The 144,179-nt window shown below is 32.7% G+C and overlaps 3 protein-coding genes and 2 long non-coding RNA genes across 5 annotated transcripts; 4 read left to right on the top strand and 1 right to left on the bottom strand.

Moving 5' to 3' along the window:
* Window positions 1-27,101: 27,101 nt before the first annotated feature.
* LOC127704596 (uncharacterized) lies at window positions 27,102-34,063 on the bottom strand. Its single transcript, XM_052208717.1, has 4 exons — window positions 33,840-34,063; window positions 29,371-29,461; window positions 28,181-28,214; window positions 27,102-27,528 (listed from the first exon to the last, which is right to left on the bottom strand). Exons 1-4 carry the CDS (start codon window positions 34,008-34,010, stop codon window positions 27,393-27,395), a joined length of 432 nt encoding a protein of 143 aa, XP_052064677.1. The 5' UTR covers window positions 34,011-34,063; the 3' UTR covers window positions 27,102-27,392.
* A 7,041-nt stretch (window positions 34,064-41,104) lies between these two features.
* LOC127704595 (angiopoietin-related protein 7-like) lies at window positions 41,105-90,341 on the top strand. The gene is made up of 10 exons (XM_052208716.1): window positions 41,105-41,163; window positions 65,263-65,382; window positions 69,593-69,712; window positions 70,402-70,521; window positions 72,686-72,805; window positions 75,124-75,243; window positions 77,633-77,754; window positions 78,271-78,367; window positions 86,115-86,276; window positions 90,102-90,341. The coding sequence occupies exons 2-10, from the start codon at window positions 65,280-65,282 to the stop codon at window positions 90,176-90,178; spliced, it is 1,041 nt and encodes a 346-aa protein (XP_052064676.1). The 5' UTR covers window positions 41,105-41,163; window positions 65,263-65,279; the 3' UTR covers window positions 90,179-90,341.
* Window positions 52,386-54,897, top strand: LOC127704599 (uncharacterized). Its single transcript, XR_007983408.1, has 3 exons — window positions 52,386-52,481; window positions 53,365-53,484; window positions 54,797-54,897. It is a non-coding gene; the product is annotated as an uncharacterized LOC127704599 (long non-coding RNA).
* A 16,446-nt stretch (window positions 90,342-106,787) lies between the features above and the next one.
* Window positions 106,788-117,857, top strand: LOC127706599 (prion-like-(Q/N-rich) domain-bearing protein 25). The gene is made up of 8 exons (XM_052211253.1): window positions 106,788-106,882; window positions 107,800-107,919; window positions 108,838-108,957; window positions 110,911-111,030; window positions 113,432-113,551; window positions 114,083-114,202; window positions 116,407-116,526; window positions 117,850-117,857. Exons 1-8 carry the CDS (start codon window positions 106,804-106,806, stop codon window positions 117,855-117,857), a joined length of 807 nt encoding a protein of 268 aa, XP_052067213.1. The 5' UTR covers window positions 106,788-106,803.
* Window positions 117,858-120,034: 2,177 nt separating this feature from the next.
* LOC127704598 (uncharacterized) lies at window positions 120,035-136,871 on the top strand. Its single transcript, XR_007983407.1, has 5 exons — window positions 120,035-120,148; window positions 128,296-128,417; window positions 129,215-129,311; window positions 132,926-133,087; window positions 136,515-136,871. It is a non-coding gene; the product is annotated as an uncharacterized LOC127704598 (long non-coding RNA).
* The last annotated feature ends 7,308 nt before the right edge of the window (window positions 136,872-144,179 follow it).

The raw sequence follows: 144,179 nt of genomic DNA, 5'->3' as shown, positions 1-144,179 counted from the left end.
TCTATATTCAACGACCTCAGGTACAAAAAAAATGTATGTAACTAAACTATGATGGGAAACCTTTGACTTCTTTCTTTATATAAACTTTTGATTTGGTACCATAGAACTATGTAGAGTAAATGTACATTGCAACATGTCAACTCTTTCAACTCCAAGCAAAATTATATTTCCAAGCATAAAGTAATTTATGAATGAAATAAAATGCTCCGCTGGGGCGCAGCTTGATACGACCGCAGAGGTCGAACCCTGAACAGTTGGGGCAAGTATGAACACAACATTCAAGCTTGATTCAGCACTGAATTTGGATTGTGATTAAATATTTGACACAGCATAGGTACCTGACACAGAATGAATGTGGTCTAAGAACTTAATTTTTTTTAATTTACCTATTCAAATCATATCATTATTATTTGCTTTTATATATAAATCAGAAATAACCAATTTAAAATGGAAAATTTTAAAGAAAAAAAAAGGAAAAAAAAATCCCCCCCCCAAATTTTTTGAACCCCCTTATGATTCACCACCCCAAAACTCAATCCCAGCCTTCCCTTTGTGTTATGGTACCTTGCAGTACAATTTCTGAGAGATCCATACACTTGAACACAAGTTATTGTCATGAAACTAGAAAAATTGCTTGTTTTTTGCCCCTTTTTGGCCCCTAATTCCTAAAATTTTGAGGCAATTACCCCCAAAATCAATCCCAGCCTTCCCGTTATGGTATGGTACCTTGCAGTACAATTTCAGAGAGATCCATACACAAGTTATTGTCTGGAAACTAGAAAAAATGCTTATTTTTGGCCCCTTATTCCTAAACGTTTTGGGAAATTACCCCCAAACTCAATTCCAGCTTTCCCTTTGTGATATGGAACCTTGTAGTACAATTTCAGAGAGATCCATACTCTTACACACAACTTATTGTCATGAAACTAGAAAACATGCTTGTTTTTTGCCCCTTTTTTGGCCCCTAATTCCTAAAATTTTGAGGCAATTACCCCCAAAATCAATCCCAGCCTTCCCGTTATGGTATGGTACCTTGCAGTACAATTTCAGAGAGATCCATACACTTGAACACAAGTTATTGTCTGGAAACTAGAAAAATGCTTATTTATAGCCCCTTTTTGGCCCCTAATTCCTTATTATTATTGTAATTAAATATTTGACACAGCATAGGTTTCTGACACAGAATGAAAGTGGTCTAAGATACTTAAAAAAATTTAATTTACCTATTCAAACCATATCATTATTATTTGCTTTTATATATAAATCAGAAATAACCAATTTAAAATGGAAAATTTTAAAGAAAAAAAAGGAAAAAGAATCCCCCCCCCAAATTTTTTGAACCCCCTTATGATTCATCACCCCAAAACTCAATCCCAGCCTTCCCTTTGTGGTATGGTACCTTGCAGTACAATTTCAGAGAGATCCATACACTTGAACACAAGTTATTGTCTGGAAACTAGAAAAATGCTTGTTTTTTGGCCCCTTTTTGGTCCCAAATTCCTAAACGTTTAGGGCAATTACCCCCAAACTCAAACCCAGCTTTCCCTTTGTGATATGGAACCTTGTAGTACAATTTGATAAAGATCCATACACTTACACACAAGTTATTGCCATGAAACTAGAAAAATGCTTGTTTTTTGCCCCTTTTTGGCCCCTAATTCCTAAAATTTGGAGGCAATTACCCCCAAAATCAATCCCAGCATTCCCTTTGTGATATGGAACCATGTGATACAATGTCAGAGAGATCCATAGACTTACACACAAGTTATTGTCATGAAACTAGAAAAATGCTTGTTTTTTGCCCCTTTTTGGCCCCTATTTCCTAAAATTTGGAGGCAATTACCCCCAAAATCAATCTCAGCATTCCCTTTGTGGTATGGTACCTTGCAGTACAATTTCAGAGAGATCCATACACTTGAACACAAGTTATTGTCTGGAAACTAGAAAAATGCTTATTTTTGGCCCCTTATTCCTAAACTTTTTGGGCAATTACCCCCAAACTCAATTCCAGCTTTCCCTTTGTGATATGGAACCTTGTAGTACAATTTCATAAAGATCCATACACTTACACACAAGTTATTGCCATGAAACTAGAAAAATGCTTGTTTTGTGCCCCTTTTTGGCCCCTAATTCCTAAAATTTGGAGGCAATTACCCCCAAATTCAATCCCAGCATTCCCTTTGTGATATGGAACCTTGTGATACAATGTCAGAGAGATCCATAGACTTGCACACAAGTTATTGTCATGAAACTAGAAAAATGCTTGTTTTTTGCCCCTTTTTGGCCCCTAATTCCTAAAATTTGGAGGCAATTACCCCCAAAAATCAATCCCAGCATTCCCTTTGTGATATGGAACCTTGTGGTACAATGTCAGAGAGATCCATACACTTACACACAAGTTATGTCTGGAAGTTACAAAAATGCTTATTTTTGGCCCCTAATTCCTTAACTGTTGGTACCATAACCCCCAAAATCAATCCCCACTTTCCTTTGGTGGTATTGAACCTTATTTTAAAATTTCATTGAGATCCATTCACTTAAACTAAAGTTAGAGTGCGAAAACTAATGTGTCTTCGGACGACGACGACGACAACGTCATACCAATATACGACCACAAAAATTTTTTTGCGGTCGTATAAAAAGGAGTTCTTAATTAAGAAATAAACTGATTCGCTGAGCAGAGCTGGATACACCCGCAGAGGTACTACCCTGAACAGCTGGGGCAAAAATGGACACAATATTCAAGCTTGATACAGGTCTGAATTTGGATTGTAATTAAATATTTGACATATTATAGTTTCTGAATAAATGTAGTCAATGAACTTGAAATCGGTTATATGAATTGAATTTATATTCAATTAAAGATTTCTTGCTGTTGTGCAATACACTGTGCTGTTGTGCAATACTTAATAAATCTGTTGCCAGACTATAAACAAATAAAGTTCAATTTCTTCTCAATGTCATATTTGAAATTGATGAAAATCAATAGGGAGATTACATCAATAGCTATAAATAATTCACCACGGTTTCATGTGAACTGCTTAAAGCATTTTTGAGTTGTTGTCCAAAGACTGGAAAATCCCCCCTTTTTTAATGAATAAAATATTCAAATTTTAAAGTAAATTTGGATTTTATTAGATAAATACTTACCATCATAAATTCTGAGTGTAACCCCAATTGCGTCATAGGTCAGATGGAAAATCCCGACTAAAAATAAACGTACTCTCACTGGTCCGGACATATACCCCTGTTTGCCCATATTCTCCCATTCAATTTCCTCAAGACAGAAACGTAAGGAAAGGGGATGAAGGGGAGGTGGGTGGGACCTATAATTTATGATGGTAAGTATTTATCTAATAAAATCCAAATTTACTTTAAAATTTGAATATTTTATAGCTATAAATACGTTACCATCATAAATTCTGAGTAACAGAATCTAACGTAAAGCTGAATCCCCTGTAACAGAAGAAACAGGAGGAAAGTTCAATCTTTGTGCTGAAACTATAGGTCCAAGAGAGTATAAACTCTCGGCAAAAGTAGCCATAGATTGGAGGTAATGAGATATAAAAGAGTTCTCATTTCTCCAGAAACCTGCAGACAGTACCTCTTCTAAAGATGCACTGTTAAACAGAGCCCAGGATGTAGAGATACCCCTAACATCATGAGCTTTAACATTAAAACTATTTAAAAGTTCTGCCTTAGAAGAACCATAAGCTAAAGATATGCATTTGCATATCCAAGTAGAAATAGTTTTAACAGAAAGATCTGAGATTCCTTTTTTAATAGGAATAAAGAGTCTTGAGTTAGAAACAGAACGTAAACTACACGTTCTATCCAGATAAATAGAAAGGATTCTTACTGGACATAAAAGTACAGAAATAGAATCGCTAGGGAGTGCAGGAATCACGACTGGTTCTGCACCCTTATCTGGAATCTGATTCTTTGCCAAAAAAGCAGGATCCGTTAAAAGAGTAACAGAAGATTTATCCCTGTTAAATCGAAGGCAAGCATCAGAAATAGAGAAGGCATGGATTTCACTCCTTCTCCGGCCAGAAGCCAAAGCTAAAAGAAAACAGCATTTATAGGAAAGAAACCTTAAATCTATTGTTTCTGCTGGTTCAAAAGGAGGAAGTTTTAAAAAGGATAAAACTAGTCCAAGGTCCCACTTAGGAACTAAAGTTTTTTGTCTTGGTCTTTCAAGACTAAAACTACGAACCAAAAGAGAAATATGCTCATTGTTTCCAAAATCTGGGCCACCAGAAATATGAATAGTTCTTGAAATAGCTGATCTATATCCCTTAATAGTAGAGGGACATAATCCTTTGGATTCAAAAAGAAAAACTAGAAAGTCTGCTAATTGTTGTACAGTGACTTGGAAAGGATCAATTTCCCGCTCACTACACCAATCTGAGAAGATTGACCATTTTGCATCATAGACAATGCTAGTGGAGTCTCTGACAGACTTTGTGAGATGCTTGGTTGCTCCTTCAGAAAAACCTCTCTTTCTGAGGCTAACCCTGAGAGAAGCCAGGCGTGTAGATGAAGTTTTTCTGGATTTTGATAAAGAACCTTGCCCTTGATTTGAGACAGAAGGTCTGGTCTCAGAGGTAGAACTAGAGGACAAGCACATGATAGGCGCAGAAGGTCTGGAAACCAAGACTGTTTCGGCCATGCTGGAGCAATAACTATGATCTTGCAATTTTCCCCTGCTATTTTCTGAAGTACTGGGGAGAGAAACCTGAAAGGAGGGAAGGCGTACCCGAACATTCCTTTCCAAGATAGGCTCATTGCGTCTACCGCAAAAGATTTTGGATCTGGAACCGGAGACACAAATGTTAGAAGTTTGTGATTGAGACTGGTCGCAAACAGATCTATCTGAGGTGACCCCCAATGAAGAGTCACAGCTTTGAAAACTACTTGAAGTAGTTCCCACTCCGTGTTTACTGGAGCAAGGGATCTGGATAGAGTGTCGGCTAGAATATTGAGGTGCCCCGCAATATGTCTCACCACTAGATGAACCTGGAGTTGAAAACAAAGAAGGAGAATGTCTCTGGCTATCTGATAAAGAGAAGGTGAATGAGTTCCTCCCTGATTCTTGAGATAAGCTACAACTGTTGTGTTGTCCGTGGCCAGAATGACAGACTGATTCTTTAGAGACATTTGGAAATGATTCAGTGCAAACAGAACTGCTTTCATTTCCAATACATTGATATGCTCTTCCAAAAGATCTGGATTCCAGACTCCCGAGATTGTAAGCCCCTCCAGATATGCTCCCCAACCGAGGGTGGAGGCATCTGTGAATAATGTTAGACTGGGAACTTGAGGGGACAGACATAGGCCCCTCATTACATTTTCCCGTACTAACCACCATTGAAGGTGTGGAAATAAAGGCTGAGTGATTGGAATCAATGCTTCCCATTCTTGTGAAGCTGGAATCCATAACTTGTGCAGATAAAACTGAAGCGGACGAATGTGAAGTCGTCCCAATGGAATTACATCTGCCAGAGAGTTCAATAGACCCAGAAGTTGCAAGAATTGACGTGCTGTGACTGATTGAACCGTCAGGAATAAATGTATTTTCTGACATAGTTTTGTAAATTTTTCCTCTGGTGGGAGGACTAGGCCTACACTGGTTAGGAAATGTTCTCCCAGGAAAACAAAGTCTTGAGAAGGAATTATCTCTGACTTTTTCCAAGAGATTAGGAAGCCTAGGGACAGAAAACAATTGATGACCAAATCTGTCTGAACCCTCAATTTGATTGGGCAAAATTCCTTGAGAAGGGAATCGTCCAGGTAGGAATGAATCTGAATAGACAGGGAATGTAGGTGAGCTATAGCTGCCTGCATGATTTTGGTAAAAGCCAAAGGGGCTGTAGACAGGCCAAAAGGGAGAGCCTTGAACTGGAAAACTTTGTTGTTCCAAACGAAGCGAAGGTATTTCCTGTAAGTATGGGAAATGGGAATGTGGAAATAAGCATCTGAAAGATCCAGAGAAGTAGTCCACATTCCTGGAAGGATTGAAGCCCTGATTGATCTGTTGGTTTCCATTTTGAAATGGGGAACAATAAGAAAGTTGTTCAGAATAGATAGGTCTATGACCGGCCTCATTCCTCCAGTCTTCTTTGGAACCAGAAAAAGACGGGAATAAAATCCCGGAGACAGAGTTAAGAGCGACACCTCCTCTATTGCAGATTTTTGTAACATTGTGTCCACTTCTACTGATAGAAGTTGATACTTGACTGGGTCTTGAGTATGAGACAAACTTATTGGAACTGCAGACAGAGGAGGTGGGTTCTTGAACTGAAGTGTTAATCCCCCTCGAATTATTGACAGCACATAACAGTCTGAGGTAATTTTCTTCCACTGATTTAGGAAAAAACTTAACCTCCCCCCTACTGGTATTGATTTTTGAGGAACTTGTTGTAAATTTTCCCCTGGGGAAGCTGTCAATAACGTACGAGGGGGCAAGAACCTAGGTACTAGACCCAGGTTTCTTGGGACCCTTAAAACCACCAGAAGGCTTACCTGAGCTTTTTCCGGAGTTATTGGGTTTGTTCTGCGGTTTGCCGTAGTTATTCTTCCTTTTCTTAGCAGAAGAAGGAGGACCACCTGAAGCAGAAGTACTAGTAGAACTAGATGTAGCATTAACCGACCTCTTGCCATTAGTAACTTGTACACTAACTTTGACTGGAGGAGGGTTTTTGCTGAGTTCCTCTTGAACCCGCTGTAAGGGTAAACCAAACATCTTGTCAGTAAGTGGAGATTTCAGTAAAGAATCTTTCAAAGGCTCAGCGACAGAAATGTTTTCAAGAAACTCTGCTCTTTTAGATAGGGTGCAATTAGCAATAGAACCCATTAAAAGCAACTGAGATGAACCTAGAGCTTTATCCAGTTGAAGTAAGAAGGATCGTACTTCTGCTGGAACAACCGAATCTTCGCTGTTAAGCAAATGTCCGGTTGCAGCTAGAAAATGTTCGGCTGTGCCAAGAACTTGAGAAGCACTACGAAGGAGATTCTCAGTCTTTGACCAAACAGGTTGAGTGAGACGAAGACCATCTACTGGCTTTTTTCCCAATAAAGATGACATAGATTTGTCACAACTGGGAACAAGTCTACCCAGTGAAGAATCAAAGATATCAAAATCCTTGTACTTAACCTGATCAGAAAAGGATGACATTCCAAATCCAGAGATATTGTTATTAGCAACCTTTTCACTAGCAGAATTAGCGATACCTTCATTAATAAATTGTAAAGCAAATGCCATATGGCCAGATTCAGGAAAAGAATTGTGAGAAGTCACAGTATCCTGAGAAATACCACAGGAAGCTTCAAAAGTTGAAGAAGGTTTCTTCGGCTTGGAAGGAGAGGCAAAAAGGATATGTGCTTCATCCCTCATCAAGGTATACACCTTATCCCTAAGATCCTTCAAGGATGGAGGATCCTCAGTCTCCTTGGTGGGAGGTTGTTGAGCTGACTTAGAAGAAGGCTCAGGGGCCGTCTTCGATACCTTGGGAGAAGAAGAACTTTCAACATCCTCATCATTGAGGAAAGCCCTTTCATGACTCCCAGGGGAAACAGAAAGCTCGTCATCCTCCCTCTCATCACATTCTACAGACTTAGCTGGAGAAGGTTGATGAGAAGAAACTCTATTCTCCAGTAGAGACATACGACTGGATAGAGTACTAAATTCAGCCTTGAAAGACTCACCAAAGTCCAAAAGTAACTTCTGAAAACCATCCAAAGATGATGCATGATCAGAAACCTGAGTACCATGAGAAGAGCTAGAAGATTGAGCTCGAGAGTCAGGTACGGTGGTAGAAGGAGCTACTGCAGGAGTCAAAGATACTGCTACGGGTGGAGCAGGAGCTAAAGGTGGTGCAGTAGCTACCCCAGAAGGGGGACCATAGAAATTGTCCCTATAAGGCCAAAAACCAGGTTGGTTTGGCATAAACCCACCATAAGGGTAAGACTGTGGCCAAGGTGGCTGAGACCATGAGGGTAAAGGTTGTGTGCCCGAGTTGGGAAGCATATACCCACAATAGGATAATGGGGGTCTAGAACCTGGCAAGTTCAAGCCCATAGCTGTACCTGGGACAGAACTAATAGTACCCGCTGAATTAACAGGCCTAGATAAAGTATGAGTCACCGAAGTTGACGTAGGTACCCCCCAAAATGCATGGCCGAACCTTGTGAAAGGGTCGGATAGGTAGCATTACCAGACACCGTTGTCGAAACTCCGGTCAATGTACTGGTAGTTTGGGGGGGACTTAAAGGTAGTGACCCATCTAAGAGATAGTCCGAACCAGGAATACTTACGTACGGACTATTCAAATTAAAGTCCATAATAAAATTTACTTTAGTCAAAAAAACACAAATAATTTGTTTAGAAATTAAAACTAAACAAGGGAATAAATTTCCAATAAAATACACAATATATGAAAAGCAATTAAGCTATTCAAAAAAACTTTACAAACAACTAAACACTTCTCTGTTGAATCTGTAAAAATGTGCACGTGTGACCGATGTCGCAGATGGAAATTGAATGGGAGAATATGGGCAAACAGGGGTATATGTCCGGACCAGTGAGAGTACGTTTATTTTTAGTCGGGATTTTCCATCTGACCTATGACGCAATTGGGGTTACACTCAGAATTTATGATGGTAACGTATTTATAGCTATAAAACCCCATAACTCAGAAATGTAAAATCTAAAATTTATAAAATTCTAAAGGGAGCTTACGGATTGATTATTTAGTCTTAGATGCAAGATTTTTTTATCAGTTGTTAGTGGCTTTGAACTAGCTGTCAGTAACTGCGAGTACTCTCAGATTTGTACTTAGTGTCTTTTTGTTGTTTGGATGTACAACTACCCGACCACGTCCACTTGTATTTGTATTTATCCATCTGATGAGTTTAGCCTCTTTCAACTGATTTTTATAGTTCTTTCTTATATTGTACTGTTACACCACTGTCCCAGGTTAGGGGAGGGTTGGGATCCCGCTAACATGTTTAAGCCCGCCACATTCTGTTTGTACATGTATGTGCCTGTCCCAAGTCAGGAGCCTATAAAAGTGTAATTCAGAGGTTGTCGTTTGTTTATGTGTTGCATATTTGTTATATTTGTTCATTTTTTTACATAAAATAGGCCGTTAGTTTTCTTGATTGAATTGTATTACATTGTCATTTCTGGGCCTTTTATAGCTGACTGTGCGGTATGGGCTTTGCTCATTGTTGAAGGCCGTACTGTGACCTATAGCTGTTAATTTCTGTGTCATTTGGTCTCTTGTGCATGTGTGGAGAGTTGTCTCATTGGCAATCATACCACATCTTCTTTTTTATATTTACATCAACAGATATAAAAAATTCACCAAAGTCAAGGTGAGACAACAAAACTTAGTTGTAAGATCTCTGAAATTTTTTACATGGTACGAGTTTTTCTCATTGTTGGAGATTGTACGGTGACAGTAACACCTGTAACTGCTTAAACCCATTTCTTATGCACTTTAGTTTGATAAACTCACGAAATATCATACCACATCTCCTTATTTTTATATGCATTACAATTTACATGTGCATGTAATTGTAAATATATATATATCAGAACAAAATTCATTGCGTCACTTTTATTTATGCATCCTTTGGCACAATACAAGTTCTAAAATTACACAACATAAAACAACTAAATGTTATTTCAGATGAAAGTTTTGTTTCAGTTCCATTCATAGGATTTATTAGAATTTTGTATGTTTTGCCAAGTCCAATAATTCGCTCTATGTGACATAGAGACATAGTTGACTAAACCACCAGGTGTCGAACATTCAAGAATTTTCAGTGTTTCTGTTTTTATTTGATGAAAAGGTTGCCTGAACTCTAGGAGCTTTAGGTTTTATCACGGGATATTCTGTGCTGTCAATAATAATCCAAGTCGTAGGAAACTTTAATTTGAAGTTGGATGGTGAAAAATACCTGACTAAACCACTAGATGGCCAAGTGTTAGACCTCACACCACTGTTTAGACATAAAAACAATCCATGTATACACAATATTCTTAACACTAGATTCAATCTAGAATCTAGACAGTTCAAAGTTGGTTGTATGATGCCTCAATTTCATCAAAGTCATAAAAAAACTGATTTTCAACTGACACCCTATCAATTTGAAAATATATGTATCTCAAACAATGTGCTGCTGGACCAAGTGTGGTCAAAACAAATAAAAATTTAGTATACAACTCTAAACCGGTATAAAAATGCATGGCTGTGTCACGTGTCTTCATTTCAAAATTCTCTGCTGAAAACATAGGCATTGATGGTGTTTGCGTAATTCCATCTGTGAAGCTCAACATTAGCTCGGCAGTTGGTGGTGGACAGTCATAAATCCTTTCTGCAGTATGAATGACTTCTTCAGGAAAACCAACTTTACAATCAAAACTTTCCTCTAGATTTCTACTACAATATTCATCAAGTTTAGTTCTTTTGTTTTCACAGGAAACTGCCCTGATTTTTCTTTTTGTGGACGATTCAGTCTCTTGCTTGGTCCAGGAAAATAGGCTGGGAATTGCAGTAGACTTAAGTCTCTGTATGGTGGGTTTGCGCCCTGAAAAAGGTTATAAAACATTAGTTTTTTTTATAATTAAATGAAATTCCATTAGCAATGTATACTTTGTACTACCTGGCGAAATATTAACTAGATTTATTCATTACAATCTGGATAAAACTATGTTTGCCTGATTCAATGTATGTTATGTCAATCCAAAGGACAAACAATGAGAGACTTATGCAACAAACGTACATTGTTTGTACCTAAATAACTATAATATAGATGAGAGCATGTCATTGTTTTGTTCCTGTTAACATTGTCATTGATATTTTTCAAGAAAGTCTATGAGGCATAGCTTATGCATTCCTGTCATTACTACATTAGCATAATTACTGCTAAAATAATTCTCAGTATGATATACCTCTTGTAAGAAATCATTATAATTGTAGCAATCACCAAAAAATCTCAAACAGATCACATTGAATCGTAATCCAAAAAATTATGACGTCTTGAATTACCCACCCCCTTTTATTCTAAAACGATAATTGCGGTTGTAAACAGACTTTGGTTTATTCGCATGGCGATTACATATATAACTATATATTTCACAAGGAAAATAGAGTTTTACCATGAATAGTTTCCTGCACGTAGTCTTTTTCAGTAAAACGTGCCTTGCAAACAACAGCTGATTGAGATGGACTCCACGATATCCTCGTGTTCTCGTCCAATCTGCGTATGGGCCATGGCGTTGATCCAACTTTTCCTTCTTTTTAAGTCATTTGGAAATGCATGTCCTCCTCTTAAATGACATCCAGGTACACAACAACAAGTACTTGGCATCGTTAATTAAAAATATAACTGAAATAGTTGCACAGTGCAGAAACCGGAAGTAGAGGAACAGGATCCGCTACCACGGCGCCACCTATTCAGGAACGATAATTTGCTACTTTATATAACTGCGAAAATAACGTTAGACGGGTTCACGTGCATAAACAGAAATGCGCTTTAAATTGTATAATATAATTCATGTTCAGTCGACCTTTAATTATTATATCAACGACTGAAATGATTTATAAACATCTAGATTGCAGATAACACTCGAAATTAACCCGAGCTCTTTCCACACGGAATTCAAATAATTCTAGTTTGTCAATCGGTTGACTGCTTATAATGCAAAATACTAATATATCAAAAGTTTTTAAAACTAACAAAACACAATGATCGTTTCTCTATTTCCCAATGTAAATGAAATGAAACAAAAAACATTTTATATCGCAATAAGAAGAGGAGAGAATTCAACATTTCCGGATCTACTTGGAGTCTAATGACCCCCCACGTAGATAAGTTGGATATCGCGGAAGGAAGGATTAACCCGGCAACTAGAAAGGCATTAAAGCACTGCCTTTAAAAACTTACCATATGGTGGTTATATTTTCTGAGAGCATGTACTCCAGCCCGTTTGATCCATGCCGAGTTGGTAGTATTGATGTGTGAGATGATATAATCAAAGGAGTGATCCATTCTAGCATTACCCAATGTTTCCAGTAATACTGCTCTATATCGATCATATTCCATCTTCTGTACTCTGGACTGTGATGACCTTCTCTGCCTATATAACCAAGGGTCTGTAAAAAAAAGAAAGGGATTTGAACAGTTCTCTGTTTTTTAACACCTTGTTTGTTAAAATCCAACCATAAATTTCCAAAACAAACCTAATTAGTAAAACCATTATACAATGTTTAATAGCTGTTCACTAACAACAAGAAAGTTATAAGAAAAACAAATCTTGTTATATTTTCTGATTTATTTTCTTGTGAGCCTCATAATCTTAGATACTAATCATGAAGTCCAATCTAAATCTTAGTTACTAACCATGAAGTCCAATCTAAATCTTAGTTACTAACCATGAAGTCCATTCTAATTTTTAGTTACTAACCATGAAGTGCAATCTAAATCTTAGTTACTAACCATGAAGTCCAATCTAAATCTTAGTTACTAATCATGAAGTCCAATCTAGAAATCTTAGTTACTAACCATAAAGTCCATTCTAATTCTTAGTTACTAATCATGAAGTCCAATCTAAATCTTAGTTACTAACCATGAAGTCCAATCTAAATCTTAGTTACTAACCATGAAGTCCAATCTAAATCTTAGTTACTAACCATGAAGTCCAATCATACTATGAACTCTGTTGATGATCTCTGTAGCTTTGTCTGTCTGTCCAGCTTTAGACAGCTTGTGTGCTACTGAGCCTAGTGCTAGAAGTACTCTGTTCTGAAGGTCATCTTCATACATATAACTAGGAAACTTTTCTGGTTTGAAACAAATATCTTCCATAGCTGTAGTAATGTTCTACAATCAAAATTTATAAATAAATTTTTAATGAAATTTTAAACTTATTTCTGAATATCACTAAATTTATAATTATTGATTTTTTCTAATCACATATAGTTTCTCATTTCACACAAAACAAACCAATTTTAAAGTAATCCAAGTAATTGTGTGTGTAACAAATCACTTTTTATAATCTGGTGTCAGCATGACAAATATTAATGTAACCTGGGTTTAAATATATTATACAAGTTCAGCAAAAAGACCTTTGTTCAATATAAATAGGGAAATTTAATAAAAGAGAGACAATATAAGGCTCCATAAATTTCCAATGAAACTAGCAGGCAAAATGTATCATGAAGATGACATACCTCAACTGGTGGTTCATCCATGCCTGCTATATGTGTCATCAGACGTACAATCAATGTAGGATTAGCTCTTTCTGCTCTCAAAACTTTCTCCGCTAAAAGATGTTGAGTAAGGTCTGTTCCCAAGGCCCCAAAAACATCAACCATTATTTCTGTGGCTTCTTTGTTTCTCAATAACCTGAATTCAACATTGATCACTCAATAAACCCATTGAAATTTGTAAGAGAAAAAAAAACCTGACTTTTAAGAATGGACCTCCATCAAATAATTGTTAAGCAACACTTCCTTACAATGGAGTAGCAAATTTTTTTATTTCTTGTTTCTGGTGAACATTGGACATTTAAACATTGCATTGTATTAAGCAAAGAAATATATTTTGGCAATATAATGAGTTAGTTCTTGTCCATAAAATTGTACATGAAACAGAAAGAATATACACCATGTACTATTTACTGTGTAATTTTTAATAAAATTGTTTTCTTAAATAGTATGGTAACGGGTAATAACTACAAATCCTTTAGTCAATTAGACATCGTGATTAGAATATAATCTGTCATATGTGAACTCACAAATAACACAGGAAGAGAGGAGTTTGAAGAAAGATGTATTTTATCTGTACGATATTACATACAATGGTTTTAGTTGAATGAAGTAGAAATCTGCCACTTTAACAATCTCTTCATCAGGTAACAGCTTCAGGATCTCAAGTAACTTCAGGAAACAATATGATGCAAAGGGGGATCCTGTAATACAACAGTGTCATGAAACATCTTTAATTATCAACTCTTATTTAAGGTCACTAAATAGTACTAAGAACAATAATGATTATCCATTAAAGAATAAATAAAATGCTTCGCTGGGCGCAGCTTGATACGACCGCAGAGGTCGAACCCTGAACAGTTGGGGCAAGTATGGACACAACATTCAAGCTTGATACAGCTCTGAATTTGGATTGTGATTAAATATTTGACACAGCATAGGTTTCTGACACAGAAAGAATGTGGTCTTAGAACTTCAATTTTTTTAATTTACCTATTATGGTCCAATGTCCAAAATCAAAATACATGGTTAGATTCAGCATATCAAAGAACCCCATATATTAAATTTTTGTTGAAATCAAACAAAGTTTAATTTTGGACCCCAACTTGGACAAACTTGAAAACTGGTCCCATAATCAAAAATCTAAACACATGTTTAGATTCAGCATATCAAAGTACCCCAAGAATTCAATTTTTGTTAAAATCAAACTAAGTTTAATTTTGGACCCTTTGGACCTTAATGTAGACCAATTTAAAAATGGGACCCAAAATTAAAAATCTAAAAACACGGTTAGATTTGGCATATCAAAGAACCCCAAGAATTCAATTTTTGATGAAATCAAACAAAGTTTAATTTTGGACCCTTTTGACCTCAATATGAACCAATTTGATAGCGGGCCCACAAATAAAAAATCTAAATACATGGTAAGATTCAGCATATCAAAGAATCCCATATATTCAATTTTTGTTGAAATCAAACAAAGTTTAATTTTGGACCCTTTTGACCTCAATATGAACCAATTTGATAGCGGGGTCCACAAATAAAAAATCTAATATCTAAATACATGTTTAGATTCAGCATATCAAAGAACCCCATAATATTGAATTTTTGTTGAAATCAAACAAAGTTTAATTTTGGACCCCAACTTGGACCAACTTGAAAACTGGGCCCATTATCAAAAATCTAAACACATGTTTAGATTCAGCATATCAAAGAACCCCAAGAATTCAATTTTTGTTAAAATCAAACTAAGTTTAATTTTGGACCCTTTTGGCCTCAATGAGGACAAAGTTGATAATGGGGCCCAAATATCAAAAATCTAAATACATGGTTAGATTCAGCATATCAAAGAACCCCATATATTCAATTTTTGTTGAAATCAAACAAAGTTTAATTTTGGACCCTTTTGACCTCAATATGAACCAATTTGATAGCGGGGTCCACAAATAAAAAATCTAAATACATGGTTAGATTCAGCATATCAAAGAACCCCATATATTCAATTTTTGTTGAAATCAAACAAAGTTTAATTTTGGACCCTTTTGACCTCAATATGAACCAATTTGATAGCGGGGTCCACAAATAAAAAATCTAAATACATGGTTAGATTCAGCATATCAAAGAACCCCATATATTCAATTTTTGTTGAAATCAAACAAAGTTTAATTCTGGACCCCAATTTGGACCAACTTGAAAACTGGGCCAAAAATCAAAAATCTAAATACATGTTTAGATTCAGCATATCAAAGAACCCCATATATTCAATTTTTGTTAAAATCAAACAAAGTTTAATTTTGGACCCTTTGGACCTTAATGTAGACCAATTTGAAAAACTGGACCCAAAATTAAAAATCTAAATACACGGTTAGATTCGGCATAACAAATAAATAAATGTGGTCAAAGATTTTACAAATCTAATGCGCCATACTGTCCAATTAAAGATTACTTCTTGAAATTTTTCAATATTTGAAATTTGAAAAAAAAATAATATTTGAAGAATAATTCTTTTTAATTTCTGAAATCTGAAATGAGAAAAAATTGACCCCCCACAATTTCTTTAACCCCCCCCCCCCTTTTTTCCCCCAAAAAATTCTTTCCCTCAAGATATGGTCATAATCTTAATTCAAATTTCCAATGGAGTTTGCAACCATAATTACCCATTTAAATTTACCATAGTGCTTACTTAATCTATTTTATAATAGAATTTAAAATATAGTGTCAAATCTTTCATATGGATTTTGTTGTAAAAAAAAAAGATGCAACATTTGCAGATATTTTTACTGGTCTTCCTTTATAAATATGCATTTCTTTAAACATAATTTAAAAGCAGTGTAAGGGAAGTAACCAAAACCGTTGTATTTGGATTACCTCCCTTACACTGTTTTAAATTATCTTAATTGTTCATTAACCATTACTTTATACATAATTTAAAAGCAGTGTAAGGGAGATAATTTCAATGATGTATTTTATTTATCTCCCTTACACTGCTTTAAATTATGTTTTGTACTAAAGTATTTGTCCATTAACCAGGACAACCTTGTTTTTCCCCCTTTTTTGCCCCTAATTCTTAAACGGTTTGAGCCATAACCCCCCAAAGCAAATCCTAACCATCCCTTTGTGGTATGGAAACTTGTAGTATAATTTCAGAGAGATCCATACACCGTTCCACAGTTATTGTCTGGAAACTAGAAAATGCTTATTTTTGGCCCCTTTTTGGCCCCTAATTCCTTAACTGTTGGTACCATAACCCCCAAAATCAATCCCCACCTTCCTTTTGTGGTATTGAACCTTATGGTAAAATTTCATAGAGATCCATACACTTAAACTAAAGTTAGAGTGCGAAAACTAATGCGTCTTTGGACGACGACGACGGACGACGACAACGACGATGACGCCAACGTCATACCAATATACGACCACAAAAATTTTTTTGCGGTCGTATAAAAACCACTGATTCATAGCTACATTGCTTTCTATGTTAAATTCCTAAACTTCAAGTATTTATAGCTATTTTGTCTCTAGTTTAAATCAAGTGACTGGCTTGTGCTGAAAATTTGAACATACCTTTAATTGAAAATAAGAGTATAGTCTGGTTTCCAGAAGTTTGGTAGTACAAAAACAGGTATGCATGATCTGAGCAACAGACAAAATATACCCTCCTATTACAATGTCATATATTTTTTTTATTCAAAAGAAACTTTCAACAAGGATTCTACAGTGATCACAAGTCCTTAGGCTTCAATTGATGCCAAAATTACCCAAATATATTACTTATTTACAATGTTAGTTATGCATAGAAACTGTTTTTTTTTTCTTTAAATGTGTACTATTTTCTTGTATGTTCTTTCTGACCAGGCCTATATTAGTGGTTCTATACCATAATAGAATACAAACCCTCTGGTGGCTCCTCTCTGATACATGTAACATTGCTCTTGAGATCTTGCCATAACTGCTTCACAGAAATCTTTGGTTTCTTCCTCTTAAACTATAAACAAAAAATGTGTATTCTAAGTCAGTCTTCCTTTCAAAGTATGTACTGTTGAACTACATTCCATGCTCCATATCAGTTATTGGTATTTACAGACTTGAAATCAAGTTTATTCAACTGTGTAAAGAGAAGCACATGAGAGAGTGTATGATACCAGATCCAAAGAAGTTTATTGTTGCCATGCTTCATTGGTTTTGGTCAGTTTTAGGTCCTTTATGTTTAATTTAATGTTTATTTCATTTCATTAGATATTCACACAGCAATGCGGAGTACAAATTCTTCAATTCAAAGAACTCAAACTAAATATTTCATTGATTTAATTTTGTTGTAATATAGCTGTCTCATGGACATATATATCAAATTTCCTTCACTCATAAAAATACTTTCACTGTATCAACCATACAAAATCATAGTTGCCAACTGACATGATATTCGCGTGTAATACATGCTTTTTCAACGGTTTACACGCGAGGATTTTGTCACATGGCATGTACACGCTTTTCACCACTTTACACGCAATTACACCCTTTTTCGTTGTTTTGATTTTTTGGTCGTTAGTGAAATCGCAATTCTCGTTTTTTTTCATTATCAGAGGATAAATACCGAAAATTTCGAAGTAATTGTATGGTGGCCATTGTTTATTTTTCTATATGGACGAACAGCAAAAAGCACTTAAGGTAAGTAGTTTGTGATTAGTTTTTACGATTTTGTGACTTTCTTTCTTTCAAATTCACGTAGGGGAAATGTACACAGAAAGAGGTCGCTTTCAGGACCTGTACCGTCGTCTTAAGAGCCGATTGTTAAGTGAAAACGATGTTGATATGTACGTCTAAGATTCAAGATTTATAAATTATATTTGGGAGTTCGAGTTTAAATGATCGAGGGACGAGTAACGCATTGTGCACCCTATGTTGCAATCAAGACAATACATGTGAGAGGAGAACTACAATGTAGCTATTTGATTAAGCATTTAACGTGTTTAATGGTAATCAAATAACATGAATAATAAAATATTTTTCTTTTTCAGTTTCAAATCTAGCCAACAGATTTCCACAGGCCATAGGGGATGGAAATATCACGGAACTGTTGGATCAGTTCTCATAGTACCAGCTGTCTTCTGATGAACTACCTAGTTTTGACCAGGCAATAGCAACATATATAGTTTGTTGGGAGTAATGGCAGAGATAATAGATGACATTTTAGATGGCAAAAAAAAGTTATGACACGCTTTCAAAGCTTGATAAAGCTATTTTAGTTCAGCTAATATCAATCCTGACCGTGACAGAGCATTTTCAATTATAAAGAAATTCACACTGAATTCTGATCAGAACTGGACAATGATATATTGTGTGCCTTGTTATCAAGTTAATGTAACCAAACTGGCAGTTGTTTTGAATTTGTACATGTACCTAGTGGTGTTGCTTTAAAAGCAGCAAAACAGACCACTGTTGAATACAATAAAAGTTTATAGTAGAATATTGTTTTTTATATTAACAAATTTGTATAATGTGAAATTATGAATATTGTTCTGAGTCATATTAAAAAGTCCACATCTACGTCACGCGTTTTCACACGCTTTTTGACATGTCATGTCATGTCATGACATGATTTCTCATTGTCAGAGGTTGGCAAGTATGTACAAAATGCCTGTATGACATACAATGTTCTATATGTTTATCCATCTTATATGCTGCAAATCCCTTTCATTGAAGAGGAAATAATACAAGTACTTTTTTGAAATTTGAATCATGCTAGAAATGTTTTTCAAAATTTTAGGTTTAAATAATTTTAAAAAGTTACTATTGAATTAGAAAAGAAAAGAATTGTGAACAAAGATTCATCTAATTTGTGCATGCAACAGAAAGAATTATATTGGTCCTTACTGAACTTCTGAGACTGAATTCTTACCTTTGTTACATGAATTGTTCCGTTTAGTAGTTCAGTAATTGGTTTATCCAGCAGGTCTGTAGCCCTGTGTCTGGTTAGAAATTCAAGCTTTCCGTTGCTAATGGCAGACATTTCTGGGTAGGCTATAAGTGTATTATATATTCTTAAATTTCTGAATTTCTGAATAATCATTAATAATTACATGTGGATTTTTCTCGAACATGAATCAACAATATTTTTAATTCTTTTTGGGAAGGGGGGGATTTGGCATTTTGACCAAATTAATTGGCAATCATACTACAAGTCAATAATATGCTAACTGGAAACCATACCAAAGTGATTGGAAGTCATATCATCGATCAATGGCAACCATACCACAACTTCTTGGCAATCATACTATGCTAACTTGAAACAAAACCAAAATCATCGGAAATCACATCACAAATAAATGGCAACTATAATACAGCTTATTGCCAATCATACAATACTCACTTGAAACAACACCAAACTCATTGGAAATCACATCACAATTCAATGGCAATCAATACTAAACTAACTTGAAACCACATCAAACTCATTGATAATCACACCACACATCAATGGCAATCTCGAAACCACACCAAACTCATTGAAAATCACACCACACCTCAATGGCAAACATACCATAACTTATTGGCAATCATGCTATGCTAACTTGCAACATAACTTACAAAATAATAAGAATGTGTAAGGCAAATGAAAATAAATGTTTAAACTATGAATAATATATCCATCAAATAGTGTAGAAAGATATCTCAATCTAAAAAAATGTCATCTACTGAACAATGAAGGTCAACCATTGCAATAGTATACCTGTAGTACTGAATTCATTGACTGCTTTTACCTTCCTCATGTTGTAATGTGGGTCAAAACTTAAAATAAACAAAAACAGAAAGCAATCAAATTTTGTTATTCTATGCAACAGATGAATATATATTGTGTTCCTACACAAAAATATATTGCAAAATCAAAATTGAGATATGAGTTCCTTCCCCTAAACATTCAAAGCTTTACATGAGTTGTTACCCCTGAACCATCCAGAGCTTTACATGAATTTTTACCCCTAAACCATCCAGAGCTTTACAAAAGTTGTTACCGCTGAACCATCCAGAAATTTACATAAGTTGTTTCCCCTGAACATCCAGAACTTTACATGATTTGTAAATCCTAAATATCCGAAACTTTACATGAGTTGTAACCCCTGAACATCCAGAATTTTACAAGAGTTGTTTCCCCTGAATATCCAGATCTTTACATGAGTTGGTTCCCCTGAACATCCAGATCTTTACATGAGTTGCTAAATACAAATGCATTCATTTTTCTAATTATATATTATAATCCCCAAAAGTTCTTAAAAATTCAAAAATATTTATATTAAAATTAGGATAGAATAAATTAATAATATATAAACACATATATACAGGAGCCTGTAATTCAGTGGTTGTTGTTAGTTGCTGTGTATCATATATTTTTTTTTTTTCTATGTTCATTGTTTTGTAAATATACAGGCTGTTAGTTTTCTTGTTTGAATTGTTTTACATTTGTCATTTCGGGGCCTTTTATAGCTTACTATGCAGTATGGGTTTTGCTCATTGTTGAAGACCATACAGTGACTTATAGTTGTTAAATTCTATGTCATTTGGTCTCTGATGGAGAGTTGTTTCATTGGCAATCATCCCACATCTTATTTTTATACATTTGTTATACATGAAAAAAATGTGATGTGGTTTGTGGTATACATAAAATAAACATCTAAATACTTGTTACAAAACATGTACTTACTTTGATTGTGTTGTAGGACCTTTAAAATGTTCTTCAATAAGAATTTTATGAATGGTTCCAAGTTCATGGTGGAAATGCAATGTCTAAAAAAGAGTAGCAGAAACATATATATATTAGTCTGAACAAAATAACTTCTGAAATATTTAATATTTGGTATGAAATTCTCTATTTGTTTGCATATCATGTCGAAAATTTTTAATTGCTACATTATTGAATATTAATCGTAACAATGCTGACATATAGTGATTTATTGTGAATCATTAGTATATACTACATGCATTTGGTAATTAGAAGCACTGCGAGTTGTATATGTCTGTCTGACAAGACTCACCTGACCTAAGTTAAATAGCATTACTTAACAAATGCAAAAAAATTTCGTCTACTGTAAATTCAGAAAAATTATTGCAATTTTTAAAGAAAAGACATAAATGCAAGACTAATTGTTGCGATTTCCAGAAAATCTGCATACAGATCATGTATCAGATATAAAAATGGGAGTTCTTATAATTGCAATTCTCACACAGTCATGTTTTTCGCATTAAAAAAAACTCCTAATAATTTCTAAATTTACAGTATTCTGTCCTGTCAAACAGACTTGTATGTCTTACATATCCTTCTATTGACCTATTATTCCTAGTAATTGAGAGAAAAAATATTGTATAAAAATCAAAACAATGCTGATACACAGTTTTAGACATACCATTCTGGTTATAAATTAGACATTCACAAAACCAATTATATTAAACTATTATGTATCTTTCGTGCATATTTTTTTGAATGTACATGTAACACAGACAGTTTTGGTAGAAAGAAAACAAAAGTGCACATGCTTAAATGTATTACCTGCTTAACTGACTACAACTGACATGACTGATAGAATCATTGAATTCTTGCATTGAGAAGAAATTTAAATAAAAATATAATTCATACCTTTTGAAATGTACTCTTGGAATTAACAAATGGATGTCCCAATCGTACTTTCCTGAATTCAATTCCAGTTGGAGTGTCCACAACAGTATAGGATGCATTATGAGGTCCTACAAAATGTTAAAGAACACATGCAGTCTCTATTTTCAGTTCATATATATTATACCTCTGCTCCCAGATTAGGGGTAAAATGTATTGTTTGCAGTTGATATGAAAAGATGCTAACAAAATTTATCACCATACATGTATATCAATGGTACATCATAAATATTTATTCTGAAATAGATCCATTCAAAAATCATCACTGCAGGATTTTACAATGCCCTTAATCTCAAAAGCTGTGGTTACTACTACTACTATGAGAGTGTTTAACGACCTTGACTTGCTATAGAGCCCTTGTACAGTCATAGCTAAGGTTAAACAACACTAATGTATTGCTTCCCAAAAACCTTTGTTAAAGGCTAGACAAAAAAAGAGTCCAATTCATATACTACTGGTAGATAAAAAAAAGTAACTGTGCATCCTTAAAAACTACCTAAAACTTACAAAATTAACCTAAAATTTAAAGATGTCAAATTCTTCATAAAAAGATGCTTTTGAAGATATCTAATCAGGTAATACTCAACTCTGCACTGCTTATTTTTGCATGATTCTTAAGCACTTGTTCATTTTTCTTTTAATTTTCTTGCACATTGCGTCAGTTTTTTGTGGAATAAGTTGAAAAACATCTTTTAATCTCTAACTAACATGGAATACATTTTTGCTATTGCTCACTAATGATACTCTAATGCCAGCACCTCCCCAAGGCTGTAAGTATTTGGTAAACAGGAAGTTAAAAAGCAATGGATGTAAACATCCATGCATTAACACTGTATTGCAAGCTCACATTAATTAAGATACCAAATTTCAGGGTGCTCTGATTTGTAGTTTGAACTGTTTCATATGTTTTGGAACATCCTGTAGTCATGGTAGTGAAATAGAAGGCATATGGTTGGGTAGATACTTTACCATTTAGGTGTAAAATGTTGTACATAGTACTCTATATAAATCACCATGATTCCTCATATACATGTTTATGTATTTATATATATATATATATTTCCATTCTCAATTTTATATATAATTAGTAGTGTACATGTACAAAGGTAAAATTTATATTATTGGTTTAATATACTAGTTCGGAAGCACAAGTAGTATTAAACATACGAAGGCCGTAAGGCCGTACAGTGACCTATAGTTGTTAATTTCTGTGTCATTTGGTCTCTTGTGGAGAGTTGTCTCATTGGCAATCATACCACATCTTCTTTTTTTATATATTTTACACATGTATGTACAAGAACTTTGACAAATACATATATATATATATATATAATTCAATACTGGGAGCTGAACATTTATATAGATATAAGAAGATGTGGTATGAGTGCCAATGAGACAACTCTCCATCCAAGTCACAATTTGTAAAAGTAAACCATTATGCCTTAAACACGGAGCCTTGGCTTACACCTAACAGCAAGCTATAAAGGGCCCCAAAATTGACTAGCGTAAAACAATGCAAACAGGAAAACCAACGGTCTAATCTATATAAAAAACAAGAAATGAGAAACACTTATGAACCACATCAACAAACGACAACCACTGAAAATCAGGTTCCAGACTTAGGACAGGTGCAAACAAATGCAGCGGGTTTGAACGTTTTATCTGGCGCCAACCTTCACCCTAACCTGAGACAGTGGTGTAACAATATGACATAAAAGGACACACTATAAAACATTAATTGAAAAAAGGCTCAACTCATCAAAGTATGAATACTAACAGATTTTAGACAAAAGTTAGACCATGAAAACCAAATTACCAAATAGTTAAATTATAAACCACAGAAAAGTATATCAAAGCCAAAACAGTATGAAATAATTTTGCCAAACAACCGGTCACTTATGGACCACTCAAAAAGAGCTTGTTGAGAAGGATCTTTAACGTGCAAAGAGCGTGGAACTTCCTGAACACAGGACCTTGGATTTAACGTCCCCATCCGCAACCATCTGACCGTCCGACAGATATATCTGTTTTGATTACTCTAGTACACATGACTAATTAAACCTCTTCTGTTAATCAAAACTCAATATGCCTGCCTACAAGGTAATATCACCATTAGTAATTTTATTTTCACTTCCTATTTGGTAATTTTACCTTCATTTCCTATTTCTTTTGTATGATAAACCCACTGATTTCCTCTCTGGTTTCCCAAAATCTACAAATAAGCAACATACTTCAAAGTTAGAAATGTACAGCTCCAGTTACCTAGTAACTAGTGATCAATATCCCTATCACTTGGTATTTTTAAGTTACAATGCAAGAATTGTGTAAATCCTGCATACTGCTGATAACTATAGGAAGTCATATTCCATATTTTAGAAAACGAAAAGGGAAAAATATTCATGACCATACAAGTATTATACTTGTTTGGTTATTAACGGGCGGAGTAATATGAGTATTTAGACCACATAGGTATTTCATCATTTATCTTGTCGACTTTTTGTCCGCAAGTGAAACCACAGGCGTTTTTGGCATGGACCTTTTTGCTTTTTCTTAGTGTTTAAATTATTTCTGAAACAACCTTTCTTTTAATCTCAACTTATTTTCATTTAATTATTGTGGTCTTAATTTCTCCTATTCATACGATTTATCTATTTAATATTGTAAGTTCGTATAAATATGAGCAAGAACACATTAAATAACTAAAAACAATTTAAAATATTTATAATTCTCTTGTTTGGTTTTCTCAACAATACAGCAGTTCCGGGATACGGTTTTAAGACGAATCTGTCATGTGACTTCCATCACCACGTGACCAAAATGTATGCATCGTCACTTCCAACACATGTTGAGCAAACGGGTGAAAAAGTTTGATTTTATACTGCACAAAATATTTGGGAAATTAAAATCTAATAAGATGGTAACCCTACCTCAGTCGTACGGGAATCAAGATTACGTACTTACGGAACATAAATTATTTCTATAATCCCTACAAAATGACGATTATGAAAGTGCTGGAAACTTTTAATAGAGCAGGGATACAGGCGCGCCTTCTATCTGGTAAATGACGTCATAAAGGCGTGCGAAATTGACAATCTTTTCCGGTGAAAGACATGATTCCAGAAATGACGTATTACTTGACAAAAGCATAATGAATACTTTAGATGCATCAAAGAAATGATAATCATTAAAACAATTAATAATGAATATAAATTTATGATTAAAATGTATTTTTTATCCTTTCTAATTCTAAAAACAATTATATTTTCCTCCCTTTATAACAATAAAAGCCATAGCCGAAACGATATTACAAAGTATGGCCTAAACGACTGTGGTCGAAACGAGTATCATGGCAGAAACGACTTTGGCCGATACGGCAGTGTGACCGAAACGTCGTGCATCGAAAAAACGTGCCTTATAACTTTCATTTGAAGAAAAATAGGATAGGTTTGCTAATGGGAATATAACATAAATGATTCTATAATTATTGTTTGAATTAAATAAATAATACACTATTTCAAAAGGTCTCGTTCTTCTCGGTTCCCACACTTTATTTAAAGGAGACGATATGGGTATGGGGAGAGAAACGATAACCTGCAGTGTAGAGTCAAAATTTGACATTCCTTAATAATATATCTTTACTGTCAAATAAACATAATTAGTTTGTGACAAAAAACATAAACAAACATAATATAGCAAAGAAATAATAATTCTTTGAGAAATGAACACATGGAAAAAATTATAAGACTTCTGCCCTCAGTTCTAATGACTGTTTTATAAAGGAGCCAATATTTCTAAGGTTTTTTTTTGCTTTTTTTGTTCTTGGGTAAGAGACATAAAATTATGAGAGGTAAACAATTTTCAAGTAGATTATCCCTTAGTTTTTTTGTTAATTTTACATTCAAGGAGAAAGTGTTTTTCATCCTCCAGCAAGTGGCACAGTTTACATATTCTATTATTTCTAGGAATTTTATAATAGCGGCCCTTTTCTATTTCTAAATTATGGTCACTAATTTTCAACTTAGTGAAGCATTTTCTTATAGAAAAGTCATTGGAAGCTAAATAAAATTCCCTTAATAATAAAGTATACAAATGTATTTACTAATAGGGAGTCATGTGTCAACTGTGAAATATAATTAACTAAAATAGAGAAGAATGTAACACTCACACAACACAATAAAAGACATCAACTTTGAACATTCCTTATATGGTATATTATTATTTTATTGTCAATAATTTTGTGTACAGTAGTTTTTACAAAATTTAAGAAGGTTTATCGGAAGATTCACAAAAACCTGACACCCCCACCACCCCTCCCCCTTTTTATTTCTACAGGAATATTGTTCCAAAGAGAACCGGAATATTGAAATTTCTCATTCATAAAAAAAAATCAGTAGGACCTGGGTAGTGCTGAAAATTCACTGTTTATAACGGTAACGGCATTATGTAAGAGATAAATTAGTCCTGGTAAAATGTATCCGGAGGGACAAATATTACAAGTATAAAAACTCCATGGTTACAGAATTTACTAGTACATTTAGTCCGATGTCAGTAATTTATGTCCATCACATCAATATTCCTAGGTAAAAACGTCCATGACCTTTATTTTACTAGGAAAATATGTAATAAAAGAAATCATTTACCGTACATGTGAACAATGGAATTTTTAATTCTTATGTTTAATAGTTGTTTAACAGTTGTGCATTAATCTCTTAATAAAATTTATGTGCCCAGACTAATTTTCCGAGGAATTCATGTCCAGGCCATTAATATTCCTAGGTAAAAAAACGTCCGTGTCCTTTATTTTTATAGGAAATTTTGTAGTGAAAGAAATAATTTACATTTAAACAATGGAATTCTAATTCTTATATGTTTTTAAATTGTTTAACAGTTGTGCATTAATATTTCACTATTAAAATATGGTTGTTTTTAGATAATTGATCAGACTTTTTTCCCTAGGAAAATTGATATCACAGACTTTTATGATGTACATAATTATAAATGTTCCTTTCTTTATGTTAAAATTGATTAATTTAAAGAATGTCTTAAGAAAAAAAATAAAAGTGATTTTTTTCATAGAAAAAAATGAGAAAACGGGTATATATAAGAATATTCCGAGGAAAATAAGTGCCAGACATATTTTACTAGCTATTGACTTATTTTCCTAGGAAAATTTACCCAGTGACTTACATTCCTAGTAAAATTATGGTCATGGTTGATTACCTAGGAAAAAAAGTCCGGCGGACAAATTTTACTACCGGACCGAATTTACTGTTACAATTAAACTGCATGTCTAAGTACAAAACAGTCAAAATGACGTACGTAATCATGAATATGGAATAACCAGGTCCTTGTTTCAATTATGTACTGATAATTTTCAGTTTACTTTAATATCGAATTAGTCTCAAACTGTCTGACAGCGTCTGTTTATTGTAGTTTGAACAATGTTATATATGTTATACCTGCTGTTTCCCGTGCAGTTTAGAAGCAAGCAGAGCAGCAAATCCTTTCTTTGTGGCCAATACTTCATCTTCTTCATTAGGATGATAAACTTTCAAAATCTCTCCATATGGCGTTATTTCAAAAGAAAACCTAAGGAATAACTCATATATGATGCAAGATATAAATAAATACGAATCGAAAGTTGGATCATGAAAAAAAAAATTGCAGTCAGTTATAAACAAAGGGCAATTTCACATCACGTCCGTGAAAGTGCTAATTAAGAAAGTATTTGCGGCTGTTCACCAAATCTCCTCCACCCCGCCCTCCTTTCATGCACTATACACTTTAGTGTCCGAGTTGGAAAACAACCATTGAATGGTACGATATCTTGTGTTTATACTTTTGGAAAAAAAGTACTTGTACTTTCGCCAAGGACCTGATAAGCCTCTGATCGTTAGACAACCAATAAATCTTGGACATACCAATAAGAAAACTCTAAGAGCATTCAGCGATAATATAAGTCACGATAATTATTCAAGTTATTTATTAATAGTTGAGGAAATCATTGAATCCAATGACGTTCCAATCAGTTTTTCAACATGAAGCGAAAAATCTCTAGCCATTTTGCTAAAATGTTTTGTAGAACGGAAAATATGAAAATCCTCTTGTTAATTTTTTTCTTACACCCAAACCCCCTTTTCCTTCTCACCAAGCACACACACATCACCACCACCACCACAACGATCTCCCACCGTTTATATTTGCATTGATATCCTTTATATTTTTTACTATGAATACTTACCATTTGGAGAGATCCATGTCATGGCCGGAAGAACCTGAAAAAGTATGAAATATACCAGCTTTGAGTCTGAGTCAACCCATATGTATAGTTACCAATGTAACATATATATTTCACTCAATTTTATTAGATTGAAGGATAATATTGATTATTTGCGCCATTTGCAAAAACTTCATTTTATCATAATGCCTTATTACCCCAAAAAGGGGGATTTTACAGCAATGACATTGCATTCCAAGGACGCAAAAGAAAAAAGGTCATCGATCGTGGTCATCATATATATATATATATACTATTATCAACAATTTACAAGTGTCTATACCAGATACACCAAGATCTTAATCCCCCAATTCAAATAAAGTTGCGTAGAAAATAAAGATTATCAAAATATCTCCCATCAATACCAATTTTAACTAAACATGGGTTTTTCTAATTGTTGAAGGTTGTACAGTTGCCTATAATTGCTTACATCCACTTCATTTGAATTTTCCTGGATAGTTGTCTCATTGGCAATCATACCACAACTCCTTATCTTTTACATTAAACTTTTGCGAGATTTTCCCCTACGGACAGTCGAGTTCCGCTAGATTTTTAGCCCTGCTTCTTTAGCAATTCATCCTATGCTTTTAAATCCAAACTAATGGCATAACAAGAGATACAAAGAAGGACGAACAATAAAAATCAGACCAGAAAAGCACCTTAGAGCGCTTCACACTAACAATGTAAAATTTCCAATACAATAGCTAAATCTTCAAATCAATAGAATTGAGAATGGAAACGGGGAATGTGTCAAAGGGACAACAACCGACCAAAGAGCAGAAAAAAGTCCAAGAATATGATTTCAGACTAAAAGACATGTTATGGTTGCTTGCAATTTGAGCAGATGAAACAAACCAGCACTGGTATGGATTTTATAATAAGTACTAAAAGGATAACGTTATTTATTGGAATTTTTTGTGTTTGTTGTCGGTAATGTTGTATACTTTCATTTCTTCATTTACTGATATATTTTTAGAAAAAAATCGGTTGTGAGACGATTTTTGTAGACATTGGTTGCGATTCATAGCAAAAAGGAACACATCTGATAAGAGAGACACACATAGTCACCATTGACGATGTTTCTGTTCCTTTGTAAAAAGAAAAGCCAATAGCCTCTCAATTGTTGGCTTACACCTTTATATATATATTCATACCTGATCCATGGTTTGCCGTGAATGTAAAGGTGTAGACTTTTAGTAATATTTCCTGGTAAGCATCTGTATCCTCTATGTTAGTGTAACTGATCTATAAGGAATAATGCATATTCTGGTAAAAAAATGTTTTTATCATATTTTCCACGCGTTTCAGGGATTTATGTAGCAATATAAACTAAATTAAAAAAAACATAACAAAACTTCAAACAACTTAAACGAAAAAAAACCCACAAAACAAAAACAAACAAACAAAAAAAAAAACAAATTAGAAATGAACAGAACAAAACAAAACAAACAACACAAAACAGATATTTTCTCTTTTCGAAAATGACAGATAAGATGTAAGCTATCAACGCTTTGAATTTCTACTTCCATCGTTTTTCTTTTTCTGTGTCTTTTTCTCTGTATAAAGGAATTGATGATTGTGTATAAAATATGTTTACTTTATTATTCCCATCTGAGCTCTTGTGCACATTTATACAACACGTATAGTTAGTTGTCAAAGTGCCACAAAAGAACACAGAAGATTACATTGTAAGGTTTTAGTGAAAAGGAATTTCTAATAAATTTGTTTCTTGTATTTATCATTGTCCCCGATATGTTAATAAACTTTCTCCTTACTATTTAAAATATTTGAGTTGATTGTTACATTATCAAGTGACGCATCATATAACGTCTCCTAGGATTACTTCCTCGTGGGGTAGACATGTTTAGAAATGTTAAAATTAAATAAGACATTAATGGATTTGATATGCGTCGACGCACAGAAGGGGACACTTGTCGGCATTGGCATTACTGTCCGTGATTATTCGAGTCTGTTCGATTCTTTTTTTTTTTCGAAAATAATTGAGTAGTTACCGATTTGTTTTTTGTTGTGGTGTTGTGTTTTTTTTTTTCGTTTTTTTTTGGGGGGGGGGGGGGGGGGGGTATGGAGTTTTTGTATATTTGTTCGTAAGAGCGTGGGTGTATTCTTATATTTTTTATATACGCTTCTGTTTGCTTCGTTTTTTATTATGTCTAACCATTCATAATAACTACCGTTTTTATTATTAATAGATTGGTTGTGTTTTATAATTTATCTAATGTTAAGGTAAGAGTGGATGTATTTACGGGTGGAGGAGAACTTATGTGTTTAACCGTTCTAAAATTAAGAAAATAAAGTTTTCATTTCAATTATTCAATAATGAACAAATATTAAAAGTATTTTTCCTTTTTTATTTACATTAATTTTCTATGCTTAAAACAGAAAACGAACGCAGTTTAATTTTTCTCAGTTTGTAATACTAATACTAGTTTGACGTAATTAAGTCATTTTGGACCGTACATATTTTGAGCTTATAATACATTGGCATTGTTCTTGATTTTTGTCACAATATATACCATAGACTCATAACAGTTTAGATTGAATATGGTACTATAAAATTGGATGGTAAAAAGGTTAACAGCATCTTGCGGAAGGGTATAGATGCCTTATGCTTAATGTAAGATTTTTCGCGATTTTTTACGCCACCTTAAACATTCGAAGCAAGATGTTTATTACTAATCTGCTCTTGTATTTTATGAAACCATGTAATGTGACTTATCTATCTATTAAAACAGGAGTTGCACGGCGATTGTCACTAACAGAACAAGAACAGTTGACCCTTCCGCACTACCCGAATTGTTTTTTTTCACCGTGTTCATAGATACATATTCTCCTTGGTGTTCCCTATAATAGAACCTCATACAGAGAGAAGAAGAAGAACAGTTGCTCTATTTTTTTTATTATATTTTTAAGTTTTCTGCGTTTTAAATTTTATTGCATTTTCGTTGTTTTTCTTTTGTTAAAAGTGTTGTCAGTTCTTGTCGACTTGTGGTGTTTGACTGCCCTCTTAGTATGGTCTCCTTTGTTTTTATACATGCATATATATATTAGTCCACAAGCATATATATAAGTCTTTAAATGAGGTGTCTTCTTTATATTACTCTTACTCTATATTCCACAATTCGTACATGTGTAACATGGGTTCAAAATAGTATTACCAGAAATGTAAGGCTTTATTAAAAGCAATGATAAAAGACATGGTTTAATAGTAAAACTTTGGTTCAGACGAACAAAAAAGCCAAGCGGCAGCCACCTCTGAAAGCTCATAATAGAGAGAGATATTACAGTTGCTTCCTAATGTCTAGTTCAGTTTTCCAGTGCAATATAAAAAAAAACGATATAGACTTCTTTACGCCAGTACTGAAGGACACAACACAGGTTGGTTTAGGCTAGACAGGGTTAACTTTGATGAAACAATGAAGACATATAAAAATAAGAAGATGTGATATGATTGCCAAATGCCAATGATACAACTTTCCTTCAAAGACCAAATTATCAGTTCTTCATTTTTTTTTCGAGTGAAAACAAAAAAAAGAGAGCATAGTTTGTTGTTTAGAGTAACGATAGAAAAAAGTTAACATTGTTTCTTTTTTCAATTTGTTTACATAAAGAAAAACCACGAACAAGATAGTCTTTCAATAAAATAATCAAAAAGTTATTATCAAAAATTTAATATGAAGTTCACGCATTTTTTCTGTAAAACATGCTTAATATCTAAAGCATTTGAACAATATAAGCTGACCCAGTCATTTTGAACTATTGCACTAGAACAAGAGCAAAAAAGAAGACTAGTTCGTTCCTATTTCTTAGTTTGTAAAAAAGAAATGAATAAAAAAATCAAAGAAAAGAAACAAATTAAAATAAGATGTAGTAGGATTTTCATTTTGAATATCTAAATTGAAGGTGAATACATAGTTCGTTATTTAAGTTCATTAATTGTTTATCAAAAACGAAAACAAAACATAGTTTGCTTTTTGATTATTTAACCCGCTAATCTAAATTCATATCCGCCATTTCAGCCCCCTCCTTTCTAAATCTAACAAATGTCCCTATAGATATGTTACTGATTTTTGTATGACCCTTAGAGTTGACGTGTCAAGCCATTTTAAACTGATTTTTACAGTTTGTTCTTATGTTGTGCTGTTACACTAGTGTCCCAGGTTATTGGCAGGGTTGAGCACTCGAAAACATATGTTTTCCCCTCAACATTATTTATTTGCCTGTCCTAAGCAAGGAGCACGTAAATCAGTAGTTGTCTTTTGTTCCTGTCTGTCGTAGTTTTTCGTTTATTTTTTTAATTACTCATAGTTGGTTATCTTGTTTGAATTGTTTCACATTTTGGCATGGTGGGGTTTTTATAACTTACTATGTAATATGAGTTTTGTAATTGTTGAAGGCCGTATGGATACTTATAGTTTCTTACACCCTCTCTTGTTTGAATTGTTTCGCATTTTGTCATGGTGGGGTTTATATAGCCTATGATGTAGAATTAGTTTTCTAATTGTTAAAGGCCGTATGCTAGCTTATAGTTGCTTACAACCTCGTCGATAGCGTCTAGGGAATAGTTGTCTTATTGTCAATTTTACCACATCTTCTTATTTTAAATCATACAGCTGTATTTCATTTTTTTTTTCAAATAAGGAAAAACGAATGAAAATCATATACACTGAACGCTGTTCTTATATTATTTTTTTTTATTTATCTAAAATGTGTGTATCAAAGGCGGAAACTATTGAAAAAGAGAATTGTTGCAAAAGTTGCATTTCCTGTAATTGTGTAAATTAAAACATATACACTATATTTATTCGAATTTCTGAACATTAGTATGAAGATGAAGCTACTATAGTACTTTTATCAGCAACAAACATTCAAACGCGTCACATCAAAATGATTTCAAAGCCGACATCTGAAACATCACTTTTGTAGATTATCAACCGTCAACAATTGTCTTTGACTATTTTAATTTACAATAGTTTAAAATCAACTTCTGAGTTTGAATGTCCCTTTGGTATCTTTTGCCTCTCCTTTGGAACCTAAAACTTGCACATCTTGACCAAAATAATCTATAAGATAACTTATTCATCAGTATAAAGAAATGTGATATCGAATAGGAAATAACTTTGGCAAATACGAATTCTTAAAAACTGACAACTTGTGATACAACTAAGAAGTATGCTATCAATGTTACATTTTCTTCTTCTTAAAAATGGCAATCATTTAGTTTTATATGTGCAATCAAATATAACGAATACATTATACATTTGGAACATAACAGGTGGATTAAATTTAAAGAGAATTATAAAATAGCGATATGGTCGTTCAACTACGTATATCGTATACATGTAAGCAAAGTCATTTAGAAGTAGGTAATTCATATATCCACTAATACTTTTTTCATTGTCTTTCATTTCAAAGGAATATACCCACAGTCTCTATTTACAGTTTGCAGGTTTTACTCTCAAATCATTGATGGAAGACATCTGAATCTCATATAAGTAAAACTTTTAAGAATTTTAATGAATATATGCATCTATGTAAAGGGGATTTGATTGAATTTACAATCAAAGTGAAAGTAAATCAACAATATGTTTGTTCGGAAACCTACCTTTGCATCAACTCTAAACTTTCCGAGGTCTTTGACGTCTGAATCCGATTGGAAATTATACTGGTACTCATAGAACGGTCTGAACTTGATAAAGTTTGTGTTGACTGGCCTATATACCACAAATAGGCATAAAAACCAGAATGTCCATATTACGGACCCCGGCTGGTCCATGATAGTTGTTAAATAACTATTATATTATGTTTTTTTGTTACATCAAGATTTGATCAAACCTTTTTCACTTAAGTATCTAATTGTGAATAAGGAAGTCACAATGTCTTATATACTAGGCCTGATCAAATATCAACTCTTATCAAATATCACGATTGGCCATAATAGTTTAAACTTTTAAGTTATTGGGCACCGAATTTAAACAAGAAAGTTTGTGTTAATACTTCGTTAGATACCATGGAGCTGTTTATCAATTATATAAAGTCATATCTTGACAGGATATCGATTAAGTACGTTATATATATATATGTTTTCTCCGTTTGAAGTGTGTCGTTTTGACTTACTAATTGAAGTCTACTAAATACAGTAAAAGGAATCAATACAAGGAGTACTTGCAGAATTCAAGCGCTGTGCAAACAAATATAAATCTACCATGAAACAAGGAAAAATCGTTCCTCTGAAAAACAATGAGGCCTTTTAAATTATTTGCCATTTAATGTTTAATCAGTTTACTTCAAGAAAAGATAAAACGACATTTTAAGACGACATGCAAAGTCATAATTTTTTGTATAATCCTAAAAGACATGTTGGGATTATGTTGTTTTCTGAGAAGATTGTTATAAGTGCATGGTTATTTGAAGTGCATTTATATTTTCCAAAAACTAATCTCGACTATACAAATTACATTTACAAAATAGGCCTTCTGTATTTTTTCTGTTGCTCATTGATCTTAATATTGTCTGTTGTGCATTACCCTTGATATTGTTTGTTGCGCATTGCCCTTTATATTGTCTGTTGCACATTGCTCTTTATAGTCTGTTGCACATTGCTCTTTATAGTCTGTTGCACATTGCTCTTTATAGTCTGTTGCACATTGCTCTTTATAGTCTGTTGCGCATTGCTCTTTATAGTCTGTTGCACATTGCTCTTTATAGTCTGTTGCACATTGCTCTTTATAGTCTGTTGCACATTGCTCTTTATAGTCTGTTGCGCATTGCTCTTTATAGTCTGTTGCACATTGCTCTTTATAGTCTGTTGCACATTGCTGTTTATGGTCTGTTGCACATTGCTCTTTATAGTATGTTGCACATTGCTCTTTTTATAGTCTGTTGCACATTTCTCTTTATAGTCTGTTGCACATTTCTCTTTATAGTATGTTGCACATTGCTCTTTTTATTGTCTGTTGCGCGTTAATCTTTATATTGTTTGTTACGTACATGCATTACTCTTTTGGCTGATGTTTTAAAATTCGGACAAATGTAAATAAAGGCAACAATAGTATACCACTGTTCAATAGTCACAATTCGATTAAGCAAAAACAAATCCGGGTAACAAACTAAAACCGAGGGAAACACACCAACTATAAGAGGAAAACAACGGAACAACAGAAACACTGAACTACAACAAAAGCAAACGCCAACATACATAGAAACGGACTATCTGATAACAACTGCCATATTCCTGACTTGGTACAGGACATTTTAAGGACGTTTGTTTAAGGTGGTACCCAACACCTTGACTAATATTAATTTGGCTCGTTTAATTTTCATAAAATTTTGACAAAATGTTTTCTTTGACCCTTTGACAAAAATATAAAAATTTCAAAAAATTTGAACCAACCACTTTATCAGAAAAATTTCATTGGTTATATAGCAGTTTAACAAACACTAATTTTGATCATTGAGAAGCTTAATATTTCCTTAACAATACAAAGTAATTAAAACGTTTAGCTGATTTTTACAGAGTTATCTCCCTGTAGTAATAGGTACCACCTTAACATTCGAAATACCAAGTTAGTGAATAAACCGAAATGTTGATTGTGGTAATTGTACCCATATATTCATAGATAGAACAAGTACTATAATATTAAGATAATTTTCAATGACATCTAAAAACATGATGTCACAATTGAATATGACCATTGATCAACGTTCCGATCAAACGAAAAAGACATTGATGAAAAAAAAATAATACATGTAATTTGAAAAGCCAAAGAAATATAAAAAAATAGGGTAAAGACCTTAGGGAATATATTATTGTAAACCAAAAAATAACGGTGCATTACATTTGCACGCAAAAATCATTACGTTTGCGCGCAGCTTTTGATAACATTTGCGCGCATTTATTTTACAGGTAAACTCAGGTAAACGCAGGTAAATACAGGTAATAATACTTATTTAACTATTTACAAGTACAAGTACTCCTTCCGTTAGTCTTAATCTCCTGCTCACCATCGAGGAGGTGGAAGTGGGATTTCGAGCAGGATAAGTCCGTTTTATTATGCACAAGCACTAAATCCTAGAAATATATGCAGATAAAAATGTTAAAATGTTAAAACATAGCAAATCTAAAAAGTAAAAGTACTGATTTTACATGTTGGTACGTGCAGAAATTTGTAGCCAATTGCTTTGAGAAATGAAATTCTGTTAACTTCTCTATCCTGATATTTTCTCAAACTCTTCAGGTCTTTGTCAATAAGTGTTTTTTTTTTTTATATATATTCAGTAATTCACAACGGACTAATTTCATAGGCCTAGAAGTTATGTCTGCTGTCGTTTTTTTATTTGCAACAACGCGGATAATCTTCCTCTCAAGTTTTCTAGCATTTGACTCATGTGTATGATCACAGTTACCATTTAGAATAGCAGTTGAATGTTCATCAGTTTTTCTACTAAATTTGCAATCCTTTACAGTGCATTACCATGAAATAGTGCCTGACTTCAGTGTTCTATCAATACAGAAAGTAAATCCATCGTACACCCTTATGATATTTTTCCCGATTTGTTTCATATTCCAAATTTAATAATTTATAGTCCTATTTATTATGAAAATTAATACATCATAGTCATATTTATTATGAATTACCTTTATTATTACCTGTGTTATCTGTAAAATGAATGCGCGCAAATGTAATCAAAAGCTGCGGACAAACGTAAAAAAATGTAATCCCTAAATGCGCGCAAATGTGATGAGCCCAAAATTAATGGAAAGCAGATTTCAGACAATTGGCTACTTGCTATATGATCTATCTGTATCACAGTTTACCTGGCAGAGGCTTATCTCTGATGCCTCAACGGCAACAACCAGTTTCAAGTTATGAGCATGTAGTTCAGTAGTTGTCGTTGGTTCATGTCTGTCATATGTGTTTTTCGTAAAATATTTTGTTATAAATTAGGCCGTTAGTTTTCTCCTATGAATTGATTCACATTTTACATGTCGGGGCCTTTTATAGCTGACTACACGGTATAGGGTTTTCTCGTTGTTGAAGGCCGTATGCATGCCTTTAATTGCTTATATTTACTTCATTTGAACTTTGGTGGATAGTTGTCTCATTGGCAATCATACTGCATCTCCTTATTTTTATACAGACATTTTATTTGTAGTACGGGAGTATCAAAACAATGATAATTGTTGATTCTGCAAGATGAAAAAAAAAAAAAAACACTACGATCTTTCTATTTTTCACCTGCAGATTAAAATACTTTTAGTATAAACAATTTCAAATTTACTTTTTTATATGGACATTTCGACAACGTGAACCAGATGGGGGTACTTGAAATTCAAACTATTAATGTGAGTGTTTTGTATATATGGTTTTTGAACGATAAAAGAAATGATAGATTTTTTGGGGTGAGTTTGTTATACATTGTCGTAAAACATTTCCAAAAGTGCTTCACGTCACTTGATTAAATGATTTTATCCCGTTTGAAATGTCTCCTTACCAAGTTAACCACTTGGCAACATGACGGGTGTTAGATGAGAAGCAGATTAATTAATTATGTTTCCCCTTTCTGAGCATCTTATATATTTTCCCTGTTATAAGATTCAAAGGTTGTCTATACCTGCTGTATTTAATGACCGTCAGATTTATATCGCTGCTATTTCTTTGTCTTGTCAGTATATTGTCCTTTTCCTTTAGCATTTTCCGACACCTCTTCCCACCCTTATCTTTATTATAATTTGTTTTGTGTCTTCAACGCAATATTTCTAAATGTATTTGATTTTCGTTGTCTTTAAAGATAAGAGTTTTCATGACTTAGTAAGATTTCGTATTTGTCACACAGTCAAACTAAATTTACAACTTATTTGCGTTTTATCAACAAGAACTTGCAATATTTTACATATATAAATAAGATAAACCATATACTAGACACTAGTCAAATACTTTTTCCTTACGAGACTTTAAAACTCTGCGTTAGAAAGAAAACAACATAAAAAGAATCTTTTAAAATGTCACAAGAACTTTATGTTTAACGTATATTAACAAACAGACAGAAATGAATTTATTTGAACATCTTTTACCATTTTTATCATATGATTGTCCTGAGTGAGAGGACAAGAGATACAAAAAAATGTAAGACGCAATAACATTATGTTTGAGGGTTTAGATTGGGTTTACAGAATTTATATAGAATAATGGACTCAAAATAGAGAATAAAGGGTATGACATTCAAAAAGCTCTTATATGAACCCCTTGGATCTGCTGGGGTTTGTGCTGCTCATTCTACGTTGTGTTTTCTAGACTATTGTTTGTCTTTTCGGGTTTGTCTTTTAAAGTTTTATGCCATGACCTTTGTCAGTTTGTCTTCCACTTATGATTTTGAATATCCCTTTGGTATCTTCCGTCTCTTTTATACCTTTAGTAGCTTCCAAACTCAATATAAATACGCGACTGTGATTTGCGCGATTCATTACAGCGGAAATGGTATTAATATTTAGCTTGATTATTTCTGCCATATCAATTCTTGTTGGATCTGTAAATTATATTTCCAGAAATGAAGGTAAATTTCTTTTTTTCAAATTCAATTATCAATGTAATATGTCTATATTTTCTATTGATAATTTTTAAAAATTGTTGTTATCGTGGTAAGCACTCACATACCGTAGGTCTTTCAAGGAAGAATTAGTTGGACTTTTGTCTCTGTTTCGGCAATTAGCTCTAGAAATTGTGTTACCAAATGTATGAAAATAATAAAAATTACGAAAAATGTCAACCCTCACAAATGTTCGTATGGTTTTTGATAAAGAGGACAGTTTAAAATACAACTGTATTTGACGCGTCTGTATTTGTTTGAATAAAAGCCAGGTTTGTAAAGTTGGCGAAATCCAAAGAATATTTAATTCTAAAGACTGTAAATTATGTAAATAATCAAGAGTCATATATAAAAATGTTATTTCGTTTACATATTCTTATCGATTACATAATAGAATAATACACATTATACCAATGTTTTGTATAATTTTGTATTAAAACATATACGAAACCAAAGTAAACTAAAATGTAATTTTAAGATAATCAATACACAGACTTGCTTTTAAATAGAAATTCTGTCTATAATGTGAATTTTCCCGTAATCATTTTCGGATAAATAATAAAATTTGTCAAAATCTATCACAATTTCAGTCATACGCCAATATCAATCAAAAAGTGCGTACGTTGTACACTGAGATGTTGTTATGTGCAATATAGTGTCGATTTTAAGAATGTTGAAAGTGAAATAAGTGCAGCAAAATTGGCTCTACTTCATTTGCTTTCAAATCAAATTAACATAGTCAATCAAACAAAGACATAGATGACAATACTGATATAATGATGAAAAAATCTTCTAGCATTGTTTTCTTTGTGATTGTTATGAAGTACCTTTATAGGGAAAAGCTAATATGTTTAGAGGGTACCTGCCGGTGCAGTGTAGAACTTATATGGAATGGAACCAATTGTATCATGAGTAAGATATATGTTCTTCAATGTTGTGATATCAATTTTGTTGTCATTATGCAACAATTGGTAACAATTCTACTCTGAACTTTTTTAAGAACCAATTTTGAGTCTACATGTAAAATTAAAACGTTTCTTATTCTATTCGAACTTGTATCGATTCGGCATCAACCAATTCCGTGAAAAAGATTTGCCTTTATACGAATAATTGTAATTTTTACATTGGTTGCAATGAATTACATTGATTTCCCATTGTAATAAAAACCGATAATTTCACATGTGAAATAAACGTGGTTATTTCACTCCTCTGACGTCATACAACAATAGGCGTTGTCAAGACGTCGATAACGTCGGATCAAAACAAATTGTGAATGCGTAGAAAAAAGATATAGCTCCTTACATTTTCTACATTAATTTCATTAAAAAAAGCCATTTTCCAATGTAATAAAAGAATAACTAATCAAAGAATTCAAATATCGAAAAATATTCAACTCGTGACCGAACAACACTGATAATTAACTCATGCGCTACGCGCATTCGTGAATTAATGTGTTCTTCGGTCACTCGTTGAATATTTTTCTCTATTTGAATTCTTCGATTAGTTATTCTATAAATATTTAGTAAAATTCAACGACAAAATAACTCTACAACACTTAATATGCCGTTTTGAACTTTAATCGAATTGTGAAATTGAGTTTGACTTTGGGAATTCCTTTTATGTATTTCCATGTCTTTGGGATATCCTCAAAACGTATACATAATAAGATAAAAACAAAAAGACAGGTGTGAACCCGTTCCGAACCCAAACATTTTATTCTTTTGAAATGTAACAGTTGTAAACTTCATCCCTTACGCGTCTAAACAGGTATAGTCTCGCTCTTTTTGTAATTCATGCAAATGCCTCAGTTATTGTTCGTTACCTTGATTTGTATCTTCTTTATTGATTTATAAGACGTGAGCAAGCAGTAAACTTCCGTTGCTAAAATTTAAGTTCATCATCAATAAGAAAACGGAAAAATATTCTCCGATTTGTTGTATACTGAATTAACTGTAGTAATTTTACTGCACCAGCTGCGCATTCAGACGCGAACATATAGACTTTGACGTAAATGTATGTATAATGGAAACTGTTTAAAGAGCCCACACAGCGTTATGCCACTATAAAGAAATATGAAATTCTAAAACAAAATTAGTTATTAAACTCCCCTGGAAAAGAAATAGTTTATACTTTGAATTTAAGTAAAAAAAAAAGTATAGAAATTCCAGTAATCTTTTTGAGTCCTTTCTTTTTTATTACTAGTATAAACCCATATATTACAGGACAAATGGCCGGTATGCAGTGTACTTCTCAGATTGAATGCCAAGACCACCTTCTTTGCGTGGAAGGATCATGTTCATGTCATGAAACACATTACCTGAAGGACAAAAAATGTTTCACAAGTGAGTGTTGACATGTGTCATACAACATATTAAGTGTAACACTTCTTGACATCACTTTATAAACGTTATCATTTTCTTTTCTGTAGTGTTTTCTTTTAATCACCCTTTTAAGAGTGGTAAAATGCAATCCTTAATATTTCGTAAATTATGCATGCAATAATTGGTGTCGTTTAGTTAATTATGACTTAAAATGTGTAGGATAAACATTGATGAGACTGCAAACCAACAACACAACCAAAAGGTCATTTGTAGACAAATTCACTATTGGTATTAATTATCAGTAATTTGTAAAACCTTTTCAATCATATTAAAATTGAGAATGTAAACTGGCTGGAATCCGCTTGTATAACGCTACACTCAAACAACCGGTACGGCCCAATCTTGAAGGGCAAAATTTTGCCCTGGAGATTTCAACGATATTCGACGGTACTTTGTTACATAGCAAATTAAAATATCCGAAAATGTAAACAAACAGAACAATTTGTTTCTTGTTGCATAGAGCATAAAATTAATGCGTAAAATAAATTCCCATTCTAAATTTTAATAAACTAATGTATTATAAAAAGAAAAAAATATTGAAAAAAGGCATCAATTTAAAATAAAATAAAATTCCGCTAAACTCCATGAATGAGTTGGGCACATACGCGTCATGGTAAACGTGACGTCATACAAAATGAAAACTTTCGAACTGAAGGCTATTATGATATGTCAACTGTGGATTTGACAGTAAATTTTAGCCAATGAAAAAATTGTTCAATGAAATTGATGGTTTGAAAAAAAGAATATGCTTTCAATCTTTATTAGTTGATTTGCGGTAACATTTCTTGGATTGTAACATAAAATAAAATTTCATGTTTACAATGGGAATTGCGGTATAATACACGTGATTTGATTGGATGATGGAGAAGTCTCATGACTAATCAAATTCTACAATAGATCGGATCTCACCGGTTGTCTATGAACAAGGTGTAGTAGTCAGTTGAGAGCCATCTTATTGAGAATGGAAATGGGGAATGTGTCAATAACCCGACCAACAAGCAGAAAACAGCCGAAGGCCACAATGGGTCTTCAACACAGCGAGAAAATCCCGCACCCGGAAGCGGGCTTCAGCTGACCCCTAAACAAACTAGTTCAATGAAAATGGACGTCACACTAAACTCCAAAACATATAAGTGAACTAAAATTTAAAAAACACACAAGACTAACAAAGGCCAGAGGCGCCTGACTTGGGACAGCGCAAAAATGCGGCGGGGTTAAACATGTTTTGTGATTTATTGCCATAGAATTAGACAACACGTCATGGTGGCAGACTTTTAAATATGAAATTCGTCAATGAATTCAACAGGGGCTATCAAATATCTGTGTTAAACACCAAATTCTCTTTATATATGTGAATATACTTTGTTATTTTTCTATTGCAATGTTGTTGCTTTTGCACAGATGCATGTAAGTGTTATAAAACAAAATACTGTCAAAGATGTTTATGATGCACAATGTCACCAAACAATCATGGTGCAACATGTATAAGGCAAGTGTTATTCATAATGTCACCAGCAGATCAGTATGCAACATGTACCAGATATGCATCATGCCAATGCGTAGTAATCAATATACTAGCGCAATATGCAGTATCGATTAAGGCGACAGTAGTTTACCGATGTTCAGATTTTGTAAGTCGATTTGGAAAAGACAAATCAAGGTAACAAACAGAAACAGTGAATCGCATGTACTCTAAATGGATCTAGACTTAGTGCGTCGATAGGATAAGCGCCCCCTTCTGAGCATGCATCACCGGTCACAAGAAACCACACCTCATTTAACCTCATAACTCTGATGAAGCATATTAAGTGTAAGGGGCCAACCTCTATTATTGCAGTCCGTATAATGTGAACACGCACAAGCGTAACGTATATATTAAGATGTGTAAACGCCATGTGATGAGACAGAGGGAGAGAGGCTGAGAAATGGGACGTTGACAATTGCAAAATTGAAATCATCACGATTGTCATAGATTCTAGTTTGCATATTTAGTGCAAGGTTGACTAGTTTTATTTCTTGTACCTTTATCCCTCTTGTAAAGTTTGTCAGTAAGGAAAATATTGACGTTCGTTGAAATCAGCGATATTACTGAACATAAGCATCAAATGTACTGATAAATGTATGACCTTATAAAAAGCAGTCAACGAAACATGACCATAAACGAACAGAAAAGTTATTACCTTTTTCGTTAATTGTGGTATGAAGATTATGCAGAGATAATAAAATTTCATCAGGAATTAAAGGGGTCAAAGATCACTTTTCAAGTTTGATTTTGCAGTCGTTTGATCAGATGTGGATTCTGAAAATTTTATCCAATTCTAAAAAATATTTTTCATATTTTTTTCCACTTGACCGTAAAATATAGAATAACTTAAGTTTGACTTAATATTTAGAATTTATTTATCAAAGGCCTAGAAAACAAGTCACATGGAATGAGAAGCTCTGTCGAACATTTCATATTGTTTCCAGCCGAGTATAAAGATTGTTACGGGACGGGTAGGTTTGTCCCGAAAATCAAAATGCATATCTTTCGCTTTACACCATGATGACTACTAGTATGTTTTATGTTATTAGTAAATTATAATATCCGTCAACCCTGGTGTTGAGTTACAAACAAAGTTAGTAGGTAGTGTAGCTGGCTAAACGGTCAAGGCGATGATAGCATAGCAGACAAAACAGCTAAGGCACTGGTCATAATATTGTAGCTTTTTAACTGATTAACATAGACTTACTAAGTGATTTAAGCTTTACAATTTATTATATATAAATCATTCAATATTCTACAAAGTATAAATCAAAGAAAACCCACCAGAGCACTTAGTTTGTTATATTTGAAAATATACAGCGACCCTTTTTAGTACGTTAATTATTTGTCGACATCATACATGTAGTTAAAAGTAAAATCACAAAAATACTGAACTCCGAGGAAAATTCAATCGGAAAGTCCCTAAGCGTAGTAAAATATCTAGATCAATCATGGTTTGGTATATTAATTCAACGGGAACGCATAACATAGCAAAGGTACATATATTTTAAGGGTTGCATCGATTGCGGCGTATTTGGTTTGCTGTGGTCATTTCCGTGGTATCATTTTCACACAACTGTCCCACCAATGTCTCGTGTCCCTATGGTGAATGTGGGCAAATTATGTAATGCTTATTTGATGCTGACCTCATGTCCTAAGGAAACTGACGACAATATACTTGCTGATGCAAATGCCGACGAGTACGAATGTTTATATTCTGTCAAGTCGGAAGATTGAGAAACGGAACTTAACTCTGATTTCTCTTAGCATGTATGGCTCCGTTTACAATATTCAAGCCTTACACAAATAAGACAGAAAGTAATAAAACGGGAACGTTTGAAATAAGGATAAACAGAAACTGGGAATAGTCGTTCAGTCTTTGGAACCTTTCTGGTCCAAGAGTGAATACGAACTCTCTCTCATTATTCCTAGTGGACTTACTAACAATATTTACATACACAAACAATAAAAGTATATGTACTGTTCATCAAATGTCTTTGCATAAAAAGTAAAATAACAAAAATACCGAACTCCAACGAAAATTAAAAAAGGAAAGTCACTTATCAAATGGCTAAATCAAAAGCTCAAACACATCAAACGAATGGTAGAAAACATCTGTCGTATTCCTGACTTGGTACAGATATTTCCTTATGTAGAAAATGGTGGATTAAACCTGGTTTTATACCTATAGGTTTTTATGCATACACATTCGGCATACAGTAAACGACCATGTTGAACAAAGTCGTATGTCCAAACCTACAGGTTGCAATTCTGTAAATATAGATAATGCAATTTCCCATAGGAACTCCCTTTGCAGCTAAAACTGTGCCACTTTTACTGTGAAGTTTCGTGAAAAAATATATCCCAGAACGGAAAGTTGATATGCACTACTATTTTATTCAAAGGTCAAAAGATAGGGCTGTGCGGCATATTTTAAACATTTTTATGCCCTGAACTTCTTAGAGTTTAAACTTATATTAAAATTCTATACTACCCCTACCTCCATTATTGGACCTCCTAAGAATTAAATTTTAGGCGCTACCATGTTTTTCTATACTGATAACATTTTAGTTTTCTGCGTTTTTAATTTTATTGCATTTTCGTTGTTTTTCTTTTGTTAAAAGTGTTGTCAGTTCTTGTCGATTTGTGGTGTTCTACTGCCCTCTTAGTATGGTCTCATTTGTTTTTATACATGCATATATATATTAGTCCACAAGCATATATATAAGTCTTTAAATGAGGTGTCTTCTTTATATTACTCTGAGTCCACAATTCGTACATGTGTAACATGGGTTCAAAATAGTATTACCAGAAATGTAAGGCTTTATTAAAAGCAATGATAAAAGACATGGTTTAATAGTAAAACTTTGGTTCAGACGAACAAAAAAGCCAAGCGGCAGCCACCTCTGAAAGCTCATAATAGAGAGAGATATTACAGTTGCTTCCTAATGTCTAGTTCAGTTTTCCAGTGCAATATTAAAAAAAAACGATATAGACTTCTTTACGCCAGTATTGAAGGACACAACACAGGTTGGTTTAGGCTAGACAGGGTTAACTTTGATGAAACAATGAAGACATATAAAAATAAGAAGATGTGATATGATTGCCAAATGCCAATGATACAACTTTCCTTCAAAGACCAAATTACCAGTTCTTCATGTTTTTTCGAGTGAAAACAAAAAAAGAGAGCATAGTTTGTTGTTTAGAGTAACGATAGAAAAAGTTAACATTGTTTCTTTTTTCAATTTGTTTACATAAAGAAAAACCACGAACAAGATAGTCTTTCAATAAAATAATCAAAAAGTTATTATCAAAAATTTAATATGAAGTTCACGCATTTTTTCTGTAAAAAATGCTTAATATCTAAAGCATTTAAACAATATAAGCTGACCCAGTCATTTTGAACTATTGCACTAGAACAAGAATAAAAAAGAAGACTATTTCGTTCCTATTTCTTAGTTTGTAAAAAAGAAATGAATAAAAAAATCAAAGAAAAGAAACAAATTAAAATAAGATGTAGTAGGATTTTCATTTTGAATATCCAAATTGAAGGTGAATACATAGTTTGTTATTTAAGTTCATTAATTGTTTATCAAAAACGAAAAAAGAACATAGTTTGCTTTTTGATTATTTAGCCCGCTAATCTAAATTCATATCCGCCATTTCAGCCCCCTCCTTTCTAAATCTAACAAATGTCCCTATAAATATGTTACTGATTTTTGTATGACCCTTACAGTTGACGTGTCAAGCCATTTTAAACTGATTTTTACAGTTTGTTCTTATGTTGTGCTGTTACACTAGTGTCCCAGGTTATTTGGAGGGTTGGGCACTCGAAAACATATTTTTTCCCCTCAACATTATTTATTTGCCTGTCCTAAGCAAGAAGCACGTAAATCAGTAGTTGTCTTTTGTTCCTGTCTGTCGTAGTATTTCGTTTATTTTTTAATTACTCATAGCTGGTTATCTTGTTTGAATTGTTTCACATTTTGGCATGGTGGGGTTTTTATAACTTACTATGTAGTATGAGTTTTGTAATTGTTGAAGGCCGTATGGATACTTATAGTTTCTTACACCCTCTCTTGTTTGAATTGTTTTGCATTTTGTCATGGTGGGGTTTATATAGCCTATGATGTAGAATTAGTTTTCTAATTGTTAAAGGCCGTATGCTAGCTTATAGTTGCTTACAACCTCGTCGATAGCGTCTAGGGAATAGTTGTCTTATTGTCAATCTTACCACATCTTCTTATTTTAAATCATACAGCTGTATTTCATTTTTTTTTTCAAATAAGGAAAAACGAATGAAAATCATATACACTGAACGCTGTTCTTATATTATTTTTTTTATTTATCTAAAATGTGTGTATCAAAGGCGGAAACTATTGAAAAAGAGAATTTATGCAAAAGTTGCATTTCCTGTAATTGTGTAAATTAAAACATATACACTTTATTTATTCGAATTTCTGAACATTAGTATGAAGATGAAGCTACTATAGTACTTTTATCAGCAACAAACATTCAAACGCGTCACATCAAAATGATTTCAAAGCCGACATCTGAAACATCACTTTTGTAGATTATCAACCGTCAACAATTGTCTTTGACTATTTTAATTTACAATAGTTTAAAATCAACTTCTGAGTTTGAATGTCCCTTTGGTATCTTTTGCCTCTCCTTTGGAACCTAAAACTTGCACATCTTGACCAAACTAATCTATAAGATAACTTATTTATCAGTATAAAGAAATGTGATATCGAATAGGAAATAACTTTGGCAAATACGAATTCTTAAAAACTGACAATTTGTGATACAACTAAGAAGTATGCTATCAACGTTACATTTTCTTCTTCTTAAAAATGCAATCATTTAGTTTTATATGTGTAATCAAATATAGCGAATACATTATACATTTGGAACATAACAGGTGGATTAAATTTAAAGAGAATTATAAAATAGCGATATGGTCGTTCAACTACGTATATCGTATATACATGTAAGCAAAGTCATTTAGAAGTAGGTAATTCATATATCCACTAATACTTTTTTCATTGTCTTTCATTTCAAAGGAATATACCCACAGTCTCTATTTACAGTTTGCAGGTTTTACTCTCAAATCATTGATGGAAGACATCTGAATCTCATATAATTAAAACTTTTAAGAATTTTAATGAATATATGCATCTATGTAAAGGGGATTTGATTGAATTTACAATCAAAGTGACAGTAAATCAACAATATGTTTGTTCGGAAACCTACCTTTGCATCAACTCTAAACTTTCCGAGGTCTTTGACATCTGAATCCGATTGGAAATTATACTGGTACTCATAGAACGGTCTGAACTTGATAAAGTTTGTGTTGACTGGCCTATATACCACAAATAGGCATAAAAACCAGAATGTCCATATTACGGACCCCGGCTGGTCCATGATAGTTGTTAAATAACTATTATATTATGTTTTTTGTTACATCAAGATTTGATCAAACCTTTTTCACTTAAGTATCTAATTGTGAATAAGGAAGTCACAATGTCTTATATACTAGGCCTGATCAAATATCAACTCTTATCAAATATCACGATTGGCCATAATAGTTTAAACTTTTAAGTTATTGGGCACCGAATTTAAACAAGAAAGTTTGTGTTAATACTTCGTTAGATACCATGGAGCTGTTTATCAATTATATAAAGGTATATCTTGACAGGATATCGATTAAGTACGTTTTATATATATATATATGTTTTCTCCGTTTGAAGTGTGTCGTTTTGACTTACTAATTGAAGTCTACTAAATACAGTAAAAGGAATCAATACAAGGAGTACTTGCAGAATTCAAGCGCTGTGCAAACAAATATAAATCTACCATGAGACAAGGAAAAATCGTCCCTCTGAAAAACAATGAGGCCTTTTAAATTATTTGCCATTTAATGTTTAATCAGTTTACTTCAAGAAAAGATAAAACGACATTTTAAGACGACATGCAAAGTCATAATTTTTTGTATAATCCTAAAAGACATGTTGGGATTATGTTGTTTTCTGAGAAGATTGTTATAAGTGCATGGTTATTTGAAGTGCATTTATATTTTCCAAAAACTAATCTCGACTATACAAATTACATTTAAAAAATAGGCCTTCTGTATTTTTTCTGTTGCTCATTGATCTTAATATTGTCTGTTGTGCATTACCCTTGATATTGTTTGTTGCGCATTGCCCTTTATATTGTCTGTTGCACATTGCTCTTTATAGTCTGTTGCACATTGCTGTTTATGGTCTGTTGCACATTGCTGTTTATGGTCTGTTGCACATTGCTCTTTATAGTCTGTTGCACATTGCTGTTTATGGTCTGTTGCACATTGCTCTTTATAGTCTGTTGCACATTTCTCTTTATAGTCTGTTGCACATTTCTCTTTATAGTCCGTTGCACATTGCTCTTTTTATTGTCTGTTGCGCATTAATCTTTATATTTTTTGTTACGTACATGCATTACTCTTTTGGCTGATGTTTTGAAATTCGGACAAATGTAAATAAAGGCAACAATAGTATACCACTGTTCAATAGTCACAATTCGATTAAGCAAAAACAAATCCGGGTAACAAACTAAAACCGAGGGAAACACACCAACTATAAGAGGAAAACAACGGAACAACAGAAACACTGAACTACAACAAAAGCAAACGCCAACATACATAGAAACGGACTATCTGATAACAACTGCCATATTCCTGACTTGGTACAGGACATTTTAAGGACGTTTGTTTAACATTCGAAATACCAAGTTAGTGAATAAACTGAAATGTTGATTGTGGTAATTGTCCCCATATGTTCATAGATAGAACAAGTACTATAATATTAAGATAATTTTCAATGACATCTAAAAACATGATGTCACAATTGAATATGACCATTGATCAACGTTCCGATCAAACGAAAAAGACATTGATGAAAAAAAAAAATAATACATGTAATTTGAAAAGCCAAAGAAATATAAAAAAATAGGTAAAGACCTTAGGGAATATATTATTGTAAACAAAAAAATAACGGTGCATTACATTTGCACGCAAAAATCATTACGTTTGCGCGCAGCTTTTGATAACATTTGCGCGCATTTATTTTACAGGTAAACTCAGGTAAACGCAGGTAAATACAGGTAATAATACTTATTTAACTATTTACAAGTACAAGTACTCCTTCCGTTAGTCTTAATCTCCTGCTCACCATCGAGGAGGTGGAAGTGGGATTTCGAGCAGGATAAGTCCGTTTTATTATGCACAAGCACTAAATCCTAGAAATATATGCAGATAAAAATGTTAAAATGTTAAAACATAGCAAATCTAAAAAGTAAAAGTACTGATTTTACATGTTGGTACGTGCAGAAATTTGTAGCCAATTGCTTTGAGAAATGAAATTCTGTTAACTTCTCTATCCTGGTATTTTCTCAAACTCTTCAGGTCTTTGTCAATAAGTGTTTTTTTTTTATATATATTCAGTTATTCACAACGGACTAATTTCATAGGCCTAGAAGTTATGTCTGCTGTCGTTTTTTTATTTGCAACAACGCGGATAATCTTCCTCTCAAGTTTTCTAGCATTTGACTCATGTGTATGATCACAGTTACCATTTAGAATAGCAGTTGAATGTTCATCAGTTTTTCTACTAAATTTGCAATCCTTTACAGTGCATTACCATGAAATAGTGCCTGACTTCAGTGTTCTATCAATACAGAAAGTAAATCCATCATACACCCTTATGATATTTTTCCCGATTTGTTTCATATTCCAAATTTAATAATTTATAGTCCTATTTATTATGAAAATTAATACATCATAGTCATATTTATTATGAATTACCTTTATTATTACCTGTGTTATCTGTAAAATGAATGCGCGCAAATGTAATCAAAAGCTGCGGACAAACGTAAAAAAAATGTAATCCCTAAATGCGCGCAAATGTGATGAGCCCAAAATTAATGGAAAGCAGATTTCAGACAATTGGCTACTTGCTATATGATCTATCTGTATCACAGTTTACCTGGCAGAGGCTTATCTCTGATGCCTCAACGGCAACAACCAGTTTCAAGTTAGGAGCATGTAGTTCAGTAGTTGTCGTTGGTTCATGTCTGTCATATGTGTTTTTCGTAAAATATTTTGTTATAAATTAGGCCGTTAGTTTTCTCCTATGAATTGATTCACATTTTACATGTCGGGGCCTTTTATAGCTGACTACACGGTATAGGGTTTTCTCGTTGTTGAAGGCCGTATGCATGCCTTTAATTGCTTATATTTACTTCATTTGAACTTTGGTGGATAGTTGTCTCATTGGCAATCATACTGCATCTCCTTATTTTTATACAGACATTTTATTTGTAGTACGGGAGTATCAAAACAATGATAATTGTTGATTCTGCAAGATGAAAAAAAAAAAACACTACGATCTTTCTATTTTTCACCTGCAGATTAAAATACTTTTAGTATAAACAATTTCAAATTTACTTTTTTATATGGACATTTCGACAACGTGAACCAGATGGGGGTACTTGAAATTCAAACTATTAATGTGAGTGTTTTGTATATATGGTTTTTGAACGATAAAAGAAATGATAGATTTTTTGGGGTGAGTTTGTCATACATTGTCGTAAAACATTTCCAAAAGTGCTTCACGTCACTTGATTAAATGATTTTATCCCGTTTGAAATGTCTCCTTACCAAGTTAACCACTTGGCAACATGACGGGTGTTAGATGAGAAGCAGATTAATTAATTATGTTTCCCCTTTCTGAGCATCTTATATATTTTCCCTGTTATAAGATTCAAAGGTTGTCTATACCTGCTGTATTTAATGACCGTCAGATTTATATCGCTGCTATTTCTTTGTCTTGTCAGTATATTGTCCTTTTCCTTTAGCATTTTCCGACACCTCTTCCCACCCTTATCTTTATTATAATTTGTTTTGTGTCTTCAACGCAATATTTCTAAATGTATTTGATTTTCGTTGTCTTTAAAGATAAGAGTTTTCATGACTTAGTAAGATTTCGTATTTGTCACACAGTCAAACTAAATTTACAACTTATTTGCGTTTTATCAACAAGAACTTGCAATATTTTACATATATAAATAAGATAAACCATATACTAGACACTAGTCAAATACTTTTTCCTTACGAGACTTTAAAACTCTGCGTTAGAAAGAAAACAACATAAATAGAATCTTTTAAAATGTCACAAGAACTTTATGTATAACGTATATTAACTAACAGACAGAAATGAATTTATTTGAACATCTTTTACCATTTTTATCATATGATTGTCCTGAGTGAGAGGACAAGAGATACAAAAAAATGTAAGACGCAATAACATTATGTTTGAGGGTTTAGATTGGGTTTACAGAATTTATATAGAATAATGAACTCAAAATAGAGAATAAAGGGTATGACATTCAAAAAGCTCTTATATGAACCCCTTGGATCTGCTGGGGTTTGTGCTGCTCATTCTACGTTGTGTTTTCTAGACTATTGTTTGTCTTTTCGGGTTTGTCTTTTAAAGTTTTATGCCATGACCTTTGTCAGTTTGTCTTCCACTTATGATTTTGAATATCCCTTTGGTATCTTCCGTCTCTTTTATACCTTTAGTAGCTTCCAAACTCAATATAAATACGCGACTGTGATTTGCGCGATTCATTACAGTGGAAATGGTATTAATATTTAGCTTGATTATTTCTGCCATATCAATTCTTGTTGGATCTGTAAATTATATTTCCAGAAATGAAGGTAAATTTCTTTTTTTCAAATTCAATTATCAATGTAATATGTCTATATTTTCTATTGATAATTTTTAAAAATTGTTGTTATCGTGGTAAGCACTCACATACCGTAGGTCTTTCAAGGAAGAATTAGTTGGACTTTTGTCTCTGTTTCGGCAATTAGCTCTAGAAATTGTGTTACCAAATGTATGAAAATAATAAAAATTACGAAAAATGTCAACCCTCACAAATGTTCGTATGGTTTTTGATAAAGAGGACAGTTTAAAATACAACTGTATTTGACGCGTCTGTATTTGTTTGAATAAAAGCCAGGTTTGTAAAGTTGGCGAAATCCAAAGAATATTTAATTCTAAAGACTGTAAATTATGTAAATAATCAAGAGTCATATATAAAAATGTTATTTCGTTTACATATTCTTATCGATTACATAATAGAATAATACACATTATACCAATGTTTTGTATAATTTTGTATTAAAACATATACGAAACCAAAGTAAACTAAAATATAATTTTAAGATAATCAATACACAGACTTGCTTTTAAATAGAAATTCTGTCTATAATGTGAATTTTCCCGTAATCATTTTCGGATAAATAATAAAATTTGTCAAAATCTATCACAATTTCAGTCATACGCCAATATTAATCAAAAAGTGCATACGTTGTACACTGAGATGTTGTTATGTGCAATATAGTGTCGATTTTAAGAATGTTGAAAGTGAAATAAGTGCAGCAAAATTGGCTCTACTTCATTTGCTTTCAAATCAAATTAACATAGTCAATCAAACAAAGACATAGATGACAATACTGATATAATGATGAAAAAATCTTCTAGCATTGTTTTCATTGTGATTGTTATGAAGTACCTTTATACTTATCAATTTTACAGACTACACATTTAATGCAACATGCCGAAATTCATTTGAATGTAGGGGAAAGCTAATATGTTTAGAGGGTACCTGCCGGTGCAGTGTAGAACTTATATGGAATGGAACCAATTGTATCATGAGTAAGATATATGTTCTTCAATGTTGTGATATCAATTTTGTTGTCATTATGCAACAATTGGTAACAATTCTACTCTGAACTTTTTTAAGAACCAATTTTGAGTCTACAGGTAAAATTAAAACGTTTCTTATTCTATTCGAACTTGTATCGATTCGGCATCAACCAATTCCGTGAAAAAGATTTGCCTTTATACGAATAATTGTAATTATTACATTGGTTGCAATGAATTACATTGATTTCCCATTGTAATAAAAACCGATAATTTCACATGTGAAATAAACGTGGTTATTTCACTCCTCTGACGTCATACAACAATAGGCGTTGTCAAGACGTCGATAACGTCGGATCAAAACAAATTGTGAATGCGTAGAAAAAAGATATAGTTCCTTACATTTTCTACATTAATTTCATTAAAAAAAGCCATTTTCCAATGTAATAAAAAGAATAACCAATCAAAGAATTCAAATATCGAAAAATATTCAACTCGTGACCGAACAACACTGATAATTAACTCATGCGCTACGCGCATTCGTGAATTAATGTGTTGTTCGGTCACTCGTTGAATATTTTTCTCTATTTGAATTCTTCGATTAGTTATTCTATAAATATTTAGTAAAATTCAACGACAAAATAACTCTACAACACTTAATATGCCGTTTTGAACTTTAATCGAGTTGTGAAATTGAGTTTGACTTTGGGAATTCCTTTTATGTATTTCCATGTCTTTGGGATATCCTCAAAACGTATACATAATCAGATAAAAACAAAAAGACAGGTGTGAATCCGTTCCGAACCCAAACATTTTATTCTTTTGAAATGTAACAGTTGTAAACTTCATCCCTTACGCGTCTAAACAGGTTTTAGTCTCGCTCTTTTTGTAATTCATGCAAATGCCTCAGTTTTTGTTCGTTACCTTGATTTGTATCTTCTTTATTGATTTATAAGACGTGAGCAAGCAGTAAACTTCCGTTGCTAAAATTTAAGTTCATCATCAATAAGAAAACGGAAAAATATTCTCCAATTTGTTGTATACTGAATTAACTGCAGTAATTTTACTGCACCAGCTGCGCATTCAGACGCGAACATATAGACTTTGACGTAAATGTATGTATAATGGAAACTGTTTAAAGAGCCCACACAGCGTTTTGCCACTATAAAGAAATATGAAATTCTAAAACAAAATTAGTTATTAAACTCCCCTGGAAAAGAAATAGTTTATACTTTGAATTTAAGTAAAAAAAAAAGTATAGAAATTCCAGTAATCTTTTTGAGTCCTTTCTTTTTTATTACTAGTATAAACCCATATATTACAGGACAAATGGCCGGTATGCAGTGTACTTCTCAGATTGAATGCCAAGACGACCTACTTTGCGTGGAAGGATCATGTTCATGTCATGAAACACATTACCTGAAGGACAAAACATGTTTCACAAGTGAGTGTTGACATGTGTCATAAAACATATTAAGTGTAACACTTCTTGACATTAATTTATTAAACGTTATCATTTTCTTTTCTGTAGTGTTTTCTTTTAATCACCCTTTTAAGAGTGGTAAAATGCAATCCTTAATATTTCGTAAATTATGCATGCAATAATTGGTGTCGTTTAGTTAATTATGACTTAAAATGTGTAGGATAAACATTGATGAGACTGCAAACCAACAACACAACCAAAAGGTCATTTGTAGACAAATTCACTATTGGTATTAATTATCAGTAATTTGTAAAACCTTTTCAATCATATTAAAATTGAGAATGTAAACTGGCTGGAATCCGCTTGTATAACGCTACACTCAAACAACCGGTACGGCCCAATCTTGAAGGGCAAAATTTTGCCCTGGAGATTTCAACGATATTCGACGGTACTTTGTTACATAGCAAATTAAAATATCCGAAAATGTAAACAAACAGAACAATTTGTTTCTTGTTGCATAAACCAAATTAATGCGTAAAATAAATTCCCATTCTAAATTTTAATAAACTAATGTATTATAAAAAGAAAAAAATATTGAAAAAAGGCATCAATTTAAAATAAAATAAAATTCCGCTAAACTCCATGAACGAGTTGGGCACATACGCGTCATGGTAAACGTGACGTCATACAAAATGAAAACTTTCGAACTGAAGGCTATTATGATATGTCAACTGTGGATTTGACAGTAAATTTTAGCCAATGAAAAAATTGTTCAATGAAATAATGGTTTGAAAAAAAGAATATGCTTTCAATCTTTATTAGTTGATTTGCGGTAACATTTCTTGGATTGTAACATAAAATAAAATTTCATGTTTACAATGGGAATTGCGGTATAATACACGTGATTTGATTGGATGATGGAAAAGTCTCATGACTAATCAAATTCTACAATAGATCGGATCTCACCGGCTGTCTATGAACAAAGTGTAGTAGTCAGTTGAGAACCATCTTATTGAGAATGGAAATGGGGAATGTGTCAATAACCCGACCAACAAGCAGAAAACAGCCGAAGGCCACAATGGGTCTTCAACACAGCGAGAAAATCCCGCACCCGGAAGCGGGCTTCAGCTGACCCCTAAACAAACTAGTTCAATGAAAATGGACGTCACACTAAACTCCAAAACATATAAATGAACTAAAATTTAAAAAACACACAAGACTAACAAAGGCCAGAGGTATGAGTGGCCGTTCGTGTCTTTGGCGGTATGAACATACCGTATGAAATTTTCAACGCGTTGGTTTTTACTTTCAACGCGTTGGTTTTTACTTTCAACGCGTTGGTTTTTACTTTCAACGCGTTGGTTTTTACTATCAACGCGTTGGTTTTACTTCCAACGCGTTGGTTTTCACTACTAACGCGTTGGTCTTCACTTTCAACGCGTTGATTCGTAATTCATACGGTATGAAAAACCAACGCGTTGGTTTTCAATTCCATACCGTAAGTTTTTCATTCCATACCGTAAGTTTTGTACTTTTGTCGGCCAATCAAAATGTTTCTAACAAAGTATTTTCTAAAAATATCCAGTCGTCATCTTACTATTCGGACAGCCTCCGGATTTTTTTTGATATTGGCGGTAAAGTATGAATATGGCTGAATCGTCCGCAGCCCGTCTGCAAATGTTGATAAACAGGGCACAAAGATTAAATACAGAAGCAGCAAGACCACAAGTTGTCGAAAATCAAGATGACGATGATTTCTTGTCTGGGTAAGGTCCGGTAAAAGATTTTTGATAATCAAAATTTACGTCAAAACAATATTTCTTTTATTTTTATATATACACGTCCCTGTTATTATTTTATTGATGTGTTATGAGTTATTAGTGTCTAAGAACTATGCACACATAATGTATAACTGTATTTGAAATGTATGCCAATTAATAAAGACATTATGTAATTCTACATGCTGTTTACAATGTTTTATTAGCAAAGTCATAGCAAGATTTTGTTATCATATGAAGATACGATATTGCAATGTTGTGACCTCATTATACTAGCAAAGAAAGAAAAGTAAGAGACATTAAACTGAACAATCTATAAATAATGATAATCTCTCAATTTAAGCTGAAAAAAAGTTTAATTTTCTTCTGTGGTAACAATGCTTAATGCTTTCCTAAATAGTTTAAGCCCATATTCCACATTACTAACGTTTTCTAGTGGGTTGATTGCTGCATCCAATCTTGAAAGAAGATGGTTTTCATGTGTCCGTTGAGGAATTGTCTGTATGTCTTCATCTTCACTATTAATGGCGACATCCCCTTCATCCGAATCGCCAACTCCATAGTCTTCTGGAGGTAAAGAGTTCTGAAATTCGTCATGATTTCCAGCATTTTCGACAACTTCTTTTATTGGTTTATTTCCTGAATTGAACTTCGTCAGAACACCTGTTATGAATAGCTGACTTGGTGTTATGTGACTTTCAGTTGATAGTGGGTGATTATTGTACTGATAGTTAAACATAACTAGGCTTTCATTTAATCGTGGAATAAAAACAAAGAGAAAGCAAAGCATGTGTACTTCTTCAGTTATATCTAGTATATTGTTGTGCTCCATGTATGTAAACAGGTCGTAGTACTCATTACTAACATTCTCCAATACGTCGACCCACACGACCGACTGATTGTGGGAGCTTTTGCCCCTTATAGCACTGCCCCTTCCGTTGCCTCTTAGATCTTCCATGAATATGCATACATCATTGTTTTCAATGCCCTTGTCTACCCGTACACTTGACGGAATGCCGTATTTTGTGGTTGCCTTGATAAATTCATTAAAAACTGTTATTGATCTGTTGTTATTGCTTGCTTTTAAGAATGTTACCATTCTACTGTAACCATCAATACCACCATGGATGACAATTTCCCACCTGTGAACAAATATTTAAATTCTAAAACATTGAATAAAAATATTGACAGATGATTTCTTTTATCAGTTGTTTACGTCTCTATTTGAACCAGTTGGTTTATGAATGAGATTTGTGAAAGAGTGAGCTTTTGAAGACCTTCACCATAGTTTTAACCAAGGACACCATAGTTTAAACCAAGGACTGCTGCAAATTATAATGCACCCGATAACCCGATATTTTTTGCATTGAGACTCGTTAGCGTATGGTTAAAATAGAAATGTGATTATTTATGGAAATTGATATATCAGCAAAACGACAAAGTTTTCATGAGTACGTGTGTGTTTAGTTTACTCTATCGCTAATATACAAAATTTTCCTTTTATCTTACAGACTAATAATTCCCTATCTAAGAACAGTAGAGTGATGTGGAAAATTGTCTGTAGAAACTAACAGCGCACATAATGTTTTAGATATAAACATAAACAACGACATAGGAAAATAGAGATAAACAGACTACCATTTGTCATTACAGGTAGCAACTCCTTAAAACCTGTTACAAAGTAACTAGATGTAAGAAGATGTGGTATGAGTGCCAATGACAGAACTCTCGATCCAATTCAAAATTTATAAAAGTAAACCATTATAGGTCAAAGTACGGTCTTCAACATGGAGCATTGGCTCCCACAGAACAACTGTATATTTATTTTATTATGTAATAACCGTAAAAACGGACAAATCCGAGTTCTGTCTATATGCAAAAAATATGCTTTCAATGTCAACTCGTATTGAACATGAGCAGATGTGACTTCGACATTGATTACATTTTGATATCTTCAGATATTAATTAAGTAAAAATACCAATATCATTCTCTGTTGAGAAGTTTTAACTTTAGTTATATCTACATTTGAATGTTTCAGTTGCAACAAAACCACAGACCATACACGAAGGTGTCATATAATTATTTCATTTGAACAGAGACACATAATACAATATATGTCTCTGATTTGAATAAGAAATATTCAAACTTTAAAGTTCCCGTTGGGATGGATAGATTTTTGTAATAATTAGGAGTTATTTTTTACTCTTAAATCAAATATATAGCAATAGATACAAACGTAGTAACTACTAAGAAGGTTTTGCTATGAAATGAATAAATTAAGTGTTAACAAAATGCCAATCAATTAAGTTCGACAATGTGAACTTTAAGAGAAATAAAGAATATCATTGTATGGTAGGTCTAAAAAAAGTCTACATGAGACCCATCGTACAATATTTATTTTTAAAATATATTTGAGCTTTATATCAAAACTGCATATATACCTTATCAACTTGTGGTTTCCATCCAGATGCCACAGGGAATTTGGTCCAGCAACCTTGTAAGTACGACGTTTTATATTTTTTCTCTCTAACGATCGTAAGGAACATCCATTTGGATCTACACGTGCACATGCTGTCCTCACTCTCTCTCTGGAAACAAATATTTTCTTTTGAGCAAGTCGAACTCTGACTGAATTCGGTCCAATATGGCGATTTGTACCAATCACTTCAGTGATTGATTGATGTAACTTCATGTCGGTGATATGTGTTGTTTTTCTCAGGCTTAAACCAAATTCTCTAAAAATACAAGTATTAAAATTTTATCATGATTTAAATGAACCAAAGAAATCTTTTCCGAAAATGTCAGATGGAGCAATCGACACACAGGCGTATTCTACTTACTCCTAACAGATACTGGGCAAATATGCACTTCCCCCGACGGAAGAATTATAAGTGTCGCAAATTACATTATATTGATTATCAATTACAAAATTGCAGCAGTCTTTTTGTTTTCGACTACTTCAATGTAAATTTAAATTTGTTTTAATAGGAACACAAGATAATTAATACCTCAGTCTTTGACGGACAGTTGCCTCTGATATACCAAGAACATTACTCATCATTGGTGCTGTAAACCCATATTTGACTAGGTATTCCAGTTGTTCTTTTGAAATGCTGAATTTAGAATGTCCATTACCGTCAACTGCAACCCGTTCACTGCGGTATTGATCTTTTTCTATGGTAAAAAAAACATAAAATTTATGAGGTACTACAACTGAGACTGTTCCTTAAAAAGTCACAACATTTCACGAAATGTATCTTTTTTGTAGTTAGAAGTCATGATATTGCACATTAAATTAATATGAACAGGTATCGTTAAACAGACGAGACCTATACTAATTTTATGTTTAAATATGCTGCTGAATATTTCATGTCTTTTTTTAAATGTTTGAACTGACGACTGTTACATATTCATATGCAAAATCATCGGACAGTTTATAACCTAGAATACATACCCCTTTTTAATAGAAATTCTTCTAACGATCATTCTCATATAATGGCACATACCAATAATGAAAAAGATACCATTTCACCGGGTTAGATACGGATTTAATAAATCTGATCTAGTTTTCTTTAAATGATTAAATATTCATGGCTAGAAAATACATGTAAAATCACCACTGAAGGTCATTAATTTCACAAAGTCTTGTGTAAGACTGAAAACACACTAGCATGAATGTTTCTTAATTTCCCTTGTATGCACTTCCACCAGTGCTAGATTTTATGAGCTTATATATTAAAATTCTTTTTTGTTTTGTAGCGTATATTCATAAATTGAAAGTGGGTTCAACCCATATATCTATCCAACTCAACTGATATATACCAGATCTACAAGCTGCAAACCTAGCTGAAACTTCTTTTTCCATGTCATCCAGTAATGGAATGAATTCGGCACATTCTTCATTGGTTATCAGTCTCAGGCTCTTTCAATATCTCGACGCAACAACTGTAATCTGCAAAATATTTTTGTATAACAAGTTGAAATTCGAACTACACCGTCGTAGGTATTTTGTTGCATATTGACTTTAGTGATTTCATTATTATTTCAAGTCAAGAGAGTTCAAGAAATTTCATGAAGCCTCTTGTGTTCTAAATATAACCATTGAGCTTGTAGCTGACTAGAAATGGTGTATGTTATTAACATTTCTTATAAAAATACTTCATGTCTGCAGCTTCCCGACATTTTTGGCAAGAGTGGTAGACAAGGGGAGTCATTGATTCCAATCCTCTGAATTCCAACTTCCCTTCCCAAACATTCAGTCTCCAGAATTCCGTTCCCCTGTTATTTCATTTTATTTGTCAAGTATAAATTAATCATATTTTTAGTCATCTTTCTCCCAGCTCCTGCCACTGATTCCCGCTGCTCTAGCCCTTGATTTTCATCCCTCATTCCCGGGTTCCAATAATCAGGTACCAATATCTCATACTACTGTAAATTTAGTGTAAATACTTTACTATATATAAATTGCATATAATTTTTTAACGAACATCTGATAGCAACCTATCTGAACGTTATTCCTTTGAAACGCAATTGTTGTAACTTTCATGGGTGCAGTTCGTTTCGTAACCTGGTCGTTTCGCACAAAGAGAATTCGGAACAAACTAGGTCGTTTCGTAACTGAGACGTTTCGTAACCTTATCACAATATATAATAATATGAACTGTAGGTTATGGGAAAAATGTCGAATAAATGTTTCTACAAAACATTTGTAATTGCTTGTACGGAAAAAGTTTTGAAGAAGTTTTCCACCTAATTAATTTTCTTTGTAGTGGGTACTGCTTGAATGTATGCTCTGACGAGAACACAGACTATCAAGAAATATATTTTGACTTAATATCATGTAGTTTTTATTAACCATAAACATATATCAAACATGTGTACCTTCCTCGAACATTTTCTGATGTATCATCGTCCATTGTATCCGAAGTGCTAATCCGGCTGCAATAATTCACCATTTCCTTGAATCGATCTAAAAATCGCTCCCGGTCTCCTCTACGTGTAGCCATGTAGCTAGTCAGTAAGTATCTTCAACAACGGAGAATATTTTTTCCCGCCAAACTTAACAACAATCTGGAGACCGTCCGAACGGTTGATAAGATTGTACTTTGTTACAAAGATGTTGATTGGTAGACATAAGTGGAAAACTTACGGTATGGAATTGAAAACCAACGCGTTGGTTTTTCATACCGTATGAATTACGAACCAACGCGTTGAAAAGGAAGACCAACGCGTTGATAGTGAAAACCAACGCGTTGAAAGTAAAAACCAACGCGTTGAAAGTAAAAACCAACGCGTTGAAAGTAAAAACCAACGCGTTGATAATAAAAACCAACGCGTTGAAAGTAAAAACCAACGCGTTGATAATAAAAACCAACGCGTTGAAAGTAAAAACCAACGCGTTGATAATAAAAACCAACGTGTTGAAAGTAAAAACCAACGCGTTGAAAATTTCATACGGTATGTTCATACCGCCAATGACACGAACGGCCACTCATATACAGGCGCAAAAATGCGGCGGGGTTAAACATGTTTTGTGATTTATTGCCATAGAATTAGACAACACGTCATGGTGGCAGACTTTTAAATATGAAATTCGTCAATGAATTCAACAGAGACCATCAAATATCTGTGTTAAACACCAAATTCTCTTTATATATGTGAATATACTTTGTTATTTTTCTATTGCAATGTTGTTGCTTTTGCACAGATGCATGCAAGTGTTATAAAACAAAATACTGTCAAAGATGTTTATGATGCACAATGTCACCAAACAATCATGGTGCAACATGTATAAGGCAAGTGTTATTCATAATGTCACCAGCAGATCAGTATGCAACATGTATCAGATATGCATCATGCCAATGCGTAGTAATCAATATACTTGCGCAATATGCAGTATCGATTAAGGCGACAGTAGTTTACCGATGTTCAGATTTTGTAAGTCGATTTGGAAAAGACAAATCAAGGTAACAAACAGAAACAGTGAATCGCATGTACTCTAAATGGATCTAGACTTAGTGCGTCGACAGGATAAGCGCCCCCTTCTGAGCATGCATCACCGGTCACAAGAAACCACACCTCATTTAACCTCATAACTCTGATGAAGCATATTAAGTGTAAGGGGCCAACCTCTATTATTGCAGTCCGTATAATGTGAACACGCACAAGCGTAACGTATATATTAAGATGTGTAAACGCCATGTGATGAGACAGAGGGAGAGAGGCTGAGAAATGGGACGTTGACAATTGCAAAATTGAAATCATCACGATTGTCATAGATTCTAGTTTGCATATTTAGTGCAAGGTTGACTAGTTTTATTTCTTGTACCTTTATCCCTCTTGTAAAGTTTGTCAGTAAGGAAAATATTGACGTTCGTTGAAATCAGCGATATTACTGAACATAAGCATCAAATGTACTGATAAATGTATGACCTTATAAAAAGCAGTCAACGAAACATGACCATAAACGAACAGAAAAGTTATTACCTTTTTCGTTAATTGTGGTATGAAGGTTATGCAGAGATAATAAAATTTCATCAGGAATTAAAGGGGTCAAAGATCACTTTTCAAGTTTGATTTTGCAGTCGTTTGATCAGATGTGGATTCTGAAAATTTTATCCAATTCTAAAAAATATTTTTCATAATTTTTTCCACTTGACCGTAAAATATAGAATAACTTAAGGTTGACTTAATATTTAGAATTTATTTATCGAAGGCCTAGAAAACAAGTCACATGGAATGAGAAGCTCTGTCGAACATTTCATATTGTTTCCAGCCGAGTATAAAGATTGTTACGGGACGGGTAGGTTTGTCCCGAAAATTAAAATGCATATCTTTCGCTTTACACCATGATGACTACTAGTATGTTTTATGTTATTAGTAAATTATAATATCCGTCAACCCTGGTGTCGAGTTACAAACAAAGTTAGTAGGTAGTGTAGCTGGCTAAACGGTCAAGGTGATGATAGCATAGCAGACAAAACAGCTAAGGCACTGGTCATAATATTGTAGCTTTTTAACTGATTAACATAGACTTACTAAGTGATTTACAATTTATTATATATAAATCATTCAATATTCTACAAAGTATCAATCAAAGAAAACCCACCAGAGCACTTAGTTTGTTATATTTGAAAATATACAGCGACCCTTTTTAGTACGTTAATTATTTGTCGACATCATACATGTAGTAAAAAGTAAAATCACAAAAATACTGAACTCCGAGGAAAATTCAATCGGAAAGTCCCTAAGCGTAGTAAAATATCTAGATCAATCATGGTTTGGTATATTAATTCAACGGGAACGCATAACATAGCAAAGGTACATATATTTTAAGGGTTGCATCGATTGCGGCGTATTTGGTTTGCTGTGGTCATTTCCGTGGCATCATTTTCACACAACTGTCCCACCAATGTCTCGTGTCCCTATGGTGAATGTGGGCAAATTATGTAATGCTTATTTGATGCTGATCTCATGTCCTAAGGAAACTGACGACAATATACTTGCTGATGCAAATGCCGACGAGTACGAATATTTACGAAAAGAAAACATCTGTCGTATTCCTGACTTGGTACAGATATTTCCTTATGTAGAAAATGGTGGATTAAACCTGGTTTTATACCTATAGGTTTTTATGCATACACATTCGGCATACAGTAAACGACCATGTTGAAAAAAGTCGTATTTCCAAACCTACAGGTTGCAATTCTGTAAATATAGACAATGCAATTTCCCATAGGAACTCCCTTTGCAGCTAAAACTGTGCCACTTTTACTGTGAAGTTTCGTGAAAAATTATATCCCAGAACGAAAAGTTTATATGCACTACTATTTTATTCAAAGGTCAAAATATAGGGCTGTGCGGCATATTTTAAACATTTTTATGCCCTGAACTTCTTAGAGTGTAAACTTATATTAAAATTCTATACTACCCCTACCTCCATTATTGGACCTCCTAAGAATTAAATTTTAGGCGCTACCATGTTTTTCTATACTGATAACATTCCCAAGTTATGTCTCTATAAGATGAAACATAGAGATCATATCTGGGAACCAGTACGTTAACAAATTAACATATCTATGAATATTATATATCTCCCCAAAAGAGGCGTGGCATGTGAAACAGCTGTATTTACAAAGTGCAACCTACAGCCTATTTCCTAAATTGTAACACTATGAATTATGCTTTGAGACATTGTATCGTTGTTCTTTTTATCCTGCAACTCTTAAAACTCTTCAAATGATATTTTGAGTAAAATAGAAACATATGAATTCGATTTGGACGATTGTATGAAAACCAAATTTTTACTGCCAATGCATATTGACTACTTTATCAGTACCCTTTCATTATAAATTTAAAATGTGTAACTGTCTCGATAGAATGAAAAGAACACTTTATTAATTTCATGCGTCCAAACTGCTTTCTGGATTTACCTTCACCAGGAACGCTGAAGACCGAATATATAAACGCCAAGGATGAGGGAGGATGAATAATGTATCACACTCGATGTATTGGTAGAATCTGTTTATATGTACAGGACAGCATTAACATTTAGAAATGTAATGTAATGTATCTTGTTTTATTCTTAGGAAAACAGTCAAGCAAAATGTGTAATAATACAGAAGAATGTCTGTCTACACTAGTATGCCATCGTCACACATGCCAGTGTATGTCTTCGGATTATTGGAATGGCACGACATGTAGACTGAGTAAGCTCTTGGTGTTAATCAATTTTAGCATTTCCGTAATTTTCTATCCATATTTATTTCCTGGGATTTTGACAGTGAATTTCTAGGATTTTCTACCCTAAAATTGATTACATTAGCTGTATAAGGCAAAACCTTCCGGAATTTTGGGTTCTCCATGCTCTTCAACTTTGTACTTTATTTGGCTTTTGAGTCCTTTGCAGACGAAATGCGCGTTTGTTCTACAAAATTATAATCCTGGTTTCTATGATGAGTTTAATTTCAAGATACTTCAAATAATGCTATGCAGAAAAACTTGTAACTTGATTTTGTTCAAATGTAATCATTTATTTTGTATTAAAATTTTGGGTCAAATTTCCTATTCATATATTATCGTTATCTATAATCATTATATTCTTTATTGAGAACCAATAAACAACTATCATAGAAATAGGAGGATGAGAAAGCTATTAAACCAGGTTAACACACCATTTTCTTTTTCACAAAATCGTTCAGTTGGTTGATACAGTCTAGTGTAGCATTTAGTGTTGACACGTTTTATAGACTTAAAACCTTTTTAAGTTTACCTTGGAGTTTGGTATTGTTGTTAATACTTTCATTGCCTAAACGTTAAACTTTTGTTCACGTGATCATGTGGGGCTTAAAGAAAATAATCAATACAGCTGTTGTTATTGGACCTTTGCGGAAACTAGGTCTATACCTAGGATTACACTTAGACTTACGATTACAGTTGATGAAAAAACAAGGGGTCCTCTCAAAATAAAAATAATAAACCCAATTGAGATACATAGTCAAATGAAATGATATTTTTCTCATGTAAATAAGTCTTTTCGACGACACACAAATACAGAAACTTATATTCACAACAGATGTGAATTGCCACAAAGGCCCCATAACTTTGTGTTTTTTTTAATTCGATCTCCGATGGCGTGTTCAACCTCTACTCTTTAGTGTGTAATATGTCTATTTAATTTTCTACACTTCCTCTGCATATTCTGGGGTTTGTCTTATGTAAGGAGTCAATACTGGATATCAGTTCGGATATGTTTTGTCGCCTAGCAAAAAACAGTTCAGTCGGAAAAGGTAATTCTTGTCCTATATTTCGCATCAACATATATTGCTGATGCCACAGAAATCCGCACTCAAAATAACATATCCTGTCTTCGTTCAATATTACAACTTGAGCGTGAATGCAGTGACAATGTCTGTGTCCTGGAGAATACTGCTCCTGTGGTTCCGTTATCGGCCACAAACTTTCCGTCTATAGGCTTTTATTAGCTCTACTGCAAACGGAAGTTTTGGCCACCCACCTTGTAAGTTCTGACAATCACCCAAAGAAGGCGGTTATATGTTTCTTGAAAAATGTATACATGTATGTGTTTCATCTTTGGTAGTCAAAACGTCAAACTATTTCAGAAATCATATGAAAAGACAGGTACGATCGTAATCATAACATAAAAGAAGAATTGTGTTTCCCGGGGAAAGCTTATGATCCCAACCGGTTATCTGTATGAAGAGACCATTAACATCGGCTACAATTTAAAGTAACGTTTCAGGAGTTTGACCGGTAAAAGGAATATCGTTTGATTGCAAAACAAGTGAACACATTTCTCCAATTCCATAAGTATACATCATTGCCTATAATATTTCCCTGATTGTAAAAGATTGGTTTGTCGGTGGTCAAGCTAGGACTACCAGGGTTATAATCAGATGACGAATGACATGTGTACCTTACATCTGGTGGAGTCTGCATCAGGGCAGGTAATGCTGACATGGTTAACCTGTGTTCTTCATCCATAACGGGGAAAAATAAAATAAATGCACGAAATACACTTATAATTTATTTATTTTTCTGTATTAATAGTTCTACTCGCTTTACAAAAGCGGGCGGTATATAGTAATTGGGAGTCGTACATCTTTTATACGAATCACTTTTGTGTCCGCAAATGCTCCCTAACCGACTTAAATAGTGCGTGATTTCTTTTAACAATAACGTTTAGATCTTGACGTTAATGATACATGTTGTAATTAAATATCACGTTGGCGATTTTTTCAAAATATCAGCTTATAATCTATTCTTAATGAAATATAAAAAATATCTCATTTTAAATGATGTGTCATGTGTTTGATTAAGAATCGGATCCATTTAATATTCGTGTGCATTCAAATATCTTTACAAGCAAAGAGCATTTAAGTCAAGAATGATGTAATATAGTTTTATTTGATAACATATATTAACTACTTTATTTCTAAAGAAATTAAAAAAAAAAGTCATCGTTTAAAAATCTTGTTTGACTTACATTCAATCTAAAATTCGGTTAACAGACATCCGTGTACTTTAAAAGACAACCTGAGTGCTTTAAGAATAGGGGGGGGGGGGGGGGGGGGTCTATGCTTGGAAATTCTTGATTTAATTGAAAAATGTAATGCATGTACAAAAATTATGTTTAATGCAACTTAAGTTAATCTTATTTTTTTTTAAACAAGGAAACGATGCAAAGGGGCATTTAGAACCCATAAGTCAAAGAAAAAAGACTCCACCATGGTCAAAAGAAAAACGAAGAAAATACAAAGTCCACAAAAACTCCACAAAGAAACATAGAGTTCATTATGACGATAGAAAAGAATCAACTGATTTTGACGAATCGTGGTATATGTTTTCCAATTATAACGGTAAAGTTTAAGTAATTGAGACCTCTGACAAATAAGGATAATTTGACAAACCACAATATAAATTGAATCAAGTTGTCGTTAATGATAGTCGAAAATTAACATTTTGTGCCTGACGGTAAAAGGCATTTCAACCATCTTGAAAGATTTCTAGGATCACTTATTAAAACGGGCCAGTATGTGTAAAGACGAATATATATCTGCTTTATATTTTCATTGCATTGAAAGATAATTGTCGTTTTATTTTTCTAATTGATCTCGTTAGAAAAACATCATAGGAGTTAGTCTTTGTTTGGACCGACGGTTTATATTTACACTTTGAAACGACCCAAGATTTAAATGCTACCTGTAAGTGTAATTGTAATCCTAATCGTAGGTGTATGACAGTTTCCGCAAATGTCTATTAGTCAATCGTATGTTCATATGAGTAGACCGAGATTAACAAGTATTGTCTTCATCATCAAATCTCTAATGCCATCCATCTGAAATGACAATTAAACGATTATCGTCAACCGAGCTACTATTACACGTAGTCAATGTTAAACACAATATCAATATTATTATAATTTTTCTTGACTGTTAGTTTTAAACAAAACAAAAAAAAACAAATCTTAAAATATCAATAAATTGGATGACCTTTTGAAATTCGTAATACCTATAAAGGTTTCAAACGACATCTTTTCCCAAGCAGGCGACAATGGTAAAATGATAATTTTTGAGTGTACTGGACATACTTCTTTCATAAAACGCTTTTATGATGCCGACAATTGTCTCAAACTCCGCCTAATCGTGATAAATTTCTATTAACAATTATCTTCATCTGTAACGACTATTGCGTTAAGCTCCTCCTACTCACGTACACATACTATCGAGTTTTCAATGTAGCTGTTCTGACTACTAAGTACTGAACGCTATTTCCGAAATAGTTTATTCTAAATGAAAGAATTTTGTTTATCAAAGATTTCTTACTGAAAGGTTAATTTTTCAATGCTAACCACAACATTATTCTATAAATATGTCACTGTATATCTTCAATAGTTTATTTGCTAATTTCCGTAATTAACCCTGTAATTATATATCGGTTTTTAGTTTTCTCCCTTAAAAGGGACATGAATATGACAATGGAGAGCTAGCGGAAAGATCAAATTTATCTGTGCGTAATGGTTGTAACCTTTAAGGTTTTAAATCATTTAATTACATTTGATTTATTGTTAAGCTAAACACTTTGTATACCAGTAGTTATTTTTCACTAGAATTGATTGAATCACTTTCAAACCTATCATGCTTTGCGCGGGCAGAATAAAATTTTCTCCGGTATAGAACTAGTCTACGATTGACAACGGGAAGCAATAAGTTTAAAAAGTGAGTAATCACAGAATCAAATTGGTAATTGGCAAATGATCAATTATTGGAACATTGTAATTTTTTTTCTTCTTTTTTTGTTTGTTGCATTTTTGATTGTCAGAGAGAACTCTGCGTTGTGAATGTTAGACACTGTTATTATAACATACCTTTCAATAAACAGAAAATGATACATTTATAGGGAGAGAAATAAACTTTCCATGTAAAAACCGTCTTCAGTGTAAGGAAACACTAGATTGCAGAGAAAATACCTGTCAGTGTCATGACACAGACTACTGGGACGGCGTCTACTGTGTAAATAGTATGTATATATTATTAATATCAACTTGTTCAAGAATTCGATTCATTCATTGAAATAGTATAATCATGAACAAACTCTGCCGAATATTTTAGGATGCTGCTAAGTAAGTGTTACACGAGACAGTAAAAACAAAGGAGACAAATCAACCATAACAAAATGTCACACTACAGCCATAAAGGAAGGACAAGGGTCATTTTAAGTTGAATTAACGGGTACCACATGCGGAGCAGGATCTGCTTACCCTTCCGGAGCACCTGAGATAACCCCAAATTTTTGGTCGGGTTCGTGTTGCTCAGTCTTTAGTTTTCTATGTTGTGTTTTGTGTACATTTGTTTGTCTGTTTGTCTTTTTCTTTTTTAGCCATGGCGTTGTGAGTTTATTTTCGACTTTTGAATGTTTGAATGTCCCTTTGGTATCTTTCGCCTCTCTTCTAATACATGAACTTAGAAAAGACACAAAGACTACTGAATATCTTAACCAAATTCTGTATGTAGTCAAAAGAGTATTAAAAGCAATAAAAATCAGCGGAATGGGGTCTATAGATCAGCCAATAACATGCACTAAGTAAAGCAGAATTTTTTAATATCTCTTTAATTTTTTTTATTTCTAGGAAAAGTTGCCGAAAGTAAATCTTTAAAAGTATTCATATCTGAAGAAATGCAAAAGTAATTTTATATTTGTGTTATCAGGGAAAACAGCAGGAATGCCATGCAGTTCCCAGAATGAGTGCCAAGACGACTTTCGTTGCCTAAATGAGTCTTGCAGTTGTCAGATGTTAGAATATCTGAACGGAGATAAATGTTTTCGACGTATGTTATCAGTTTAAAATTCAATTTGTGTTTTTTATGCTATTTGAATAGTTGATGTTCAGACAACATGTATATTATGAACTAAAGAACGAAATCCACTTATATGAGACTTGTTGTTCTACAAGAAACACTCAAATCATATAACTTATTAGATAAACTTTTAAATTAATCTACAATACATGGGAGATCCAGTCATAATGACTTTTGTCGACAATACTTGATATTTTAAATGGTTGAATATTCAGTGCGTACCAACTATCCTCGTTCAGTAACGATTAGTTAATATATCATAAACAAAGTCGGTTACCCTATGATTATTTTATATCAATAACACGTAAATAAAAATCTTTTTCAGAAAAATCTTTGGATTTTTTTTTTATAATTAAAGAACTATTTTTATATGCATTCTATCTAAATGTACAAATAATGTAATTTAATATATTATATTTCAAAACGTGATAGATATAAAAGCATTTTCTATTTGTCTCGAGAATGAATGTTATTGATGAATTCTGCTCCATATCAGTACAAAAAACAAGTGAGACCGTAGGACATTCCACATGACCCGCGCAACACGATGGTTGTCAGGAACTGCTCATCTTTCCGACTTCAGTTTCGTGTGTTGGTTTGTTGACTGTGGTTTGTTTAACAGTGTTGTTTATTGGCGTCATCTTGTCTGTTGCTCTTGCAGTAACTGCCCTCTTGGTATCTTTTAAATATATAAGTAAATTACTTTACTGAATTATTAAGAAGGTTTTTTATCACAAGTATGAAAAAATGAAGGAGTTTTTGGAAGACTGTACAAATTACCGGTGTCCCACTATAAAATAAAACATTCCCCAATGGAATGTAGTGCTTTTAATATGAAGTTGTTTAATTGTACTTGAAACAAAAAATATAAAACGCTATTTTTTTAGGTCCTTTTTGGTTATATAGCTCTTTAACTGTTTCGGTTCTTTCAGCTTTGAGCGTTCCTGATGAAGGCTAATCTAGAAAAGCGCTTCGGACGTATGAAATTTATAACGTGTTGTTTTCTTCTTTTTTTTAATATAATGTTGCTGATTTCGAACCAATTTTAATCACGTATCTTACACTCTTCTATACATGAGGCATCTGATTTAACGTCGACATTCTGAGCTGACGAAGTTGAAAATTTATACACCCCGCACAGCCAAATGCATGCCCCATTTTATCGAGTACTTTTCGGTCGGTCGGAAGAAGAACAAGTTTACCATATTTCTATGCCTTGGGCTATGTTTTTCAGAGACGGAATAAAATATGGCCCTAGTCAAGTACACGTTTAAGTAGTTCCAGCTAAATTCTTTCGCTAGTATTTATAATGTTCATACGCCGAGTCCTAGGGGAGGTTTAAACAATATACTTACAGGTCAACAAGTAACCCTTACTCTTATTCTGTATAATATGTTAGGATCAAGTATAGAATACGTAATTGTAGTTCCATCGGATTATTATTTTTTCATAGTAGGTAAATTGGTTCTTATATATATAAAGGAGTTTTTTTTCAGTTATTGGATTTTCATTTTTATAAAACAATTGAAGTTCCTTTCAATTTTATGTGAATTATATGCATTTAAAATATTGTAAAGATTAAATGGTCGACAGGTCAGCAGGTCGACCGGTCAGCAGGTTAAATGGTCGACAGGTCAGCAGGTTGACAGGTCAGAAGGTCGACGAGTCAACAGGTCGACAAGTCAGCAGGTCGACAGGTCAGCAGGTCGACAAGTCAGCGGGTAGAAAGGTCTGCAGGTCAACAAGTCAGCAGGTCGACAAGTCTGCATATAAATAATTGGTCTCCAAAAATTGGATTATTGAGTCAGCAGGTCTACATGTCGACTCGTCGACCTTCTGACCTGTCCAACTGCTGACCTGTCGACCATTTAACCTGTTGACCTGTCGACCTGCTGACCTGTCGACCATTTAATCTTTACAATATTTTAAATGCATATAATTCACATAAAATTGAAAGGAACTTCAATTGTTTTATAAAAATGAAAATCAAATAACTGAAAAAAACTCCTTTATATATAGAAGAACTAATTTACCTACTATGAAAAAATAAAATCCGATGGAACTACAATTACGTATTCTATACTTGATCCTAACATATTATACAGAATATATAATTTTATTTTCTTTCTTTAAGGAAAAGATTACAAATCTCCATGTAATGCTACAGTTCAATGTAAAGACACGTTAACATGTTTTGACGAGAAATGCCAATGTGAGAAGTCAAACTATTGGAAAGGGAATGTTTGTCTACAAAGTAATACCATTTCATACTAGTATTTCGATTTTAGATTTTATGCATTTACGTATCTGATTCTCTTGATTTACAGATTTTACCACTTTACTTACAACCTGCTTTCTAGATATCATAATAACTTTCGTAACTTTGTAACCTACAAAAACGAATCATTCTTTACCAAAACTGCAATGCTTTATTTTAGTTCATACAATGCAACATGTTGAATTTTGATAAAATAGATAAACAGATTAACTAAAACGTCAATTTACTACTATCGGAGGTAGTAATACAGAATATCACTGAGGCAACATGATTGACTTCATACTGGGTCTTAAATTGAGGCAATAGTAGATTACTGATGTTCAAGTCTCGTAAATCAGAAAAGGGAAGGTAACAACCAAAACTCTAAAAGGAGCGAGACTGGGTACGTCGACAGGGTAAGCGTCTCTTGATATGCCTGCATCACTCGCTATGCGAATTCACACTCAGTCAAAATGTCGCAATCGTTTATAGGACACACTCGATTAAATAACATATCAGATGACTATACCGGTATCTTTAACTTTAGTGTGTTGAGTCACCGACACATATTATTGGTCAACCAATTCGTGATGGTGGTCGTAAAACATATATAGTGTCGATTTCAGTCGTTTGTCGTCATAACTATGTTAGAGCAATATCTTATACCGAACAAAAAACATCAAACGCGTTTTAGCAGACAAATAGTGACAAATGTAAAAATGCTTTACTTTCAAACGGGTGACTTTTATACTCTGAGTAGCAATATAACCATAATTTTGGAGGACGATAGTTGAAACGTAGTATTTGTTACAGAGAATATGTTAATTAAGGTAAAAGTAGTTTACCTGGTGTAAAAATCTCAAAACTCGGTTAGGAAGAGACAAATCGAGGTACTAAACAGAAACTTAGGGAATCGCGTGAACTAAAAAAAGGCGGGAAAACAGGCTATGTGCCTTCTGTAGTGCATGCATCTAAGTAAAAACTCATCATAGATACCAGGTTTATAATTTAGTACGCCAGATGCGCGTTTCATCTACATAAGACTCATCAGTTATGCTTGAATAAAAACAAAGACAAAATAAATACGAAGTTGAAGACCATCAAAAAGCAATAATTCGGAAAACTTATGGCTGAGGCAATATATGGCTGGGGATAACAAAACCTTAGTCTTTTGAATAATTCAACATTTGATAAACAGTAAAGTAACAGAAAATTAAAATATCAATGGTGATTCATGTCAACACAAGTGCTAACTACTAGGCTGTTGTTACCATCGGGTATGATACGTCCGCCAGCATTGACATCGACCCAGTGGTCGTAAAAACAGTATATGTATCTGGAAAACAAAAGCATATACTGCTGATATTATGATTAGCAACTCTCCATTCTTAAACATTAACATACACAAACTGTTTTTTTTTTTTGATTGACTGATCATTATCGACCTCCTGAAATTATTGTTCGTCTTTTAATTTTTTTTTGGGTATGAAACAAGCTTCTGGACATGGGGCTATGATCTTTTATCGAATGTAGCGGAAGCGCTTGAAGATTAAAAAAATCCAACTCCCTTGCTTTTGTATCACTCAAAACGTTAAAAAAATCGTCATTCAATACTTATTTTTCCAATTAATATGAATACATATAAATTCTTGGTAGAATATTTGTGATAGATATAATTCAATTAATTTTTTTGATGGCATGTGCTATGAAATGGTTACAGGTTTCATCACTATATGAGAATTTGTTACAGAACAAGCTAATAGATTGATTGATTGTTGGTGTTTATAGACTTTTTTAGCACTATTTGTTACATGGTGGCGGTCAGTATTTATTGGTCGAGTTAGCCGGAGTGCCACGAGAGAAACACCGACCTTTGGCAGGCAGTGTATTTATTTTCTGTGTCTTCTCTTTGTTATTAATAAACATAAGATGCAACCAAGATCTAATGAAAGGAAAAACAAATATATTTTGGATCATGTGTATTCAAGTCATAATTACTGTCGTTTGTTTCGTTGGTTCTTATTTCGAGGATGAAGATAATATTTTATTCGCGGATACCTTATTCTGTAACAAATTATGCATTCAAGCCTACAAGAAATAGTTTGCATATGACGAAAACTAAAATATGGGTTGAACTTTACCCGCGAAATAAACGAAAATGATCACATTAGTTATAATGCTACAGTATATGAGATACTTTCTTAGCTTTGACAAGTTATTAAAAAATAAAAAAAACATATTTTACCTTTCATCGGATTGGTTTGACAAACATTTCCTAAATATACCAATAAGTCAAATGCTTATATTTTTTGTAGAGAAAAGTAAAGATGCCGCATGCATTTTATCCACAGATTGCAAAGACAACTTAAAATGTTCAAATGGTATTTGTGTATGCAATCTAGATAAGGCATACTGGGATGGAATCGCTTGCATAAGTAAGTATATAATGCAGTTTATTTCTAAGATGAAGAACACTATCTTTGTGTAACAAAGATTAATCTTAAAAAAATAATAATAATAAGTTTAAAGTTTTACAGAAGATTAACAGCATTTTGTATGTTATTCTTAGATGTTTTTTCCGTAAATTTCAAACAAATATAAAATACGGAAATGTGGTATGATTGCCAATGAGACAACATAGTTTAAGTGACGAAGATTTTAACACTTTAAGATCAGCGTATGGTCTTCAACAATGAGCAAAACTCATACCATATAGTCAGCTATAAACATGCAAAAGTGTGAAAGAATTCAAACCATAAAAACCAACGGCCTGATTTATGACAAAATAATAGATTAAAAACAAATATAACAGACAGCAACCAACGATAAACACTGAATTTCATACTCCTGGTTTTAGACAGTCACATATGCCACATATACAAATTGAGGGGTTAAACATGTTTGTGAGCGCTAAAGTCCAATGTAAGTCCATAATGTTGAGCGTTCTTGAAGAATTTAAATCCAGAAAGCGCTTTCTTTCAAGATAAAAAAAAATATTTTGTCGATAAAGTAAGCCATTCACAGATTATGTAATCAAAGAACAAGAGGCAAATGATAACCTAGTAACGAGAGTAATCTTTATTCTACTCTGTACTAACAAAAGCATAAATATTATAATACGGAGATGTTTCAGAAGTTACAATAGGTAACAGTCCTACCTTTTGTTTATAAAAAAGTAAAACCAATACCGAGTCTGGACATGCCTTGCTGCATGCAACCGATTTAAGTTATATGTATGCTAAATCTTAACTGGTCATTCTATTTTTCTAAAGACAATAACACTTTGACGAAAATTGTCCTTGTACAGTGAGCGTTGTAAAATTTCAAACTATAGGCAAACTGAAAGTGTCTTCATGGCTGATGTGATAATTGTTTACACGGTACAACTCAATATTATCAAGCTACAGACCATAGATAAAATAATTCCCTTTCATAGAAGTCAAGAAAAGTTTTCTGCCCAAGGTCTTTCGGACGGAAGGAATGGCGGAATGACAGACGGAGTAGGGCGGTTATCTAAACTTGCTTTCGCCATTGGCGACGAAGTTAAACAACTAAAATGTACCACAGCAGATTCATTTTATTGTTTTAGACACTTATCAAATATCTTCAAAAGTAAATGATAACCTTTCAGTTAAGGATTTAAATTTGTAAATAAAGATATCGTGAGTATATAAAAACCTTTCAGTGATGCAGTTTGATATGTAAATAAAGTGTATGTAAGAGATAACTTTATTGCATTTAAATCTTTGCAAATTATTTACTGTAACACTTTTCCATTAACCTAGCTACGCGTATCTCCATTTTAATGCAAAATATAAAAAAAACATTTCATTTCAATTATGTTTCGGTGTAAAAATATATATTTAATTGAAAACACCGCAAAATAATGAAATTTTCGTGGTTATATCTAATAATGAAATCAAAACGGACTTTTTGAACCCCAAGGCCAAGCTCAGATATCAGACAGTTAAATTTGATAATATAATGTTAAGATACAATGAACAATCTACCAATTATTCTCAAACCAGGGAAAATCAAATATTCAACAATTGATTTTCCAGTGTAAATATTTGAAAGAGAGCGATTGATTATTTTGATGCATTTATCCTTATCGGACTTAAACCACGGATGCTAGTTGGGTTCATAATGCTCAATCGTCAAGTTATATGGTTTGTATTTTATGCACTGTTTTGTGTCTTTTCTTCTTCTTTCTTGGTAATGATGTTGTCTGTCCTACCGATTTATAATTTTGATGGCCGCCTTGGTTTCTTCATACTTTTTTGTAATTCATAACTGACAAATGTTTAGATTTGGCTATACTGTTCTGTATCTTTTTGTTGTATAGCTCCAGACTCCCAAGTAATTTGATTTTCTTTGGGGGGATTTTGAGTGTTCCTTGCGAAGGTCAATCCAAAAAATGCTTCAGTTGCACGAAATTTATAGGTTGTCATTTGTATGCATTTGAAAATTCTGAAGAAACAGGTTTTGAAAAGCTAAAACTTGACTTAAGCAGTGTTTATTTAATGTCCTATCTAAATAGGTACACAAACTGTATTAATCTCAGTATGGATAATGTGTATGGGTTCAATTCCTTCTAGATACGTTACACATGTCAATAAATTTAGACTTTGCCATTAAATCTTTCCAAATAAAAATCTATATTCTCAATAGATTCAAATGTAAGATAAACACTGATCTCTTGTTGATATAGATTCTGTCAATGTTCTGTTTGTGAAGGTTCTGCTTTTAGAACGGTATCTGAATGTGAAGATCTATTGTTGGTATATTCTATCAATGTTCTGTTTATGGACGTACTGCTTTTAGAACGGCCATCTGAATGTGAAGATCTAAATCTTATAGTTGATGGTGTTTATCCTGTGTATCCCGGAGGAAACACAAGAAGAACTTACGTATATTGTATCATGCGCGATAACAAGAAATGGACTGTAAGTATTTTCTACTTGTTATTTATTTTATAAGTCTCTTGACCAGACATAATAACATTAACAGTACTAGTTTTTTTCTATTAAAAATAAAGAATTTATAAATCTAAATGGACAAAAAGTATAGCCAAAGCCGGGCATGGAATCAGAGCTTTGCATGAGGGAGATATATTCCTTGATTCAAAAAAATTTTCAAAATTTTGTTACATCAAATTTTAATTACACAATACCGAAATACTGGCTACTTGGCTGGTAATATCCTCGGGGACTAACAGTTCACCAGCAGATATAATGCATGTGCTTGATGTTTACCTGAATAACATTGAACATTGATTTCAGAAAAGGAATTGCATTCCTTCATAATCCTATACGTTCTAACAACAAAAGTATGCCTAAAACAAGCCAAGACTGACAGAAATACAGATTAAAGTAGATTTGTTTATTAGTGAATAAGGTGACATGTAGTTTTATTATAAATACAAACCTCGTTCCATTCGACACCTCTGTTCTTTTTTTAAGGTTATACAGAGACGATACGATGGCACCGTAAACTTCTACAGAGCGTTGTCGGAATACACACAAGGCTTTGTGAGAGTAGATAAAGAACATTGGTTAGGTAAAGCACATAAGTTTTGTTTTAAACAAAATTTAAAGCCGACTTTGTGACATAAACCATTCAAGATATTAAAGTTTATCTTTTTGTTGTTATCCTATCCCGACCGTGCGAGGGCTGTATAGCCGGTCAAGGTCATTAAAAACTCCCATCATCATCATCCTTTAAAATAAGCAAACATGTACTTTTCTAATCAGCCACATGTAATTAGTGTTTACCTCCTGGTCTATTTTTTTATGGATTAAGGCATTTAGAATTTTTACTGTTACATTAATCCAAAATTCCTTCTTTATCTTAGAAAATTGTATATTCAATGAATTAACTTGAAGACGTGAAAAAGGACCCTATAATTTGTTGGCAATCTTAAAGCTAAGAAAATGTTAGATATCCACGACATTAAAAAATTCGCAGACGGATCAAACTTGCAGTATATGATATGATTATCGTTGTTACAACTTTAAGGTTTTTTTTCATATACACTGAATCCATACAATGCTGATGCTGAACACCAGTTTTCTGGACTTTGTATTTAGAAATACTGGTTTATACGTCTGATACGGTGCTTTTTGTCCGACATTTGCTTTTTGTCCGGTTTTGCTTTTTGTCCGATAATTGTGCTTTTTGTCCGACACTTTTACTTTTTGTCCGTTGCTTTCGGTCCGTTTTGTTTTTGTCCAATAATTTTGCTTTTCGTCCGACACTTTTGCTTTTTGTCCGATTATTTTGCTTTTGGTCCGACACTTTTGCTTTTTGTCCGTTGCATTCGGTCCGTTCTGCTTTTTTTCGATTTTCGCGTTATGTCCGATTTGAAAATGTGAATACGTGATATAGTGATAGAACCATCGATCTTCTGCAGCAAAACTGGCAACCCTAGTAAATAATTATTACAGTCGAGCACATTAGCATGAACTTACAACCTCAGTATTGACTCCTTAGTGATTACTGTAGATGAACTACTTGGATCACACGGCCACCCAGGCCCTGAAATTAAAAAAAAATTGTGAAGCGTTACACCAATGTTAAAGGTAAGGGGGAGGGTTTGATGCCAGAAAATATGTTTAACCCCGATGCATACTAGTATTATATATGCCTGTCAAAAGTTGGGATCCTGCAATTCAATCGTTGTCTTTTGTCTGTCTATTAAATTCGTTTTGAATTGTGTTACACTTGTTATTTTTGGCCTTTTATACGTACAATAACCTAGCCATGGTTGCTAACGTCAACGCCATTTTGTCTCTTGTGGAAAGTTGCCTCATTGGCAATTAAACAACATCTTCTTATTTTTATGGTTCATTCCTTCATTTTTGTCAACCTTTCTTTTGATGTATGGAACCTTGTGGTAAAATTTCATAAAGATTCATTCACTTATACTCAAGTTATTGTCTGGAAACCAAAATGTCGTCGAACGACAATGACGATGCAGACATCGCCATGCCATAATTCTAACGCAAAAATTGCGGTCGTATAAAATGTATGTTAGACTCGACCGTACAATTGAGTGTACCGAATGAGCAAAGAAATAGAGTGAATGTATGTTATTGAGTAATACGTGAGACGAGACAGCTTATTTTCTTTATCTTAATATTCTAATCTTAATATCGATTGTGTGCACTTGTTTTCTACAAATGAGTTATTCTCTATCGCAAACAGCCCTTCCCATTTTTATAAAGGCACTGGCTACGATTACCGGCCACAAGTAGCAATGAGAAATGATCATTGTTACTTCGGTGATTAATTGCCTAAAGCATTTCCAGACAGGGACCCGATTTCATACGGAAATTGTAGGTAACAATAATATATTTTTTATTGCTACCTGCAGTTATTGTTACCCGCAAAATATATTCAGACAGGCACTGATCTAAAAAATGTTTGATTTGAGAACCATCTGAAATAAATTCACGTAAACAATTGCATGATGAAACTTCCAGTTTTATTGACCAATACGACGTTCGCTTTTTCCATAGGGGGTAGATTAAAATAGCTCATTATTCTTAAGTATGGATTCGGAATGAGCAAGGTGTCATATTTGAGGCCATTGAATAGTTAATATAACTTTTCAAGATTTAAATGAGAAACTCCAACGGTTTCAAGATGCAAATTTTGTGCAGTTATATAGAAGAAGTTCTTGAAAAAAAAGATATGGCTGAAGAGGGATATAACAGAGTGGAACAGTTTAGTATGTGGTATAGACGTGCATATATATCTCTGTATAAATGGATCCGACAGGTGCTATTATTACTTATTGTTACTTTTTGGGTAATCGTAGCCAGTGCCTTGACTAGTTTATCAATTATACAGGAATCTTGTTTAAAAAGGGATGCATTATGTCTATAATCAAGACACCAAGAAATAGATAAGAAGAAAAAGACTAGACTAGAATGAATAGACTAGATTAGACTATAATCGACTAGAAAAGAAAAATATAATAGATCAAAATAGACTGTCTAGAATATAATAGACAAGACAAGACTATACTAGAATATTATAGACTAGAAAAGGATAGACTAGACTAAATTAGACTATATAAGTTTATAATCAAGATCTCAAGCTTTTTATATATTGTTTTTATAATTCAGTTTTATTTATAAATACAAGTACTTTTGATATCGTATATGTCTAACTATTTTGTTGTTTAACACTTGAAAGTAAAATCGAAAAATATGTAGGTACCGAATTTAAAGTCCTGAGAGTTTTCATTCGATCAAAGGCTTAATTATACACGGCTCGAAGAGGCACAGTAGAAGGATTTTCAGATGAGTATAAAAATCGCTTGACCAAATCTTTTTTAATTTGAAATTTTGATCATAAAATACAGGTCAAATTTGATTTTGACGGCTTCTATTCAAGAGAAATGCCTCAAAATAATCTTTAAAATTGTATTTTCTATTGTTTCTAAATTTTATGTGTAAGGTATCGCATGACGACATCTTTTCGAATTTAAAAAGTTAGACAATGTCTTGGACTATAACATACATGTCAAATTCTTTCTTGAATTTGACCGTTTAAGAGTCATGCCCTTAGATATCTTTAAAAATGTATTTCTTTGATTTAAGGTTGGCATTTATATACCTTTTGACTAAACGGTTTCACGTTTGAAAGCAATGTCTTGGGATATAAAACATTGGTCAAGTTCGATTTTTACTTTTACCATTCAAGAGTATGTACCTTATATATATATATGTTATCATTATATCATCTCATTCAAATACTTAGTCATGCATATGCCCATTATAATTCCATGATTATTCTACCGACAAATCTGATGTTGTTTTATTTTTCCAACGTAGGTCCATATACGTTGATATTGGATACTTTTAACTAGGTACTTAATATTTAGATATTGTTATACAGCGAAGAATTGAAAATAAATATAAAATACTGTTTCAAGATAATGATAAAATAAACTGTATCAAAATGTTATGTGCATTTAACCCATCAGGATGGAATATAAGTTATTTGTTACCTCTAAGAATACGCCATGTTATCGAAGGTTTGTTTTGAGGCAATTATCTTACATCTGTACGTTAGTTTTGTAAATAGAGTTTGAAATCGTTATTTTCATTTAATTAATATCCAAACTTGCATTGAGCAATGTCATTCGTAAGTTATTATCCCTTAGTTAAGGCAGCAAACCAGTTGGTACAGCCTAGTAGTTTTTCCCTTTTGCCAGGCTTTTTATATAAATTTTAACATGGTTTATTTCAAAAATATTTTACGTTGCTATTGAATGATGTCTACAAAAAATTAATAGTAATTTTGTACGAATTTGTTTTTTATATAGATTTTTGTAGAGGTTATCATATTTTTTTTAAAACCCCTTGTCATAAGAAGATAAGAGAGGGAAACTCTAATTTTTACTAACTTGTAGATTACACCTTCCGGTATGCAATAAGGACTCTAATACTTGTTAAGACTTAGAATCATGTGCACGGTAAAACATGTAAGCTAACCAAATTAATGTTCTTTTATGCAGCTTTACGCGAAGAATAATACCGGTAGGTTTAAATGAATAAATTTGTAGCTAAAATATTAATCTGGTCATTAAAATAAAATCAACTTCGATCTCCTCTTGATTACTTGTACAATTCATTCCAAATTGTATAACATTTAAAACAATGAGAGGGATTTGTATGTTAATAGATATAAGAAGATGTGGTATGAGTGCCAATGAGACAACTCTCCATCCAAGTCAAAATTTATAAAAGTAAACCATTATAGGTCACAGTACGGTCTTCAACACGGAGCCTTGGCTCACACCGAATAGCAAGCTATAAAGGGCCCCAAAAAATTACTAGTGTAAAACCATTCAAACGGGAAAACCAACGGTCTAATCTATATAAAAAACGAGAAACGTATACTTATTAATGTCATATAATTTTCACTATTCTTTCTTACCAGTTTGACTATACGTTTTGACTTTAATGTAATACACTTCTGAAAGTGGTACACGAGACACTTTTCTAATGCATTTACTGTGTTTTTACACATCTGGAAGATGTATTTTTCTTTTAACTTTTTCAGAATTTTCAATTTCTTATTATGTTTTGTATTCAAATGTATACATGCAAATACCGTATAGCTGAGTGTTTTACTTCTAAATTTACTAAAAACGAATCAGAAGACACCATAAATGTCCCGCCAGGCCAATGGATTGATTTTAAGGCTGTGATACATTTTTGTATGAGATGAATATCCAGTATAGACAAAGGATCAAAATTGTGATCATTACAAACTGGTTATCGCTTGGCTTTTAACAGTGTGTAAACCCCGTACCGCATAAAAAGCTCGTTTAAGCCACGGAATGACAAATATTAAACGATAATGGCATTTCTAAAATATGCAACAATGATATCGTTAGATTAGGCATGCAAATCTTCAATTACAGTACTTGTATCTCCATATCTTCAAAGTTCCATTTTTGAAGGGCCATAACTAAGTAAAAAATCACTTAACTAGAACGAAATTCAAATCCCATCAGTAACCAACTAAAACAACTCAATCAATTAATTAAGGCCTTGACTATCTATTTCAAGCCCTTTAACTTTGGCAAAAATCCCTTAATCTGAACGAAATTCAACGATGCTCTGCATCTTCTAAAGATAAAACCATATTTAATATATCAAGCTTTTAGATAGACAAGGAAAAATGAGAAAACGAAGTTTTTAAGCAGAAATGTTTAAATTAGCATCAATTTCGACAAAATAGTCTTAAAAGTAAATCAGTCAACTAACAAACTTGACCGATAAGTAATAATATATCTGAAAAACTGACCTTACCTCTAAAACTAAACAATATTAAAATTAGGTCAAGGTCAAATAAACACTACAAGTCAGACATTTACCACTTGGAAAGGTAATCATGCCGTTGATTTTCTCGTTTTGAATAGTCTAAAAGATGTAGACATTTGCTCCGCGTTGAATTCCGTATAGTGTCATGAAGTTCCTTTTGGTCCCTGTAGAGAGTTTTCTCATTGGCAATCTTAACAATTATTTCTAGTTTTATATTTGAATTATTTTGAATCGAGCGTCACTGGTGAGTCTTTTGTGGGGAAAACGCGAGTTCGTAGAATACAGTTATAAGTCTGTATTCTATCGTTTATAAATGTTTTTATTATCAGAGAAACAGATTTACCACAAAATCTAGACCACTTAACTATGAAACTGAGCTCAAGGTCGGATTGACACATCTTGTCGGATATGTCAATCAAATCTAGCCTATGTCTTATATTTTCGGAGAAACCTACCTTAATGAGAATTCAAGATTGATCGAATAATGACGGATGTAAGTGCAATGTCAATTTATATTGCCGATCCGACATCTGCATATTACATGCAGTCATCCAATACAACGAACATTGTCCACCCATTGTATTTAGTATCTGAGATACGAACATCCTAACTTATTAAGAAAAAAAAGTAAACCATAAAAAATGAAGTAAATTTCAGTCGAACCATTTGCGACTAGCATGTACTCTTTACAATCATTTCACATGAAAAATAAGAATTGACCAATGAAACATGAAAATGAGGTCAAGGATAGATGAACCCCGTTCAATATTCGAGTAGAAATAACAAACATTGCATACGCTAATTGCAGTTGACCCATTGCTGAAAAAATATCAGACAAAAAAAAGCGAACCATTAAAACATAACATTGACCAATGAATCACGGTCCGTTGAAACCTACCGGTCGGACATGTACACCCTACAATCAGCCTATACACGAACGAAACCTCGAAAATGAAATCAAGCACAATGGAAAATGATGTTATTTAAACATACAATGTATATAAGGCATTAGTATACAAAATTTGAATCATTCAGATCTTCTCTCCATATGATTTTAAAATAAACTGTTGACTGACATATAAAATTCAGAAAAAGACAATCTGATGGACAGCAACATTGCGTACTAATTCAGTCGGTGGACCATGATCTAGTGGGCAAGGCCTGAAAATGGTCGACAAACTGAGTTTTACAGACATTAATGTAACTTTATAGAAAATATCCTTGTGTAATGTAAGTAGTTCTTATCAATCTAACTTAAGAAAAAACCTAAACATTGAAAATTGCAAATTAATTCAAAATAACCGTAATATGACCTTGGGTCCAGGGCCTCAAAATAGTCGTCAAACTGATATGGACTGATATTAATGTAACTTTATAGAAAATACCAACACTTAACATTAAAAATTGCTTATCGATTGAAAGTGGCTGGACCATGACCGAGGAAGCAAGGCCTCAAAATAGTCGTCAAACTGATATGTACTGATAGTAATGCAACTTTATACCAAATAAAAATCATCTATCACAAGTAGTTCCTATCAAACTAACTTAAGCAGAACTACCGTAACCCCGAAAAGCAATTCCTTAGTCTAGCTTTCCACTACTTTCGACGCAGACGAGAAAAAACTACAACGAAAGATAGTGACGCTGGATTTGAATCCCCATGTTTCGCTTTCTGTGGCTTTCTTATTTCAAATATAAAGATAGAGGAATTGCAGTGTTCATTACAACGATCGTCTAAATATTTATGATGAATTATTTTTAACCAAAGCGTACGGTTGATTAAAGCACGTTTGGCTTTACCAGGGGTAAATTCGGAACATATTGATCAGATTAGTATATAAAATAGATACTCAATGTACCACTCATTTATTGAGAGAAAGCTTTGTATTTAATTTCAAAGATGTCATGGAGTTTCGAAGTTCAAGTGGAACCTACAAGAAATATGCATGTTTTGAAATAGACATAAAGCAGAATCATCGGACGAACAGCAAATCGGACAAAAAGCAAAAGTGTCAGACAAAAAGGAAACGGGCCGAAAACAACGGACAAAAAGCAAAAGTGTCGGACTTCAAGCAAAATAATCGGCCAAAAAGCAAGACGGACCGAAAGCAACGGACAAAAAGCAAAAGTGTCGGACAAAAAGCAAAATTATCGGACAAAAAGCAAAACGGACCGAAAGTAACGGACAAAAAGCAAAAATGTCGGACAAAAAGCTAAATTACCGATCAAAAAACAAATCCCGGACCGAAAGCACCGTATCATACGCCTATACTATGCTCCAATGTTATAGATCGGCCCTCATAAATGACTAAGATTTGCAATATGTCAACCTGTCTGTGCAAGGTTTATTAGCGAGGACTTTCAATATACAAAAAGGTATAAATATTCGCTTGAAGTTTTTTATAACAAAGCATTGTAGACACTCCTACACTTCGAAAATGATTTTTGCTTTTATTTCTTAGGGAATATGAAGATTCATCGTATAACGCAAGATGGGACACATGAACTTAGTGTTTATCTAGAAGATTGGAATGGAAATCAACGACAAGCAAACTATTCACAATTTTCGGTTGGCTCTGGAAACTTATATAACCTTAGAGTTTCGGGATACTCCGGTAACGCAGGTAAATATTTAAAAATGTTCACAAGTATTATAAAAATAAGAAGATGTGGTATAATTGTCAATGCGACAACTATCCAATAGAGACCACATGACGTAGATGTAAGCAATTATAGGCCACAGTTCCGCCTTCAGCAATGAGCAAAAACCATACAGTAAAATAAGCTAGAAAATGTCCAAACATTACAAAATGTAGCACACTACAAACGAGAAAAAACAGTCTCAGTTTTAGTACAAAACATTCAACGAAAATCAAATATGACGGACAGCAACCAACGACAACCACAAAGCACAAAAATGACAAACAAAAGGACGGAAAACACAAGGTACCGATCTGAGAGTACACGCAGTTTCAGAAAGTTAGTTCAAAGCCAATTATAACTAATAAACACTAATTATTCCAAGACTAAGATATCAATCAATACTCATCAAATGGGTTTAGTGTAAAGACTTCATAAACAGTCTGGGAAATACAAAGCCTTATAACCAACATATAAGTATCGATAGAATGAAGGACCGTAAGTGTTCATAACTTATTGCAATACTTATGTATATATGTTTTAATTTATTGATAACAAAATCAATGTTAGTATTGATAAAAACAATATTCAAAGATCTTATTACATTGTTAAATTGACAACCTTTCGAAGAAGTTTACTTTAAGGATCGAAAAGTGTTCATTGATCGTATATTAATTTACGAGCTCTATATACAAGATCACCGTATCCATTATGATGTGATATCCCGTTTCAAAAATTTTATACAGGTGCAACCAAACTTTGAAACCAAATCTGTGTAGCAATAAAATAATTTGGTAATGTTTTAAGAAATAATTTACCAGTAATATATATTCCTTGAAATCGAGCTCGAGGTTGTAGATTTTGACCTGTGCTCCAACTTCATAGTTGTGCATGATAAAGCCATAAGGTATTTTGTATTTGATTGGTCGATAAATGAATTTAAAATAGGTCAACCGGAAATGACCTCACATAAACCGGAAGTATTCTTTTGTGCACCTACGTCGTCGAAGTAATCATTCCGTGTAAAAGGTTAAATGTTTGTAGTGGTTCAGCATCTCTTATATCTTAAGATATATAGGTATGCGAGCGATTGTTTAAAATAGTTTCAATCTCCTTCAGTATTGTTTTTAATGTCTGTGATTTAAAAAATATTTTCTCGTTCTTTCACAATGCTTTCTGTTGTGCTTCTGTTATCAATAAACTCACACGTTGACTCAATAACCTCATTTGATAGCTGGCTCTTGGGTTTCCTGTCGTAGGGATAATCAAGGAGACAGGAGGAAGACATACACTTTTTAGAGTGACTTCTTATGTTTTAAAATGTATTCATAATTGTAGGAAAGACAATCTCTTACAATTTTTTTTCTATTTTAAAACATATGAAGTCACTGTTAAAATTTTATGTAAACGCTGGCCCATGCATCCATAATGATAGTCCTCAAATTTCGATGCAGTAATTTCCCGTGTTTGTAGGTCAGCTTTATTTTTAGGTACATATTTCCATTCGTTAGTTCCTGTGATTGCTTTGAATTCACTGACATGCATTTTTGTACAAACGTAATTAACGGTTTCAATGAGGAAAGCCAATGTAGAACGATTTGACTATCGTTTCAAAATACTGCTCTTTTTATTCCTATGTTTTCGATTATATCTTTTGCTAACCGATTGCTACTGCCATATATTCTAATTTCAGTAGGTTACACTTCTGTAAATATAGACAATGCAATTTCCCATAGGAACTCCTTTTACGACTGAAACTGTGCCATTTTTACTATAAAGTTTCGTAAAAAATTATATCCTAGAATGGAAAGTTCCTATGCACTACTATTTTTTTCAAAGGTCAAAACATAGGGCTGTGCGGCATATTTTCAACATTTATATGCCCCGATATTTAAGAGTTTAATCTTATACTAAAATTCTATACTACCCCTTCCTTCACTTTGGGTCTTCCTCAGAATTCAATTTGGCCGCTATCCTTGTGTATTTATACTGGTAACATTCCCAAGTTATGTCTCTGTGAGATGAAATATAGAGATCATATCTGGGAATCAGTACGTAAACAAAAAACATATCTATGAATATTATATATCTCTCCAAAAGAGGCATGGTTTGTAAAACAGCTGTATTTACAAAGTGCAACCAGTAAAGTTTTTTCTTTCAACGGTGCAACACGATTCTTTGCGATTCGATTGTTAAAACTGTTCATTTACTCAAGTACACGGATGCTACGTATGTTTAGAAAATTTCTGACTTGCATCAACAGAAACGTATAAGTTAGATTCGCTGTCTATGTTTTCTACGAGCTCGTGTTGGTTTTCAAAATAAATTCCCGGTAGTTTAAAAAAATTCAAACTTTGACAAATTTTAATTTTATCTTTAATATGTCATTCTTCACATCAGTACATGCATTATCAATATCTTCCGGTAGTGTTTCATGTCTCGTATATCCTTCATTTCAGATTTCATAAATGAATAATTTGGTCATCCTTGCGCCGCGCTGCTTGGGATGTGGTTATGGTCTCCGTCTGGCCTTCCTTCCGTCCGCCTTAATATAAATACTAAGAAACTGTTTGCTTGATAGCTTTTATACTTTGTAGGATTATTTTTCGTCATATTATCTTGACCGTGCTATATCGTCAATTTGATTTGACAATTTTTACGGGAGTTATGGAACTTTGACCATTTATTTTAGTATTGTGCTTTACCCTAGCTAGGTTCTCCGTAAAGTTGCGATTTCAAATAATCAATCTTTGAACGTCAGTCAGTGAAGGATATTCATGTATGGCATGTTTAGTTTTGTCAATTTGTTTTAATTGCGATATAGATGTGTAACATATTTGTTTTTCGTTCATTATTTTGTACCTAAATTAGGCCGTTAGTTTTCTCGTTTGAATTGTTTTACATCTGTCATTTCGGGGCCTTTTATAGCTGACTATGCGGTATGGGCTTTGCTCATTGTTGAAGGCCGTACGGTGGTCTCTTGTGGAGAGTTGTCTCATTGACAATCATATCACATCTTCTTTTTAAATGTTTGACCGGCTTACACATTTTTGTTCTGTGTTCAAATTCACCTGACGTGATAGTTCTTGTACACTGGTGTTTCTGTATGTGTGTTTTAGGATTCAAAAAGTTGATTTCTGAAATGACTTATTTCTCTGGTGTAGTTTTCAATGTTTGTGATTCCTATTTGTATGTCCAACTCGTATCGGTAAACTTTTTCAGTCTTCTTTAATAAGTTCCATAATCTTATCATTGAGTTAGGACAATGTCTTTTGCCTCATTTTTATCAGTTCCATCGTATTTTTTATTTCAACACCACAGTGGATTTTCTGTGAGGTCTTTGTTTTCAGTAAATTTCTCACCGCTCGGACTGTTTTGATTTTTGAACTTATTCACCTCATTTTCGTCACTGAAGCAAGATCTTATGAATTATTAAATAACTCATCAAAGATATCAGACTCATAATTTCGAAAGACCCATCGGTCGCACTCGATTAAAAACAATTAAACAGACCAAATAAAGTACGAAGTTAAAAAGCGTTGTCACAAATTCTGAAATGTTTTGCCAATTACACCTAAGGTTATTTATTCATTGAGTAGAAAGTTTGGATTAATGATCAAAAGAAAGAACGTCTTGCTAGTTCAAACGATTTGTTACGTTATGTTAGAAATAAAAACAACAAGTGTTACCGCTGCATGTGATGTTTAATTCTCTTGAATGCTTACAATTCATAAGAGTTATCTGTTGCGTCTATTTATATTTTTACTTTTGCATAATTTTTCTTATACAATTATTTTATCTTATTTTAGGAGACTCTTTAAGTTATCATAATGGTCAATCTTTTTATACTAAAAACAGAGACAACAACAGTTGTGCTAAAAGTTAAAGAGGGGCGTGGTGGTATCGTAACTGTTATCATTCCGACCTTAATGGGAAATACAACGGGACAAGAGAAACGGGGATTGTTTGGAGTGACTTTGGAGGCGGTTCGTTAAAAGCATCAATAATGATGATAAGAAGACGTTAGTTGGATTTTAGTATATTGAAACAACGACTAACAAAAAAAAAAATATTTCGACGTTTTAGACGTATTTAAGACTAAAACTATTACACTATTGAAATTATTTGAAATAAACTACAATAATCAATGACCCACTGGACTGTGTTATACTTATTTAGTGTTAGTTGTATTCTAATAATTTGTTCTTCTTCAAAATTATAATAAAAGTGCTATTCTCCAAACATGACTTGCTTGCTATCTAACTTATTTGTATTGAATCTGCATCTAAATGGTTTCTGCTTATTCTATTTCTGATTTCTTTTATCAATATAGCACAGCACAAATACGTACATACAACTGGAATAGACAATGCTATATTTTTATCATTAGTTGATTGTACGCTTTTATATTATTTTTACAAACATTATTGCCAATAATGCAATTATTTCAACTTTCCATAGTATTGATTTTTCTTATTCAAAGGTCACCTGTGTAACATAAATAGTATACAAAATATGAAGCATCAATGTTCACATTTGACAGCAAATTACATCATCACCGGGATGACCAGTTGTGAATTAGCACAACATGCATTATTAAACCTCACCCAGTAATATATGCCTATATTGTTTTCTACCTTCACTTAATATGGGTTGCAAACTTGTATTTATAAATATTTATATACAGTGGATTCATAATGATTAATACTCTTTGGATACCAGCTTTCGTGGATTTTATGGGTACAGGTGAACCACGAATTTCAATGTTCAACCAATTACAATTTTTTTATTAGCTTGTATGCATGAAATCAAATATCTACGAAAACGCCAGTTGTCCTCAATCCACGAAAATTAGTATCGACGAAAATACATGAACCCACAGTACCCAATATACAATTTGGTATATACACGTATAAGAAACACACATGGTGTGACTGAGTGTAAAATAAAAACTTTTTAATCTTTTCGTACAAATCTAAGATAAAATAGATAAAGTTGGGATAGTTAGGATAGTTAGGAATAATTTTTAAAAAATAATAATAAAAACCAATAAATTGGTTATTGTAATGAGTACATTTACATTGGTGATTTGACTTTTAAGTTAAAAAAAGATGACAAAAAGAAATGTATATTGTAAATCTTTTTTTTTTAAATTTGGGACCAATAGACAAATGTTTCGATAAAATAAAACTCTGATACTATATATGAACATGATGAATATGAAATAAAAACAAAATATATAATCCCGACTATATGTATATACAAATGTTTGTCATCGTTCAATATAAATATTTTCTTTGAATCAAAGAAAGGTTGAAAGAACATGATAAAGGATATAACCTCTTCTGCAAAGGAAAATGTGAAAACCACCTTAATATGACTGGTATTACCTTGAAAATTTAAACACTTTATGTACGAAATATACTAGAAGCACAAATCATTGCTTGTTCCAATATAGAATTATCAAAAGAACTTTGAAAACTAATACATTACTTTATAATGATAAGAATTAAAAATAGAAATCTTCAACATTAATTTCAATTTGATTACTCGTCAAAATCCACACTGGACATCTAGAAACGAGGACTGGTGTGCATGTGAGTAGTGTGATGTGCTCAAACAATCCAATAAAGAATGTAGCTCCGGTGATTAAAAATACAACAAGTATGTACATTATACAAAAGTTCAAGCTCATTAGTTGAAGTTGGTTCACCTTGGTGGGTGTTGCAGGTTTGATGATTTGAAGGCCTCCAGTGATTGTGCGAGACCAACCGATTCTAACAGAGTGTTCCAGACGGTAACTGTTCTAGGGGAAAATGAATGTTGATATATGTTGATTCTGCAGTGGTATGGCAAGAATTTCAAACTGTAGCTGTTTCTCGTTCTTTTTACAATAGCTGGTACTATTAGTTGGTGGTTTACCTTATACATGAGGGTGAGTCAGCCATGGTTCTTCTTGTTCCAGTGTGTTCTAGTTGAGGTTTTGAACCATTGATGTTACACTGATTGGCTTCTCTTGGTTGTATGGATGGTTCATTACAAATCTGGCAGCATTCCGCTGTACCTGTTCTATTTGTTTAATCTGAGAGTTAAGTTGTGGATTCCAAATAGGCATACTCCACTTTTGGCAGGACTAGACTTTGGTATGCTCTTTCCTTTACCTTTGGGGGACAATGTCTTAGGTTCCGCTTCAAAAATCCCAATATACTTGAAGCCTACTTGCAGATATTGTCATTGTGCAGATGATACTTTAGGGTGTCACTGAGCTCAACGCCTATGTACGGATGGTGGTGTACAATGTCTAATGGCTCATCTTTCAAAGTGTACTGGTACAGTCTCTTCTTAGTTGATGTTGTAAACTACATAATGGAACATTTCCTGACGTTAAACTCGATTTGCCATGTGTTACACCATTATTCTAGTGTGTCAAGGTCTTTTTGAAGTAATATGTGTACTTCATTAGACTCTATGGGTCTATAGATGACACAGTCATTAGTGAACAGTCTGAGAGTTGATGTTACACTATCAGAGAGGTCGTTGGTGTAAATCAAGAAAAGTGTGAGTCCAAGCACAGTCTCCTGTTGAAAACCTGATGTTGCGTTGTCTACTACAACCTATTGTTGTCGGTCTTTCAGGAAACTATCTTTCTATCTACGTGTGTTACCCTGGATTCCGTAATAATGGAGTTTTTTTGACAATTTGGTGTGAGGAACTTTATCAAAGGCTTTCGAGAAGATTTATATTCCCATATCTACTTGTTTTCCTTGGTTTAGGTGTTTTGCTATGTCATCTGTTGTTACTAGTAGCTGGCTTTTCACATGATATCTCTGCACGGAAGACCTGTTGGTTGTCATGTACAATATTCTGTCCATCTAGGTGGTCCATTATCTGGGATACTATGATGTGTTCTGGCATCTTTGATATGACTGCTGTTAGAGTAACTGGTCGGTAGTTTGCAAGCTTAAATCTGTCGCCTTTCTTGAAAATTGAAACAATGTTTGCATTTTTTCAGTCTTTCTGTATATCTCCAGTATCTAAATACTGTTGGAATACATAGGATAGTATTGGTGTTATAGCCTCTGCTGTTTCCTTGAGGAATGTAATCGGTTATTTTATCTGGACCACTGGCTTTCTTTCGTTTAGGCGTTCTATGCATTTTTCACTCCTTTTTCTGTTACTTGAATGTTGTTCATTGGTTTGTATGGAGATGGACCCTTATCTGGAATTTGATGTTTATTCCGTTGGTAAACACAGATACAAATTGGTTGTTTAATATATCTGCCTTCTCGTTTGGTTTTTCGGCTATTCTATCTTCAGCTTTCAGTGTTCCAATGCTCATTGTATCCTGCTTCCTGTAGTTGATGTATTTCCAAAAGTTTTTCGATGTTGTAACTTTTATAGATATTATATAATATATGCAAATTCAGCAAAGAAGAACCAGAGACCATAGAACATTTATTTTGGAGTTGTCATATGGCCACCAGCCTCTGTCATGCACTTAATAAATGGATTTTTGAAATAAAAAATATTAAACTGCCTTTGTTTATCAAAATTATATTATTTGGTAACTGAGAAAATATTGCTAACAAAATATCATATTAACCGAACAAATAAACTAATCATAGATACTTGAATTAAAATTGTGTACGCCAGACGCGCATTCTTCTTCAAAAGAATCACCAATGCCGCTCGAATCGTAAAAGTTAAAATGAACAAAAAACTATAAAGTACGAAGTAAAAGAGCACTGAGGACCCAAATTTTTGAAAAGATTGCCAAATACAGCTGAAATAATCTATTCCTGGGGTAGAAAAATCCTTAATATTTCGAAAAAAAATCAAAGTTTTGTAAACAGTTAATTTATAAATTTGACCATAGCAATGATAATTGATGTCAACACAGAATTGCTGACTATTGGGCTAGTGATACTCTCGGGAAGGAAACCTCCACCAGCAGCGACATCGATCCAGTGGTTGTAAATAAAATTGTCGAAAATTGCAAGAAGTATTGCGAAATTTAGATTATCATGAAAAATAAGAAGCAATATTTCTTTATCACTTGAATATGAAATTTTGTCTCCTTGTCACCTCATTCAAAAGTTTGCGTGTCAGGATTTTTGAAGGGTTTTCGTTTAGGTAAAAACTGTTAACCAGAGCTTTTAAATGATAAAGTTAAGAGGATCTCCTGTAGTTGGTGATCGCAATACTGGTATACCAGTATTGTTCACTATACTAGTATAAAAATTTTGTACCAGTATTGTAACTTTAAAAAAAAAAACAGCAATACTGGTACATTACTGATATACCAGTATTGTAGTTGTATTGTTCACTATACTTTAAGGTGTATAATGTAATATGAATTTTAAGCAAAATTAGATATTGAAGATCAAAGGGATATTAAATGAACTCAAAAAGATTATAGAGGATAATTGTGAAATCAATTAACAACCAGTTAAAATAATTGCTATACTTGTACAAATAAACAAAAGATTATTGTAATTAAATCATCTTATTCAAACAATTTTTATTTATATAAATAATTGCTAATAATTTTATCATATTTCTATATTTTATTTAATTCAATTTAGATAAAATAAAATAAAAGCTTTATTATCTGAGTTATTATTTAATAAATTCGAGCAAATTTTTACACTTTAACCCTTTTCTCTGACGTCAGTCTATTGTTCTTACAGTAGATTATTTTTCAAGAATCCACTGACCACTTCGTTAACTTAAGATAACTTATTTTATAACTTTAAACTTTTAACTTACGATTTTTTATCCTCTCAAAAACGAGTGGCATATGAAGGGTTCGAACTCGCGCGTATTTTCTTCATAATCAGTAGAGTCTTCAGTCTATGCATGATACCACTATACCACGAGTGCTGACATAAACCAATATTTAAATAACACTCATAAAGCGCACAACTGTCAATACATGTCAATAAACTGTATGTCTGTCTCAGAGATAATTCGCTTTTGTTATCTAATAAAATATATATACTATGTCTGGATTTGTTCATGTTCTTTTCAAATTTATTTAAATTGTTTTATTTTGGGCGTTATTTTTTAAGGAAGATTATGTTTTACATTTGAACGTTCTTGATTATAGTTATATACCAGTATGGAAATATCTTAAAACAGAGTTTTTTCACGATGACAGGTTTGAACATTGGTCGATTTTCAACATCGTTATAATGAACCGATGGGTCTTTATACGATTGTGGCTATTACACACTAGTTCTAAACACTAGAGAATCAAGGAATTGTATATATTAGTGCAATTCTTTGATAAAATAAACATTCATATGCCCATTACACTTGTCACTTTTAACGTACAAGGACTTTTCCTTTTTATCATAGCAAATACTTACTTATGGTTTTAGTCTTATAATGATATCGTACTATCAATATTTTTTTCTTAGTTTGATTATAAATGGTCCAAATATACATCACGTCAACATTGAACGGACTCTAATTTGAATAAAGTGTGATATATAAGCTACGACCATAAAACTACTTCTTTGATTGTAAAACCAGAAACAAAATCATCGCCTTTAAATGAAAATGAAGTATATAATACCTCTAAGATTAAAACAATATTTTTGTTGAGAAAAAAATTACAATGAAAAAATTTCAATTCGGGTACAAGGTTTGAACTTGGCACTGTTAATGTCACAGTTATGTTTTTCGGTACCAACGACTAGACGATCACGGCTATGACCAGCTTGAATGTAAAAGTAAAAAAATTACATAATTATACATTGTACATCTGTAGCAAGAGCAATTCTGCTGGAGATTCAGAATGCGTACCACAGATAATACTAGTTTATTGACTGGTTTACGATGGATGCCAAATGTAATAACGTTAAAAATAATCTAAACTTAATGAAAGGGAAACAGTTTATACAAAATTCATGTATAATTGTTCAAAAAAGACCTTAAGCAATTATTTTATTCATTTCGGAAAGCATCATTAACTGGAGCATCATGAAATTGTAGTATTATGGCAACTACGCTAAATATATGTATTTGACTTAGTACGGTTAAATTGTAGACAATCCTTAATCAGCTGTCAACAATAGCAGATTGCTAAATACTATATATGTAAATTTCAAAGGTTTCTTAATTTTGGTAATTACAATTTTTTAACTATTCAAAAAAAGATAAATAAATTCTGTATATTTATATATGTCTTTTTGAATAAATCATAAATACCAAAATCTATATAATTAAAGACTTTGTAATGATAAAGCATTAAATGAAATATAAATATACAAGTATGAAATCTGGTGATAAAAAGGGGAGCTAACAACCCATTTAAGTTATATTAAACGTATGTTAACTTAAATATAGACGTGAACCGTGTGGATATAATCATTTCCAGCTATTATAAAATAAAAAAGTCAAATACAAAATTATTTTTATGAAATTCCGTTGATTCATTGTCAAAACATAAAACAGACAGTCGTTTTACTAGAAATGGGTTAAGCTAGAGAATTGATAAGAAGTAGTGGATTCGGAAACGATAATCAACTTGCATCTAAAGTCGCTCGTTGATTATCGTTTACGAATCCACTACTTCTTATCAATTCTCTACTACATAACACTGTAAATTCAGCATTTACATGTATGCCATCGTATATTTTGTACAGATATTTTAATACATGTATACTAAGATTCTAAGCATTCGTTTGTCTTTATTTTCTTATCAATCTTTCACAATAAACATGATAAAAGATATCAATATCCATTAAACATAAAAAGTTGCTCAATAGGGGAACCTGATTATAATCAAATTAACTACTTTTACTAGTTTGTCTACATGAATGTTAAGGGTAGTTAAAACAGTTGATTCAGAACCATGGGCAATACAATTTGTAGCAGATATATCATTACTACGATTAAAAAAACACACAATGGAATATATGTGTCACAGATAATCACAGAAATGTCCCATCTGTCATAGCCACAACCACTTCCTCGTTCCTCATTAAGGGCATACGATACAGAAGCAAGATCAGATAATAATTCCAAATTCCACGCTCCAATAGTGACATCAGCAAATGTACCTACAGTCAATTCAGAACTGTTCAATCATTCATCATGACAATAAGTGTGTATTGTTCACAACAGATACACACTATCTACGTGTAGTGCGGAAAAAGTAATATATGTGCCAGCCGAAGATTTGATAATTCCTATTTAAAAACGTATGAAACCGTTATCGGGTTTTATGGTAATTATCATGAAATCCAGAAGGCGTTTTCTTTAGGGACAAAATTTAGATTTGTTTCCTCAATTGAAAATTCCAATAAAAATATATATTCGATGTTGTTTATAACAACTTATCATATATTTAGCATTACTATGATAGTTTATGCATATGTGTAACGAGCGGAAGTAAACTAGCCATATATACACACCAGGATGATAACCCATATCAGGCACCTCTCGTGCAAATAACCCGTTTCAGTGCCTCTCGCTATATACTTTCGGTATTTCCGGTGTCGTCTGTTTACAAATAATATCTGACATACAAAGACATGACAGAGGATGATCGGTTTATTAATGTTGCAACTGTGCTATTTGTGCAGTCAAATTGCATTGACCCTATATTCATATGTAATATACAGCCACTGACAGTATATCGCCTTGTTTGTGACGTTTACAATGCATTTCCGTAGAGTTTTATTTATGACGTCAATACATAATTCAGGTTCGTGAAATTTTTACGTCGTCCTCTTCAAATTAAAAAATAATGGGTTTTACCCCCAAATATTGCATTTGGACAGTTGTAAGGTGTGCAGTATATAAAAAAAAACCATATATTATCTCCAAATTTAAAAATCTAAAAAAGATTAATAATAAAAAGAAGATGTGGTATGACTGTCAAATGAGACAACTATCCACAAGAGACCAAATGACACAGAAATTAACAACTATAGGTTACCGTACTGCCTTCAACAATGAACAAAGCCCATACCGCATAGTCAGCTATAAAATACATGTTATTTGCCTCATATGGAAACAATTTGTTAGAATAAAATAAAATTACAAAAGTACCGAACTCCAAGGAAAATTCAAAACGGAAAGTCCCTTATAGAATGGCAAAATCAGCAGCTAAAACACATCAAACGAATAGAAATCAAATGTCATATTCCTGACTTGGTACAGGCATTTCATTATATAGAAAATGGTGGATTCATTCTGGTTTTATAGCTAGCTAAACCTCTCACTTGTATGAAAGTCCGATAGTCGCATAGAATTTCATAATATTGACAACAATGTGTGTGAGCAAAACAAACAGACATAATAGGTAAAATGTCATAAATTTGGGTACAGCAGTCAACATTGTGTAATAATCCTAATCACTATAAAAGAAGAAAAACAGAAATGGCATATACACACTCTCTATATACAAAGCACATGTGCAAAAATGAAAGACAAAAATACAAAAAATGAAAATAGCACAAATAACATATTGGCGGGATGTATAAATACTGAGCCACGCCAAAAGGATATTACCAAAACATGGACTAAACAGTAAAGGTTAAAAGTATACAAAGACAAATAAAAAGAACACTATAACACGCCATTAATATGATAAACAACACCAGTACCTATAATCTACACTTCAAGACCATCATCCTCTTATTGTTGATGTGTTTCCTTCGATTTAGGTTTGTGACCCGGATTTGTTTTCCCTTAATCGATTTATGACTATTGAACTACGGTATACTACTGTTGCCTATATTTATGTCTTTATGTCTTTTGGATATTGTGTGTTTTGCGACAGTGGTCAATAGAAAAACAAAAGCAGCACTAGGACAAACATTTGGATATGATAACAATACATATAGTTTATTGTCAAGTTAGAATAATCGAGCTGTATCATTATCCATGTTATCACAATAATATGTTGTTTCAATCTATGTATATCAGAGTAAAATCAACACTTAATTTACATAAATAGTCCTACAAACCATCGGTTTCAATAAAGTTGACAGTAGTTTACCAATGTTCAAATCTCGAAAATCGATAAGAAGAGACAAATCAAGGTATCTAACAAAAACTGAGGGAATCGCATGAACTCCAAAAGAAACAAGACCGGATGCGTCGACAGGGTAGGCGTCTCTTGCTATGCAGGAACCACCCGCCATGCCAATTCACACTCAGTCAAAACCATCGCACCAAGGGCATTACGTGTTACAAATTAAATCTACCGTCTTCTAATCATCATTGTTGCTGCTTATAATGAATAATAATTTCTGAAGGAACTCCAAACAACTCCTGTTTCTCCTGTTCCGTTGTATTTCCCATTTAGATTCGATACATAACATTGACAACTAGTGTGATACCACCACGCACCTGTATTCCTTTAAGCACAAAAGTGGTAGTCTCTGTTTTATGTGTAAAAAGTGTATCCACTGTGATAATTTAAAGAGTCTCCTGAAAAATAAACAAAACATAGTATAAAAAACTCAGGTAAATTGAAAATATCACTAAATGCTACCTATGAATTCAACAATTGTGAGTATAAGATAAAAAAAAACAGAACAATCGATAGAAACCATAATTTCAACTTTGAACTTTTTGAAGAATGACAATTTAATCTCACACAACATGGTTCATTCACATTTATGTTTTTGTTTACCTTATAATTGTTATATATCATCATTTTGTATATGCCATAAAGCCATTCAAGGGTTCGGCAAACCTCGCCCCGGTTTCTAAGCATCATACAAAAAGTCCATATTTATCGAAATAGACTTAATACTTATTATTTACCGTGATCATTCAATTATTCCAAATTGTATTGAGAAAACATGCATGTTTTCTTGTTTTTTAATCATTTGTATAATTCAATTTAGTATAGAGTATGACCCTGAAATGATGTTGGAATATAATAATGAAGCTAGTGACAGAAATTAATATGAGATTATTCTGATGTTTATACTCAAACATGCTGCGTTATAATCTATTTACTTTTTAAAGGTGTAAAGTCACAAAAATAACAGTTCTTAAACACCCAACGAAAACGCCAAAAATAGAAATAAAATGATATAATGACGGTAATGTTTGATTCAAGTCATTACATTTGTAAATGCACAAGTGTTGACATTGGCAATGAGCTTTTATCAATGCAGAATAAAATATTCGACCGCATTTATTATACATGATACTCAATGAGTTTGCTTTTCTGAACTAGAATAGTTACCTGCACATCCCGAATAGCTTCCTATTTCTAAATTGTAAGAAATGGCGCCATTAACGTAAAAAGTGGAATATATTTCTTCTCGTTTTACGCCTCCCCAGTCTTCTACGACAACCTTTAGCTCATGGGATCCATCCTTTGATATGCGATGAATGTTTTCAAGTCCTGAAACAAAAATATTCTAATCATCTTTTTTTCATATTTAACCGAAAGAGCATGCAGTTTTAAATTAAACACATTGTTGAAAATCCACAAAAACAAAATATCATACAGAAAAAAATAGACAATATCCATGTTGATGATACAGCTGCCTAAACAGCCATGTTCTATAACAATTCACTCAAATATCGTATGAGTCTTAGAAAGAAGGAACTAAAACAAAATATTGAAGAAAATATAGATTTTATCCATCTTTTAGAAAAGAATGGGCATCGTAAGACGAAGACCACCGAAGATTTGAAACTTTCTTTGGTGACAATTGCTTTATATCATCATTATAACTTACTATAATTATACCACTTTTGCATAGTCCCATTTTTTTCTATGTTATATTCGTTTATTTCAAGCATTCATTGATTTTTGGTCTTTAGTTTAAACTAAGTAAGAGTCATTTAATGTCAACCTTAGGTTTAACCCACCATTTTCTTCGGAAAATACCTCTGCCAACTCAGGGATATGGCAGTTGTTTTTCACTTGTTCCTTTGATTGATTCCGTTTGATTTTGTCGGTTTTTGTGGACTTTCCCTTTTTGAATTTACCTTGGGATTCGGTACTTTTGTTATACTTTTTTGTCTATACCTTATCTTAGCTCCTGTTGCAAAATCGAACAAACCTCTCATGTAAATAAGAAACTGATTCCCGAAAGTTTGGTAGTACAAAACATGTATTTCTGATCCCAACAACAGGCAAACTGTGCCTATCTATATCAATTTCTTACTTTTGTTATCATTGGTTGGAAAGAAAAGGTCAACAAGGGTTCTACAGTGATTCAAAATTTTTAAGCTTTCGTTTGATTTCAAAATTATCCAGATCTTTTACCTATTCACAAAGTGACAGAGATGTCTAGAAACTATTTTCTTTAGAATATGTAATACTTCTTTAATGATCTTTCTGACCTTATCCGATTAGAAGGTCCTTTACCTTATCCTTTGCAGTGAAGACGAAGGAAAATCATTGAATGTATCAAATAACCTTTTTTTTTAAATTAATTTGATTAATGATATCTAGCTGATTTAAAAGTTAACCTAATATCACAAAAAGATGCAAAGATTCTGCTATAAATCGTCGAACTCGATTACGATCTTCACGCATCTGTTTTAGCGTGACATGTATATTTCAACTGAGATTCATTTATTTAAGGTTTGGGAAAACATAAAAAGAAAAAAAAAGACATAACAAACCTACAATTATATTAAATTCAAACTAATGTTTTGAGATCAGTAAAACAAATGGGTATTTCTAAACAGACAAACCGATTTAAGATATACTTTGTCTGACAGAGATTCAATCTTACATTTAGTACAAATGTATTCTCTGCTTTTAGAAAAAAAAGATGTTTTTCGCGACATGCCATATTCTGAGGCTTTTCTACCCATAGGCATGAATGACATTCGTCAGATTAGGCACACCGTTGGCTCCTTGCTATATGATCCATCTGTATAACAGGTTAACTAGGAGAGGCTTACTTCTGATGTCCCAACAAAAATCAGACATACAGATATATTATGTGGAGTACGCGAGTATCAAAACAATGATAATTGCTGATTCTGCTAGATGAACACAACCCCTACAAATTTTAAATTTTTTAACTGCTGTTTAATATATAAACCATTTCAAATGCAGGTTCTTTTTATGGACATTTCGACAACATGAACCAGATGGGGGTTTCTAAAATTTAACCAATGAAATTGAATGAAATGTATATATGGTTTTTCGAACGACAAAAGAAATGATAGATTTTTTTCGGGTGAGTTTGTCATAAAGTGTCGTAAAATATTTCCAATAGTGCTTCACGTTACTTGATTCACTGGTTTTGTCCCGTATAAAATGTTTCCATAACAAGTTAACCACTTGGCAACATGACGGATCACACATGAGGAACAGAGTACTTTTGAATTATGGTTATCCTTTCTGAGAATCTGATATAATTCCCGGTTATGAAATTCAAAGTTTGTCTTAACTTGCTGTACTTCATGGCCGTCAGACCTATTTCGTTACTATTTTTTGTCTCGTTAGTATATTGTTCCTTTCCTTTTGTATTTTCTGACACCTCTTCATATCGTTACCTTTTTTATAAATTGGTTTCGTGTCTTCTGCGTATTATTTCTAAATTCATTTTAGATAAGAGTTTTCATGACTTAGTAAGTTTTCATATTTGTCACACAGTCAAACTAAACTTACAATTTATTTGCGTTTTATCAATAAGAACTTGCAATATTTTACATATAAATCCAATAAACCATACTAGACAAATACTTTTTCCTTAAGAGTCTTTAAAACGCTGCGTTAGAAAAAACAAAGCATAAAAAATCTTTTAAAATATCACAAGGACTTCTTATAAAGGGTATAAACAAACAGACATAAACGTTTTATTTGAGCGTCTCATACCATTTTTATCATGAGTGAGAGGAAGAGAGATACATAAACAAATGTAAGACGCAATAATATCATGTCTGAGGGTTTGGATTGGGTTACTGAATTTATATAGAATAATGGACACAAAACAGAGGATAAAGGGTTGAAAACTAAAGAATGGAGAAAAATAGGCCACAAAAATAAAAAACGGGGAATAATGGGGTTCTAAAATATAAAAAATAGAGGGTAAATGGCCTAAAAAGGATAAATAAAATTGGTCTAAAAATTAAAGAATACAGACGTGAAGACCCGTCCATACTCGAACGTCTTTACGTATGCTTTTATATGTCATTTGCTAGTATGTAAACAAATAGACATAAGACGTGTTGCAAAACACACAAAAATATAATCATTAAAGATAATATTTCGATACTTGATACGATGGTATTTGTGATTAAGTTTAGTTGTTTATTTGTAGAAAGCAACATTAGGGAGCAGACACAAGTGCATCGTACTTATGTAGTCTACTCCTGAATACTGAAGTAAAACACTTATATACACGAGGAAACTTTAATATGTAAAACATAGAAATAAATGGAAATACATTGGTTGAAGTCAACGTCATCTGTTTTCAGGTTAATAATTGTCTCATTGGCAATCATACCACATCTCCAGATTTTCATATTACATTCATGTATTTCAAGAAAAAAAAAAGAAAGACTGAGAGAAGATGGTATGGAATGAATTTGTATAAAATTTCACCATGATGATTCCTGATAGACTCTAGCTTATTAACAAGTCCGCACGCAATCAAATTAATCTTTGATGCTTAACATTTCTGACCTTGTTTCTATTTCTCATATATAAAATATACAAGTACTCTTTATTGCACCAATGTCAGTTGAAGTATTAAAGTTTCATATCTAACAGACATGGAAGTGAAAATTAGATGAGTCATTTTCCCTGTAATTAATGGAGTGCAAAAACATTAGAAGCGCGTTTCATCTATATAAGACTAATAAGTAGCGTTTGAATCAAATCAGTTGGAAGACTAAATCAATAAGTTGAAAACTATTCAGAATTGCTGACAACTGGGCTGTGTTGATACTCCAGAAAATGAAACGTCAATCTGCAGTGGCATCTTTCTAGTGGTTGAACAGGTTTATAATTAAGTAATACAGACGCGAGTAAAACCAGATTTGATGACAAGGTTAACATATCATGATATCTATGATTTATGAGTTTGAATGTCCCTCTGGTATCTTTCGCCCCTCCTTTGAAGCTGTTAATTTTCTCCTTGATAATATTTATGTACGTTTCGGCGACAAAGTTTATCGACAGGTTGTAGGTATTCATATGGGCACTAGTTGCACCCCTTTAATAGCAGACTTGTTTTTGTACTGTTATGAATCACAGTTTATGACCAAACTCAGTAAAGACCCGTCTTAATTGCATTTAATTGATAAATTCAACAACACTTACCGTTATGTTATCTTGATGATATTTTTTCGTTCATTAATCAAGAATTTTCTCAATATACTGCCAAAATTTACCCAAAGGAACTTACTTTAAATAAATCAAATTTAAACGGTAACAACTGTCCTTTCCTAGATTTAGATATTTCGGTTTTATACGGGAAACTCCACCCTAAAATATTTTTCGATTTTCGATTTTTCGTTCCCTATTGTTAATTTTCCCTTTTTGAATGGTGATGTTCCTTTGGCACCATCTTACGGTGTTTATATTTCGCTCGCTATGCCCGTGTCTGTTGTGACGTTTTTGATTTTAACGAACGTAATCTATGTATTACTGATAAATTATTAAGCCAGGGATTTCGTTACCAGAAATTACTTAAAACCTTTACTAAACTCTTCCACAGATTTGGTTTTGAAGTTTGGTTGTACCTGTAGAAAACTTATTTCAAACGGGATTGCACATCCTCATTTTTACGGCAATATTGTTTATCGTACCCGGAAATTTAGAAACGATCCTGGTAAACTTATCGATCCTTTAAATAAACTTATTCTAGAAGGTTACCAATTCAACACTGTTATTAGATCATTAAATATTGTTTTATTGGTACTGATATTGATTTTGTTATCAGATTAAAAGCAAACTAAATATTATTGTTATATACATATACACATTCACGGATCTACAATCTGTCGATACCTGTATCTTGGCATTGCACAAGGTCATGTTTTTCTCTGACTGTTTATGACGTTTTTACACTAAATCCATTGGATTTTGGATGTGTACGGATTGATAACTTAGTCTCAGATATATGATTTTTTTTATTAGTTGTTAGTGGCTTTGATCTAACTGTCAATAACTGCGAGTACTCTCAGGTCTGTACTTAGTGTCTTTTTGTTGTTTGGATTTACAAGTAACTGGCCACGTCCACTTTTAATTGTAGTATTTGTATTTTTATCCATCTGATGAGTTAAGCCTCTTTCAACTGATTTTTATAGTTCGTTCTTATGTTGTACTGTTACACCACTGTCCCAGGTTAGGGGGAGGGTTGGGATCCCGCTAACATGTTTAACCCCGCCACATTCTGTATGTATGTGCCTGTCCCAAGTCAGGAGCCTGTAATTCAGTGGTTGTCGTTTATTTATGTGTTACATATTTGTTTTTCGTTCATATTTAGTACATAAATTAGGCCGTTAGTTTCCTCGTTTGACTTGTTTTACATTGTCATTTCGGGGCCTTTTATAGCTGACTGTGCGGTATGGGCTTTGTTCATTATTGAAGGCCGTATGGGGACCTATAGTTGTTAATTTCTGTGTCATTTGGTCTCTTGTGGAGAGTTGTCTCATTGGCAATCATACCACATCTTCTTTTTTATATATGATCAAGATATCTACTTTTTTGTTTAAAATGTCGATTGATTTGTTGGATTTTGAAAAAAAAATGCCTTGACGAGATTACCTAATCCATCTAATAAAAATAAGGATTGTTAAGCTGTCGGAATTTATTCTTTTTTTTTTGGTATACATATTAGAGAAGATAATGAAAGTCTTCTTTATTTTAATTTCACAAGAATTCGTATAAAGAACGCCCACAAAAAGAACAACAAAGAAAAATAACAACAAAATGCACGGTTGATAATCGGATATACAGTAAACCAATTTTAATTTGAAACAGTCATTTTGATCTTAACATCATCTAATAGGTATGCACAATAAATCATTAAGTCATGTTCAGTCTTTTAGTCAGCTGTTCGTACTATTCACGAGCAGTCAATGGAGTGGAAATATGAAACACACAAACATATGTTTTACGTACGTTTTATTACCTATTTGAAACAGACAGTTCTATTTGACCTATGGAAAATAATTAAGTCAAGATCTATACATATATATTATGTTTTCAAAATTGAAAAAGTGCAATTATGGAAAAAAAACTTTTCCGGTTAAAAAGTTCGAAAAAGGTTTTGTATTTGTGTATTTGTGTATTTGTGTATTTGTGTATGACTTTCATAAAACTCGTATATGAGCCCTTAGATATACCCTGTTTTTTGGTGGGGTCCATGAAGCTCAGTATTTAGTTTTCTATTGTGTTTTTTCTAGACTGTTTTTTGCCTTGACTTTGTTAGTTTATCTTCGACATATGAGTTTGAATATCCCTTTGATATCTTCCGTCTCTTTTATACCTTAAGTAGCCTCAAAATTCTATATAAGCACACGGCTATGATTTGCGCGATTCATTACAGTTGGAAAATGGTATTAACATTTAGCTTGATTATTTCTGCCCTAGCAATTCTTGTTGGATCTGTAGAATACATTTCCATAAATAAAGGTAAACTATATGTTTTTTTTATTATTTTAAAGTTCAATTTATCAATGTGGTGTGTATGGATTTGTTATTAGTAATTTGTTTAACTTTTTATTACCGTGGTTATCACTCATATACAGTAGGACTTGTGTCTCCGTTTCGGCAATTAACTCTGACAATTATTTAACCAAATATCTGAAAATAATATTTTATGTTACAGGAGACTTTACAAGATTTCCTATTACAAAATGTCACGATAAATATCAACCTTCACAAATGTTAGCATGGGTTTGATAAAGAGGGTAGTTTTAATTCTACCTGTATTTGTTTAAAAGTAAGAGACAGTATGTAAAGTAGGCGAAATCTAAAGAATATTCTCAAGACTTTAAATAATGTAAACAATTGAGAGTCATATATAAACATTAATTTAGCTTTACATAATTTTATCGATGACATAATTCTAGAATAATGCACATTTTACAATATCATAGTAAAATTTTGTATCAAAAGACACACGAAACCTAAATAAATTAAAATGTAATTTAAAGACAATCAATATTTCAATAGAAATTCTTTCTATGGATGTCAATTTTTCTTCTATTCATTTTCTAATAAATAGTCAAAATTTGCAAACATCTATAACAATTTTTGTTAAACGTAAATTTTAATCAATGCTATTTCAATTTGATATTTTGAAATAAGAAACAAAGAACCAGAATGTCTAGATGCATACATTGTACACTAAGATGCTGTAATGGGAAATTTAGTGTCGATTTTAAGAATTTTGAAAGTAAAATAAGTGCAGTAAATTGACTCTACCTGGTTTGCTTTCAAATCAAATTAACATAGACAATCAAACAAAGACATACATGAAAATAATGATCTAGCACTGATTTCTTTATGATTGTTATGATGTCTCTTTATACTTATTAATTTAACAGGCTACACATTTAATTCAACATGCCGAAATTCATTTGAATGCAGGGGAAAGCTTATATGTTTAGAGAGTACCTGCCGATGCAGTATAGAACTTATATGGAATGGAACCAATTGTATAATGAGTAAGATATATGTTTCTTCAATGTTAAGATATTTTTGCTATTATAATACAGGAATTGGTAACAATTCTACTCTGACATTTTTTGAAGAATGTATTTTGAGTCTACAGGTAAAATCAAAATGTTTCTTGTTCTTTTGGAACTTATATTTTTTCGACATCAACCAAATTCGTGAAAAGATCAGCCTTACGAATAAGGCAAATGTTAAGTAAAGGTCAATGAGGCAGCCACCATACAGCATATGACCGTATCTAATATCCAACATGCCAAAAAACTGCAGCTAAAACCTGCCATTTTGAACTTTCATCGAGATGTGAGATTGAGTTTTATATTTTTTCATTCGGTTTAGGTATTTCCATGTCTTTGAGATATCCTTCAATACTTATACATAATCCAATAAATACAAAAAGACAGATGTTAACCCCGTTTTGTACGCGAATATTTTATTTTTTTGACCTGTCAACATTTAGAATCTCTATCTCTTATGAGTTTAAACAGGTTAAGAGTTCATGCGGTTTCATTATTTAACTTAGCCACCTTGATATATATCTTCAAAACCGATATATGAGACGTGAACATCGGTAAACTCTTGTTGCCGAAATTTTAAGTTCATTATGAATAAGAAAATGGGCATATATTCTCAGATTTGTTTAAAGGATAACACTTATTCAACTTTACTAATATTACTGCATTATATGCACATTTAGACGCGCAAATAAAGACTTCGACGTCAATGTAGTCATTGTTTGAAGAGCCCACACTACGTTTTCCAGTATTCTAAAGCAATAGGTGTTTAATTCCCCCGGGGAAAACGATTATACTTTGAATTCAAGTCATGTAGAAGTACAGAAATTCCAGCAATATTTTTGAGTTATGAATGTATACACACTATCTCTTCCCTTATGTAATTGTTCATTACAGGACAAATGGCCGGTATGCAGTGTACTTCTCAGATTGAATGCCAAGATGACCTACTTTGCGTGGAAGAAATATGTTCATGTCATGAAACACATTACATGAAGGACAAACAATGCATCATAAGTGAGTGTTGACATGTGTCTTACATCATATTAAGTGTAACTCTTGTTGACATCACTTTATAAACGTAACTGTTTTTTTTTCTAGTTTTTTCTTTTAATCTTCTTTTTTTTACAGTCCAAAAATGTGAATCCTACCATTTGGTAAATTGTGCCATCAAGAATTTGTTTAATTTGATATGATTTTAAATGTGTAGGGTAAACATTGTTGAGAGTGCAAACCAACAACACAACAAGACAAGAAACGAAATTCGAAGGCACATATATTGTATTATATACGAGTAATTTTTAAAACCTTCTTGATTTTTTTATTGACATAGAATAAAATAGCACGTCATGATGGCAGACTTTTAAATATGAAATTCGTTAATGAATTTAATAGAGACTGTCATATGTCTGTACTTAACACCTAATTCCTTATATATTTGTGTATACACTTTGTTATTTTGCTATATCAATGTTGTTGCTTATGCAATGGCAATTCATTTACTCAACATGTGTCAGGGTAAAACTTATTACAAGTAATTTGGCACTAACCCTCCCACTTTGAATCTCGATCACTTGATTATCAAAATAAGCAAAGAACTTACAAAAAAAGGTTAACAACTCACTCAGTCACCTTTAAGGCAATTAAAACACAGATACAAGTAATTGTTATTATAAAAAATACTGTCAAAGATAAATTTGGTGCACAATGTCACCACGCAATCACGGTGCAACATGTATCAGACAAGTGTTCTTCCCAAGAAGATCAGTATGCAACATGTATCAGATATGCATCATGCCAGTGCGTAGTATCTATATGCTTAAACAATATGCAATATCTCAAGTAAGTAACAGTAGTTAACCAATGTTCAAATTTCGTCTTCTGCTATGCACGCATCACCCGCTAAAAGTATCCACAGTCAGTCAAAATTTCACATTCGGGAATAGGGCACAGTCGGTACAATGACAGTTAGGAGGACTCTTCTAGATCGTTAGATCTAAGACTGCAAAAACATGTCGTTAATTATTTTAGACACAGATATATCGTATCGGTCAACGTTATGGGGACGGTGACTGTAAAACTTATTTAGTGTTGATTTCAGCCGTTCGTTCTGCCTCATAAATCTGTTGAAGCACTTTTTGGTAAGGGCCCATCCCTGTTATAAAAGTCCGAAAATTTTGAGCACGCACAAGCGTAAACGGCATACGATGGGACAGGTTATGTTACTGCTGGGGGATAGGAAGTTGACAATTTGAAAGTTGAAACCATCACGGTTGTCATAGATTCTATTTTGAAGTCGTTTCTATGCGGGGCATCAGAATCTTACCGATGCATGTAGTGATTTGTTATTTAAAAGTGCAAAACAACAGCTCTATAATAAGCATCTTAAGTGCACGTTTGACTAGTTTTATTTCTGGTATCTTTATCCCTATCGTAAAGTTTTTCAGTTATGAAAACATTAACGTTCGTTGAAAGCAACAATATCAATGAAAATAAGCTGACATCAAATACACTGAGAAATGTATGACTTTATGAAAAGGAGTCAAAGAATCATTACCATTAACGAGAAGAAAACTTATTCTCTTTTTCGGTTACTTAGGTATACAGATTAAAATTTCATCAGGAATTAAAGGGGACAAAAATCATTTTTCAAGTTTGATTTAGAAGCCGTTGGATCGGATGTGGATTCTTAAAATCTTCAAAAATCAATTATAACAACTTTGTGATAATATTAAAACTTTTAAATTGTTAAAAATTCTACATTACTACCCCTTATAATCAGTTCAAAGATCGACTACATCTTCTCATTAAATTTTTCTGCATAATTAGTATCGTACATATTGACTTGCCTTATCGGCACATTTCCATTATAAATTTTAAATCGGAGGAGAAATACCGTATCGTATTGGTATGTTTATGACAGCATCAACAGTTATAACTACAATGTAATATATATTTTTTTATTCTTAGGAAAGCAGTCAAACGAACTGTGTAGTACTACAGAAGAATGTCTGTCTACATTAGTATGCCATCGTCACATATGCCAGTGTATATCGTCGGATTATTGGAATGGCACGATATGTAAACTGAGTAAGCTCTGGGTCTTAATCAATTTTAGCATTTGCGTAATTTTCTGTCCATATTTATTTCCTGGGGTTATCACAGTGATTTTTTTCTACTCTAGGAATAGATTACCTTAGCTGTATTTGGCAAACATTTGGAAATTTTGGGTCCTCAATGCTTTTCAGCTTCGTACTTTATTTGACCCTTTTAACGATTTCGATTCGAGCGTCACTGTTTGTTTCAAAATATGCTATGCATAATAACTTGTAACATGATCTTTTCGAAATGTAATCAATTATTTTTCATTGACAATTTGTGTCAAGTTTCATATCTACGTGTTACCGTTATCATTAATTATTATGAATTCTGTAAGAATATTCTTTCATAATCAAGAAATTGTAAACAAGTTTCATAGAAGTGAGGGTTAAGCTAGCTATACAACCAGGTTTAACCCACCATTTTCTTAGGAAATTGCTTGCACCAAGTCAGAAATATGACAGTTGTTTTCCATTCTTTCAGTAGGTTAATATAGTCGAGCATTTAGTATTGTCAGGTTTTATGGTCTCTCTTTTTTAAAGGATTTTTACTACTCTTGTTTATGACTTTTTGTCAGATATTTGGAATTTTTAGTTTAATCTATGTAGTGCCGTTAAAATGTTGCCCCTTTTCTCACTTTTCTTTTCATAATTTTATTACACAAAGTTTATAAAGCCATTTTTGAAAATCTTCTAAAATCGTTGTGACTTTTTCATTGTTTTTTAATTTAAAGAAAAAAGGTGCCAATGTTATGTAAATGTATGAATTCGAGAAAGTCATTTGCCGCAAAATTTTTGATTGCTTATATTCAAAAACAAGGACACTGACCTTTCTTATGTAATCTTTTTTGTTGCTTTTTAAGTTCCGTTATTTATATATTATCAATTGATAAGTCTTTTATAAAAAAAATGTTATTTTGAAACAAAGGTGCAAACATCTTTTATTTACCTTGGAGTTTGGTATTTTTGTTTATACTATTTCATTGCCTAAAAGTTAAAATTACGTTCACGTGAGTATGTGGAGCTTATAGAAATAGTCAATACAGCTGTTGTTAATAGTCAATAGTATGTCATATGAGTATACCGAAATAAATGCAATTATTGTCTGAATCTTTCAAATATCTTTTATTTTTTTGTTATCCATTCGTTTGATGTGTTTGCACTTTTGATTTTGCCATTTGATTGGGGACTTTGCTTTCTGAATTTTCCTCGGAGTTCAGTATTTTTGTGATTTTACTTTTTTATACAAGGGACAATTCAACCAAATTGAAGTGAACATTTAACCATTATCGTCAACCGAGGCTACTATTTCACTAAGTCAATGTGAAACACAATATTAATATTATTATATTAATTTTGACAGTCAGTATTAAACAAAAACAAAAACAAAAAAATCTTAAAATATCAATTATTTGGACGATAATTTGAAATCGAAAACTATTCGTATTCGTAATACCTATAAAGACTTCAAACGACTTATTTGCTGAGGCAGGCGACAATGGTGGAATGTTTATTTTGGAGTGTACTGGACATACGTCTTTCAAAAACGCTTTAATGATGCAGACAATTATCTCAAACTCCACCTACTCGTGATGAATTACTACTTATAATTATCTACAGCTGTACCGACTATTGCATTAAGCTAATCCTACTAACGTGAACATACTATTGCCTTTGAAATATAGCTGTAATGACTACTAAGTACTGAAAAAAACAAAGGATATGGGGAAACCATCCTTGAAACAAAGATGAACGCTATTTCCGAAATAGTTTATTTAAATTCTATGCCAAAATAAAGAGTTTATATTATCAAATTTAATGCTAACCACAACAGCATTCTATAAAAATTTCATTGTCTATCTTCAATAGTCAATTTGTCTTCTTGAATTTGACCTTGTAATTAGATATCGGTTTTTTAGTTGTCTTCCTTAAAAGGGACATGAATATGACAATGGAGAGCTAGCGAAAAGAGCAAATTTATTTGTGCGTAATGTGTGTAACCTTTTAGTTTTTCAAATCTTTTATTTTTTGTTAAGCTAAATACTTACCACTAAAAATTTGTTGAAACTTCGATAAAACACTTTCAAACCTATAATGCTTTACGTGGGCAGCATTTTGTCCGATAAAGAACCAGTCTACGATTGACAAAAGGAAGCAATTTGTTTTAAAAAGTGTGTAATCACAGAATCAAATAGGTAATTGGCAAATGGACTATCATTAGAAAATTCCCAAAATTTCGCATATTAATTTTTTTTCTTGTTTTTTATATTTTTTTTTCTTATTTTTCATTTTTTTTCTTGCATTTTTGATTGTAGTGCGGTTTAATGTTGTCAATGCTAGAAACTGTCATATAAATATTACAATTTTATAATAAGAAAATGAAAAATTTATAGGGAGAGAAATGAACTTCTCATGTGAAAATCGTCTTCAGTGTAAGGAAACACTAGATTGCAGAGAAAATTCCTGTCAGTGTCATGACACAGACTACTGGGACGGCGTCTACTGTGTAAATAGTATGTATGTTAAATATATATCAACTTTTAATTGTCCAAGAATTTCATTCGCTCAGTGGAATAGTAAACCAATGAACAGAATTTGCTGAATATTTTAGGATTAAAATTGCTGTTAAATAAACGTTACACGAGACAAAAAAAAACAAAGGAGACAAAGCAACCATAACAAAATCACATTACGGCCTTAAAGGAAGGACAAGGGTCATTCTAAATAAATTGACTGTACACATCTAATAAATGATCTTAGAAGAGACACACAAACAACGGGATATCATAACAAATTCCGTATATAGTCAAATGAGCATCAGCAGATTGGGGTCTACAAACCAGCCCATAACATTCAGTAGGTAAGATTAATGTATTAAGTATTTGCTCAATCCGTTTAAATCTCAGCTTTAAGAATTCGATAAAATTTCAAAGCAGAATTTTGTACTTTGATTTTTTATTTTTAGGAAAAGTAGACGGAACCAATTTTTTTAAGTATTCATATATGAAGCAAATTTAAAAGTAATTTAACATTTGTCTTATCAGGGAAAACAGCAGGAACGCCATGCAAATCCCAGAATGAATGCCAATACGACTTTCGTTGCTTAAACGAGTTTTGCAATTGTCAGATGTTAGAATATCTGGATGAAGATAAGTGTTTTCGACGTATGTTATCAGTTTTAAATCCAATTTGTGTTTGTTAGGCTACTTGCATAGTTGATGTTCAGAAAACTTGTATATTATGAACTAAAGAACAAAATCCACTTATATGAGACTTGTTTTTCTACAAGAAACTCTCAGATCATATAATTTATCAAATAAACTTTTAAAATAATCTACAATACATGGGACATAAAGACTTTTGTCGACAAATACTTGATATTTTAAATGATTGAATATTCAAATGAGTATCAACCATCTCCGATCAGTAACGATTCGTTAATATATCATAAACGACGTCGGTGTCCCTATGGTTATTTTATATCAATCCCACGGAAATAAATCTATATACAAAATATCAATTTCAAGAAAAATCTTTGGATTTTTTTTATAATTAAAGAACTTTTTTCCATTCATTCTATCAAAATGTACAAATAATGTAGTTTAAGAGATTATATTTCAAAACATGATAGATATAAATGCATTATTGTTTTCGATCTTTAGTTCCAGTTTAACATGCCAAAGTTGCATGCTCAATTTCATAAAGTTTTTTGACATGACATATTTACTATTACTTGACAAATCATTGGTTATGAAAAACAATTCTCTGATTCTAACAAATAGATCTCTAAAACTAACATCATACAGATGTTTTGTGCTTAACAACATATATTTTTACGTTTGGTAGGCGTGTTAGAGATTTCGGGACATACTGTGCTACTCTTCTCATCGACTTGTTCCTTTTCCGTATAAACAAGAGCCAACAGTAGTTCCCCGATATATAAATCTATTAAATCCACAAAGAAAATATAAATCAAGGTAAAAAATAAATTGGGAAATCGCATGAACTCCGAAGGATCGAGATGGGATGTCCACAAATGAAAAGTCTCCTACTATGCATGCATCGAAATGTCACAATAGGAGATAGTACACAATCGATAAAGATCTATGATCACAAAAACTTTTCCGTTAGGGGTTTAAGACACAGATATATCGTATCGGTTAACCAATTTATTATAGTACCCGTAAAACTTATGTTGTATCGATTTTAGTTTTCGTCATCATAACTTCATAACTCTGTTGGTGCCTTTTTGTGTCAGGAACACACCACTGTAAACGAAGTCCATATTATATGAAAGCGTACAGTATTAATTGAGACAAGTATAGTAATCTCAATATAAAAAGAAAATGTGGTATGATCACCAAAAGGACAACTTTCTACAAAATACCAAATGACGTACAGATAAGCAACTATAGGGCATCATAAGGCCTTTAACAATGAGTAAAAACCATACCGCATAGCAAGCTATAAAAGGCTCAAACATAAAAGATGTAAAACAAGAAAACCAACGACATGATAAATGTACAAAACAAAAAAAAACAAACAAAAAACAATATATACAGCAACAAGCTACAACCACTGAATCAAGTTTACTGGGATATATGAGATGCAAGCACTCGCTGAAGTATTGGTTATTGAGCTTCCAGACATCATCAGCAATATCTTAAAATGAAATTAAGAACTTGACAAGATGATTTTTCTTTTTGTCTTGTGCATGTTCTGTATGATTTCTGCTTCATATAAGCACAAAAACAAGTGGGACCATAGGACATTTTACATGACACGAGCAACACGATTGGTGCCAGGTACGGCTCATCCCTCCGACTTCAGTTTTTTTTTTTTATTTTATCGTGTGGTTTATTGGCATCGTGTTGTCTGTCTTTCTTGTAGTAATATACCCTTTGTATATTATATAAGTCCTCGAAGAAATTATTTCACTGAAATATCAAGACGTTTTCTTTGATCATAAATATGTTAAAATAGAGGAGTATTTTTTTTTTTGAAAAATGTACAAATAAATAATGTCCCTCTATAAAAATCCAAATTCCTCACTGGAATGTAAAGTTTTTGACATGAAGTTGTTTATCTGTACTTGAAAAAATCATTTAAATATGATTTACTTTTTTCGTACCTATTTTACTCCTGTATCTTCACTACACGAGGCATCGAATTTAACATCGACATTCTGACCGGACGTAGCTGCGAATATATACATCCGTCACAGCAAAACGGATGACCTACTTTATCAAGTATTATTCTCCCTGTCGGAAGAAGACCTAATTTACCATATTTCTATACCGTGGGGTATGTTTTTGAGAAAATGGATAACATATTATACAGAGTAAATAATTTTATTTTCTTTCTTAAGGAAAAGATTACAAATCTCCATGTAATGCTACAGCTCAATGCAAAGACACGTTAACATGTTTTGACGAGAAATGCCAATGTGAAAAGTCAAAGTATTGGAAAGGGAATGTTTGTGTACAAAGTAATTACATTTTATGCTTGTATTTCAATTCTAGATTTTATGCATTTTCGTATCTGATGCTCTTGATTTACAGATTTTACCACTATACTGACAACCTGCTTTCTATATATTATCATAACTTTAATTTCGTAACTTTGTAACCCACAAAAAAGAATCATTGTTTACCAAAACTGCAATGCTTTATTTTAGTTCATACAATGCAACATGTTGCTTTTCATTTTTAAGTTCCGCAAATTGGATAAATTTTGAAAACAGATAAACAAGAATTTCAATTTACTATCAACCGAGGTAGCAATACAGAATATCACTGAAACAACAGTTTAACAACTTTTAAAAGAGGCTAGTTACAGCCCAGCTTTAATACCTTGTACGTATGCAATATATGCAGTTTGCAATTCAGGAGATTAACTTCCAGAGGATGATGATTAATTCTATTTATTTATGAATTTGAAAATTGTATGTTTTCAAATATTATAAATATAATTGTGAAAATAGATAATCAGTCCCTTGTTTTAATGAAAATGAAAAAATCATGCTTCAACAGTGCAGAAAATAAATAATCTGTCCTTTTGGTCCACAAAAATAAATAATCCATCCAAAACAAGGCCTCCTGCCCCCCTGAGGCTTCAGACTGGGTCCTAAATTGAGGCGACGGTAGTTTACCGATGTTCAAATCTCGTAAATAAGTTAGGAAGACGCAAAGCAAGGTAACAAACATAAACTGAGGCATCGAGACCAAGTTCGTCGATAGGGTAAGCGTCTCCTGCTATGCCTGCTCCACCCGCCATGCGAATTCACCCCAGTCAACATGTCATGAATACGAATACGAATACAAAAGTTTCATTTTGATTCGATTCACATATAACAGTACAAACATTAGCTCTTAAGAGCTTTTTGTCGAATATAAATAACATATACATAACATTAAAGCACAGAACATGCAGATAAGATATATAAGCAGCAATTATTTCAATGCATAGATACAGCACAGTCATATTGAAATACATGCAAAGCATTACTAAACTACATTCTGGAATAGGTCACAATTGATTAAACAGATCAGACGACTATACCGGTATCTATTACTCTAGTGTGTTTAGACACCGACACATCGTACCGGTCAACCAATTCGTGATGGTGGTCGTAAAACATATGTAGTGTCGATATCAGTCGTTTTTCGTCATAACTATGTTGGAGCAATTATTAACCGAACAAAAAACACCAAACGCATTTTGTCAGAAAAATGTTTACAAAGCTAAAAATGCTTGACTTATACTTTTATATTTTGAGTAGCAATATAAATATTTCACCTGAATTTTGGAGGACGATAGTTGAAACTTATTATTTGTTACAGAGAAAGCATATCCGTATGTAAATTAAGGCAACTGTAGTTTACTGGTGCTAAAATCGAGGTACCAAACACTACTTAGGGAATCGTATTACCTCAAAAAGGGACGTCGACAGGATTATGAGTATCCTGCCAAGCGTACATCTAAGTAAAAACTCATCAAAGATACCAGGCTTATAATTTGGTAAACCACACGCGCGTTTCATCTACATAATACCCATCTGTTATGCTCCAATCAAAACAAAGGCAAAATGAAATGCATTCAAGCCTACAGAGTATAGTTTGCCTATGACAAAAACTTAAATATAGGTTGAACTTTACCCGCGAAATAAACGAAAGTTCAAGACCATTAAAAAACGATAATTCCGGCTAAGGCATTCTATGCCTGGGGATAGCAAAATCTTAGTCTTTTGAATAATTCAATATTATGAACAGTAAATTAACAGAAAAATAAACATATCAAACATAATTCATATCAACGCAAGTGCTGACTACTAGGCTGTTGTAACCGTCGGGGACAATACGTCCACCAGCAGTGGCATCGACCCTGTGGTCGTAAAAACAGTGTATGTATCTGGAAAACAAAAGCAACTTTTGCTGATTTTATGATTTAAACCTTAGGGCTTTGTATAACTCAACGTTTCATAAACAGAAAAATTAACATATTAATGATAGGTCATGTCAACACAAATGGTTACTACTAGGATGTTGCTATCCTCGGGAAAACCCTGTGGTCGTAAAACAGTGTATGTATCAGGAAAACAAAAGCAAATACTGCTGATATTGTGATGTCCAACTCTCCATTCTTGAACAATAACATACAATCTGAGTTTTTAGGGTTGACCGATCATTAAAGTGTTTTAGTTCTCGACTGGGACATATTTTTGTAATAAATACTTCGTTTCAACTACCGACCTCCTGAAATTATTGTTGGTCTTTGAAATTTTCTTGGTGTGAAACATGCTGCTGGACATGCCGATCTTTCAAGAACCGAATGTAGCGGAAGCGCTTTATATTAATATTCAACGCCCCTTGCTTTTGTATTACTCAAAACGTGAAATAAAAATCGTCATTCAATACTTATATTTCCAATAAATATAAATACACATAATAATTCTTGATAGATAATCATATTAATTTTTTTATGGTACGTGCTATGAAATGGTTACAGGTTTTATCACAATATGAGAATTTGTGACAGAACAAGTGTTCTGTGTGTTAGCTAATAGATTGATTGATTGTTGGTGTTTATCGCCCTTTTCAGCACTACTGGTTACATCGTGGCGGTCAGTTTCTATAGGCAGATTATATGGTGAAGTGCCCTGAGAGAAACCCTGACTTTCGGCAGAAAAACTGGCAATCGTAGTCGAATAAGACCCGAACGCACCTGCCCCATACGGGGTTTGAACTCACAACCTCAGTTTTTACACGCTAGTGATTGCTTTAAATAAACTTCGTAGACCTCTCGGCAACTTAAATCCCATTAGCTAGAACAAACTCATAGATTATTTAAAATGCTATAAAGCTATATTCAGGCATACCCTGCTGACATGATTAATACAAAACGGATGACGCCTGCTTCTGGGTAAATCTTATGTTGCCAATAGATTGTATGGCAGTAAACAGTATTTGCAGTAAGAATTGTTTTTTTTAACTATTTGTTCACATTTCACATCAAGCTTTATTTGTCCTATTCCGTTTGATTTTAAATAGCGTTTTGACAGTGTATTTGTTTTCTTTATTATTTCTTGGTGCTATTAATAAGCATAAGATGCAACAAAGATATAAGGAAAGGAGAAACACGTAAATTTTGGGTCATGTGTATTCAAGTCATAGTTACTATCATTTTTTTTCGTTGGCACTAATTTCTGGGATGAAGAAAATGTGTATAATCGCGAATAATTTGTTCTGTAACAAATTATGCATTCAAGCCTACAGGAAATAGTTTGCCTATGACGAAAGCTTAGATATAGGTTGAACTTTTCCCGCGAAATAAACGAAAATGATCACATGGATTATAATGCTACAGTATATGAGAAACTTTCACAGTTTTGACAGGTTATCAAGAAATAAACAAATATGTTATCGTTCATTTGATTGGTTTGTTAAACCTATCCTTAATATATTAATATTCAAATGTTTATATTTTTGTAGAGAAAAATAAAGATGCCGCATGCATTTTATCGACAGATTGCATAGACAACTTAAAATGTTCAAATGGTATTTGTGTATGCAATCTAGATAAGGCCTACTGGGATGGAATCGCTTGCATAAGTAAGACTAATATTTAGTTTATTCATTTGATCAAGTACAGGATCTTAGTGTTACAAAGAGTAATCTTAAAACAAATAATACGTTTTACAGAAGATTAGCAGCATTTATGATGTTATTCTTAGATGTCTTTTCCGTAAAGTTCAAACTAACATAGAATAAGGAGATGTGGAATGATTGTCATTAAGACAACATAGTCCAAATGACGTAGATTTAAACAACAATAAATGAATCAACGTTCGGTCTTCAACAATGAGCAAATAATTTTTAATTATACCTTATAGTCAGCTATTAACATGACAAAATATGAAACAGTTCAAACGACAAAAACCAAAAGCCTGATTTATGACAAAATGATAAATTAACCACAAACAAATATAACAGACAGCAACCAACGAATTGCAGACTCCCGATTTTAGACAACTAAATGTACCACATATAGAAGGAGAGGGGTTAAACATGTTTGTATGCGCTAAAGTCTAATGTAAGTTCATGATGTTGACCGTTCCTGAAAAGATAAATCCAGAAAAGTGCTTCGAATATGTCATGGTATTGTTTGCAAAAATTTGATATTTTTCATTTAAATGCAATATTTTTTATTTAATTGGTATATTTCTTCATTTAAATGCAATATTTTTTTATTTAATGGTATATTTTTTCATTTAAATGCAATATTTTTTATTCAAATGGTATAATTTGTCATTCAAATGCAATATTTTTTATTCAATTGGTATAACTTGTCATTTTAATGCAATATTTTTTATTCAATTGGTATATTTGTCGTTTTTACTTTAATTTGCAATGTTTAGTAGTTTTTTTAATTTATATGCAATCATTGCATTATGGGAAATTGTTTGACGTCACAAGGTCAAATTTGCAACAACGTTTGTGATTGGTCGATTCTGGATTTTATATAAGTAACTATTGTACGTTTTTTTTTTAAAGTTCATCGTATTACTACACCATATAAAATTCATGACTCAATATTTGGAGAATGAAAATACAAAGTTTGTTTTTCTAATCAAAACAAACTTATAATAGAAGACAAAAAAAAAGACAAAAAAAAAACAGACAAAAGATGACAAGGCAAACAAAAGAGACGAAAAGAAAAACAACGGACCACAAAAAACATCACAGACCACTACATAACTGAGCAACACGAACCTAAACTAAAACTGGCGAAACATGTGCTCTGGAAGGATAAGCAGTTCAAAACGGACGTTGTACGTACGGTTTTGGGATTTTCCCAAGTCAATTAGTGACACCAGTAGTGTAGTTTCAGTTTAAATCGTTTGTAGAGTCATAACCCGTTATAATGAAGCATAAACTTGCAGATTGGTAAATCTTCCTCGCTATATCTATCCATAAGACATAACCAAAATAAAACATCGGAACATGTTAAGTCTCCTACTCTATACAAATTTTCATGTTCATGCTTTTAATTGCAAATTTCTAAAGAACTGCAAAAAAGAATCTGCAGATACAAACGAGATAATCAAAAATCATAAGAAGGAAAAAAAAACCCAGACACTACCATAACAAAACAAAACGATGGAAAGACAGGCAACAGTCTAATAATCACTACGCAGAAAACTAAAGACTGAGTAACACGAATGTCCAAATATACCACTGGTCACTTTTAAGAAAATCTTTCATTACTGGCGATTGCTTCTGATGGATGAAAAGGGCTCTTCTTCCCATGAATATTTCTCCCTGTTGGTTACTGAATTTTGCATAACATGAGCAACATTGCGGGTTCCACTAGTGGAACAGGATATTTATAACCTTCCAGAGAACCTTAGTTCACGCCTAGATTTTATTTGAGGGGAGACGTTTTAGTTTTGCTTTAGTTTTCTGTTTTACCTTTTGTGATATTCAATGTCTTTGTCATAAGAAAATGGTTTTATTTCAAATTGTTAACATATAGAGTAGGAGACTTAACATGTTCCGATGTTTTATTATGGTTATGTCTTATGTATAGATATAGCGAGGAAGATGTACCAATCTGCAAGTTTATGCTTTATTATAACGGGTTATGACTCTAACGGATTTAAACTGAAATTTCACTACTGGTGTCACTAATTGACTTGGGAAAATCCAAAACCGTACGTACAACGTCCGTTTTGAACTGCTTATCCTTCCAGAGCACATGTTTCGCCAGTTTTAGTTTAGGTTCGTGTTGCTCAGTTATGTAGTGGTCTGTGATGTTTTTTGTGGTCCGTTGTTTTTCTTTTCGTCTTTTTATTTTGCCATGTCATTTTTTGTCTGTCTTTTTTGTCTTTTTTTTCTTCTATTATAAGTATGTTTTCATTAGAATAACAAACTTTGTATTTTCATTCTCCAAATATTGAGTCATGAATTTTATATGTTGTAGTAATACGATGAACTTTAAAAAAAAACGTACAAGAGTTATTTTTCCATTTTTCATCACTAATTTCTAAATCAAAACTGTCTTCCCACCTTTGTTGTGAAATAGGAGAAACATTTCTCTGATCTATAAAAAGTGAATAAACATCATTTGCCAATAATACTGATCGGCTTCTTTTTTATTCTCATGCTCAAAAACAAATCCAAATGTGTTGCTTTATTAACAAATCTTTCCAGTCACGTGGTATAGCAAGTTTAATAGATACAATGTCTACACAAGTAAAATTTAGGTTATATTTTTGATTAATAGCGTCATGAGACAAACATTTGCCATTGTCATCTACAATATCATTGATAAACCTTATGCCTTTCATGTACCAAGATCTGTAAAAATACTCGTATTGTCATTTTTGATAAAAGGCTTAAACCAAATAAATTCTTTTCTCACCTGAAATGCATCTAACGGTTTAAAAATGCACTTGAAATGTTTCCAAGCAGATAACACTTCTTTATAAAAAGAAGGTGCTTTTAAATTTAATACTCAAATTCACATATGCTCATAAATAAATCCTGTAAATCAAACAGAGGGAAGAATGCTTTGGATACATGTTTCCATTTGGAGTCGTGTTCTGTTTCACCTACATAATACGAAGGGATAACAGCATTCGAAATTTGTGGCTTTCAGTCCCCCTTCTCTAGGAGGCTTTTGAATAGCTTCCTATTTAACTTTCGGAGAACCACCATTCCATAAAAAAATGTTAATATCACGTTTTAAAGGTACATAAGATTTTGGTACATGAGTAGCTGAAATGACATAAATTAGTTTAGATATTGCAAGTGATTTGAAAATTACAATTTTACCGATCAAGTAAAGGTTTCTGATCTTCCACATTTTAATAACTGATTCCAATTTTTCTGTGCATGTATCTAAATTAGAACTAACCGTTTCTTCGCTATCATTAAATTTCAAACCTTGGGGTTTAAAGCCATCTCTCCATTTATTGGGAAGGGGACCATCTTTTTTAATATATAGATCTATTTCTTCCAATCCATGTTGCATCGGTTTAATAAAAAAATCACTTTTAGCCCACAACACTTCTCAAAATCGGTAAAGGAATTCCATAAAACTTGCGCAGAAAATACATCTTTCAGAAAACAATTGGTATCATCAGCCAACTGTGAAATTTTTATTTCAGTGTCCCCAATTAGCAGTTTTAGATAGATTAGCTAGAACTAAATCCATTAATTACTACAAGACTAGATATATTTGAGTACAAAGTTAAGATCCATTTCCTGAACTTGAAGACAAAATTAAAACAAACCAATGCTTTTTGAATAAATTTGCATTCTAGCGTATCAAACGCTTTTTCAAAATCAACTAGTAATATAAGACCTGGATAATTCTTTAATGTAGTGAACAATATAATATCAGCAATTAGTCGTAGATTTTCACTAATGTATCTACCAGCCACATATCCTATTTGATCCGGATCTATAAATTTTGGAAGAATTTTTTTCATTCTTTCCGCAATAACTTTGGGTAATAATTTGTAATGAAAATTTAAAAGAGAAAGGGGAGCCAGTTCGACAAGACGGTTCTGTCTTTGTCTTTCTTTGGGATAAAAGTCAGAATACCCCGTCTTTGGTTTATTGAGAGGGTGCCGGTCTCGAAGGAATATTCATAGATTTCTAAAACATATTTTTTTATGTCAATCTAGAAAAAATTGTTAAACTCAGCAGTTAGCCCGTCTGTACCATTGCTTTTATTATTTTCAAAACTTTAACGCACTCAGATTCTGAATATCTGACTAGCATATATTTTTATCAACATCTGTAAGCTTAGGAATAAAATCAAAATTTAAAAAGTTAGAATCACCCGAATATTTATTAGGGTCTTCTTTTGACTATTAAGTTTTTCATAGAAACTTCTCTCTTCGTCTAGTAATTTTCGTGTGACGTAATTTAAATGATTCAATTTGTTGATAAATTTATTTTTATAATTGCGTTTTTCTAACGACAAGAAATATTTTTATTTTTTTGTCATTGCCTTCGCAGTGTTCGGCATGTGTTCGTATAATAGGTCCTCTTGTTAGATTGTTTACTATTTGCTCTAAATCCTCTTTAACAATATCTTATTCAATCAAAAGTGTATTAATATCTTTATATAAATCTGTACGAGAGAGAATTTTCTGAATTTCGTCTTGTCGTTTATTTAAATTGGACTCTCTTACCCGCAATTTCATGTTTTGTACTTGAAATATTTGATGGTTGCGCTTCTTATTTCACTTTCTATGGTATCCCATTTCATTTTTGTTTCTAAATTGTGATATCTATCATCACATTCTGATAAAACATCTTTAACTATTTCCACATAATCCTTATCTGTCAGTAAACCTGAGTTGAATTTTCAGAAACCGGGACCTCTCTCACTAACGTTTTCGCCAGACAGTGTCAATTGAATAAGACTATGATAAGTTTTTAAAGATTGGACAATGGATGTTTTGTTTACACTGCTTGACAAGAAATTTGAGATCAACCAAAAATCTACGCGGCATTGTATAAAAGGGTTTCTTTGACGCCAAGTGTATGATTTAAAATCAACAATGTTTGCCCTTCAAATATCACAAAACTCAAATTCTTCTATAAAATCTTCTAATTTTCTCGTATACTTGATATATGTATCATATTTTGAACCTCCCATTTTGTCTAAAGAAGGAATAGTATCGTATCAAAATCACCGCCCAAAATAAGATTTGATCCAATTTTTCGTTTAATAAAATCGATTTTTTCGATATAGAAAATTTTGACGAAAATTTTCCTTGTACAATCAGTGTTGGAAAATATCAAACTGTAGGCAAATTGGAAGTTGCTTCACGACAGATGTAGTAATTGCTCAAGCTGGAGACTAATTTCAAAATCATTCCTTTCCATGGAAGCCAAGAAAAGTTTGACGAAAATTTTCTTTGTTTAATGAGTGCTGTCAAATTTCAAATTATTTCAAAAAGGGAATGGATGCACGGCAGATGTAAAAATTTGTTACACGGTACAATATATATAAAGTCATTCCCTTTCATGGAAGCCAAGACAACTTTGACCTAAGGTTTCTACCAAAGGTCGTTCCGGCGGATGGATGGAATGACGAAATGATAGACGGAGTGTAGAGACATGAATGTGCATATGTATATAAACATAATATTTAGTTTGATTTTAATTTACTGATAACAAAATCAATATTTATACCAATAAAACAATATTTAAAGATCTAATTATAGTGCTGAATTGGTAACCTTTTAGAATAAGTTTATTTAAATGATCGATAAGTTTACCCGGATCGTATCTAAATTTCCGGGCTCGGTAAACAACATCTCCTTAAAAATTAGGATGTGCTATCCCGTTAAAAATAAGTTTTCTACAGGTACAACCAAACTTCAAAACCAAATGGTTGTAAGTAATTTGTGGTTACAAAATCACTGACTTAATAATTTACCAGTAATACATAGATTACGTTCATTGAAATCCAAAACGTCACAACAGACACGGGCATAGCGAACGAGTTGTGATATATAAACACCGTAAGATGGTGCAAAGGAATATCACCGTCCAAAAAAAGGAAAATTAACAATAGGGAATGAAAAATCGTCTCTTTTATCGTAAATTTTAGTGTAGAGTTTCCCATGTAAAACTGAAGTATCTTAATCTAGGAAAGGACAGTTATTACCGTTTATATTTGATTCATTTAAAGTAATTTCGGTAGTATATTTAGACAATTTTTGATTATTTAACAAAAGAATATAACCGTACAACAACAAGTCTGCTATTTAAGGGGCGCAATCGGTACCCATAGGAATACCTACAACCTGTCGGTAAACTTTATTGCCGAAACGTACATAAATATTATCAAGGAGAAAATTAACAGCTTCTATCATCTCATCACACCTCCATTAAGTATATCTAGCATATATACCTTTCTCATTAGAGAAGAAGGCTTTAAATGAGTTGCAGCAAATATATTTGCATTCAGATTAACCAAACGACCATTTAATTAAATAAGAAAATGTTTGTTTGATATGATTGTGTGGAAGTGTAGTGTAAAGAGTTGACAAGTCAAACTGTCAACAGAATCAAAAGGACAATCAAAGGCACGTAGTTTATCTAAAACATCCAAAGAATTTTTTACACTCCAAAAGTAGTTAATTCCACTATTTTCATATGTTTTATTACAAAAGTTAATGATAAGTTCTTTGATAGTAGTTAAGGAACTAGTTAAAAGCACTGAAATATTAGTTGTAGAACACTTACTAGAGGCCGAGATGAAACGATTCGCTGGTTTTTTGTGTGGTTTAGAAAACCAATACATAGCAGGGACCTTCAAATGTGCAGAAGAGGCCTTAAGCTGTTGAGCGCACGGACTTGAATGTAGAAGAATTTAAATTTTCTTTCTTAAGAACGTCCGTGTAGTTTTTACGGCATACTACCACCACATTGTTAGATGCTTTGTCGGTCGGTTCAAACACAAACCGCTTTGCAAGTACTTGAAGTTTTTCATATCCTAGAAATAGGCGTATTATGTACTCTTTTATTTATTTCTAAAATTTCAAAATGTGATAATCGAATATTCACAACATTCATACATTTATTTAAATAAGAATCAAGAGATTTTTTTATCAGATTTTTCCCGTTTACACCAATTTCTACAATATTTTTACAATACGATGGAAGAGCGTCTTTTGTGACCTGACGACACCGTGTCCAATCTATTTTAGATAGAGTACGATATTTTGGTCCTTTTTAAAAAAAGTTTTTTAACCTTTTGGTCTTGAACGATATTAAGGTCCCCCGTAATAACATGGCCATAGGGTTCATATCTAAAATTCGACGATTCACAGTTAGAGGAGTATTATTTTCTACACTGACATCTGATGTTACTGACGTATAATTAAAAATCAAACTTCTGCTGGTTTTTTTTTGTATGTATACGAAATAATAGGTGGTTCTGTGTTATTAAAAAAGGAGGTATAAAGTTTGAATGGTAGAGTCATTAAATATACTCGATAAGTTGATGAAATCAATACCTCTGTTAATATATTTAATTTTCAGAAAATGCCGTTTATGATCTTCATGTTTATCGGTTTAAAGCTTGGACTTCGTAAAACTTTCTTTTACTTATACTAAAGCAAATCTCCGTTAATCTAGCTACGGGTATCTCCATGTTAATGCACAAAATTAAAAAAAAACATTCCATTTCAATTATGTTGCGGTGTGAAAATATTATCTTTAATCTAACATCGAAATGTTGTTCTCGTCTTTTGCACCCATATACGTCTGAGGCAACAAACATAAACACCAGTCATGTGTGTGCCTTTTGTACGCTTCTGAATTTAATCAAATGAAACAAAGACATGATTTTAAGATGAGAAATATGAAGAAATCCCAAATCAATAAATTCAAGGATTCAAAATGGCGGCTTCCCTTAATTACATACAGGTGAAGTAAAACATCTATCGCTGGTCGTTTTCCAATGAGATACAGCGATGCAAGAATAATTGAAAAGCATTGCCTTTCAAATGCATGTTTTTGTTATGATGGAAAAAAGTAAAATAACAAAAATACCGAACTCCAAGGAAAATTCAAATCGGAAAGTTCCTAATCAAATGGCAAAATCAACAGCTCAAACACAATGCTTTTGAATTATTCTTGCATCGCTGTATCTGATTGGATAACGACCAGCGATTGTTATTTTACCTTTTTTACCAATGTTCTGTTTATGAATGTACTGCTTTTAGAACGGCCATCTGAATGTGAAGATCTAAATCATACAGTTGATGGTGTTTATCCTGTTTATCCTGGAGGAAACACAAGACGATTTTACGTATATTGTATCATGCGCAATAGCAAGAAATGGACTGTAAGTAATTTATACTTGTTATTTATTTATAAGTCTTTTGACCAGACCTAATGACATTAACAGTTTAATTTTCTATTGTAAAGATTTTATGCATCTAAATAGATAAAAATAATAGCCAAAGCCGGGCATGGAACCAGAGCTTTGCATAAGGGAGACATATTCCTTGATTTAAAATAATTTTGTAACAGCAAACTTTATTACACAATACCGAACGTCTGGCTACTGGGTCGGTGATATCATCGGGTACTAACAGTCCACCAGCAAATATAATGCCTATACTTGATGTTTACCCGAATAACACTGAACATGGATTAAAAAAGGAATTGCATATTTCATTATCCTATAAACAAAATACAAAAAAACAAAAAAAAACAAAAAGGTAAAATATCCCATTCAAAATTTTGATAAAACAATAAAATATCCTCAATTACAATTTTGTAAAACAATGTAAAATATAAAACTAGTAAATCATCCCTAATTTAAACTATGTAAACAACAAAACTATGCCTAAAACTATCAACGACTAAAAAAAATATGGATTAAAGTATATTTGTTTATTAGTGAATAAGGTAACATGTAGTTTTATTTTTCCAAGATGGACTCCGTGCGACAGCCATAAAAAATCTTGAGAAAAAATAATTTGTCATTTGAAAGCTTACGCATGCACCAACTTACTGTCCAATTTATATAAAAATTTGGACAACATTGCTTCTGGACCCTTTTGCATGGTTTTCTCTGAGATCACATCTTAAATACAAACCTCGTTCCATCCGATACCTCTGTTCTTTATGTTTTAGGTTATTCAGAGACGATACGATGGCACCGTAAACTTCTACAGGGCGTTGTCTGAATACACGCAAGGTTTTGGTAGAGTAGACAAAGAACATTGGTTAGGTAAATGCACATAAGTTTTGTTTTTAAACAAAATTTAAAGCCGACTTTGTGACACTTACCATTCAAGATATTTAGGTTCACCTTTTTTGTTGAATAAAATATAAGATTGAAAAAATACACACTTGAAAACATTTCAGGTTAGTTTCTTTTTTTTAATAAAATCTAAGGTAACTGCCAAAGTAAGAATAAGACAAAATGTATGATACAAGTTTAATGAAAAGAAATTATCCTTGGATAACCATTATGCAGCCAAAATGTGTATTTAACTGAAAGGTGTTGAGCATATTTGTAAAAAGAAAATTTAAAACAATAAAAAAAAATGTAAATAGAAAAAGTCTTAAGTTCAAAAATAAAAAAGTTATGAAAGTGCCAAATTGTACAAAAGTATCTGTCTGCTTGAACTAGCCAGCTGTCCTGAGGGTTATCTGGACTGTAAGGTGCTAGTAGACCAAGACAAATGCCCACAGTAAGACACTTGCCTCTTCCTTTCGAGTACCAGTTTTAAGTCTCTGATTTTGTACTTTGGCATGACTTATACAGCCAAGTTTTGAAAAAAGATAAAAAACAAAAAAAAAACAAAAAGGTAAAATATCCCATTTAAAATTTTGATAAAACAATAAAATATCCCCAATTACAATTTTGTAAAACAATGTAAAATATAAAACTAGTAAATTATCCCTAATTTAAATTTTGATAAAAATACTAAAATATCCCCAATCAAAATTTTCAAAAAACCACTAAACAATCCCCAATTAAAACTTTGATAAAAATACTAAAACATCCCAATCGAAATTTTGATAAAACTGTTAAAATATACCAATTAAAATTTTGAAAAAAATATTAAAACATCCCAAATCAAAATTGTTAAAAAAGGGTAAAATATCCCATTTAATTTTTTTCATAATAACAGTAAAACATCCCCAATTAAAAATTGGATAAAAAAACCCAGTCCCTCTTAAAACAATAAACTGAACCTTAAAAACTTTGATAAAAACAGCAAAGCATCCGCAATTAAAATTTTGTTAAAATTACTAAAATATCCTCAATTAAAATTTTGATAAAAACTGTAAAACATCACCAATTAAAATGTAATAAATATAAATATGATACCCAGTCCCTGTTTTTATCAAAATTTGATAAATAACCCATTTAAAATTTTGATTAAAAACAGCAAGACATCCCCAATTAAAATTTTGATAAAAATACTAAAACATCCCAAATTAAAAGTTTAATTAAAACAGTAAAACGTCCCTTATTAAAATTTCATGAAACAAATAAAATACCCAGTCCCTGTTAAAAAAAAATAAAATTACCCTTTTAAAATTTTGATAAAAACAGTAAAACATCCCCAATTTAATTTTTTATAAAAATGCTAAAACATCCACAATTAAAATTTGATAAAAAAAACAAATAAAATACCCAGTCCCTTTTAAAATCGAAGTGATGGAAATCACTCATGGAAAGATTGGAAGAGTAGTTTGAATAATTTCAATTCATATCTAAGTAGGGGATGGACAAAACAGAACATTAATATAGAACTATTGCTGACAATTGCATTAACTTCAGGTCTTCAGAAGGATAAGCACTTTTTCGGTAGATGAAATGAGCTAAATGTGAATCAATGATAGTGGGTCCGTTAATTTGTTCATATGCACAATAATTTCGTTTAAATTGTAATTTCATATCTTAACCAAATAATGTTCCCTATTACATGTTTCACCTTTTACGTTTTATCTTTACAAACAGAAGAAGTTCCCAAATAAAGATTCTTCTGATAAAGTTTATCCTTGTAGAACATGGGACAGATAGACTTAAAACTAAGATCTTTATAGTCTCCAAAACTTTATCTAAAAAGGTTGTTATGGGGGCATTTTGTAAGTTGAAACATAGGTATATTATTTTTCTCCTCTAAGAATTGCTTATTGATTTTGAAAACAATTATCGTGATTATATGACACTGAAGATTAAGGGTTGTAGAGTGTATTTTTAATTTAATTCAATTTATAATGTAATATTTTCATTATAAAAGGCATTGAAAATGCACATTTATTACTTTTTGAACAAAAACAAATTAAAAGACGTATTTTATTGAAATGGGGATTCATTCTTAATAGCAAAATACATTTCCTGAATTCAACATTTGAAAACCTTTTTTTATATGTAGATTTCATATTTTGTCTTCTCTTTTGAAAAAAAACAAGATCTTGCTGGTCATTAATCGTTTATCTTTCAGACATAATTTATAGAATCACTTTATGTAGTGTAGATAAAAAATAATAAGCAATGAATAAATCCATCATTTCTATATATCAATCATCTAGTATATACATTTGTGTATTCAATAATGAGGTCAACTATTTGTGTATTGAGATGGTTAATGAAGGATCTGTTTAATTATTTAAGACTGAGGTTGATTAGTAATTTGGTCAATATGATTGGCATTTAAGGAGGGGGAATTTGTAATTAAGGCCAACCTTGTCTCTGATTGTTTGGTGATCATGGCAGTTGTCAATCATACTGTTATTGTATCATTACTCTTACCTGATTAAAATGTCAAAAATAGCCTGCAAATTGACAAAACTTAAAGACATGCATTCTTGAATGAACTGCTATAAAATATATAACCAACACATTTTTCACAGTTCATATGTTCATATGTACACAGACATGAGAAATATAACGAATTATATTTCATTGTGTTTACATTTTGTAGATTTAGTAGCTAAACATGTTTTTATTGTAATATTATCATATCCCTTTAAAATAGGCAAACATATATTTTTCTAATCAGCCACATGTTATTAGTATTTACCTCCTGATTTATTTTTATGCATAATGGCATTTAGATTTTTTATTGTTACATAAATCCAAAATTCCTTCTTTATTTTAGAAAATTGCATTTTTTATTTAATCAATTATCTTGAAGACGTGAAAAAGGATACTATTATTTTGGTGATCTTAAAGAGAGAGGCGAAAGATACCAAAGGGACATTCAAACTCATAAGTCGAAAATAAACTGAAAACGCCATGGCAAAAAAGAAAAAAGACCAAAAGACAAACAACTGTACAAAAACGCAACATATAAAACTAAAGACTGAGCAATACGAACCCCACCAAAAACCGGTGGTAATCCCAGGTGCTCCGAAAGGGTAAGCAGATCCTGCTCCACATGTGGCACCCTTAAGCTTAGGAAATTTAAGATATCCACGACATTGAAAATATTCTCAAACGGATCAAACTTCCAGTATATGATATGCTTATTGTTTGTTTTAACGTTAAGTTTGTTTCAAATACACTGAATCCATATAAAGCTGACGCTGAACACCATTTTTCTGGACTTTTTACACGCCTATACTATGCTCCAATGTTATAGATCGGCCCTCATATATGACTTCAAAATCTTGAACGGCTCCTCATGTTCACAGTTAAGTTTTAGTCTCTTATAAAACACAGCACAACGTATAAGAGTTGCCATATTTCAACCTTTCATTGGAAGGTTTATAAACGAGGACTTTCAATATACAAAAAGGTATAAATATTCGCCTGATGTATTTGATGACAAAGCATTGTAGACACTCCTAAACTTCGAAATGATTTTTCCTTTTATTTCTTAGGGAATATGAAGATTCATCGTATAACGCAAGATGGAACACACGAACTTAGTGTTCACCTAGAAGATTGGAATGGAAATCAACGACAAGCAAACTATTCACAATTTTCGGTTGGCTCCGGAAAATCATACACCTTTAGTGCTTCGGGATACTCCGGTAACGCAGGTAAATATCCAGGTGTTATGGAAATTAAAAGATGTTGCATAACTTTCAATGAGACAACTATTCACCAGAAACAAATGACGTGGATGTAAGCAAATATAGGTCACATTTCTGCCGTCAACAATGAGAAAAGCCCATACAGTGTAGTAAGCTATAAAATGCCCAGACATGACAAAATACTATGCAATACAAACGAGAAAAAAATGACCCGATTTATGTACGAAACAAAAAAAATGAAAAACAAATATGATGGACAGCAACCAACGACAACCACTAAATTACAGGCTTTTAACTTGAGACAAGCACATACAGAATCTGGCGGGGTTAAACATGTTTGTCGGTGTAACAGCACAACATAGGAACAAACTATACAAATCAGTTGAAATGGGCTTGACTCGTCAGATCAACACAACGCACAAAACTACTAACAAAAAGACGAACGACACAAAGTAGAACTCACAGTTTCTTAAAGTTAGTTCAAAGCCAATTACAACTAATAACAAAATCCTTTTTTCAATACTAAAAATAACAATCCATTCCAATAGATTTAGTGTAAAGAAAATGATGAACAGCATGAGAAAAGCATTACCTTGTGGAATGCGAAAATAAATGCATCGATAGGACTAGAGACCGTACGTATAATAAATGTATTCCAATACACATTTCGTCATGATTTAATTTCTTGATAAAAAAAATCAATGTTGATAAAAACAATATTATTGCTTTGTTAAATTGATAACTTGTTACAAACGTTTATTCAAAGGATCAGCAAGTTAGCATAGGTCGTATCTAAATTTAAGGGCTTTATAAATATCATCACGTGCAGTATAAATTAGGATCTGATGTTCCGTTTGTAAAGTTTTATACGGAGCAGCCAAACTTCTAAACCAAATAATCGTATCTATGAAAGAATTTAGTAATGTTTTAACAAATAACTTACGAGTGATACATATAACTTGACATTATGGTTGCAGATTTTGACCTTTGCTGCAACTTCATATTAGTACATGACAAAGCCAAACGATATTTTGCATTAGGTTGGACGACATATGACTTTGAAAAAGGTCAACTGAAATTGACCTTGTGTAATCCAAAAGTAGCTTTTTTGGCACCAATTTAATGTAAAAGCAGCTAGAAACCAATTATTGTTAGAATCAGTGTGATGTAATCTATCAAATGAAACCAGAGGTAGCAAAAGTATATAGAAACCATAAAGTTTTCGAATAGCGTAATGAAAGCTGTCATATAACTCCTAGTCTCAATAAAAGTCATGGTGATTAACTTTCTATTTGAACGATTAAGTTGTTTATTATGTTTTCCGTTTGCTCGATGTCGATGTAGTTCACGTAATTCAATAAGGTATTAGCTAGGAGAATATTTTTTAAACGGTCTAATAAAAGTCTTTTTCTCTCTAAAGACTGTTTGCAGTTGTATGTGTCGTTGTGCACCTGTGTCGTCGAAGAAATCATTCCGTATGAAAGGTTAAATGGATTCATTTTGGGATCTCCTATATCTGACGATATAAAGGTGAGGGAGCGATGGATTAATTTTTTTTTTCGTAAAGCCAATTAACCATTCCAGCAGCAGCAATTGCAAGGCACTCTCTAGGGAATGAATTTCCAATTGATGTCTGCCTTTGTAAATCATTTAAAATAAGTCGCATGTAGATTCGTTATTGGAATACATTGTTTGTGATGTTCCTGTTTGACTGATTAATCATGTAAACGCAACTCCTCTGAGATCATTTGACAGAAAGCCCTCACACATACTAGGATTACATCATGTAAAGTTGACAATATTATATTGGCATTTTGATTCGACAATTTTTACGATAATTTTATACCTTTGATGAGTTTTGGAATATTGTAATAACAATACCTTCTGAACGCAACTACTCTAATACCATATGACAGAAAGCTCTTATAGTAAAACAACGTATCAAAGATACCAGGCTTATAATTATGTACGCCAGATGCACGTTTCGTTTACAAAAGACTTATCAATGACGCTCGAATCAAAAAAAGTTAAGCGGCCAAATCAAGTACGAAGTTAAAGAGCTTTGAGGACCCACAATACCGAAAGGTTTTGCTAAAGTCATACAGTTACAGTTATTTATTCCTAGTGTAGAAAAGCCTTGTTATTTCGAACAATTCAAAGTTTTGTTAACAGCTAATTTATAAAGATGATCATATCAATAATAGTCTTAGGACTGTTTGCCATGTTGTATTTTTGAACATAGTATACCCTAATTTTTATTTGACTATTTTTATTGGAGTTATGAGACTCAATTTTACAGCGGCGGGGAAATTTCGCTGCGGGTAGCAATCTTTTTGTTTCTTATAATGGAAATTAATCCTAGTAGTCCAAACGGATCAAATATAACTAAAGACTGTCGCAAATATTTATTTTTGTTAACTGTGTATTTAACTTTAATTGTTTCGTTTCTGCAAACTATTTTTGCGGAAACTGCATTCCAGCGTATCCCCAAAATTGTCTAACTTTGTCTGTATCTATCACTTCATCTGGCTGGGCCACACTAATTAGTATGTTACGTTTTACATTAATGATTGTACGTTAACACCTCCATGTTTTAGTAAATCTCTCGATTTCTTTTTACTGCTGATTCCTATGAGTCCATGCTAGTTAATACATTATCCACAAATAAGTCTCTCTTTTGAATTGTAAATACTTTCTCGGGAGCATTAATATATGTGTAAAAATTGTCGCATTCACAATGAACGGAGAGCACGTCGCTCCAAAAAACAAAAATTAAATCTGTATTGTTGGATCATTCGGTTTGGAAAAGCAAAAACATCATGTAGCGTCTCGGTCCTCTTTATCTAGTCTTAGATGTAAAAACAAATGTCTATGTATGATGTGATTCTAGATTTTCCTAGTCTTGTAAGAACGTTTGTCAGTTTATTCAAAATAGGTGACATTGAAGATAGGCAGTCAATATACAATTCGAATAGAGAGCGTGCTGGATTCCTTCTTCATCGGATGGTACGGTATATACTAGAAGTGGATGAATGGTCCATTTTCGCTGTCAATTTATGTAGAGTGTATTTTTTTCAATGAAGTCTTTCATCTCCTGTTCTGATGATGTTATCGTATAAATTTACATTCCCGGATCTCTAGCCAGACTAGCTATTAAATTCCGAGTTCTCCTTCTTGCTACGAATTCATTTGTCAGTAAATTTTGGTGATCCGGTTTCTTTTGATGTTTGGCGACATATGTATTTTTTCTGAAAATGTTGTTTTGTAAGTTGTCTGTCTTTTCATCGGCATATGTCTCTTATCCAATAAGTTCATTTTCTAAATCAATAATGTTAACTTCTCTTTAACGCTTACAATTCATTAGAAGTATTTATAGCATCTTTTGTCTTACTTTGCACAATTTTTCATATACCATCATTTCGTCTTATTGTAGGAGACTCATTAAATTATCATCATGGTAGATCTTTTTACACTAAAAACAAATACAACGGGTGTACTCAAAATCATAACGACTTCGGGTGGTACGATGACTGTTATCATTCAAACCTAAATGGGAAATACAACGGGACAGGAGAAACAGGGATTGTTTGGAGTGGCTTTGGAGATGGTTCATTAAAAGCATCAATGATGATGATAAGAAGACGGTAGTTGGATTTAAGAATATTAACTAAAGTCCGTTTTAGCTGCTTATATTTAAGAGCATAACATGTTCACGGTTAGAACAATTTGAAATAAACTGCAATGATCAGTGACTCACTATTTTCTTTTTACACTTATTCAGTGTTGATTAAACTCATATATGTATACTGAAATTTTTTTATCAATATTATTATAAAAATGCTTTTCTTCAAAATTATTGTTTGCCATCTAACTTTTTTGTATTGATTCTAAATGGTTTTTGCTAATTTTATTTCTGTTATCTTTGATCAATATAACTCATAACAAACACGAACACACACAACGGGAATAGACAAATATCTTTTGAAAGCAAATACATAATACAAATCCCAGTTGATTGTACACAAAAAAAAACATTATTCCTAGTTTTAAATAGCTCTTATAAAATTGAGAATGGAAATGGAGAATATGTCAAAGAGACAACAACCCGACCAAAGAGCAAACAACAACCGAAGGCCACCAATTGGTCTTCAACGAGAAAATCCTGCACCCGGAGGTGGTCCTCTGCTGGCCCCTAAATAAAATTGTGTACTAGTTCAGTGAAAATGGATGTCATACTAAACTCCAAAACATATAAATGAACTAAAATTAAAAAAAAATAAAAATAAAAATAAACATACAAGACTAACAAAGGCAAGAGGCTCCTGACTTGGGACAGGAGCAAAAATGCGGCGGGGTTAAACATATTTTGTGAGATCTCCATCCTCCCCCTATACCTCTAGCCAATGTAGAATAAAGAAACACATAGCAATACGCACAGTAAAACTCAGTTCAAAAGAAGTCCGTGTCCGATGTAAGAATAGGTAACAAAAGAAAATGAAAAGTCTCTAACAAAGTCAACAGATTGCATGACGGATTTGAAATCACCACTAAATTCCCCAACGGGCAAAAAATATCACAAGATGACAGAACACAATACTACAAACCAGTAAAAGTCTGAAATGGGCAGTATTTGTCCTCGTCTGTACTCATTCTTACTCGACAATTCTGAATAAGTCAGAATTTTATTTTACTGGAAATGAGTTTAACCCCAAATTAACCCTACTCGACTGTACTGATTAATACTCGATCCTAATCTTGACCTTACATTAAAGTCTGTATTCCATCAGCTGAAACAGTCGTGACCCATTCTCGACATGTATTTAATCCAATGTAATTATGTTTTCAACGTCTATACCATACTCGACCAAACAACTAAACCACAATTTGTGATCCACAAAGGAAAGGCATCAAAACGTCTGCAACATGGAGTTCTATGACTTATGTCTGTAACGTTTAGTCGTTATCATTTTGGGTTCAATCTTTCTTTCATTTGAGCGTATTCAACTATAAGCCTTGTAATTTTAAAGTGTTTAGCTATACATACAGGAAATTTAAATAAGCTAAATAAACAGACATCAATAATACCCGGCGTATGATTTATCACGCAAGACGCGCTCGAATCAAAGATAGGAAGACAAAATCAAACACAATGTTGAAGGGCATAGAAAGCATTAAATCCAAAAGGTTGTGCCTAATACGGCTAATTAAATCATTCTCTTGCATACTACAATCTTGACCGAAAGCATATGAATACATGAACTTTGAGCTGATAAAACCCCCCAAGGATCAAAACGCCAGTAGGTCAAGTGATGGTAAATGTGTCAGCTGTTCGGGATGAATAGTCACATTTTGACATATTGTCAGTTGTCATAGTTTTGATTGTTTGAAATGTCTTGACACAGGAATGTTCATGAAAATATTCATGCGTCCACGGGAGGAGGTATATAAACCTACAAATTTATGTACAGACGTCCGTCCGGGGTTTGAAATCCCTCCTCCCTAACTCATATATTGATTTATCCGAAATTCCTACCCATTTATATTGATTTTACCACGGGTTGGCCCTTTATGCTAAATATTTTACCACGAGCGACAGCAAAAAGGGGATGAATTTAAATGATAATTTTACTTATATGGAAAAAAAATGGCTTATAACACATTTTATCATCGTTTGTTAACGTTTCCTTGTAGTGATGATTTTTGGTTTCACAATCGTGCATTTTTCCGTAAAATGCTTATATTCTTACATCATCGTTCAGTGACGTCGGGTAGCTCTTTCATAAAAAAAGCATATGACGTGGGAGTATGATCGGAACAGCCCAAACAATATATTCATATTTTACCACGGGTGTGTACTGCAAGCGTTTGAAGAACGTCATATTAGAATTCATAATAACATCACAACCCATTTGAATATATTTCCCAGCTATCATGACATCTAACTTCAATGAGATGTTAACCACATTGGATCTGTGATTCATATTATGAGATAAAAAGATCAGAACATGGTTTTTGCAGACATCATAACAGAAAATGAATATGTATGACCTATTGATATATAAATTTCTACCTATTGATATATTTCCTCCGTGAAATGCCACCCCATTGATATTTAGTTTGCGGTCAACTAAGAGTTGTTTAATATTTTAGAGTGTTAATATAGCTGTAATGTTTTTGTTGAAAGCAATAAAACACTGATTGTCCTGACAAATGATGAAAAATATTAAATGGACCTGTAAACGTTGTTTCTTGGTGTCAATAGTGGAGCTGGAACTGCGAATCCCTCCAGAGCATCTGCAGTCACCCTGGCTTTTTTATATCAATTTTTAGTTTTCTGTGCAGTGATTTATGAACTATTTTTTGTCTCTTTCGGCTATTTTGCAATCTTGTTTTCTTTATGATTTTATTGATTAAAGCTATTTTTCTAATGCTTGTAGTTTAAAGGTTTGGTCGGCTTGCTTGCTTTGATTGTTTGTATAAATGTTTACTCAAGCATTGTAATTAAGATTGACATCTGCAATCAATAGATAGGCGGGGCCTCAGCTTGTGTACATTACACTTAAATCTTATTGGACCTTACGTATAACGTATACAAGCTTAAGCCCCACCTATCTATTTATTGCAGATGTCAATCTTAATTACAATGCTTGAGCAAACATTAATACAAACAAAGCAATCAAGCAAAACAAACCTATAAACTACAATCATTAGGAAAATAGCTCTAAGCGCGTTTAGACATTACATTTAAATATTTATTCGTTTCATGCATAGAAGGAGACGTTTACCTTGTCGAAGCATTCGGTGTCACTCCTTTTATGCGATTTTCTTAAGGGCATACCAAACAGTAGCCAGAGTAAATAATAAGTCATTTTAATTTAACGCGTTGTTTTCACAATGTTGCTAATAATCACCCAAAAATCCGCGAAAAATTTATTATGGTCATAAAATCGGTTACGTAAATTTAAAAAATTGGCAAAGGAAGATGAATATATCATATATATTCATGACTCTGATCCGTGATGCTACTCCGAACCGCGATGGTCAAGCTGAAATGCGATTGTTTGACGCTAAAGTGCGTTTTGGAACACACTGAATGCCTGAAGTAAAATGGTTCAATTGTGACGCTATCTTGTTGATAGTTACGGCGAAGTGCGTTGGTGGAACGGCTAAAACGCAATAAATTAAATAACATATATTTTAGATGTTTTTCATGTTTACAAGAAGATATGGAAGTCAATAGCAGTTTTTCAGGTTTGTAAGTAAATCATCGTGCAAGTATGCAGCAAAATTATAGGAGGATCGCTCATTTAGTTTGAAAATGTAACTAAGGACAAATATGATATGAAATATATTCTTGAATTTCAAATGCATACACCTTTTAAAAAGACGTTTTGATTTTTCTACCCTATATACCACTTTGCCTCATAATCTTATTAAGAAAAAATCCACACACCTAATTAAATGGGCATCTAAAAAGTCAGAATGCGAATATATATGTTCTAACTCTTTTAGGTCATTTTTTAGTAACAACAGACAAAAGAACTATGTCAATTGGACCTGCTATGATATGATAACTGCCCTTGAATTTTTACTAGATAACATTTTAGTTCGCTATGGAGATTCCGTATATCGTCAAGTTATCGGAATTCCAATGGGGACTTACTGAGCACCACTTATTGCGGACCTGTTTCTGTATTGTTATGAGTTACAATTTATGACTAAAATCAGCAAAGACCCATCGAAACAACATCTGATACAAAAAATTAATAACACTTTTAGATATGTGGATGATATATTGGCTCTCAATAATGACGACTTCAGTATGTACACTAAAGAGATTCATCCTGCTGAACTGACTTTAAATAAAGCTAATACTAACAATGAACACTGCCCTTTCCTGGATCTTGATATCTTTATCTTTAACGGGAAGCTTAATACCAAAATTTATGATAAAAGAGATTTTTCATTTTCTATTGTTAATTACCCATTTTTAGATGGTGACGTTCCCTTGTCACCATCTTATGGTGTTTATATGTCTCGGCTTGTTCGATTCGCTCGTGTATGTAACAACGTATTTGATTTTAACGAAAGAAACCTTTGTACTACTGAAAAATTATTACACCAGGGTTTTCGATATCACAAACTAGTCAAAACATTTACTAAATTTTATCATCGTTACAAGGACATCATTCGTAAATATAAATCAACATGCAGACATCTTATACGTTCATGTGTTTCACATCCAATCTTTTATGGTAATATTCTATACAAAGCATAAAAATGTCGACATTCACCTCAAAAGCTAACCAAACCTTTATACAGACTTATTCAGAAGAGATATAGATACGATACTGTTGTCAGGTCATTAAAGATGGCATATTTTGGTATTAATATTGATTCACTCATAGGGACTTTGCATCGGATATAAACACATTTATTCTAATTTAAGTTGTTGGCATGATACGGGTTATGTTTTTCTCATATATTTTATGATGGTATGATACTAAACCCCTAACGGAAGGGATTGTGCTTTATTTTCATATGATGAAGACATAATCTTTCAATCAGTTTAATTGAGGTCTGGAGCTGGTATGTCACTAACTGCTAGTAGTCCTTTGTTAATTTATGTATCATTGTCATTTTGCTTAGTTTCTTTTCTTACCTATTCTGACATCGGACTCGGACTTTTTTTAAACTGAGTTTTACTGTGTGTATTGGTGTGTGTTTGTTTATTCTCCATTGGCTAGAGAAATAGGGGGAGGGTTGAGATCTCACAAAACATGATTAACCCCGCCTCTGGCCTTTGTTAGTCTTGTTTGTTTTTTAATTTTAGTTGATTGATCTGATTTGAAGTTTAGTGTGACGTCCATTTTCATTGAAATAGCCCACATTTTTGTTTAGGACCAGCTGAAGCCCGCCTCCCCAGGTGCGGAATTTTCTCGCTGTGTTGAAAACCCATTGGTGGCCTTCGGCTGTTTTCTGCACTTTAGTCGGGTTGTTGTCTCTTTGACATATTCCCCATTCCCATTCTCAATTTACATAAAAGATATAAGAAAAACTATCATTTCGCAGGAACTTAAAGATGATATTCAAATAGTATAAAGTAAAATCACAAAAATACTGAACTCCGAGGAAAATTCAAAAAGGAAAGTCCCCAATCAAATGGCAAATACAAAAAAACCAAACACATCAAACGAATAGATTACAATGCGATTTTCACATAATTCTAATGCTTATGGTAGGATGTATATTCTTTTAACGATACTTTTCTTTCATTAATAATATTGAAATCTGATAGTAATATGAGTAATAAGTATAGCGTTTTGAAAAGCTGACGATGAGGTATAAAGAATACACTGTGACGTAATTTAGCGCCAAAAAGTGAAAAATGATTCCCAGCATTTAAAACAAACACAAGGTTTTCTGTTTCTAGCGAAAAAATTAGGACAAGGGCCCCCACTTTTTATTTTTTTCTAAATGCATTTGTATTGGCATGATAATATATTTTTCTATGCATATTGCAATAATGCATATTAAAATAGACTTTGTGTCAAAATTTTAAGGAAAAATCAGCGAGAGTTCATTACTGTATTGTATGCCCTTAATTTTTTGTTACCTTGATTTGTGCTTTCGAAATCGATTTACGAAATTTAAACTGCTGTTTTTCAGTATGTATATTCATTTTCCAGTCATTGTCATGCTTAACTAAAAAAGTGAAAAAATACCATTGGATAGTAAACAATATAAATGTGGACGAAACACAGCATAAAAGACTCCATAAAAACCGACGGAAGAGATCAAGTACACCATAAAGGTTAGTAGTTCTGCTAACCTGTTGCATCCACTTGTTTGCTCCTTTGGTAGGTTACACGAATAGACAAAGAAGGCATAAGGGGTTGTGGCTACCTCAAATTGAACATATCCATTATTTTTTTGTGCAACATATATACAATAATTGTTTAACAAATCATGATGGCGTCCGTAAAACTTTCAACAGGTTAATCAACTTTGCCATTTAGAATCTCTGGTTTAGCAGTTTTTGGCAGAAGTTCTGACCGTACTTCCAAATCCACCAGTTCAGGTTGTGCAAGAAATATAAGGAATTTTCATCAAATTTTACGGGAGAAAAAGCAATAATTGTAACAGAATGGTGTTTCGGAGTCACCCAAACAAATTCCCCATAAGTATAACCCCATAAGGACTCCCTTATTATTCATTAAATTCGTTTTAAATATGCTATATCAGGTAGAACATTTTTCAATTTTAAAGATTATCCAATGTGTAAGATGTTTTGTGAACATTTAACAAAAAGTGGTCAACGTGAAAGGTCAAGGTTTTAAGTGACAGTTGACCGTTTGACCTGAAAGTAGCCGCCATATGTTCCCATGTTCATAAACAAAGACCCCATGTGTCTATCACTAACTATTTTCACGTTTTTTACCCCTTTATAACCCCAAATGCACAAACAAAACTCTGATTGCACCACTAGACATGTTAGTCTAACTTATTGTAGAAACTTAAGTACATAAAGGTGTTAGAGAATGGATGCGGACAAGCTCATTTGAAAAAAAGCGGCGGAAGAGGAAGATGAAGAAGCAGAATAATAATAATAATAACTGAGCAAAAACAAAAAGTGTGCAAACTTTTTTTGGGAGACTTAATAAAAAGGAAGGTTATTATAAATATTTATGATGAAGGAGGTTCAAAATTATTCCCTTATATAGAAAGTTTTAGTATATCCCTTAAAATGGCATGTCTGTATAAATTGCTAGATGCTATGAATATTTCCCCAAGAGAGATTTTATTATTAAATTATATAGAAAAATATGAGAGTGATAAAATCGTGCAAATAACGAGAGAGGGTTTGGATACTATTGCAAAAATATTAAATGCTTTTTGGAGAGACATATTTCTTAATATTTACAAATTGAGACCAGAAAAGTTGAAAAATGAAAACAATGCTATAAACATCTTGAGTAAACTCATTTGCCTGAATATTGATATTAAAAGATGTGGAAAGCCATTCATTTATGACAATTACTGTAGTGAGGGTATATAATTTTTAGAAATGATCTAATCTCAGATGGAAAAAACATAC

The sequence above is a fragment of the Mytilus californianus genome, unplaced genomic scaffold (assembly GCF_021869535.1).
Source record: "Mytilus californianus isolate M0D057914Y unplaced genomic scaffold, xbMytCali1.0.p SCAF_6, whole genome shotgun sequence".
Taxonomy (NCBI): domain Eukaryota; kingdom Metazoa; phylum Mollusca; class Bivalvia; order Mytilida; family Mytilidae; genus Mytilus; species Mytilus californianus.
Note: the sequence above shows the minus strand (reverse complement) of the source record. Positions and strands in the feature narration are given on the sequence as shown.

Excerpts from the sequence above, each read along its gene's own strand:
- LOC127704596 (XM_052208717.1), bottom strand. The coding sequence starts at position 34,010 with ATGGACCAGCCGGGGTCCGTAATATGGACATTCTGGTTTTTATGCCTA. Across the intron at positions 29,462-33,839 it reads AGTTTAGAGTTGATGCAAAG|ATCAGTTACACTAACATAGA; the intron begins GTAGGTTTCCGA and ends TATTCCTTATAG. Across the intron at positions 28,215-29,370 it reads CACGGCAAACCATGGATCAG|GTTCTTCCGGCCATGACATG; the intron begins GTATGAATATAT and ends ATACTTTTTCAG.
- LOC127704595 (XM_052208716.1), top strand. The coding sequence starts at position 65,280 with ATGTGTAATAATACAGAAGAATGTCTGTCTACACTAGTATGCCATCGT. Across the intron at positions 75,244-77,632 it reads GGATGGAATCGCTTGCATAA|AACGGCCATCTGAATGTGAA; the intron begins GTAAGTATATAA and ends TACTGCTTTTAG. Across the intron at positions 86,277-90,101 it reads GGGATACTCCGGTAACGCAG|GAGACTCTTTAAGTTATCAT; the intron begins GTAAATATTTAA and ends ATCTTATTTTAG.
- LOC127706599 (XM_052211253.1), top strand. The coding sequence starts at position 106,804 with ATGGTATTAACATTTAGCTTGATTATTTCTGCCCTAGCAATTCTTGTT. Across the intron at positions 106,883-107,799 it reads ATACATTTCCATAAATAAAG|GCTACACATTTAATTCAACA; the intron begins GTAAACTATATG and ends TTAATTTAACAG. Across the intron at positions 114,203-116,406 it reads TGAAGATAAGTGTTTTCGAC|GAAAAGATTACAAATCTCCA; the intron begins GTATGTTATCAG and ends TTCTTTCTTAAG.